At 46.0% G+C, this 115,622-nt stretch overlaps 7 protein-coding genes and 1 pseudogene across 7 annotated transcripts; 5 read left to right on the top strand and 3 right to left on the bottom strand.

The window, feature by feature from the left end:
* The first annotated feature begins 7,335 nt into the window (after window positions 1-7,335).
* Window positions 7,336-11,645, top strand: LOC137357446 (zona pellucida sperm-binding protein 3-like). Its single transcript, XM_068023790.1, has 11 exons — window positions 7,336-7,496; window positions 8,434-8,512; window positions 8,818-9,138; window positions 10,076-10,191; window positions 10,278-10,381; window positions 10,473-10,650; window positions 10,740-10,866; window positions 10,947-11,035; window positions 11,120-11,228; window positions 11,315-11,447; window positions 11,527-11,645. The coding sequence occupies exons 1-11, from the start codon at window positions 7,336-7,338 to the stop codon at window positions 11,643-11,645; spliced, it is 1,536 nt and encodes a 511-aa protein (XP_067879891.1).
* A 9,173-nt stretch (window positions 11,646-20,818) lies between these two features.
* On the bottom strand, window positions 20,819-23,631 carry LOC137357445 (zona pellucida sperm-binding protein 3-like). Its single transcript, XM_068023788.1, has 9 exons — window positions 23,230-23,631; window positions 22,265-22,380; window positions 22,078-22,181; window positions 21,809-21,986; window positions 21,595-21,721; window positions 21,423-21,511; window positions 21,227-21,348; window positions 21,021-21,155; window positions 20,819-20,943 (listed from the first exon to the last, which is right to left on the bottom strand). The coding sequence occupies exons 1-9, from the start codon at window positions 23,629-23,631 to the stop codon at window positions 20,819-20,821; spliced, it is 1,398 nt and encodes a 465-aa protein (XP_067879889.1).
* Window positions 23,632-24,390: 759 nt separating this feature from the next.
* LOC137357444 (zona pellucida sperm-binding protein 3-like) lies at window positions 24,391-29,394 on the top strand. Its single transcript, XM_068023787.1, has 10 exons — window positions 24,391-24,537; window positions 25,803-25,994; window positions 26,791-26,906; window positions 26,980-27,083; window positions 27,175-27,352; window positions 27,440-27,566; window positions 28,699-28,787; window positions 28,869-28,977; window positions 29,064-29,196; window positions 29,276-29,394. The coding sequence occupies exons 1-10, from the start codon at window positions 24,391-24,393 to the stop codon at window positions 29,392-29,394; spliced, it is 1,314 nt and encodes a 437-aa protein (XP_067879888.1).
* Window positions 29,395-40,533: 11,139 nt separating this feature from the next.
* Window positions 40,534-43,397, top strand: LOC137357443 (zona pellucida sperm-binding protein 3-like). The gene is made up of 9 exons (XM_068023786.1): window positions 40,534-40,935; window positions 41,842-41,957; window positions 42,034-42,137; window positions 42,229-42,406; window positions 42,494-42,620; window positions 42,702-42,790; window positions 42,873-42,994; window positions 43,066-43,200; window positions 43,279-43,397. Exons 1-9 carry the CDS (start codon window positions 40,534-40,536, stop codon window positions 43,395-43,397), a joined length of 1,392 nt encoding a protein of 463 aa, XP_067879887.1.
* A 7,641-nt stretch (window positions 43,398-51,038) lies between these two features.
* LOC137357441 (zona pellucida sperm-binding protein 3-like) lies at window positions 51,039-59,844 on the top strand. The gene is made up of 13 exons (XM_068023785.1): window positions 51,039-51,252; window positions 52,019-52,139; window positions 52,245-52,487; window positions 53,618-53,738; window positions 57,212-57,403; window positions 58,288-58,403; window positions 58,487-58,590; window positions 58,682-58,859; window positions 58,947-59,073; window positions 59,152-59,240; window positions 59,320-59,428; window positions 59,515-59,647; window positions 59,726-59,844. The coding sequence occupies exons 1-13, from the start codon at window positions 51,039-51,041 to the stop codon at window positions 59,842-59,844; spliced, it is 1,866 nt and encodes a 621-aa protein (XP_067879886.1).
* A 644-nt stretch (window positions 59,845-60,488) lies between these two features.
* On the bottom strand, window positions 60,489-73,942 carry LOC137357440 (histidine N-acetyltransferase-like). Its single transcript, XM_068023784.1, has 5 exons — window positions 73,841-73,942; window positions 70,805-70,966; window positions 64,787-64,999; window positions 63,200-63,757; window positions 60,489-60,569 (listed from the first exon to the last, which is right to left on the bottom strand). The coding sequence occupies exons 1-5, from the start codon at window positions 73,940-73,942 to the stop codon at window positions 60,489-60,491; spliced, it is 1,116 nt and encodes a 371-aa protein (XP_067879885.1).
* Window positions 73,943-84,019: 10,077 nt separating this feature from the next.
* Window positions 84,020-86,924, top strand: LOC137357439 (zona pellucida sperm-binding protein 3-like; annotated as a pseudogene).
* Window positions 86,925-95,752: 8,828 nt separating this feature from the next.
* On the bottom strand, window positions 95,753-110,663 carry LOC137357438 (histidine N-acetyltransferase-like). Its single transcript, XM_068023783.1, has 4 exons — window positions 110,562-110,663; window positions 105,721-105,882; window positions 97,364-97,576; window positions 95,753-96,322 (listed from the first exon to the last, which is right to left on the bottom strand). Exons 1-4 carry the CDS (start codon window positions 110,661-110,663, stop codon window positions 95,753-95,755), a joined length of 1,047 nt encoding a protein of 348 aa, XP_067879884.1.
* Window positions 110,664-115,622: the final 4,959 nt, after the last annotated feature.

Here is a 115,622-nt window from a genome sequence, read left to right as displayed (position 1 = left end):
AATCCAAGATGTTAAAGCTCTATATTTCCCTCATGCACAAACACCCAAAGGACAGAAGGTTCTTTGGTTTGGTAAGTACTCCCAAACTCAAATAGTTAGATACCACTCAAGTCTTTGCATGCGAGATTGATAAACAGTCTCTGACTGGTAGATGTTCAAATGTCTTCAATGGGAGAAGGCCTCATAGAGGTCTAGCAACAGGGTTGTAGGGTTCCTTCGAAAGATGCATGAGGTAACAGTACCACTTAATACAAGCTGTTCTTTCACAATAGCAAGGATTTTTTTTTTATATAGGTAATACTTTTTTGGGTTGTCTTCTGATCTCCAGGCAAGTTATAAATTAAATTCCAAAAGCTTGCTTTTGTCCAAAGCCACTAGCTTTTTAATAAAAAAAAACTTTCTAGAAGCAAGTCACATACCCAGTCTAAAATTCTGTCTTTTCAAAGGGTAGCTGAGGGTAAACCCTCTGCTGGTTTCCTATAAAACTAACTGCATTCTAGTTCTTGTTTACAAGTTCAGCTTTTGTTGAACTTTCTTTCAAAACATCCTGAAAGTTTAATATTTCCAGATGTCCAGTACCAACATTGTATGTTTTAATACAGAATAAAATTCTCATAACAGTAGCAAAAAAAACAACTGAAGCATTACTTCCGAATGAAATCTTGTACTGACTGAAAATAGCCCTTAGAGACCCCAAGTATGAAGATAGGGGTTAAAATGACTGTTCCAGGTTTAAAACTTAGTTCCTCCCTCACCAGTGCACTTATCACTCAAGAACAGGGGTGATGTTGGAAGCTCACTGGCTGGATATGGGTCCTGCAGGTGGGTTGATTCACACCCCTCCTCCTAACCCCCTCCAGGCGATCTGTGCCCATCCTGAATGCTGTTTATTTTGTCTCCTGATAAGATGCCGTTTGCCATCTGGAAATCTAATTTTCAAGCTATAGCAATAACTGCCAGAAATGGTCAAATGTAAATATAACTAAAACAAAACCTGGTCATTTTCTGGCTCCACTAAAATAAACCCAGCTTCCACAGTAACTGGAGTATAGGTTACCATGATAAAACCTACAGTGATGTTAGACGACAGAGCATTTTCCAAGCACTGAACAAACTCTCCCTATCACATCTGTCCCTGACTCCAGCTGTACGATGGTCTGAGCTGCGAGGCTAATTTGCTATATTGAAGTAAGTTTGAACTGTTTCTCTGAGTGATCCCAGTCTGAGGGTTGTCATTTAATAGACTCTTGTTGCTTCTCCCACTGCTCTGGGTGTTAATTGCTCCATTATGGGCTATCTCCCTAGTTACTGCATTGCTCTAAAGCAACCGCCCATTATAATGTCATCAACTCCAAGTTACAGACAATTCCGAGGCCCCAATATTCACGAGAGGTCCTAGTGTACGTAACAATAGTACAGTGGAATGAAATTCTATATAAATGTTTAAATTAAATAAAATCTATCACCCTCCTAATCTCCTCTTCTTTGGCCTCCTTATCTCGAGAGACAATGGGTAAGCGCCTGGAGGTGGTCAGTGGTTTGTGGAGCAGTGCCTGGAGTGGCTATAAAGGCCAATACTAGAGTGACAGGCTCTTCCACAGGTGCTGCTGATAAAATTGGTTGTCGGGGCTGTTACACAGTTGGCTCTTCCCTTGCGCTTCTGTCTTTTTTCCTGCCAACTGCTAAGTCTCTTCGACTCGCCACACTTTAGCCCCGCCTTTATGGCTGCCCGCCAGCTCTGGCGATCGCTGGCAACTGACTCCCACGACTTGTGATCAATGTCACAGGACTTCATGTTGCGTTTGCAGACATCTTTAAAGCGGAGACATGGACGGCCGGTGGGTCTGATACCAGTGATGAGCTCGCTGTACAATGTGTCCTTGGGGATCCTGCCATCTTCCATGCGGCTCACATGGCCAAGCCATCTCAAGCGCCGCTGACTCAGTAGTGTGTATAAGCTGGGGATGTTGGCCGCCTCGAGGACTTCTGTGTTGGAGATACAGTCCTGCCACCTGATGCCAAGGATTCTCTGGAGGCAGCGAAGATGGAATGAATTGAGACGTCGCTCTTGGCTGACATATATTGTCCAGGCCTCACTGCCGTACAGCAAGGTACTGAGGACACAGGCTTGATACACTCGGACTTTTGTGTTCCGTGTCAGTGCGCCATTTTCCCACACTTTCTTGGCCAGTCTGGACATAGCAGCGGATGCCTTTCCCATGCGCTTGTTGATTTCTGCATCGAGAGACAGGTTACTGGTGATAGTTGAGCCGAGGTAGGTGAACTCTTGAACCACTTCCAGAGCGTGGTCGCCGATATTGATGGATGGAGCATTACTGACGTCCTCTCCCATGATGTTCGTTTTCTTCAGGCTGATGGTTAGTCCAAATTCGTTGCAGGCAGCCGCAAACCTGTCGATGAGTCTCTGCAGACACTCTTCAGTGTGAGATGTTAATGCAGCATCGTCAGCAAAGAGGAGTTCCCTGATGAGGACTTTCCGTACTTTGGTCTTCGCTTTTAGACGGGCAAGGTTGAACAACCTGCCACCTGATCTTGTGTGGAGGAAAATTCCTTCTTCTAAAGACTTGAACGCATGTGAGAGCAGCAGGGAGAAGAAGATCCCAAACAGTGTAGGTGCGAGAACACAGCCCTATTTCACAACACTCAGGATAGGAAAGGGGTCTGATGAGGCGCCGCTATGCTGAATTGTGCCTTTCATATTGTCATGGAATGAGGTGATGATACTTAGTAGCTTTGGTGGACATCCGATCTTTTCTAGTAGTCTGACGAGACCACGTCTGCTGACGAGGTCAAAGGCTTTGGTGAGATCTATGAAAGCAACGTAGAGGGGCATCTGTTGTTCACGGCATTTCTCCTGTAGCTGACGAAGGGAGAACAGCATGTCAATGGTGGATCTCTCTGCTCGAAAGTCACACTGTGCCTCAGGGTAGACACGCTCTGCCAACTTCTGGAGCCTGTTTAAAACGACTCGAGCAAAGACTTTCCCCACTATGCTGAGCAGGGAGATTCCACAGTAATTGTTGCAGTCACCGTGGTCACCCTTGTTTTTCTAGAGGGAGATGATATTGGCATCGCGCATGTCCTGAGGTACTGCTCCCTCGTCCCAGCACAGGCAAAGCAGTTCATGTAGTGCTGAGAGTATAGCAGGCTTGGCACTCTTGATGATTTCAGGGGTAATGCTGTCCATCCCAGGGGCTTTTCCGCTGGCGAGAGAATCAATGGCATCACTGAGTTCCGATTTTGTTGGCTGTACGTCCAGCTCATCCATGACTGGTAGAGGCTGGGCTGCATTGAGGGCAGTCTCAGTGACAACGTTCTCCCTGGAGTACAGTTCTAGGTAGTGCTCCACCCAGCGGTCCATTTGCTTGTGTTGGTCAGTGATTATGTCCCCTGATTTAGATTTGAGGGGTGCAATCTTCTTGATGGTTTGCCCAAAAGCTCTCGTAATGCCATCATACATTCCTCTGATGTTTCCGGTGTCTGAGGCCAGCTGATTATGACTGCATTGGTGATGCCAGTAGTCGTTTGCGCAGCGCCTAGCTGTTCTTTGTGCAGAGCTTCTGGCTGCTTTCAGTGCTGCGGATGTTAACTCGCTGGGGGCTTTCTTGTAGTTCAACAGTGCAATGCGCTTAGCGGCTATGACAGGTTCCAGCACTTCGAAGTGAGATTGAAATCAGTCTGCATTCTGCTTCACACGTTTGCCATAGGTGGTCATTGCTGAGTCATAGTTGGCGTCTCTGATGTGGGCCCACTTGGTCTCTGCAACCCCTGTGGGAGTGTTTTGAAGGGCTTTTTCAAGTGAATTTCGAAACTTATGTAACAGCTGTGGATAAGAAATTCTGCTCGTGTTGATGTGCGGGCGGCCCTTCTGCTTGGAGTGATGCAGCTTCTTTGGTTTGAGGCTAATCTTGCTGCACACCAGGTAGTGGTCGGTGTCGCAGTCCGCACTGTGGAAGCTGCGTGTGATTTGAACGCTGTTTAAGGAGGCTTGCCTTGTGACGATGAGGTCCAGCTGGTGCCAACGATGTGATCTTGGGTGCGTCCAAGAAACCTGGTGACAGGGTTTAGTGTGAAAGAACAAGTTGGTGATGCAGAGTTCGTGATAGGTACACAACTCAAGCAGTCTCTGTTCATTCTCATTCATCCTTCCAATAGCGCCCAAGGCAGGAGGGCCATGAGTCATGGTCGGCCCCAACCCTGGCATTAAAGTCCCCCAGCAGGAACAGATGTTCGGTGTTGGGGTTGCTACTAATGATATTATGGAGTTCCTCGTTGAACTGGTCTTTAGCTTCAGGTGGGGAGCAGAGATGCTGAGTAGGTGCACTGGACCAGAGGCGGTGAGCAGTCGGATGGACAGTATGCGTTCCGAGCCATTTGAAGGTGGCTCTATCATGCTGAGCAAAGAGTTTCTGATGGCGAAGCCCTCTCCATGCAGTCTTGGTTCTTCAGGATCCCTACCCTCCCAGTAGAAGGTGTAGTCTTGCTCTCTTAGAAATCCGCTCGCAGGGAGGCGTGTCTCCTGAAGTGCTGCAATGTCCACATTGAGTCTACTGAGCTCGTTGTTAATGATGGCAGTCTTCCGAGAATTGTTGATTTGTGCAAGGTCTTCCGACAGGCCAGGACACATAGTTCTGACGTTCCATCTTGCAAAACAAAGGGCTGGTACCTTCTTTCCTTTTTTTGCCGTGCTGTTTGGCGCGGTGTTACAGTCCACTCGTCAGGCTTAGACCCTGAGCTCCAAGCACCCATTGAAGCAGGTGGACTGTGGCGGGACAGAACTTTACTGACCGGGGGCTGCCCGGTTTGAGGCGGGTGGTAGCTGTCCAGTGAGATGCGATGACCTCTCCCACCAACAAAGGAAACCCATGGCTCCCAATCTCTACTCTAATTGAGCTGGAATTATAACCCGTAACTGCTGCCTTCCGTGTTGTTTTGGTCGCTGTGAGGTGACTATGGAGTGACCGCTCCATGGTGCATGCCTGGGTGGATGTATGGGGTTTGTGAGTTGCCCAAGCGTCAAACCCCCTACTCGGCCTTCCTCGTGGGGTCCAAAGGAGGGCAGAGCACGACGTTTGGCACCGGTATGGCTGCAGGAACCACCGAAACATGCCAAAGGTGACATATGACCGCCTTCAGGATTCTGCTCCGGATTTTCTGTTAGGGTTTACTCCCTTAACCTTGGTCTCTCCCGAGATGCTCACAAGGCAGTGGGGTTTTTAGGGTCCTTGCTCAGGGGTAGTTGGATGCCGGTGGGAGGAGGTGGGGGGAAAGGGAGTGGGAGGGGTGGAGGGAAGGGGGTGTGAGGAGGAGCTGGGAAGGCGGCTTCAGGGGGGTAGGTGAGGGGGTGCAGAGGAACAGGGTGCGAGTGGAAGATGGTGCGAGGGGGGAGCTGAGAAGGGGGTGCAAGGGGTGGGGGGAAGGGGGTGAGCTGGGGGGGGTGGAAGCAGGGGGTGGGGAAAGGGGGTGCAGGTAATAAAACATTTCATCGGCTCCCACCATTGGGAACTCTGCTCCCAGTACATGATGCTATTTGATAATCTCACTCCTGATATTATTGGCAAAGCCTCTGTAACCAAAAGAGTGATAGAGATGGTCAGACAAAACCAATTAATTGTATTCACACTGAAGATCATCATCACAAATTGACTCTATTCAGATCTGAAGAACATAAACCTTCACAAGACAAGTGTTGGGCACAACCCAGAATGTTTCTTCAAAGTATATCCTGGGGGGAGGGGGGGGGATATAAAAGTTTCCGACTTGATGTGAGTGCAGGTGCATTGATGAATAAACCGTTGCTGTTCTGTGTAATGGTTTTCCAGGGTGGCAGGGCTGAACTGGTGTAACAGTGTCAGCAGAGAATAGGGAAATGGACCCAAAAAGGAGCTCTCCGATTCCACTCAAGCTGTGCTGGACCTCGCTTGGAGATGTTTGATTCTGTCCTGGGAAACAAAGAGCAAATACATATTAGTGATAAATATGTTGGAAGAGTCATTAAAACAAGTCCACTCAGAGTGAGAGTTTACTTATGCTTATTAGTATAAATTTTATTCACATTGAGGTGAAGGACCACAGTGCTGGAGAATGGGATATGTTTCTTGAAACTGGAGTGTCAGAATGAACCACTCCCAGGACAGGTACAGCACGGGGTTAGATACAGAGTAAAGCTTCCTCTACACTGTCCACATCAAACACTCCCAGGGCAGGTACAGCACGGGGTTAGATAAAAAAGAAAAAAAAAAACGGGGTTAGATACAGAGTGAAGCTCCCAAAAAAAAAACAAAAAAAACGGGGTTAGATGCAGAGTAAAGCTCCCTCTACACTGTCCCCATCAATCACTCCCAGGACAGGTACAGCACGGGGTTAGATAAAAAAGAAAAAAAACAAAAAAAAAACGGGGTTAGATACAGAGTAAAGCTCCCTCTACACTGTCCACATCAAACACTCCCAGGGCAGGTACAGCACGGGGTTAGATACAGAGTAAAGCTCCCTCAAAAGCAAAGAAAAATACTAGTTAGATATCGACTGTAAATGCTACATTGTGTGAAGCTTCGGTGATCTGTGGGAAATCTGGGGCATATCCAATTGGAATGATCAAGTTGCATCCCGTATATTACTCTTTAAGGGAACTGTTCCTCAACTTTGGCTCAGCTCCAGGCCCAGGCTCCTGATTTTCGGCCTTTCGGTACCTTAGGGTTAGACAAACCGGCAGAAGGTCTCGTGACTCTGCTCTGGGCCGTGCAGAAGCAGCGATCCACATTCTCAGGGACAGCTGGGGTTGGGAAGGGGTTGGTGTCGCTCGAGCACGTTGCCTCTCCTTTGCTGTCCTGGCTGTGCTTTGGTGTCCCATAGAGAGGGGCATTGCGGTGCCCACTCATACACTCGAGGCCTCCTGCCACCAGTGAACTCCTCAGGGAATGGAGAGTCTCACTGACACTAGTAATACTGATATACCATCACAGTACTCATGTTGTGGCCTAACCAATGAGTTATACAGTTCCAGCATAACCTCCCTGCTCTTATATTCTATACTTCGGCGAATAAAGGAAAGGATTCCATATGCCTTTTTCATCACCTTATCGACCTGTCCTGCTACATTCAGGGATCTGTGGACATTCACTCAAAGGTCCCACATTTCCTCTACACTCCTCAGTATTTTCCCACTATTCGTGTGTTCCTTTGACTTGTTTGACCTCCTCAAATGCATCACCTCACACTTCTCCAAGTTGAATTCCATTTGCCGCTTTTCTGCCCATCTGACCAGACCATCAATATCTTCCTGCAGCCTAAGCTATCCTCCTCGCTATCTAACACATGGCCAATCTTTGTGTCATCTGCAAACTTCTTCATCATGCCCCCTCGAGGCCTGCTACCCGACCCGAAACCGACGGGATCCGGCGACACGTGTCGGATTCTGGTCCGGATCCATCTTCAAGTGAAGTCCGGGTTGGGTCGTGTCGGGCAGGACATACACGGTAGGTGCTCTGCCCATCAGTATTGAAATTTAAAAAACTTACCTGAGCTGGGAGTCCGGGACAAAGCTGAGTCTGCGTAGTGAGCGAGTGATGTCACAATGACGTCATCGCGCATGCGCTGCAGCTTAGCGGAGATTCCATGTCCGAAGGTGAGTAAAGGGATAGTCGGGTCGAGTCGAGTCGGGGTGGGTTTGGGTCGGGTCGGGTCGGGTCGGGTCGGGCTCGGGGCAAAATCGGAGGGACTTTGGCCAGGTCGGGCTCGAGTCCGCGGTGGTTCGGTCAGGTTCGGGTCGGGTTCTTTTCTCCCAACCTCAGCAGGCCTCTAATACCCCCTACATTTACATCCAAATCGTTAATATATGCCACAAAAAACAGGGGACCCAGTACTGAGCCCTGCAGAACGCCACAACCCTCCAGTCGCAAAAATACCTGTCAACAATTAACCTTTGTTTTCTGCCACTGAGCCAATTTTGGATCTATCTTGTTATGTTTCGCTGGATCCCAGGGGATTTTATTTTTGTAACCAGTCTGCCATATGGGACCTTGTCAAAAACCTTGCTAAAATCCATGTAGACCACATCAACTGCACGACCCTCATCTATCTTCCTTGTTGCTTCTTCATAAAATTCAAGTAATCTATGCTGACTATCCTTGATTATTCTGTGCCTTTCTAAGTGACAGTTTATCTTGTCTCTCTAAATAGATTCCAATAGTTTGCCCACTACTGAGGTTAGACTGACTGGCCTGTAATTATTCAGTCTGTCCCTCGCTCCCTTTTTAAACAGAGGTACAGTGTAAGAAATTCTCCCATTCTCCAGCACCACACCTGTATCCAGTGAGCACTGGAAAATGTTAGCTGTGTCCTTTGAAGAGGGGGGCAGGTGTACATTCGTTCCTCTGTTGATAAAACTGGGGATAACCCCTGTCATCCTCATAGATCAATGAACAAAGCATATTATCGTATTGTATTAATGGTTCCCTTCAACATGAGCAAGTTTGGAGCTGACATCTGTCAGGTGACACTGGGCCAACTCAGAGCCACTCCTATTGGTCCAAATAAAATAGGCCCTCCTGCCAATAAATCCATGGGTTCTGTCATTGGGTGTAAATTGTGGAGATTGGGGCTGGTTAATTGGCTCAATGTTGCTGCTTCTGGGATCATTGGTGTCAGGTGACTGCAGGTTGTGTGTATAAAAGGAGCTGGTTGGTGGGTGAAGGGATGGTTGAGTTGTTTGGTATCATGGGGGATTTTGTAATGAGGGGTTTGTTCCCAGTGCTGGTGTTAGTTGGAATTGTCTGTTGCTCTGATACTTGGCAACAGTTTCGAGACCAGAGGTTTCCATGGACAATAGTAAAAGCCACCCCTGTGCCTCAGAGAGTCCCTCCAACTGGGTCTCCCTTTGGTTCCCATTTCCGTGTGTCTGAGGGTCGAAGTGTGTCTCCACTGCAGACTGTGACGGTGCAGTGTGGAGAGCAGAACCTGCTGGTCAGGGTCCAGATGGATTTATTTGGAACCAGGCACCTGATTAAAGCTGCTGACCTGACCCTGGGGACAGCAGGTTGTCGGCCGACCAGGATCTACTCTCAGAATCACACTGTCCTCTTTGACTATGGGCTCCATGAGTGTGGCAGCAGTTTGCAGGTAATGTTGACTCCTGTTCTAAGCTTGGTGTTGCTTGTTCCTCATTCTTCATTCCAATACTTGTTGAAATCTGTTCAATGCCATTTTCCTACTTTATAAAACCTCAAGCTAGTTTTCAATTCTACACTGGACCTTGCTTCATCTGGTGTTTCCTGCACTCCCCAATGTTGATTGTTAACACTGTTGGTCTTTAACTTTAATTGGTATTCCTCCTGACCTATCTTTCTGTAAACTGTAAATGTTCAGCTTTATTACTCATTTGGGTCATTGAGATTGCATTTTGAGTTTGAAGTTTCAGTTTTACCTAATGAAGTTGGGTTTAAGATGAAATGGGACTAAAAATTGAGCTGTAGTATATGAAAGGGAAACTCTACATTTCCTACTTCCCCTGTAATTGGAACATATGGGGTTGTGGATTAAATGAAATCTGTCTGGCCAAATTACTACCAGCTTGTGGCTTTTTGTTATTGGTTAAATTGTCACATCTCGCTTTCTTGCTGACAATTGCTTTTCTTTCATGAGACTAGACATAAGCCCATGAATGGAGATCTCTGGCCACTGGGGCCTGTTTGGCTGTTCAGTGACACCATGGCTAAATTTCTACATTTTACTGTCCTTTCTACCCAATCCCTTGTGTTGATTCCTCTTGTACCCAAAATCTTGCCTGTCTTGAATATATCAAGTAGAATATCCCACTTGGTTGGAGAAACACAATTTGTTTACAATGCTGAAGATATTTCTTTGCTCTGACTTAAATGGCTGTCCCTTTGCCTGACTGTGATCCTAAAATCTAGACTCTCCCGCTGCAGGAAATGGTTTCCCAGCATCTAGCTTTTCATTCCCAGTAGAAATGCAATCTCAATTTCTTTCTGAACTCTTAGCATAATGGTCTCCATTTCAGACCAGCTTGTCATTCCTTTTAGCTGATGTCTTTCAGATGGTTGGAGATTTCCTGGTCTACACCACCCACCTGAACCACACCCCCCAGTATCATGGATCTGTCATTGTGAGAACAAATGGAGCTGTCATTCCCATTGAGTGTCATTATTTTAGGTGAGAATATTTACCTGATTGTAGATATGATCTAGAGCTGTATTTTTTTCTCAATTTGTCCCAAAATGACTCCCCTGTCCTTCCAGGAAGGGCAATGTGAGCAGTAACCTCATCAAGCCCACCTGGATCCCATTCAGCTCCACCAAGTCTGGAGAAGGGCATCTGTCATTCTCACTGCGCCTAATGAATGGTATGTGATGGGTGGATGGGGAGTGATTTCCTGTACTCACCCACTGGGAGTTGTACCCACTGTCTCTAACCCTTGTCCTCTTGTACTTCAGACGACTGGCTTACAGAGCGCACCTCGACTGTCTACTACCTGGGTGACCTCATTCACATTGAGGCCTCTGTTTCAATGACCAACCACATGCCCCTGAAGCTCTACATTGACCGCTGTGTAGCTACATTGAGCCCAGACAAGGATTCCACCCCGAGATACAGCATCATTGACTACAATGGGTAAGGAGCTCTCTGCTTTCTCCAGCTGCTCCCATCTCAATGGCTTCACTTGATTCACTTCATGTCCCTTTTTTAAAATCTTTCTCCAGTTGCCTCCTGGACAGCAAAGCTGAGGACTCCTTTTCAACCTTCGTGTTGCCAAGAGACGAGCGTGAGCTGGACAAGCTCCGGTTTGACCTGGATGCTTTCCGCTTCTTTGGAGATGACCGTTCCTTGGTAAGAGGAAGTTGATCATTGGGGTCTCCATGTTGGGAGGGAGTCACTAAATTGTGTTGCAATGTCTCTCTCTCTCCCAGATTTTCATCACCTGTCACCTGAAAGTTGCTCCAGTGGATCGGAGAGATTCCATGAACAAAGCTTGTACTTTCCAGAAGATGCAGAATGTGTAAGTTCCCTTTCCCTCCTTCAGGGGTGTGTTGTATGGGAATGTGATGGACAACCTGGTTGATCAACTGTTTCTCTTGTTTAGCTGGACCCCATTGGAGGAATCCAACAATGACATTTGTGCCTGTTGCCATGTGGGTAACTGTGGTGCCACAAGGGAGTTCCTATTTCCTTCCAGAGGAAGGAGGGATCTTGTACTGGAAGCTGGTAGGACTTTGATCCTCTAGATGTGGGAGGTCTCCCTTTACCCCCTCTAACTGGCATGTTTGATATTGCAGAGAGTGAAGCTGGATTGAAGTGGGAGGGTGAGGCCTCACTTGGACCCCTGGTCATTCTGGATACTGAGGTAACTGACCTGGCAACGGAGTCCTTGAATGAGGTTGAGCGAAGGCTGCAGGAGAGGTCTCCAGGTGGTGAGTTGGCTGACTGCTAGTTTCCATTTTCCCCTCAGTGTTTCCTTCACTAACCATTGGTTTCTCATTGCTTTTGGAGGTGTGGAGTCTGAGGTGGTCCTGATTGTGGCCCTGACTGTGACAGCTGTCTGTTTGATCTCTGCTTTATTGATCGCCTTGTTCCTGTACAGGAAACACAAGCAAACTCTGATCAACTAGTTATCAAATCATCAATAAACAGATTACTTGTATCTTGTCTGTTAATTCATTGGCCACTGGAGCCTGTTAGTTAAATGGGTCCATAGATCTAATGACTACAATTAACCTAAGCCCAGAACTACACCTCGTGAATCACCTACTGGCAGAGTTTTAAAAAGTTAACTTGTATTTGAAGGGGTTGTTCTTCAATTGCTAACTGCATTTCAATGCCAGACTCCTTTATTCCTCCTCCTGTCGAGGAGGGATGTGAACAGGTCTGAATCTTCTTGTGGAACTGCTATTAGATTTGGCCAGTTGGGGTTTACTCTAGTTGCTGCTTTCTGTTCCATGTCTATGCTCACCCCCCCCCCCCACCCCGGAGAGTGCACATTCTTCTTTTGGGTCTTTAAGGTTTGCTGCAACCAATGGGCAGTAGAGGATCTGTCATTATACATATTTGATTTATGTAGGCACACTTTTTAATGTGACTTAATTACCAATTTTTATTTGGCCAGTTAACTAAGTGAAGGTTATTGTGGGAGCAACAGATTTCAGATTTAATAGCTGTGGGAGCCATCTTGGCTGAAGTATATGGGACTAAACTCTGAACTTTGAGCTCACAAATGCCATTTCTAACGATATGGCCTTCCAGTGGACAGTCTATCTTCAAATAGAGGGTGGGTGGGCATCGCAAGCATATCACCTGACTGGCAGAATCTAATCTGGTGCCTGAGCTTCTGTCTTGTTTGCTAGTTTGCAGGTGGAAGCAGGAAGCTACAAAGGCCCATTGAGGTAATGAACAAAACTATGGCAGATGATCCATGCAGGAAGTGACAGACTTTAGACACAGGCAGGAGCCGAGACAAAAACAAGTAGTTCGTTCTAGTAAAGGAGCAAAGACTTTAGTGATCCGAGATAATGGAATGTTGGTCCCTCTGGGAGGGATGGTAAAGGCCTTCAGTTTTGAAGAATATTGGTCAACTGGATTTGAATTTTTGAGCATGGAACATTAAGTGTAAATTTGATTTGAGGTTCAATCTGATTTAACCACACTGGGGCTTAAATTAAAGTCACATGTCCTCAATGGAGGTTTGAGGGGTAATCTGCTCAAGGTGTTTCATGTCAGAAGGATTTGAACAAAGAAAATTACAGCACAGGAACAGGCCCTTTGGCCCTCCAAGCCTGCACCGATCCATATCCTCTATCTAAACATGTTGCCTATTTTCTAAGGGTCTGTATCTCTTTACTTCCTGCCCATTCATGTATCTGTCTAGATACATCTTAAAAGACGCTATCGTGCCCGCATCTACCACCTCCACTGGCAATGTATTCCAGGCACCTACCACCCTCTGCGTAAAGAACTTTCCACGCATATCCCCCCTAAACCTTTCCCCTCACTTTGAAATCGTGACCCCTAGTAACTGAATTCCCCCCACTCCGGGGGGAAAAAGCTTCTTGCTATCCACCCTGTCTATACCTCTCATGATTTTGTACACCTCAATCAGGTTCCCCCCTCAACCTCCGTCTTTCTAATGAAAATAATCCTAATCTCGACCTCTCTGCATAGCTAGCGCCCTCCATACCAGGCAACATCCTGGTGAGCCTCCTCTGCACCCTCTCCAAAGCATCTACATCCTTTTGGTAATGTGGCGACCAGAACTGCACGCAGTATTCCAAATGTGGCCGAACCAAAGTCTTATACAACTGTAACATGACCTGCCAACCCTTGTACTCAATACCCTGTCCGATGAAGGAAAGCATGCCGTATGCCTTCTTGACCACTCTATTGACCTGCGTTGCCACCTTCAGGGAACAATGGACCTGAACACCCAAATCTCTCTGTACATCAATTTTCCCCAGGACATTTCCATTTACTGTGTAATTCACTCTTGAATTGGATCTTCCAAAATGCATCACCTCGCATTTGCCTGGGTTGAACTCCATCTGCCATTTCTCTGCCCAACTCTCCAATCTATCTGTATTCTGCTGTATTCTCTGACCGTCCCCTTCACTATCTGCTACTCCACCAATCTTAGTGTCGTCTGCAAACTTGCTAATCAGACCACCTATACTTTCCTCCAAATCATTTATGTATATCACAAACAACAGTGGTCCCAGCACAGATCCCTGTGGAACACCACTGGTCACACGTCTCCGTTTTGAGAAACTCCCTTCCACTGCTGCTCTCTGTCTCCTGTTGCCCAGCCAGTTCTTTATCCATCTAGCTAGTACACCCTGGATAAGGGTAGGTATAGGGAATTGAGAACAAGGGGGCCTGAACTTAATTTGAGTGATTCCAGTGAGGGGAATCTAGAACAGTTAGTCCCAAGGTAGGACAAATCTCAGTCTCTTAACGTATGAGTTAAGAGCAGGAGTAGGTTCCCCTCCAGCCATTCAATACAATCATAACTGATCTGAGTGTAATCTCAATTTCACATGCCTGTCTTTTCCCCCCTCGAAAACCGTATGGGTTTTCTGGGATATGAAATTGGGACGCTTAACCTGTTCTTCCTGCTTTGCAACCTTCCCCAGGGTGTTAACTACATGGTGTTAATACTTTTATCACATTGAGTACCATTACCATATCTAACAGATGGCATTAAGGTGCAGATCGTTGCTTGTTGAACTGAATAGGCCGATCGGAGGAGCCGACTCTGGTTCCCAAGTTACTCCATGTGGCCATTGAGTCCCAAAAGGTTTTAGTTGAACTTTCCAGTTGGGGGACAATTGATCAAAAACTAATGGGGTTAAAATTGGGTGGACTTGACAGAAGTTCTCTGACTCTGGTCTGAAGACACTTTGTACAAGGAAGAAATCAATGTTTTCTAGTAGATTTCATTGTAAGTGAAGTTCAGCCTCAGTTGCCAGGGAGCGAGATGGAGTCGTTGTCTAGGTAACGGAGTTTGGGGCCGGGACTGACAATGGCATTGGTTCCTCTGATATTTAGTTGGGGGAACTATCTACTCATGCAGCCCTGTGTGTCAGATAAGCAGTCGGATAATTTAGAGATAGCGGAGGGGCTGAGTGGTAATGAGGTAGAGCTGGGTGTATTCAGCATATGTGTGGAAACGGACTGTTTTCAGATGTCACCAGGGGAGCATACAGATAAGAAATAAAAGGGGCCAAGGATAGATTCTGAGGACACACTAGAGGTAATGGTTCTGGACTGGGGAGAGAAGCTACTGCAGGTGATTCTTGGGCTTGGACTTGATAGATAATAGAATCAGGGAAGATACAGATACAAGTTCAGGGCTAAGGGACAAGTGCAGGGATAGATGGTATATCAGTATTACTAGTGTCAGCGAGAGTCTCCATTCCCTGAGGAGTTCACTGGTGGCAGGAGGCCTCGAGTGTACGAGTGGGCACCGCATTGTCCCTCTCAATGGGACACCAAAGCACAGCCAGGACCGCAAAGGAGAGGCAACGAGCCCGAGCGACACCACATTCCCAACCCTAGCTGTCCCTGCCCATCCTGAGAATGTGGATCGCTGCTTTTGCACAGCCCAGAGCAGAGTCACGAGACGTTCTGTTGGTTTGTCTGATCCCGCTCTGTACCGAAAGGCCGAAAATCAGGAGCCTGGGCCTGGAGCTGAGCCAAAGTTGAGGAACAGTTCCCTTAAAGAGTAATATACGGGATGCAACTTGATCATTCCAATTGGATATGCCCCAGATTTCCCACAGATCACCGAAGCTTCACACAGTGTAGTATTTACAGTCTATATCTAACCTATGTCGCGCCACCCAAGTACCAGGCAATGAGCATCTCCAACAAGAGAGAATCTAACCATCTCCCCTTGACATTCAATGGCATTACCATCGCTGAATCCCCCACTATCAACATCCTAGGGACTACCATTGACCAGAAACTGAACTAGAGGAGCCATATAAATACCATAGCTACAAGAGCAGGTCAGAGGCATGGAATCCTGAGGCGAGTAAATCACCTCCTGACTCCCCAAAGCCTGTCTACCATCGACAAGGCACAAGTCAGGAGTGTGATGGAATACTCTCCACTTGCCTGGATGGGTGCAGCTCCAACAACACTCAAGACACCATCCAGGCCAAAGCAGCCCGCTTGACTGGCACCCCATCTACAAGCATTCACTCCCTCCACCACTGACGCACAGTGGCAGCAGTGTGTACCATCTACAAGATGCACTGCAGCAATGCACCAAGGCTCCTTCGACAGCACCTTCCAAACCCGCGACCTCTACCACCTAGAAGGACAAGGGCAGAAAATGCATGGGAACACCACCACCTGCAAGTTCCCCTCCAAGTCACACACCATCCTAACTTGGAACTATATCACCGTTCCTTCACTGTCGCTGGGTCAAAATCCTGGAACTCCCTTCCTAACAACATTGTGGGTATACCTCCCCCACATGGACTGCAGCGGTTCAAGAAGGCAGCTCACCACCGCCTCTTCAAGGGCAATTAGGGATGGGCAATAAATGCTGGCCTGGCCAGTGAAGCCCACGTCCCATGAATGAATAAAAAAAAACCTGTATTTGTCTTTGTTTTTGAGGGAGCTTTACTCTGTATCTAACCCCCGTTTTTTCTTTTTCTTTTAGGTGGCCTTTGTTGAATCTAACCCCCGTGCTGTAACTATCCTGGGAGTGTTTGATGGGGACAGTGTAGAGGGAGCTTTACCCTGTATCTAACCCCCGTTTTTTTTTTTTTGCTGGACCTGTCCTGGGAGTGTTTGATGGGATAGTGTAGAGAGAGTTTTACTCTGTATCTAACACCATTTTTTTCTTTTCTTTTTCTTTTTATTTGTAGTGGGAGATGGGGAGAGTGAGGGTGGCAGAGATAGATTGACATTTGCTCTGTATCTAATCCCCGTGTCATCCCTGTCCTGGGAGTGTTTGATGGGACAGTGTAGAGGGAGCTTTACTCTGTATCTAACCCCGTTTTTTTTTGATTGGGGACAGTGTCGAGGGAGCTTTACTCTGTATCTAACCCCCATTTTTTTTTGATGGGGGACAGTGTCGAGGGAGCTTTACTCTGTATCTAACCCCCGTGCTGTACCTGTCCTGGGAGTGTTTGATGGGGACAGTGTGGAGGGAGCTTTACTCTGTATCTAACCCCATTTTTTACTTTTTTTCGTACTGTCCCTGTCCTGGGAGTGTTTGATGGGGACAGTGTGGAGGGAGCTTTACTCTGTATCTAACCCCATTTTTTTATTTTTTTCGTACTGTACCTGTCCTGGGAGTGTTTGATGGGGACAGTGTAGAGGGAACTTTACTCTGTATCTAACCCTGTGCTGTCCCTGTCCTGCGAGTGGTTCATTCTGACACTCCAGTTTCAAGGAACATATCCCATTCTCCAGCACTGTGGTCCCTCACCTCAATGTGAATAAAATTTATACTAATAAACTTAAGTGAACTCTCACTCTGAGTGGACATGTTTTCATCAATCCTCCAACACATTTATCACTAATATGTATTTGCTCTTTGTTTCCCAAGACAGAATCAAACATCTCCAAGCGAGGTCCAGCACAGCTTGAGTGGAATCGGAGAGCTCCTTTTTGGGTCCATTTCCCTATTCTCTGCTGACACTGTTACACCAGTTCAGCCCTGCCACCCTGGAAAACCATTACACAGAACAGCAACGGTTTATTCATCAATGCACCTGCACTCACATCAAGTCGGAAACTTTTATTTCTCTCCCCCCTTCCCCCTCCCCCCAGGATATACTTTGAAGAAACATTCTGGGTTGTGCCCAACACTTGTCTTGTGAAGGTTTATGTTCTTCAGATCTGAATAGAGTCAATTTGTGATGATGATCTTCAGTGTGAATACAATTAGTTGGTTTTGTCTGACCATCTCTATCACTCTTTTGGTTACAGAGGCTTTGCCAATAATATCAGGAGTGACATTAGGAGGGTGATAAGTTTTATTTAATTTAAACATTTATATAGAATTTCATTCCGCTGTACTGTTGTAACGTACACTAGGACCTCTCGTGAATATTGGGGCCTAGGAATTGTCTGTAACTTGGAGTTGATGACATTATAATGGACGGTTGCTTTTGGGCAATGCAGTAACTAGGGAGATAGCCCACAATGGAGCAATTAATACCCAGAGCAGTGGGAGAAGCAACAAGAGTCTATTAAATGACAACCCTCAGACTGGGATCACTCAGAGAAACAGTTCAAACTTACTTCAACATAACAAATTAGCCTCGCAGCTCAGACCATCGTACAGCTGGAGTCAGGGACAGATGTGATAGGGAGAGTTTGTTCAGTGCTTTGAAAATGCTCTGTCGTCTAACATCACGGGAGGTTTTATCATGGTAACCTATACTCTAGTTACTGTGGAAGCTGGGTTTATTTAGTGGAGCCAGAAAATGACCAGGTTTTGTTTTAGTTATATTTTCATTTGACCATTTCTGGCAGTTATTGCTGCAGCTTGAAAATTAGATTTCCAGTTGGCAAACAGCATCATATAAGGAGGCAAAATAAACAGCATTCAGGATGGGCACAGATCACCTGGAGGGGGTTAGGAGGAGGGGTGTGAATCAACCCACCTGCAGGACCCATATCCAGCCAGTGAGCTTCCAACGTCACTACTGTCACCAAATATTCATGTTCTTGAGTGATAAGTGCACTGGTGAGAGAGGAACTAAGTTTTAAACCTGGAACATAGTCATTTTAACCCCTATCTTCATACTTGGGGTCTCTAAGGGCTATTTTCAGTCAGTACAAGATTTCCTTTGGAAGTAATGCTTCCGTTGTTTTTTTGCTACTGTTACAAGGATGTTTTTTTGTATTAAAACTTAGGATTCTAAGTTTTTAAAAAATGTAAAGGATTTCACTGGACATAGAGACATCTGGAAATATTAAACAAGACCAACAGAAGCAGAACTTGTAACAAGGACTGGAATGCAGTTAGTTTTAAAGGAAACCAGCAGGGGATTTGTCCTCCGCTATCCTTTGAGAAGACAGAATTTCAGACTAGGTATGTGACTTGCTTCTGGAAAGTTTTTTTTTAAAACGCCAGTGATTTTGGTCAAAAGCAAGCTTTTTGGAATTTGATTTTAACCCGCCTGGAGATCAGAAGATGACCCAGAAAAGTATTATCTATATTAAACAATCCTTGCTATTGTAAAAGAAAAGCTTATATGAAGTGGCACTGTTCAAAGGAACCCTGAATGGCCAGAAATATTGCTTTTTTTTTCAAATAAACACATCAGTGGGTGCCACAGTGGTTAGCACCACAGCCTCACAGTTCTGGGGACCCAGGTTCAATTCTGGGTACTGCCTGTGAGGAGTTTGCAAGTTCTCCCTGTGACTGCATGGGTTCCCTCCCACAGCCAAAGACTTGTGGGTGATAGGTAAATTGGCTGTTGTAAATTGCCCCTAGTGTCAGTAGGTGGTAGGGAATATGGGATTACTCTAGTGTTAGTATAAATGGGTGGTTGTTGGTTGCCACAGACTTGGTGGGCCGAAAGGGCCTGTTTCAATGCTGTATCTCTAAATAAATAAACATGTTACTGCAGTCCTGATACTAGACCTCTGAAGCCTTCTCCCATTGAAGGCATTTGAACACCTACCCATCAGGCAGTTTATCAACCTCACCTGCAAAGACTTGAGTGGCATCTAACTATTTGAGTTTGGGAGTCCTTACCAAACCAAAGAACCTCCTTCCAGATCATGACAGTTGAACTTCTTAAATTCCTTTCATATGAAACAGCTGAAACAAAAATCCTGGTTCACTGCTCTTTGAATGTATGTGCATGAGGATGAGGGAAATAGAGCTTTCACTTCTCAGATTTACTTGATTAGTAAAGACTTGGTTTCAGAATAAAATGCTTATTTGTTAAAGAAACCTGGTCGGTGTGCCATTTTCTGGGGCCGAAGAGTATCTAATTGTCTTGCACTAAGTGGGAAATTTGTTATGTTATGACCGGTGGAACTGGATTTATAGTTCACTCTTCCCCCGTGGGTCATAGTACAACTGACCCAGGTGGCATTGCCTTCCATTGAGGCCTAAACTCCCACTAGTGCCTGGAGACTCCATTAAAAGGAGGTCACCTTGTGCTCAGTCCAAAACCAGGCAAGAGCAGAGGATTCAAGGAGAGAGCAGGAAATGGTATCTTCAGGGGAAGGGGAAACAAGTCACCAATTATCAGCTCCATCTCTTCCTCTCTCCAGAGGAGAACTGCAACCAGTTTGCAGTAAAGTTCAGGCTCTATTGTTCACCCAAGGGAAGATGCAGCCAAACACTGAATTGTGATAGGGCTCTGCATAGTACCAGCTACCACTAGTCATCAGTAACATTGCAGGGTTAATAAGGCAATATAGAATCTACAGCAGTATGAAAAAGCAAAGGGTCTCAGTAAGAAATGCTTCAAGTATGCTGTCTGACTCCACACTGCCAACTGAGATACTAAACCCAATGGATCAGTTATAATCCTACTACAAGTAGTCCTGGAAGATGAACTGAAGATCACTGCCAGCTATAACTAGGGTCATTTGTGGTTCAGATTGCTGTCAAATCCAGCCTGTAATGGGAACAGGTTTATTCCCAGACTGAGTACAGCTGTAAGCATGATTTAGACATGTCATTCCACTAGAATGAGTTACATTTACTGCCCTATTCTCATTAGGATAGCAGCAGGGCATTTGTACACATTAGGGAAAGCAGAGTGCAGTGGATTTGCTTCCTGGTTACGACGTTGCACTAAAGCAACCTATTACATCAACTCCAACTTGTACAATTCCAAAGCCCCAATATTCATGGCAGATCCAAGTGAAAATTACTTATCTACTCAAGGTCAGCCTCAGTCTTCAGAGATCAGACAGAGCTCCTCAAACTAGGAATCTTTCTACCCCAATTCTTCACTTTTGGTCAACTAGTCTATGGAATTTGAAAACCTGTCACCACTAGCCATATAAAGCCAATGGAACAGCTTGGAGGAATCAGTTTGCCCTAATTCAGTGAATCAGCATTCACCTAAAAAAGGTCAGTGAATTGTACTGTGAATGTTGCACAGTTGCCATAGATACATTCATCCCAGTCCTGATGTAAGGCATTGACAGTAATTTTGATACTAGTTACTGGGTTCCGTTAAACGAACAGGGAACAGAGGGGGGCTGCTGAGAGATACTTATTTAAAAACCCAGTCTGCAGCCACATAAGATAAAGTGACAAATGAGCTCTTGCACACAAGATACTGCTTTATTGATCATTTCATAATTGATTGAATGGAGTTTGCTTGTGTTTCCTGTACAGGAACAAGGCTATCAATGAAGCAGAGATCAGACAGACAGCTGTCACAGTCAGGGCCACAATCAGGACCACCTCAGACTCCACACCTACAAAGCAATGAGAAACCAATGGTTAGTGAAGGAAACACTGAGGGAAAATGGAAACTAGCAGTCAGCCAACTCACCACCTGGAGATCTCTCCTGCAGCCTTCGCTCAACCTCATTCAAGGACTCCGTTGCCAGGTCAGTTACCTCAGTATCCAGAATGACCAGGGGTCCAAGTGAGGCCTCACCCTCCCACTTCAATCCAGCTTCACTCTCTGCAATATCAAACATGCCAGTTAGAGGGGGTAAAGGGAGACCTCCCACATCTAGAGGATCAATGTCCTACCAGCTTCAGGTACAAGATCCCTCCTTCCTCTGGAAGGAAATCGGAACTCCCTTGTGGCACCACAGTTACCCACATGGCAACAGGCACAAATGTCATTGTTGGATTGCTTCAATGGGGTCCAGCTAAATAAGAAACAGTTGATCAACCAGGTTGTCCATCACCTTTCATACATGCGTGTGAAGAAAAACAAACTTACACATTCTGCATCTTTTGGAAAGTACAAGCTTTGTTCATGGAATCTCTCCGATCCACTGCAGCAACTTTCAGGTGACAGGTGATGAAAATCTGTGGGATAAATTTCAACACAAATTATTTAGTGACTCCCTCCCAACATGAAAAACCCAATGAATGAACCATATTCCTCTTACCAAGGAACGTTCATCTCCAAAGAAGCGGAAAGCATCCAGGTCAAACCGGAGCTTGTCCAGCTCACGCTCGTCTCTTGGCAACACGAAGGTTGAAAAGGAGTCCTCAGCTTTGCTGTCCAGGAGGCAACTGGAGAAAGATTCAAAAAGGGACATGAAGTGAATCAAGTGAAGCCATTGAGATGGGAGCAGCTGGAGAAAGCAGAGAGCTCCTTACCCATTGTAGTCAATGATGCTGTATCTCGGGGTGGAATCCTTGTCTGGGCTCAATGTAGCTACACAGCGGTCAATGTAGAGCTTCAGGGGCATGTGGTTGGTCATTGAAACAGAGGCTTCAATGTGAATGAGGTCACCCAGGTAGTAGACAGTCGAGGTGCGCTCTGTAAGCCAGTCATCTGAAGTACAAGAGGACAAGGGTTGGAGACAGTGGGTACAACTCCCAGTGGGTGAGTACAGGAAATCACTCCCCATCCACCCATCACATACCATTCATTAGGCGCAGTGAGAATGACAGATGCCCTTCTCCAGACTTGGTGGAGCTGAATGGGATCCAGGTGGGCTTGATGGGGTTACTGCTCACATTGCCCTTCCTGGAAGGACAGGAGAGTCATTTTAGGACAAATTGATAAAAACCAGCTCTAGATCATATCCACAATCAAGTAAATATTCTCACCTAAAATAATAACACTCAATGGGAATGACAGCTCCATTTGTTCTCACAATGACAGATCCATGATACTGGGGGGTGTGGTTCAGGTGGGTGGTGTAGACCAGGAAATCTCCAACCATCTGAAAGACAGACATCAGGAAAGAAGAGAATGTTTGGCTAATGAGTTTAGAGGAATGAGGGAGGTTCTCAAACTGAGTTTGCTGGGTAAATACCAAGAGGCTATTCCTTTGACTAGAACAAGGTCGGCTAATCATGCCATAGATTTTTTTTTGGACTTTCCAATCTCACTGGAAGTTGTGCTCAGTTGAGTACATTCAAAATAGAATAGTTCTTGGGCTAAAGTAAATCAAGCAACATGGGGACTGAGTCGGAAAGTGGAGTTAGTGTGGAATTTCAGCCACAATCTTATTAACTGAGGTCAGTCTCCAAGGCTCTACACACTGTGCTGTAGATTGTCCAATAGTTGGCCATTACCACCACAGATGTTAATGTGAGGAGAACAGGCAAGCATGAAGGACTGACCAAAAGCAAAGTGAATCAATGAAAAGGACAGCTTCACTGAACAGTTAAAGGAAACACAAACTGGCAGTAATTTGGAAGTATTAACAGAAGGTTTGCCTTCATTTAATCCAAGCATTCTAATCACCAGGAGGCTCCCTTCAAATCACATTTAATTCTACAATTTATTCACAAAAAGTCAGTGAGATTGAATTCAATATTCAGATTTTAACATTCAATCTAAAAACCCACAAGACAAAGCGTACAGTAGGAAAAGCTTGGAAAAACCAAGTGAAGGATAAGACCAATGGGGTTGATAGTCAACACTGGATTAACCAGGTGACCTGATAAAACAAAGGACAATTGAATCAGGTTTAATGTTTACAAAACAGGCATCTCTTTGTCAAGTATTAAAATGAAAAGAGGGGAACAATCTACATCAAGTTTATAACACAAGTTAAAGACATTACCTGCAATCTGCTGCCACACTCATGGAGCCCATAGTCAAAGAGGACAGTGTGGTTCTGAGAGTAGATCCTGGTCGGCCGACAACCTGCTGTCCCCAGGGTCAGGTCAGCAGCTTTAATCAGGTGCCTGGTTCCAAATAAATCCATCTGGACCCTGACCAGCAGGTTCTGCTCTCCACACTGCACCGTCACAGTCTGCAGTGGAGACACACTTCGACCCTCAGACACACGGAAATGGGAACCAAAGGGAGGCCCAGTTGGAGGGACTCTCTGAGGCACAGGGGTGGCTTTTACTCTTCTCCATGAAAACCTCTGGTCTCGAAACTGTTGCCAAGTATCAGAGCAACAGACAACTCCAACTAACACCAGCACTGGGAACAAACCCCTCATTACAAAATCACCCATGATACCAAACAACTCAACCATCCCTTCACCCACCAACCAGCTCCTTTTATACACACAACCTGCAGTCACCTGACACCAATGATCCCAGAAGTAGCAACATTGAGCCAATTAACCAGCCCCAATCTCCACAATTTCCACCCAATGACAGAACTCATGGATTTATTGCCAGGAGACTCTTCCACACAGGGGTTTATTAAAGAATTCGCCCTGATCCAATGGGATTGTTGTTCTTGGTGATTGGCTGTCAGAAGTGCTTCACACTCAGAGTGTGGTTCCAAGGGACACTGCACGGATCAGGTGGAGTGGAAATGTCATCGGTCTCCATATAGTTGAAGCAAATTGATCCATCGCTGAACTGGGAAATTTCCTTCTTTTTTCCTGCTGCACAGGACGCAGAGAGGGTTTCCTGTATAGGCCTCTTATACACACTTTCAGACTTCCTCCCCCTTGTCTCCCCTCCCAACACAATCTGCTGTTCTGTCTTGCTACCCTGCGGATACTGGTAGCCCCAGAAGAGGGCTCTTTCTGTGGGACCCGTCCCCTTGCACCATTGGGAATCTGGTGTGAACATTACAGGAGTGGTTGCGTGCAACGGGCTTTCAAACATCCTCACAGACTCCCAGGCTGCCTGGGAGAAGTCTGTGGTTCGTGTTTATTCTGAGTGTGAGATTGCTACTCCTGCACTGTCTCAATTTTTCGCTGCATTTCAGTCCCAGGTTCCTGAGCATTGGCCACCCTGTGAGGAGAAGAGAAGTGGACATGTCAGAGGATCCCCTTGTGGCGTTGCTCCTGGGCCTGGCCAAGGGGGCCATTAACAGGTCCGTCCAGCGCCCGGTCAAGTGGACCCGTCCCCCAGAGAGCTGCCCTCTTCCACGGTTACGGCCATGCCCGAGTGCCCCTGGAGAGGCATGTCGGTACCCCTGAGGCCTTCCGCGACTGCTGGCACTTATAACTTGGCAGGTTTCTTGGGTGAAGGGGAGACGATGAATAATTTCAAAAGGAAATTGGATGGGCACTTTCAGAGCTATAGGGATAGCCCAGGGAATGGGACTGGGTTGCTCTACAGAGAGCCAGCATGCACCCTATGGGCTGAATGGCCCCCTTCTGTGCCATTATGACTCTTAAAAGTACTTCAACAATGAGTACCAGATTATAAAGGGGTACATGTGATTTCAGTGATTCTGATTGGTGATATAATCCTCTAAAAATTAGTAAAAAGCAGTAGAAGTGTTTGTGAGGTTGCAACCCCTGAAAAGGGGGGCTCCTTAACATTTAGCTACATTTTAACCCCACTCTGCTAATCTTTCGATGCCTGGATGAGAGGGGTGGGGGTTTGCAAGTTGAAGGATCTTCTTGTCTGCATCTGGACCTGCCCTAAAACAGCAATTTGTAGATCCAGGACTGGTGGGCCCCATGGGGGCTAGGCGGGAGAGGGGAGGGAGTCTCCCTGCCTGCCTCTGTTCTGCAGTTTTACCTGTGCTTGGATGTCCCTGGAGAGGGGGAATGCCTCCAATGACTGGTGGGCACTGCAAGGTGTGGAGTGTCTTGCAGACATCAAGAATAACATTCTGATTAAGGTGAGAGGAAATCCTTATGATTTTGCTCAAACGTGATGCTTATTTTGGCAAATTTTCAGTCTGATTGAACCATCTCATATTTGTGGTGCCCGGTGAGGTATACTTGTTGTGATGACCATAGAGTAACCATATAACCAAGAAAATGCCCATTCAGATAATAATCCCATTGGATCAGGGCAAATTCTTTAATGAGTCCCTGTGTGGAGAGGACCCACCCAGCAATAAATCCATGGGTTCTGTCATTGGGTGTAAATTGTGGAGATTGGGGCTGGTTAATTGGCTCAATGTTGCTGCTTCTGGGATCATTGGTGTCAGGTGACTGCAGGTTGTGTGTATAAAAGGAGCTGGTTGGTGGGTGAAGGGATGGTTGAGTTGTTTGGTATCATGGGGGATTTTGTAATGAGGGGTTTGTTCCTAGTGCTGGTGTTAGTTGGAGTTGTCTGTTGCTCTGATACTTGGCAACAGTTTCGAGACCAGAGGTTTCCATGGACAATAGTAAAAGCCACCCCTGTGCCTCAGAGAGTCTCTCCAACTGGGTCTCCCTTTGGTTCCCATTTCCATGTGTCTGAGGGTCGAAGTGTGTTTCCACTGCAGACTGTGATGGTGCAGTGTGGAGAGCAGAACCTGCTGGTCAGGGTCCAGATGGATTTATTTGGAACCAGGCACCTGATTAAAGCTGCTGACCTGACCCTGGGGACAGCAGGTTGTCGGCCGACCAGGATCTACTCTCAGAACCACACTGTCCTCTTTGACTATGGGCTCCATGACTGTGGCAGCAGATTGCAGGTAATGAGTCCTTGACTCTTGTTCTAAGTCTGGTGTGTAAGTTTTCCACTCTCTCCTTTTCAATACTTAGTGAAATGTTATTATTAAATCTGGTCTTGTCCCTTTATAAAACCTCAAACTTTATTTCAATTAATATATTGTGTCTTGATGTAGGTATTGTAACCTTGATATTGGTTTGGTACCTTTTTTTCCCCCGGTTCCTTCAAGCTTTTCATTGTGTGTTTTGTGGCTTCTCAACTTGAATTCAAGTTTTAAGTAAGTTAATCTGACTCTTTTATTTGAGCAAAAATTTGGATTAAATGAGATGTGGTGCTCTTGAAGGGAGCTCCATGCTTAATTTCCCTATGATCATACTTGGATTAAATGAAGTGCAAAACTAGCCTGTTCATTGTTCCTAATTTTGAACAAGAGATTTCTTCCTTTATTTAAAGTGAAGCCATTCTTTCATTCAGTCACACTTCTACTCATTATGCTCTCCAGGTTAACTGCTGAAGTAGCACAATTTGGATTTATGAAATCAGTCTGTTAAACTACTGCAGTGTGATTGGCCATTCAATAACATTGTTTGTTCTTTGCCTAAAAATCTCTTGCTTTCATATGCCCAAATAAGCATAATCATCTCCAGTGTAAGATTTTCAACTGAATGAATCTATTTCCTTGGTCCTAAATAGCTGACCCTAGTTCTAAATTTTCTAGCCAGATGAAGTTTCTTTTCAACTTACTGTCAAGTCCTGTAAGTTTTTCTCCAACAATCTGAATCATCTGAATGTTAATTTCTTAACTTGATTTCTTTCAGATGGCTGGAGATTTCCTGGTCTACACCACCCACCTCAACCACACCCCCCAGTATCATGGATCTGTCATTGTGAGAACAAATGGAGCTGTCATTCCCATTGAGTGTCATTATTTTAGGTAAGTTGAGTGAATTTAGTTTTCAATCTAATTCAAGTTCTGATATCCTAGCATAACTCTCCTATCCTTCCAGGAAGGACAATGTGAGCAGTAACCCCATCAAGCCCACCTGGATCCCATTCAGCTCCACCAAGTCTGGAGAAGGGCATCTGTCATTCTCACTGCGCCTAATGAATGGTATGTGATGGGTGGATGGGGAGTGATTTCCTGTACTCACCCACTGGGAGTTGTACCCACTGTCTCTAACCCTTGTCGTCTTGTACTTCAGATGACTGGCTTACAGAGCGCACCTCGACTGTCTACTACCTGGGTGACCTCATTCACATTGAGGCCTCTGTTTCAATGACCAACCACATGCCCCTGAAGCTCTACATTGACCGCTGTGTAGCTACATTGAGCCCAGACAAGGATTCCACCCTGAGATACAGCATCATTGACTACAATGGGTAAGGAGCTCTCTGCTTTCTCCAGCTGCTCCCATCTCCATGGCTTCACTTGATTCCCTTCATGTCCCTTTTTGAATCTTTCTCCAGTTGCCTCCTGGACAGCAAAGCTGAGGACTCCTTTTCAACCTTCGTGTTGCCAAGAGACGAGCGTGAGCTGGACAAGATCCAGTTTGACCTGGATGCTTTCCGCTTCTTTGGAGATGACCGTTCCTTGGTAAGAGGAAGCTGATCATTACACAGTACTGCACATTCAGGTCAACTTGTCCATGCTGACTACGTGTCTCTTAAACTGCCCTCCTCTCTCCTAACATGAGCTCCTATTCCTTCCTTCAAGTGGTTCTTTAGATTCCCTTAAGTAGCATCTGTGATTTTTCCTTAACTACTTTGTGGCATTGAGTTCCACTCTATATAAGGATAAAGCTTTCCTGAATTTGTGATCTGGTATTTAGTGACTTATTAATGACCCCTAGTTCTGGTCTCCAAATGCAGCATCTTGTCTACATCTACCCTTTTTCATTGAAGACTTCTTGGGTCACTGTAGCCTTTTGAGTCCCAGTCTGTTAATTCTTTCCTAATGGATGTAAGCTTGGTTTTGGTCTGATCCTAAGTGGGGTTTTTGGCACTGTCCAGTTCTTCACCCTTTCCCTAATTCAGAACCTGAACTGTTCCTCGTATTCCCTCTATTAAGAAAATGAAGGTTAATGTTGGACAGAGAACAACCCTTCTCTGTAGAGGTGATGTAACAGTCATATTGTAATGGGCTTCAGAAGAAACTAGCAGCACCAAGAATGCTAGCTCGAGAGGCTTGTGTTTAGTTGACCTTATCCAGACACTCAATCTTGATAACCTAACTATGCCACTACAACAATACACAACACTTCATAGTTTAACAAAAGGTTCTAGACCACTTCTTTGCTTACCAATTCTAACTCTTTGACTTTTTTTTTTTTAATTGGCCTTATTAACTTCCACTAAGTGGTCTGTTCCCAGTCCCTCAGCCACTTATAATCTGGGAAGATTGGCCTCAGGATAAAATGTATGTCCTTGTGCTTAATGATACTGGAGCAATTGCACATCCATTTTGCAAGTTTTTCATCTTGTACTTTGTTATATTCTCCTCTAACTATAACATAAATTTGTCTGCAAATTTTACAAATGCAGTCTATTCGAAGTTCCAGTCACTTGTACAAAGTCCCAGCATCAGTCCTTGAACCTGCTTTCCTTCATATTTCAATTTAATTTTTTAATTTTGTCCATTCTGATTAACAAATTAACAGGTTAACAAATTGGCTACTTGCCGCAATGTTGGGAGGGAGTCAATAAATTTGTGTTGAATGTGTCCTCAGATTTTCATCACCTGTCACCTGAAAGTTGCTCCAGTGGATCGGAGAGACTCCATGAACAAAGCTTGTACTTTCCAAAAGATACAGAATGTGTAAGTTGACTTTCTGACTCCTTCAGGGTGTTGTATGGAGAAGTGATTAACAACCTGGTTGATCAACTGTTTCTTGTTTAGCTGGACCCCATTGGAGGAATCTAACCATGACATTTGTGCCTGTTGCCATGTGGGTAACTGTGGTGCCACAAGGGAGTTCCGATTTCCTTCCAGAGGAAGGAGGGATCTTGTACCTGAAGCTGGTAGGACTTTAATCCTTTAGATGTGGGAGATCTCCCTTTATCCCCTCTAACTGGCATGTTTGATATTGCAGAGAGTGAAGCTGGATTGAAGTGGGAGGGTGAGGCCTCACTTGGACCCCTGGTCATTCTGGATACTGAGGTGACTGACCTGGCAATGGAGTCCCTGAATGAGGTTGAGCGAAGGCTGCAGGAGAGATCTCCAGGTGGTGAGTTGGCTGACTGCTAGTTTCCATTTTCCCTTCAGTGTTTCCTTCACTAACCATTGGTTTCTCGTTGCTTTTGTAGGTGTGGAGTCTGAGGTGGTCCTAATTGTGGCCCTGACTGTGACAGCTGTCTGTCTGATCTCTGCTTCATTGATAGCCTTGTTCCAGTACAGGAATCGCAAGCAAACTCTCATCAACTAGTTATCAAATGATCAATAAAGCAGTAGTTGTATCCTGTGCCTAGTAACTGATTTGTCACTTTATATTCTGTGGGTTGGAGACAGTGTAAAATACTGTTTAGCACTTGGTAATGTTCCATCAGTTAGTCATAGTCAGTCATACAGCACAGAAACAGGCCCTTTGGCCCATCCTGTCTGTGCCAGCCATCAAGCACCTACCTATCAAGGAAACTAGTGGAATAATGGCTGCTAATAGTTTACCTAGGAGATGTTTGGATGGTGTCTATGGCAACTGCACAGGCCTCACATGCAGTTCAGTGAAGTCTAGTTGTGTGCAGTTCTCCTGAATTAGTGCAGACTGGATCCAAACTATTCTCTTTAGTTTTGTGTAGCTGCTATACTCGTACTAGAAATTCCCAAACTTCTAGTTTGGGGTCAACTGCTAAAAGCAACTTCTATGACACTCAAATGACCCCAGGTTATAGCAGGAAGTGACTTTCAGCTGACCTTCCAGGAATGCTTCCAATGGAATCCCATCCCCCTTCAACAGGTAGGAGCATTGACTCACTAGGTCTAGTATCTTGGAGCTGGCTGCATGGACTAGGGTAGGAGTGAGCTTGTAGCATTTCACCTGCAGGTTGACTGGGAACAACTGGGAGCTCAGTGCTTGGATCTCAATTCCCTAGGGTGTAGGGTACAGCTGAACCCTTGTGAATCAAATGATGGCAGAACATAGGATTTGAACTGGTTGGATTCTTAGAGGGAGGAGGAAGGAAAGGAGCTGCTAACTCTGTGCTTTGCAGCCTCCAAGGGAGGGGAAAAATATAGTTTAATCTCCTGCACGGAGTTCTTTACAGCCCTTGCTCGTGTCTGTCTGGGTTTGGACTCAGAACAAGGTGAGCTTTTAATGGACCCCCTCCCAATCCCACCAGTCCCGAGTGGGGCCTCTATGCTTGGTGGGAGAACAGAAGGATATCTGCATTCTTGTACTGACTAAAATGGCTGAGACCCCCCCATAATGAATGAAGACAAAGAATATAATTTGGGATGGGATTTGCAACTTTTTTTCCCCCTCACTCCAGCACACGGTGGTTGAAGCTCAGACAATGTGGCCTACAGGTGGGCTGACTTTTTTTCTCTCTGGCTTCCTCTTACCCAGTCTGACCACTGCTTACTTTGATACTTTTTTTTTTTTTTTGATGCTGTTTACAGCTGGCCTCAAAGTTTTACATTCCAAAGAAAGTAACTTGGAAAGTATGACCTTTAAAATCTGAAATAAAACTTCCTTTTCTAGGTCCAGTTTAAAAAATAACCCAGATCCATATTACTTTGTACAGCAGTCTTGCTGAAATAAACTCAGTGATGTCTAACAGCTGTGTTTTCACCCCAAGCACAGAACCAATTGTCTCCTTGTCACATTATTCCTGACTCCATAGTCTCAGCTGAGACTGTCATTTTTAGTAATTTTTAACTGTTTCCCTGTGCCTCCAGTCTGAGGGTTTTCATCAAATGGACTCTTGTTGCTCCTAGCATTGCTCTAGGTGTGAATTGTTCTATTATGGGCTGTTTACTGCATTGTGCTAAAGCAATCTCCCAGTGCATGTCACCAACTCCAAGTCACAGGCCATAACTAGGCCCCAAAGTACACATGTAACTTGCACTGGGATCACAATAGCAGAGTGGTGTAGCATTGTAAATATTGAATCTCTGGTTTTATTTAATTTAAACAGATCGACACACACCTGGTTTGAGTCATGACTTCACAGAAGGTTACTTTGCCCATGCTGGTTCTCAATCGGATCAGTCTCATTTCTCCACCCGAGCCCTGCGTTTGTTTTTCCTCAAACGCCCAACCGGTTTCATTTTGGAATCATTACTGTTCTCTGCTTCCACTACCTTTTGGCTACATGTTGCAGGTCACTCCAACTCTGTTATCAGAAGAAAGTCTTACTCACAGCCCCTGCATCTCCTGCCAAAAGCCTTTAAATCTGTGACTCCTAGTCCTTCTACCATCAGCTTTTCTTTGTTTACCTTATCTAATCCTGTCGTCATCAGCTTGTACACCTCTATCAAATTTCCCTCAACCTCCTTTGCTCTGAGAACAACCCTAGCTTCTCTAACCTAATCTTGTAGCTAAAATTCCTCATTCTTGGAACCATTTTGGTAAATCTCCTTTGTACCCCTCAAGATTCCCTCTCATCTTTCCTAAAGTGTGGTGACCAGACATGAATGCAGTATTCTAGTTGTGGCTTAACCAGAGCTTTATAAAGGCTCAGCATAACTTCCCTGATTTTTGTACTCAATGCCCTGTTAGACAGGTGGTGTGGGTGCCTGCCACTTTCACCATCAACCAATGGCAGTATTTTTAGAAAAGTGTTTAGGATCAAAAACAGACATGACAGGTTTTCTTGTAGGTTTTAAAGCAATGTTATCTATTTAACAATACCCAAAAATGTTCACAACCTCACCCACTTGCACATTCACACACAGGCGTGCACACACCAAAAGTTGAGTGGGATGTAATTAAAGTCCAATTATTGTAAAGAGAGTTCACTTTTAAACCTTGATTTTTCCAGGTGGAATATTTAACAACATTGCAGACCTGGAAATTACTCATCTTGAAATTGAAGAAATGCTGGAGACTCCTTTGGTTAAAATTCAGTCTGAAGTTCATGGTGGAAGTCCTGGTTCAATTTCTCAGATGGGGAGTTTTTAAGGTTACTTTGCAATCTCTTTGCCTCAGTAACTGAAAGATGGTGCTGGCAGGACTCCTTGTTTAGCAAGCTTGACCTTGCAGCAGCTCTGGCTGGAATGGCTTTCTGTCTCCTCTCAGAAGTTACTTTTGTAACCTTAAAATAAGTATCAGGTTTTGGTTTCAGTCAGGTGATTCAAGATGGTCTCCCCTGGGGTGTTCATGCAATGTCCCAGGATGTGGGGACCATTGTTACATAATATGTGGTCCAATAGGTGTTATTTCACACCTATTATCTTGGCCTTGGCTTTGGAGTCAGTCTGTCTGCAAAAGTCTTTGCTCGCCCAATTTTTGACAGTAGGAATCATTAATGTGGAATGGGCTGTTTTACATATCGATGTGCCTCCTCAAGGCGATTCCAGACGTTAATAGTGGTGCCACCTTCAACAGATAAACATGTTTATTGACAGTACAGGAGTGGATCACATGACTCCCCTCCATGTTGCCAGGTAGTAGTGTCCATTTTCCTGTAGCTTAGTTCAACAGTTTACATTTATTTCATTATTCCTCCAGTTCATTTCATATTTCATCACCATTCCCTCTGTGACCATGGCATGTATTAATGAAGCCCAAGCTCCCATACGTTTTGCTAATTATTTACTCAATATGTCCTGCCACCTTCAAAGATCTATACAAATGAAACCCCAGATCCCTCTATCTTTTGAACTCTGCCATTTAGACTATATTATCTCTCTATCGCTTCTGCCAAAATGCATCACCTCACACTTCCCTATCATATTCCATCTGCCACTTATCTGACCATTCCACTAGCCTATCTATGTCCTGTAGCAATCGATTGGCATCGTCCCTCACTGCACCATACCGCCAAGTTTGCTATCATCGGCAAACTTTGAAATTTTACTCTGTATTGTAATCTGAGTCACGTCAACATATATCAAAAATGCAGTGATCCTCACACTGAATGTTAGGGAACACCACTGTCCACCATCCTCCAGTCCGAAAAACAACCGTGTGACTCAACTTGCTGTTTTCTGTTCTAAAGCCAATTTTTATTCAAGCTGACACTGACCCTCCTATGCCATGTTAATCAGCCTTTTATGTGGTACTTTATCAAATGCTTTCTTAAAATCCATCTCGACAACATTCATTGCATTCCCTTCATCAACCTTCTCATTAACCAGTGATCGAGATGGTCAGAAAAGCCAACTAATTGCATTCACACCAACGATTATCTTTCTCTTCGCAAAGTGGCTGCATCCGAGTGGAAGATAACAAACCTTCAGAAGACAACAGTTGGGCAAAACCCAAAAAGTTTCCTCAAATTGTAGAGTGGTGATGGGGAGGGGGGTACTTGGGGGAGTGGGAGCTGGGACAGTGGTGGGGGCAGGATAAACATTTCCGACTTGCTGACTTAATGTGCGTGCAAGAGCATCGATAAATAAAATCAATCGTGTCTGTGTAATGGTTTTCTAGGGTGCACAGCTGAACTGGTGTAACACTGTCGGCAGAGAAAGGGACGTGGACCCAGAAAGAAGGAGCTCTCGGATTCTTTCCCCCCGCACCCCACCTCCCAAGCTGTGCTGGACCTCACTTGGAGATGTGTGGTTCTCTCCTCGGAAACATGGGGCAATTCCCAAATACATATTAGTGATAAATATCTTGCATTATTCATTAAAACATGTCCACTCAGAGCGAGAGTTTATTCAACCTTCTTAATATAAATTTTATTCTTGTCGACGTGAGGGACCTCAGTGTTGGAGAATGACACGTTCCAATTGGAGCTGGAGTGTCAAAATGAACCACTCCCAGGACAGGTACAGCACGGGGTTAGATACAGAGTAAAGCTCCCTCTACACTGTCCCCATCAAACACTCCCAGGACAGGTACAGCACGGGGGTTAGATACAGAGTAAAGCTCCCTCTACACTGTCCCCATCAAACACTCCCAGGACAGGTACAGCACGGGGTTAGATACAGAGTAAAGCTCCCTCTACACTGTCCCCATCAAACACTCCCACAACAGGTACAGCACAGGGTTAGATACAGAGTAAAGCTCCCTCTACACTGTCCCCATCAAACACTCCCAGGACAGGTACAGCACGGGGTTAGATACAGAGTAAAGCTCCCTCTACACTGTCCCCATCAAACACTCCCAGGACAGGTACAGCACGGGGTTAGATACAGAGTAAAGCTCCCTCTACACTGTCCCCATCAAACACTCCCACAACAGGTACAGCACGGGGTTAGATACAGAGTAAAGCTCCCTCTACACTGTCCCCATCAAACACCCCCAGGACAGGTACAGCACGGGGTTAGATACAGAGTAAAGCTCCCTCTACACTGTCCCCATCAAACACTCCCACAACAGGTACAGCACAGGGTTAGATACAGAGTAAAGCTCCCTCTACACTGTTCACATCAAACACTCCCAGGACAGATACAGCACGGGGTTAGATACAGAGTAAAGTTCCCTCTACACTGTCCCCATCAAACACTCCCAGGACAGGTACAGCACGGGGTTAGATACAGAGTAAAGCTCCCTCTACACTGTCCCCATCAAACACTCCCAGGACAGGTACAGCACGGGGTTAGATACAGAGTAAAGCTCCCACGACACTGTCCCCATCAAACACGAAAAAAAAACGGGGTTAGATACAGAGTAAAGTTCCCTCTACACTGTCCCCATCAAACACTCCCAGGACAGGTACAGCATAGGGTTAGATACAGAGTAAAGCTCCCTCTACATTGTCCCCATCAAACACTCCCAGGACAGGTACAGCATAGGGTTAGATACAGAGTAAAGCTCCCCTACACTCTACAATGGGTGGCACAGTGGTGCAGTGGTTCGCACCGCAGCCTCACAGCTCTAGCGACCCGGGTTCAATTCTGGGTACTTCCTGTATGGAGTTTGCAAGTTCTCCCTGTGTCTGCGTGGGTTTCCTCCCACATGCCAAAGACTTGCAGGTTGATAGGTAAATTGGCCATTATAAATTGCCCCGAGTATAGGTAAGTGGTAGGGAAATATAGGGACAGGTGGGGATGTGGTAGGAATATGGAATTAGTGTAGGATTAGTATAAATAGGTGGTTGATGGTCGGCACAGACTCGGTGGGCCGAAGGGCCTGTTTCAGTGCTGTATCTCTAAAACTAAAAACTAAAAAACTAAAACTAAAAAATTACACTGTCCCCATCAAACACTCCCAAGACAGATACAGCACAGGTTTGACAGAGAGTGTAATTTTTTTTATATTCATTCATGGGATGTGTGTGTCGCTGGCCAGGCCAGCATTTACTGCCCATTCCTAATTGCCCTTGAGAAGGTGGTGGTGAGCTGCCTTCTTGAACTGCTGCAGTCCATGTGAGGTAGGTACACCCACAGTGCTGTTAGGAAGGGAGTTCCAGGATTTTGACCCAACAACAGTGAAGGAACGGCGATATAGTTCCAAGTCAGGATGGTGTGTGGCTTGGAGGGGAACTTGCAGATGCTGCTGTTCCCATCCATATGCTGCCCTTGTCCTTCTCGGTGGTAGAGGTCACGAGTTTGGAAGGTGCTAGTGAAAGAGCCTTAGTAAGTTGCTGCATCTTGTAGATGGTACACACTGCTGTCACTGTCTATCAGTGATGGAGGGATTGCATGTTTATGGTGAGGGATTGGGTGCTGATCAAATGGGCTGCTTTGTCCTGGATGGTGTTGAGTGTTGTTTCAAATGCACTCATCCAGGCAAGTGGAGAGTATTCCATCACACTCCTGACTTATGTCTTGTAGGTGATGGACAGGGTTTGCGGAGTCAGGAGGTGAGCTACTTGCCGCAGAATTCCCAGCCTCTGACCGTCTTTGGTTTCCACAGTATTTATGTGGCTGGTCCAGTTCAGTTTCTGGTCAATGGCGAGCCCCAGGATGTTGATTGTGGGGGATTCAGCAATGGCAATGCCATTGAACATCGAGGGGAGATGGTTAGATTCTCTCTTGTTGAGATGATCATTGTCTGGCACTTGTGTGGCATGGATATTACTTGCCACTTAGCAGCCTAAGCCTGAATGTTGTCCAGTTCTTTCTCCATGTGGGCACGGACTCTTTCAGTATCAGAGAAGTTATGAATGGGACTGAACACTAAACAATCATCAGCAAACACCCTTACTTCTGACCTTATGTTGGAGGGTAGGTCATTGATGAAGCAGCTGAAGATGGTTGGGCCTAGGACACTACCCTGAGGAACACCTGCAGTGATGTCCTGGGGCTAAGACGATTGGCCTCCAATAAACACAACCATCTTCCTTTCTGCCTGGTGTGACTTTAACCAGTGGAAATTTTTCTTCCTGATTCCCATTGACTTCCATTTTGCTAGGGCCCCTTGATGCCACACACAGCCAAATGCTGCCTTGATGTCAAGGGCAGTTATTCTCACCTCACCTCTGGAATTCAGCTCTTTTGTCCATCTCTGGACCAAGGCTTCATTGAGGTCTGGAACTGAATGGCCCTAACTCAGCATCGGTGTGTATGTTGCTGCTGAGTAAGTGCCGCTTGATAGCACTGTCGATGACACCTTCTATCACTTTGCTGATGGTTGAGAGCAGACCGATGGGGTGGTAATTGGCCGGATTGGATTTGTCCTGCTTTTTGTGAACAGGACATACCTGGACAATTTTCTGCAGTGTCAGGGCCGAATGGCCTACTCCTGCTCCTATTTCTTCTGGTCTCATGATCTATAATGCACTGCCTGAGAGTGAGGTGGAGACAAATACCCCTGACGGGGTATATCCAAGGATGTTATGGGAAGCAAGGGATGAAATTGCAGAGCCGCTGGCAATGATCTTTTCATCTTCTCTGTTGACGGGGGTGGTACCAGGTGATTGGAGGGTGGCAAATGTTGTGCCCCTGTTCAAGAAAGGGAATAGAAACAACCCTGGGAATTACAGGCCAGTTAGTCTTACTTCGGTGGTAGGCAAGTTGATGGAAAAGGTGCTGAGGGATAGGATTTCTGAGCATCTGGAAAGACACTGCTTGATTCGGGACAGTCAGCACGGTTTTGTGAGGGGTAGGTCTTGCCTCACAAGTCTGATTGAATTCTTTGAGCAGGTGACCAAGCAAGTGGATGAGGGTAAACCAGTGGATGTGGTGTACATGGATTTTAGTAAGGCATTTGATAAGGTCCCCCATGGTAGACTTATGGAGAAAGTCAGGAGGCATGGGATAGTGGGGAATGTGGCCAGTTGGATTAAGAATTGGCTAACTGATAGAAGGCAGAGAGTGGTCTTAGATGGTAAATACTCAGCCTGGAGCCCAGTTACCAGTGGCGTGCCACAGGGATCAGTTCTGGGTCCTCTCCTGTTTGTGATTTTTATTAACGACTTAGATGAGGAAGTCGAAGGGTGGGTCAGTAAATTTGCAGATGATACAAAGGTTGGTGGAGTTGTGGATACCGAGGAGGGCTATTGTCGTCTGCAAAGGGACTTGGATAGGTTGCAGTGCTGGGCTGAAAAGTGGCAGATGGAGTTTAACCCTGAAAAGTGTGAGGTCGTCCATTTTGGAAGGACAAACACGAATGCAAAATACTGGGTTAACGGTAGGGTTCTTGGGCATGTGGAGGAGCAGAGAGACCTTGGGGTCTATGTGCATAGATCGTTGAAGGTTGCAACTCAAGTGGATAGGGCTGTGAAGAAGGCATATGGGGTGTTAGCGTTCATTAGCAGAGGGATTGAATTTAAGAGCCGTGAGGTGATGATGCAGCTGTACAGGACCTTGGTAAGGCCTCATTTGGAGTACTGTGTGCAGTTCTGGTCGCCTCATTTTAGGAAGGATGTGGAAGCCTTGGAGAGGGTGCAGAGGAGATTTACCAGGATGTTGCCTGGAATGGAGAATAAGTCTTACGAGGAAAGGCTGAACATTCTAGGCCTCTTCTCATTAGAACGGAGAAGGATGAGGGGTGACATGATAGAGGTTTATAAGATGATCAGGGGAATAGATAGGGTAGACAGTCAGAAACTTTTTCCCCGGGTGGAGCAAAGCGTTACAAGGGGTCATAAATTTAAGGTGAAGGGTGGGAGATATAAGGGGGATGTCAGGGGAAGGTTCTTTACCCAGAGAGTGGTCGGGGCATGGAATGCCTTGCCTGGGGAAGTTGTTGAGTCAGAAACTTTAGGGACTTTCAAACGGCTTTTAGATAGGTATATGGATAAAGGAGAATGATGGGGTATAGATTAAATTGTCCTTGACAGAGGACAAAGGATCGGCACAACATCGTGGGCCGAAGGGCCTGTTCTGTGCTGTATTTTTCTATGTTCTATGTTCTAAATTCAATCATGGCTTTCAAAAGGGATTGGATAATTATCTAAATAGAACAAAACTGCAGGGCTACAGCTAACAGGTGGGAGAGTGGACTTGCTGAGTGCTCTTGCAGAGAGCTGGCATTGAGACGATGGGCCAAATGGCCTCCTTCTGTGCTGTAACCATTCTATGGGTAGGCTCCTGTGTTGTAGCTGTACTGGAAGAGCTTGGCTAAGGGTGTGGCTAGTTCTGGAGCACAAATCTTCAGCACTGCAGCTGGGATGTTGTCAGGGCCCATAGCTTTTGCTGTATCCAGTGCCTTCAGCTATTTCTCGAGATCACGCGGAGGGAATCGATTTTTCTGAAGACTGGTATCTGTGACATCAGGAGGAGGCCGAGATGGATCCTCCACTCTGCATTGCTGGCTGAAGATGGTTGCAAATGCTTTAGACTTTTCTTTTGCATTGGTGTGCTGGGCTCCGCCATCATTGAGGATGGAGATGTTTTTGGAGCCTTCTCCTCCTCTTAGTTGTTTAATTCTCCACCACCATTCACGATTGGATGTGGCAAGGCTGCAGAGCTTAGATCTGATCCGTTGGTTGCGGGATTGCTTTGCTCAGTCTGTAGCATGCTGCTTCTGCTGTTTAGCATGTACGTAGCCCTGTGTTGTAGCTTGACCAGGTTGGCACCTCATTTTTAGGTATGTCTGGTGCTGCTCCAACCATCCTAGTTGGTCCCCCAACTAGATGGTAATGTTAGAGTGGGGGATATGCCGGCCCATGAGTTTACAGATTGTGGTTGAATAAAATTCTGCTGCTGATGATGGTCCACAGTATCTCAAGGATGCCCAGTTTTGAGGTGCAAGGTCTGTTCTAAATCTATCCCATTTAGCACTGTGGTACTTCCACACAACACGATGGAGGGTATCCTCAGTGTGAAGACAGGACTTCATCTCCACAAGGACTGTGCGGTGGTCACTCCTACCAATACAATCATGGACAGATGCATCTGCAATAGATAGATTGGTGAGGACAAGGTCAAGTAGGTTTTTCCCTCTTATTGCTTCTCACCACCTGCTGCGGGCTTAATCTGGCAGATATGTCCTTCAGGACTCGGCCAGCTTGGTCAGTAGTGATGTTACTGAGCCACTCTTGGTGATGGACAGTGATGTCTCTCGCCCTGAGTATATTCAGTGCTTTTTCCAAGTGGTGTCCAACATGGAGGAGTAGTGATTCATCAGCTGAGGGGAGGGCAGTAGTTGGTAATAAGCAGGACATTTCCTTGCCCATGTTTGGCCTGATGCCATGGACACTTCATGGGGTTTGGTGTCAATGCTGAGGACACCCAAGGTAGGATTCAAAGTCATGTCATAAGGATTAGTCCGGATCTCTGGATTACTAGTTCAGTGATATCAGCACTATGTTAACATCACCTTACACTGCGTGAAGCTTCGGTGACCTGTGGGGAACCTGAGGAAACCCCTATATTACTCTTTAAGGGAGATGCTCCTCGCCTGTGGCTCGACACCAGGCCCACACCCCTGACCTTTGGCCTCTCGGTACAGAGCAGCGTCAGGCAAGCTCGCAGAACATCTCATGACTCTGCTCCTGGGCCAAACGTAACCATCGATTGACTGTCTCAGGGTTGGTGTTTCTCTGGCTCACTGACTCTCCTTTGTGGTCCTGGTTGTGCCTTGGTGCCCCTGGAGATGGGGCATGTAGTGCCCCACTGGTCCACTCGAGAGGCTAATCGACACCAGTAATAATATTATAATTTAGCATTTTGAGTTTTCTTCTGTCTTGTTTGCGTTCCTTTAAAGAGGGGACCAGATGGAAATTTGTTCCTCTATTGATGACACTGGGGAACTAAGTTATGTCACCTTCATGAATCATTAACAAAGCCACGTTAGAATTATTAATGGTTCCCTTAAAATGAGAAGTTGTGGAGCTGACATCTGTCAGGTGACACTGGAGAAACTCAGAGTCACTCCTATTGGTCCAAATAAAATAGGCCCTCCTGGCAATAAATCCATGAGTTCTGTCATTGGGTGTAAATTGTGGAGATTGGGGCTGGTTAATTGGCTCAATGTTGCTGCTTCTGGGATCATTGGTGTCAGGTGACTGCAGGTTGTGTGTATAAAAGGAGCTGGTTGGTGGGTGAAGGGATGGTTGAGTTGTTTGGTATCATGGGGGATTTTGTAATGAGGGGTTTGTTCCCAGTGCTGGTGTTAGTTGGAGTTGTCTGTTGCTCTGATACTTGGCAACAGTTTCGAGACCAGAGGTTTCCATGGGGAAGAGTAAAAGCCACCCCTGTGCCTCAGAGAGTCCCTCCAACTGGGTCTCCCTTTGGTTCCCATTTCCGTGTGTCTGAGGGTCGAAGTGTGTCTCCACTGCAGACTGTGACGGTGCAGTGTGGAGAGCAGAACCTGCTGGTCAGGGTCCAGATGGATTTATTTGGAACCAGGCACCTGATTAAAGCTGCTGACCTGACCCTGGGGACAGCAGGTTGTCAGCCGACCAGGATCTACTCTCAGAACCACACTGTCCTCTTTGACTATGGGCTCCATGAGTGTGGCAGCAGATTGCAGGTAATGTGAGTCATTGACTCTTGTTCTAAGCTTGGTGGGGAACAATCTACCCACCCTTTCCAACACTTGGTGAAATGTTATTGATGGAGAGGTGATGTCTGTCTCCTGCTTTTTAAATCCTTAATCTTAATTTCAACTGTGCAGTGTACCTTTGTTTTATCTGGTGTCCTCTATTCTCTACCAACTTGATTTCAAGATGAATGGGGTTGTTTCCACTTGCTATTTCCATGTTTTTCTTTTGTATATGTCTTGTGGATTTTCAGTTATTGCCCCTCATCTGGTTTATTCAACTTTTGTTAGTATATTCAATTCTAATAGCTGTGTTAAAGATGGGAAATGGAATAAGAACTGAGTTCGTGCATGAAAGGGACACTCTAATTTTCCTAATTTCCCTGTCAAAATACAAACATGCTTGGATTAAATTATGAAACTGATTTGTTGTATCAATTTGATTTTGACTTAAAATGAAACTGTTCTTTCATGAGTCACTCAATTTTTGTTTGTAATCTCTTTACTTAAACTGTTGAGACTGTAAGCAGATTGGGGGGAGTTGGTGCTCGGCCCCTGGAGCATGCTTGGCCATTCAATAACATCTGAGGTAATTTTTTGACACTAACTATGCTTTTCCACCCAATCTCCATGTCCCTTGATTCCCTTTGCCCCAAAACCTGCCTGTCTTTAATACATACAACAGCTGAGCATAAAATTCCACAAGGTTGGAAAGATGCCAGAAGTTTTCAACCTGCTGAAGAAATTTCTTTGACCCCTTGCCTGACACTGACCTAGTCTAGCCACTCCAACTAGGGAAAATGGAACCCCCCAGCATCTACCCTGACATTCCCTGTAGGACTTATTTCCTTTCACTGAGCAGAATGATCTTCAATTCCTTTCCCTGATATCTTTCAGATGGCTGGAGATTTCCTGGTCTACACCACCCACCTGAACCACACCCCCCAGTATCATGGATCTGTCATTGTGAGAACAAATGGAGCTGTCATTCCCATTGAGTGTCATTATTTTAGGTAAGTTGAGTGAATTTAGTTTTCAATCTAATTCAAGTTCTGATGTTATCCTAGCATAACTCTCCTATCCTTCCAGGAAGGGCAATGTGAGCAGTAACCCCATCAAGCCCACCTGGATCCCATTCAGCTCCACCAAGTCTGGAGAAGGGCATCTGTCATTCTCACTGCGCCTCATGAATGGTATGTGATGGGTGGATGGGGAGTGATTTCCTGTACTCACCCACTGGGAGTTGTACCCACTGTCTCCAACCCTTGTCCTCTTGTACTTCAGATGACTGGCTTACAGAGCGCACCTCGACTGTCTACTACCTGGGTGACCTCATTCACATTGAGGCCTCTGTTTCAATGACCAACCACATGCCCCTGAAGCTCTACATTGACCGCTGTGTAGCTACATTGAGCCCAGACAAGGATTCCACCCCGAGATACAGCATCATTGACTACAATGGGTAAGGAGCTCTCTGCTTTCTCCAGCTGCTCCTATCTCAATGGCTTCACTTGATTCACTTTATGTCCCTTTTTGAATCTTTCTCCAGTTGCCTCCTGGACAGCAAAGCTGAGGACTCCTTTTCAACCTTCGTGTTGCCAAGAGACGAGCGTGAGCTGGACAAGCTCCGGTTTGACCTGGATGCTTTCCGCTTCTTTGGAGATGACCGTTCCTTGGTAAGAGGAAGCTGATCATTGGGGTCTCCACATTGGGAGGGAGTCACTAAATTAATGACTTGTGTTGAATTTATCTGTCAGATTTTCATCACCTGTCACCTGAAAGTTGCTCCAGTGGATCGGAGAGATTCCATGAACAAAGCTTGTACTTTCCAGAAGATGCAGAATGTGTAAGTTCCCACACTAGAATTTTCTAGTGAGGAGAAAAGGTGATGCACAACCTGGTTGATCAGCTGTTTCTCTCTCGTTTAGTTGGACCCCATTGGAGGAATCCAACAATGACACTTGTGCCTGTTGCCATGTGGGTAACTGTGGTGTGACAAGGGAGTTCCAATTTTCTTCCAGAGGCAGGAGGGATCTCTTACCTGAAGCTGGTAAGACATTGATCCTTGAGATGTGGGAGATTTCCCTTTATCCCCACTAACTGGCATGTTTGATATTGCAGAGAGTGAAGCTGGATTGAAGTGGGAGGGTGAGGCCTCACTTGGACCCCTGGTCATTTTGGATACTGAGGTGACTGACCTGGCAACAGAGTCCCTGAATGAGGTTGAGCCAAGGCTGCAGGAGAGGTCTCCAGGTGGTGAGTTGGCTGACTGTTAGTTTCCATTTTCCCTTCAGTGTTTCCTTCACTAACCATTGGTTTCTCATTGCTTTGTAGGTGTGGAGTCTGAGGTGGTTCTGATTGTGGCCCTGACTGTGACAGCTGTCTGTCTGATCTCTGCTTCATTGATAGCCTTGTTCCTGTACAGGAAACACAAGCAAACTCTAATCAACTAGTTATCAAATGATCAATAAAAGTGATTACTTGTATCTTGCAGCTGATTTGTCTCTGTCCTCCATCTGGAATAGCTCTATATATGTACAGAACTCTGCTTCCTGAATCTTAGTGGCAGTTGGTCTAATTCACCAGGATGTTGCCTGGGCTGGAGCATTTCAGCTATGAAGAGACTGAGGCTAGGGTTGTTTCTCTTGGAGCAGAGAAGGATGAGGGGGACCATGATTGAGGTCTACAACATTGAGGGGCGTTGATAGGTTAGATAGGAGGGAACTTATTTTCCCTTGGTGGAGGGGTCAATAACCAGGGGGCCTAGATTTAAGGTGAGGGCATTTGAGGTACTATATTTTCAACCCAGAGGGTGGTTAGAATCTGGAATACACTGCCTGAAGGGATGGTCGAGGCAGGTACCCTCAACATTGAACTATTTAGATGAGCACTGGATGACCTACAAGGTGATGGGCCAAGTACTGGAAATTGGGACTAGAATAGTTAGGTGCCTGATGGCTGGCCCAGACATGATGGGCTGAAGGGCCTGTTTCTGTGCTGTATGGCTTGAATTGTAGTGAAATTAACACTCCTTGAAGTGGCAGCTCCTGCAATTCAGTCTTGATCTCCAGTGTGCAGGAGGTGTATTTGCAGATGTAGGGACTTCTTCGGCTGGATGGAGCTAGTGTTTTTATTTGGGCTGCTTCCTTCATGGTTTTTTGCACCCCAGCCTCCCTGGAGAGGGGGCAAACTGTCTATTGATAAATTTTAAAGTTTGCTGCAACCATTGGGCACAAGTGTAGCCCAGTGAACATGATTTTAATTTGGTCAGTATAATTTGCCCTTAAATGTTTTAATCACCAATTCTGAGCATCCAGTAACAAAGCTGTCTATTGTGGGGACTAGTATAGTTCCAACTAAGTGATCTGGGAGCTAGCGAGAGGTATCCAAAAAAGATTGACTGTTTAGTCACTAAGGCTGTCTAGATCTCCCATGGAGTTTGAGGGCTTTCAATAATTGTCTTGACTTTATTGGGGGGAATGAGCAGTGGGGATCAAGAGTAGATCATCCAGTTGGCAGTGTGGCCTGTTCTGGTCCTTGGGAATCTGATTCTGGTGCCTGAATTTGTTTGCCTTGGATAGACAACTCTCTTGCACAAGTTTACAGATGAGAGCAGAAAGTTGCCTCGAGCATAAATTGAGGAGTGGGCAAAACTGAGTCATCAATACAGGAATTTGGACTCGAGCAAGAAAAAAAATCTTGTCGAGAAGAACTAGGATCTGAGTCAACAGCAATCTAGGATATGATGCCTCCTCTCAATCGGAGGAATGTGACATTTCAGTTTTCCAGACTCTCATCTGGATTTCTGTAGAGTTTTGAACATCAAAGAATCAACTGGTTCTGAGGGGATTAACCAGACTGAATACTGGAGCTTGAAGCAAGTTCTTGTGTAGAAGACAGGGATGATCTGATTGAGGTGCTTTAGTGTTGGTAGAGTAGGTGTCAGGAAGCTGATTCCAAGGGGAATTGAGAATAAGGGAACCTGAACTTGAGTCAGGCCATTGAGGAGTGAAATTGGAACACTTAATCACACAAGGTAGGACAAATCTTAATCTCCTTCCTCCTGCCTTGCAACCTCTTGGAGATTAAGTACATGTCCATTGTCATCTCAGTACCATTAACATCAGTTTCAATGTGCAGTTCATGGGTCTATCTGACCTAGTGGGGCTGAATGGCCTCCTCCATTTCCCAAGTTACTCCCATGGTGCTGTGGTCATTGAGTCCCAAAAGGCTCCAATTTCAGTTAATCTTTCCCATTGGGAACCAATTGCCCTAAAACTAAATGGGGTTGAAATTGGGTGGAGTTACAAACTTGATCCGAAAGGGAATTTCTCCAACTGTGGTCTGAAGACTCTAGTACAGGGAAGAAATACATTTTTTCTTAGTAGATTGTGTTGTAAGTCCAGTTCAGCCTCAGCTGCCAGCGAGCAGGGTGGAGTTGCTGGTTAATGAATGGAATTTGAGGCAGGGACTGGTGGCAATGAAATTGGTTTCTCCCACTTTTAATTGGAGGAAATTTCAGCTCATCTGGTATTAGATATCATAAGCATTTGTCAAATTTATATAGTTGAAGGGTGGTGGTGAGATAGAGCTGGATATTGTCCACATAGATGTGGAACTAGACTTTTGGATAATCCTGGCGAGGCAAGGTGGGGAGGAGGGGTGTTGCTGAGGATAAATCCTTGGCATACACCAGCAGTAATGGTGCTGAGGCAGGTAGAGAATCCATTGCAGGTGATTGTCTAGCTATAACTGAATGGACTCTTCTTGCCTGGGTCCAATCAGTAGGATAATGGAGAGATGTTGGGTGTGGTCATCCATGGCAAAGGCTGTGCGTGAGTAAAGGAGGATAAGGAATAGATTAGAGTTGCAACATTCCATTGACTTTGATTTAAAAGTTGTTTTAGTGCAGTGGTCAGGATAGAAACCTGTTTGGAGACATTCAAACATGGAGTTCTAGGAAAGATGGGCACATGTGGGGAGGTGAAATGGTTGAGGATGTTGGAGAGGAAAAGGGAGGTTAGTAATGGAGGTAGATTACAAGAACGAAGAGGTCAGGCTTTTTTGGGGGGGTGGGATGATTTCAGATCTGAAAGGGAGGGGACTGTACTGGAGAAGGGAGTATTATCTCTTAACATGGGGGGGGGCGGTGAAAGGACAGGAGGGTGCGTGGTCCGTATAGAGGGGATAGGGTTGAGGGAACAGAGGTGGGTGGCATAGATGAGTAGTTGGGGGTGGGTCTGTGTGGCAGGGTGATTCTCTAATAAATCAGCATAAGATGCAACTTCCAGGTGTATATATTCTTTTGGGCCTCCTTATCTCGAGAGACAATGGATACGCGCCTGGAGGTGGTCAGTGGTTTGTGAAGCAGCGCCTGGAGTGGCTATAAAGGCCAATTCTGGAGTGACAGGCTCTTCCACAGGTGCTGCAGAGAAATTTGTTTGTTGGGGCTGTTGCACAGTTGGCTCTCCCCTTGCGCCTCTGTCTTTTTTCCTGCCAACTACTAAGTCTCTTCGACTCGCCACAATTTAGCCCTGTCTTTATGGCTGCCCGCCAGCTCTGGCGAATGCTGGCAACTGACTCCCACGACTTGTGATCAATGTCACACGATTTCATGTCGCGTTTGCAGACGTCTTTATAACGGAGACATGGACGGCCGGTGGGTCTGATACCAGTGGCGAGCTCGCTGTACAATGTGTCTTTGGGGATCCTGCCATCTTCCATGCGGCTCACATGGCCAAGCCATCTCAAGCGCCGCTGACTCAGTAGTGTGTATAAGCTGGGGATGTTGGCCGCTTCAAGGACTTCTGTGTTGGAGATATAGTCCTGCCACCTGATGCCAAGTATTCTCCGAAGGCAGCGAAGATGGAATGAATTGAGACGTCGCTCTTGGCTGGCATACGTTGTCCAGGCCTCGCTGCCGTAGAGCAAGGTACTGAGGACACAGGCCTGATACACTCGGACTTTTGTGTTCCGTGTCAGTGCGCCATTTTCCCACACTCTCTTGGCCAGTCTGAACATAGCAGTGGAAGCCTTACCCATGCGCTTGTTGATTTCTGCATCTAGAGACAGGTTACTGGTGATAGTTGAGCCTAGGTAGGTGAACTCTTGAACCACTTCCAGAGCGTGGTCGCCAATATTGATGGATGGAGCATTTCTGACATCCTGCCCCATGATGTTCGTTTTCTTGAGGCTGATGGTTAGGCCAAATTCATTGCAGGCAGACGCAAACCTGTCGATGAGACTCTGCAGGCATTCTTCAGTGTGAGATGTTAAAGCAGCATCGTCAGCAAAGAGGAGTTCTCTGATGAGGACTTTCCGTACTTTGGACTTCGCTCTTAGACGGGCAAGGTTGAACAACCTGCCCCCTGATCTTGTGTGGAGCTTCCACAGTGTATATATATTTGGTTCTGAATTAGTAACAGCAAAGGTTACAAGGACACAAATTATATACACACAATCTCCCAAACCCCATATCCACATTTGCAAGTTCATTTAACTTTTGCGCCTTAACATAGCATAAGTGAGCCTCTTCCATCCAGGATGGTATATTTCCATTGCCTTGATAGATAATATGACACTTACTTGTCTTTGCTCGAGTCGCTCTGAACAGGCTCCAGAAGCTGGCCGAGCGCGTCTACCCTGAGGCACAGTGTGGCTTTCGTGCAGAGAGATCGACTATTGACATGCTGTTCTCCCTTCGTCAGATACAGGAGAAATGCCGTGAACAACAGATGCCCCTCTACATTGCTTTCATTGATCTCACCAAAGCCTTTGACCTCGTCAGCAGACGTGCTCTCTTCAGACTACTAGAAAAGATCGGATGTCCACCAAAGCTACTAAGTATCATCACCTCATTCCATGACAATATGAAAAGCACAATTCAACATGGTGGCTCCTCATCAGAGCCCTTTCCTATCCTGAGTGGTGTGAAACAGGGCTGTGTTCTCGCACCCACACTTTTTGGGATTTTCTTCTCCCTGCTGCTTTCACATGCGTTCAAATCCTCTGAAGAAGGAAATTTTCCTCCACACAAGATCAGGGGGCAGGTTGTTCAACCTTGCCCGTCTAAGAGCGAAGTCCAAAGTACGGAAAGTCCTCATCAGAGAACTCCTCTTTGCTGACGATGCTGCTTTAACATCTCACACTGAAGAATGCCTGCAGAGTCTCATCGACAGGTTTGCGTCTGCCTGCAATGAATTTGGCCTAACCATCAGCCTCAAGAAAACGAACATCATGGGGCAGGATGTCAGAAATGCTCCATCCATCAATATTGGCGACCACGCTCTGGAAGTGGTTCAAGAGTTCACCTACCTAGGCTCAACTATCACCAGTAACCTGTCTCTAGATGCAGAAATCAACAAGCGCATGGGTAAGGCTTCCACTGCTATGTTCAGACTGGCCAAGAGAGTGTGGGAAAATGGCGCACTGACACGGAACACAAAAGTCCGAGTGTATCAGGCCTGTGTCCTCAGTACCTTGCTCTACGGAAGCGAGGCCTGGACAACGTATGCCAGCCAAGAGCGACGTCTCAATTCATTCCATCTTCGCTGCCTTCGGAGAATACTTGGCATCAGGTGGCAGGACTATATCTCCAACACAGAAGTCCTTGAAGCGGCCAACATCCCCAGCTTATACACACTACTGAGTCAGCGGCGCTTGAGATGGCTTGGCCATGTGAGCCGCATGGAAGATGGCAGGATCCCCAAAGACACATTGTACAGCGAGCTCGCCACTGGTATCAGACCCACCGGCCGTCCATGTCTCCGTTATAAAGACGTCTGCAAACGCGACATGAAATCATGTGACATTGATCACAAGTTGTGGGAGTCAGTTGCCAGCATTCGCCAGAGCTGGCGGGCAGCCATAAAGACAGGGCTAAATTGTGGCGAGTCGAAGAGACTTAGTAGTTGGCAGGAAAAAAGACAGAGGCGCAAGGGGAGAGCCAACTGTGCAACAGCCCCAACAAACAAATTTCTCTGCAGCACCTGTGGAAGAGCCTGTCACTCCAGAATTGGCCTTTATAGCCACTCCAGGCGCTGCTTCACAAACCACTGACCACCTCCAGGCGCGTATCCATTGTCTCTCGAGATAAGGAGGCCCAAAAGAAAGAAAAGAACTTGTCATCAAATGTCAAATACTATTTCAGATCAATTTCCACTGACTCTGTAGCCCCATACTGCCACCTATGGATCCCAAGCTTGTATCAAATGATCCCCTTTAAAGTTCAGATGCATTTTCAAAACAAAAGTGGTTACTTGATGAATTAAAGAGAGTTAATGTGCTACCAGAAATCACGAAACATAGTTGCATGCGGCAAGAATTATTTTCTTTGGTGTTTGCAGTCATCATTTTTTGACAATTTATCAATGTTGGCCTATGTCAGAGCTTCGCAGGGCTTTTAAGTAAACTTTAAAAACATCACATTGTGGAAGAACTCTGTTGTACAATCCGACTACACTGTCTTCAGACTGCTGTCACACTCATATGTTCACATACTAGGGGTGGAGGGATGTTTTAGTGGTATTGTCACTGGACTAGTAACCCAGAGACCCAGTGTATTTCTCCAGGGACAGGGGTTCGAATCCCTCACAGCAGACGGTGACATTTGAATTGAATTAATATATATGGAATTAAAAGCTAGTCTAATGATGGCCATGAAACCATTGTCGATTGTTGTAAAAACCCATCTGGTTCACTCATGTCCTTTAGGGAAAGAAATCTGCTGTCTTAACCTGGTCTGGCCTACATGTGACACCAGACCCACAGCAATGTGGTTGACTCTTACATGCCCTCTGAAATGGCCTAGCAAGCCACTCCGTTGTACCTAACCGCTACGAAGTCAATGAAAAAGACCTGTCCCACCAGCAGGACAGACCCAGCAGAGGTGGGAGTCACCCTGGGAGTCCACAACATCAACTCTGGACCCCATGAAGTCTCATGGCATTAGGTCAAACATGGGCAAGGAAACCTCCTGCTGATTACCATCTACTGCCCTCCCTCAGCTGATGAGTCAGTACTCCTTCATGTTGAACACCACTTGGAAGAAGCACTGAGAGTGGCTAGGGTGCAGAATTCAGAGTCCATCACCAAGAGTGGGTCGGTAGCACTACTACTGACCGAGCTGGCCGAGTCCTAAAGGACATAGCTACCAGACTGCATCTGCAGCAGTTGGAGAGGGAAAAAACATACTTGACCTCGTCCTCACCAATCTGCCTGCTGCAGATGCATCTGTTAATGACAGTATGGGTAGGAGTGACCACTGCACAGTCCTTGTGGAGACAAAGTCCCGCCTTCACGTCGAGGATACCCTCCATCGTGTTGTGTGGCACTATCACCACGCTGAATGGGAAAGATTTCGAATAGATCTAGCAATGCAAAACTGGGCATCCATGAGGCACTGTGGGCCATCAGCAGCAGCAGAATTGTACTCAACCACAATCTGTAACCTCATGGCCCGGCATATCCCCCACTCTACCATTACCATCAAGCCAGGAGACCAACCCTGGTTCAATGAAGAGTGCAGGAGGGCATGCCAGGAGCAGCACCAGGCATACCTCAAAATGAGGTGTCAACCTGGTGAAGCTACAACAGAGGACTATCTGTGTGCCAAACTGCATAAGCAACATGCGATAGACAGAGCTAAGCGATCCCATAACCAATGGATCAGATACCAGGCCCGAATCCGACTAGACCCGACAACATGTGTCGGGTTCGGGTTGGGTCTCTGTTCCGAGTCCAACATTCGGGGTCGGGTTGGGCTTGACACTGCTGCCTCCGGGAAGTAATCTTCAATTCAACATTACGGTCAAGGCAGGAAACGTGTAGTCCAGACTCCGCACGCTGTAGTGAGCGTCTCTATGATGTCATTGCGCTCATGCTGTAGATTCCATACAGCCACAGCTGATTCTACACTACAGTGCTCTGTAGATGTAAAATGAATGCTGTCTCCTGGAAATGTTTCGCAGTGGAAAGTCCTGTAGCTGGAAAAGATAAATCTTCTGTTTGGAAACTTTTCAATGCTGTTGTTTTCCGCAATAGTAAAAATTCAAGTGGATTTGTACAATGCAAATCTTGCAAACGTCTACTAAAATATGTCACCTTTGCAGCAGCACATTGAAAAAGGTTGCACTCGACCCGCAGCAGGGCCAACTCAGTCGTACCTAACCTCGTTTGCACAAAAGAGTGAAATAAACATAGCCGCTCACAAGAAATCAGAAATGACAGACACATGCGTGAGTCTCTGTTGCAAGGACATTCGACCTTTCCAACACTCGACCCGAACCCGACACATGTCTCTGGTGAAGGGTTTGTTCAGCTAGCACAAGAGCTTATCAACGTGAGTGTTACATACGGTCGAGTATCAGCATCAAGTGTGTTACCAAATCCAAGTACAGTTTCAAGAAGGTGTCGTGATGTGGCTGAAGAAAATAGAAAACAATTAATTTCTCAGATTACTAAAGGATGTGAATGTGGGAATGACAACTGACCTGTGGACGGATGACTACCTTAAAATCCATTATCTGTCGATAACTTGTCATTGTGTCACAGTAGATTTTAAACTTAATGTTTAACAACAGTAATGTTTTCATTGAAAGACGCCAAAACATCAGGCGTGAGATTTTAAAGCTGCTCGTGAATACTTTTGGACTCGACCCAGAAAATTGGAATAAATTAATCTGGGTGATAGATCAATGCGCTAACATAGTGCTTGCTCTTAGACCACATCAACATCTGGATTGTCACGACCACATATATGACCCGCTCCTTCCACATTCACATGATCCAAAGGAATTAGCTTCCGAAGCTCCGGATGTTGCAGAAACTATAGATCATACCAAAGCCTTGGTGACAAACGTTAAACAGTCTGGTCTTGCTACACAGTTGTCTAAAACTTTAAATCCAATGGGAGAAAGGAGGTACAGTACTGTGTAACTGACACTGAATTCAATTCAGGATATTTATCATGAGCTGCACAAGAAACTGGAACAGCGTGGGGAAAACTCCAGGCTGGAAAACATCGCCCCCGGTGTCTTGCAGTTTTTGGTTGATTTCCTCTGACTCTTTTATGAAGCTCAGAGGGAACTCGAGGGAGACCCGTATCCTACATTGGACCTGGTCATTCCATGGTTTGAGAAACTTAACCGACTCTGTATGCCACTTTCTTCAGATATTTCAATGCAAGCAGTTGTCAGGCAACGGCACAGAGAGTGGCTTCTGACGAAAGTTTAAGTAAATGATGTGCACAAGATAGCAACATTTCTCAGCCCTAAATTTAATCAGCTGCTAATGTTGTCCAGCCATGATAGGGACGAAGTTCATTCTGAAGTGTACAGACTCATCAACAACTTTAAAAGAGAAGACCCTGTGAAGGAAACAAAAGTAATTGACAATAAACCTACAGCTGCCGAGAAAGCACGGACTGAATTTGCCGAATGGGAGAATGTTCATGAAGAAGTGGACACAAATGATGAAGTGCAGCAGTACACAGCACAGAGGCCCGCTGTGTTGGCGATGGCAAGCGAGTGTAATATGTTGGGTTGGTGAAAGGAACACAGTGTTGCATACTCTAAATTGGCCAGGCTGGCTAGAAGTATACTTTGCATTCCAGCGAGCAGTGGCAGCTGTGAGAGGAACTTCAGCGTAGCTGGAAGGACAATCGACCAGCGGAGGACTGCACTTGCCTTCCACTGTTCACTCTATTCTTTTTATACATGACAATTTATAACACCTTTTGTTCTTTTCTTATTTTTTGCCATGTCTGTAACTGAGACTACTTACTTGCTATGTCTGTAACTGAGACTACTAAATTAAATGTTCACCTAACTGCCTATTGGGTGCTTCGTTGAGAGTCGGCTATTTGTTTTCTTTTTAATCTACGGTTTGACGCGATTTCTTTCGGTTTTATCTGGTTATTATCACGGTGCTGTTTGTGGGAGATTGCTGTGGGCAATGGCTGCTGCGTTTCCGACTTTACAACAGTGAGTACAATTCACAAAGACCTTCACTGGGTGGAAAGTGGTTTGGGACGTTCTGAGGTTGTGAAAGGTGCTGGAGAAGAGCAAGTCTTTCTTTGTAGAGAGAAAATGGAGAATCTCATAAAGATTGCTAATAAATCATGAGGGAGTCAAGACGTTGTTTGAAAGTCCCAGAAGAGACAGGCTGATATTTCTGACAGAAAAGAGAAATACCGTGTGTATTTGAAAGTTAGTTCAGCTCCTAGAGGTGGGATCTTTAATTTTATATACTCAAGAAGTCGGGAGAAAGATGTTCAATAAATACATAACTGTACTTGATCGCTGTTAGATTATTTGTTTTTCATTTTAATACTTCAAATCAGGGCTTTTGGGAAGTTTTATCTCTTCTAAGACTGAACGGTAATCTTACAAGGGAACAAGACAGTCCAGTGTGTAAAAGCAATTAACAAGCAGCACTTGCTGATTGTTTATCTGGCAGTGCTACAAAAACTTACAAAGATCTCAAAGGACAGGTGGACACTGAAAGCTTTGGAGGGTTGAGATTCACCCATGGCATCAAATAATCTAGAGTCAGAATTTTTTTTTTTTTATAGTGATATTAACCTTTATGTAAAATTGTATTAAATGTCAATGCTAGAAATTGTTCAACATACTTTGTCAACACTAACATATCTGTTTTAATTTTTGGTTTGTAGGCTAGTTGAGGTACTGGCCATTATGTGCAAGCTGATCAACCAGAAGTCTTCAATCAAACAGTACTGCAGATCTGCAGTGCTGCAGACTAATGATCAGACAGCACTGGGAATCTACAGGACTGTACAATAACAATCAAACAGCACTGGGAAAGCCTGCTCTCTGATCTGCCATTTTTCCAATCAATCAATCTTTCCTTTCACTGAAATTTAGCTTCCAGTCCAATCTCCCTGTATTGAATTCACTGAGCTTAGGAGTAACAGTAGGAAAATAATTGGCCTCTGTGTTGCTCATGTTTAAATCTTCATAGCCTTGCACACCCACCCACCCAACTCCAAATCTCTACATCCCTACAACCCTCCGAAAACTGCATTGACTACAAAAGGGAGGGGGTAAGAAAATCACTCCGTCTGTACCCCATGATCACTACCCAAGGAACTCGGCCACAAAGTGCTCGTGTGTGAAAGTTGGGGTTGGGGCGTTGATTCCTGGTGACGGGATCAGGATAAGATTCCCCGCAACTCCACCTGCAGGATAGTCTGCTGCCGGAACGGATTAACCGGATCACAACATCTGGACAAGGTAGAGCACAATAACCTGTTTGATATCATTAACTTTGTTTCGATAGTCGGGTCGGGTCGGGTCAGGAACGATAAAGAATTAAAGGACTCAGGCCCGGGTCGGGTTCGGGTTGGGTGTGGTCAGGTCGGGTCGGGTTTCAATTTTATACCCGAGCAGTCCTTTAAATACGACAGTGATGATCGACGGCAGAGCATTTTCCAAGCACTGAACAAACTCTCCCTATCACATCTGTCCCTGACTCCAGCTGTACGATGGTCTGAGCTGCGAGGCTAATTTGCTATGTTGAAGTAAGTTTGAACAGTTTCTCTGAGAGACCCCAGTCTGAGGGTTGTCATTTAATAGACTCTTGTTGCTTCTCCCACTGCTCTGGGTATTAATTGCTCCATTATGGGCTGTCTCCCTAGTTACTGCATTGCCCTAAAGCAACCGCCCATTATAATGTCATCAACTCCAAGTTACAGACAATTCCTAGGCCCCAATATTCACGAGAGGTCCTAGTGTACGTAACAATAGTACAGTGGAATGAAATTCGATATAAATGTTTAAATTAAATAAAACTTATCACCCTCCTAATGTCACTCCTGATATTATTGGCAAAGCCTCTGTAACCAAAAGAGTGATCGAGATGGTCAGACAAAACCAACTAATTGTATTCACACTGAAGATCATCATCACAAATTGACTCTATTCAGATCTGAAGAACATAAACCTTCACAAGACAAGTGTTGGGCACAACCCAGAATGTTTCTTCAAAGTATATCCTGGGGGGAGGGGGAAGGGGGGAGAGAAATAAAAGTTTCCGACTTGATGTGAGTGCAGGTGCATTGATGAATAAACCATTGCTGTTCTGTGTAATGGTTTTCCAGGGTGGCAGGGCTGAACTGGTGTAACAGTGTCAGCAGAGAATAGGGAAATGGACCCAAAAAGGAGCTCTCCGATTCCACTCAAGCTGTGCTGGACGTCACATTAGAAAGTTTAAGGCACAGAAAGAGGCCACTTGGCCCATCGAGTCTGTGCTGGCCAGAAAACGATCCACCCATTCTAATCCCACCTTCCAGCATTTGGTCCGTAGCCCTGCAGATTACGGCACTTGAGATTCCTTTTGAATGAGTTGAGGGTTTCTGCCTCTACTACCCTTTCAGGCAGTGAGTTCCAGACACCCAGCACCCTCTGGGTGAAAAAGTTTTTCCTCATCTCCCCTCTAATTTTTCTACCAATCACTTTATATCTATGCTCCGTCACTGACCTCTCTGCTAAGGTGAACAGACCCTTCACCTCCACTCTATCCAGGCCCCTCACAATTTTGTACATTTCAATCAGATCTCCCCTCAGCCTTCTCTGTTCCAAGGAGAACAACCCCAGACTATCCAATCTTTCCACATAGCTGCATTTTTCCAGTCCTGGCAACATCCTCGTAAATCTCCTCTGTACCTTCTCTAGTGCAATTTCATCCTTTCTGTAATGAGGTGACCAGAACTGCACACAGTACTCAAGTTGTGCCCTAACCAATGAGTTATACAGTTCCAGCATAACCTCCCTGCTCTTATATTCTAGACATTAGCTAATAAAGGAAAGGATTCCATATGCCTTCTTTACCACCTTATCGACCTGTCCTGCGACCTTCAGGGATCTGTGGACATTCACCCCAAGGTCCCACATTTCCTCTACACTCCTCAGTATTTTCCCACTATTCGTGTGTTCCTTCGACTTGTTTGACCTCCTCAAATGCATCACCTCACACTTCTCCAAGTTGAATTCCATTTGCCGCTTTTCTGCCCATCTGACCAGACCATCAATATCTTCCTGCAGCCTAAGCTATCCTCCTCGCTATCTACTACACGGCCAATCTCTGTGTCGTCTGCAAACTTCTTGATCATGCCCCCTACATTTACGTCCAAATTGTTAACATATATCACAAAATGCAGGGGACCCAGCACTGAACCCTGCGGAATGCCACTGGAAACAGCCCTCCAGTCGTGAAAATAGCCGTCAACAATTACCCTTTGTTTCCTGCCACTGAGACAATTCTGTATCCACCTTGCTGCATTTCCCTGGATCCCATGGCATTTTATTTTTTTAACCAGTCTGCCATGTGGGACCTTGTCAAAAACCTTGCTAAAATCCATGTAGACCACATCAACTGCACTACTTCTTCAAAAAATTTGATCCAGTTGATCAAACAAGATCTTCCCTTAACAAATCTATACTGATTATCTTTGATTAATCTGTGCCTTTCTAAGTGACAGTTTATCTTGTCTCTCAGAATAGATTCCAATAGTTTGCCCACTACTGAGGTTAGACTGACTGGCCTTAATTATTCAGTCTGTCCCTCGCTCTCTTTTTAAACAGAGGTACAACGTTAGAAATTCTCCCGTCCTCTGGCACCACACCTGGATCCAGTAAGGACTGGAAAATGTTAGCTGTGTCCTTTGAAGAGGGGGGCAGGTGTAATTTCATTCCTCTGTTGATAAAACTGGGGATAACCCCTGTCATCCTCATAGATCAATGAACAAAGCATATTATACTATTGTATTAATGGTTCCCTTCAACATGAGCAAGTTTGGAGCTGACATCTGTCAGGTGACACTGGGCCAATTCAGAGTCACTCCTATTGGTCCGAATAAAAAAGGCCCTCCTGGCAATAAATCCATGAGTTCTGTCATTGGGTGTAAATTGTGGAGATTGGGGCTGGTTAATTGGCTCAATGTTGCTGCTTCTGGGATCATTGGTGTCAGGTGACTGCAGGTTGTGTGTATAAAAGGAGCTGGTTGGTGGGTGAAGGGATGGTTGAGTTGTTTGGTATCATGGGGGATTTTGCAGTGAGGGGTTTGTTCCCAGTGCTGGTGTTAGTTGGAGTTGTCTGTTGTTCTGATACTTGGCAACAGTTTCGAGACCAGAGGTTTCCATGGAGAATAGTAAAAGCCACCCCTGTGCCTCAGAGAGTCCCTCCAACTGGGTCTCCCTTTGGTTCCCATTTCCGTGTGTCTGAGGGTCGAAGTGTGTCTCCACTGCAGACTGTGACGGTGCAGTGTGGAGAGCAGAACCTGCTGGTCAGGGTCCAGATGGATTTATTTGGAACCAGGCACCTGATTAAAGCTGCTGACCTGACCCTGGGGACAGCAGGTTGTCGGCCAACCAGGATCTACTCTCAGAACCACACTGTCCTCTTTGACTATGGGCTCCATGAGTGTGGCAGCAGATTGCAGGTAATGTTGACTCTTGTTCTAACCTTGGTGATTGTTCCCCACTGTTCATTCTGACACTTGGTGAATCCCATTGATGCTTGTTTCCTACTTTATAAAACCACAAGCAGCATTCAATTATCCAGTGGGCCTTGCTTAATCTTGTAGCTCCTATTCTCCCCAACTTTGATTATCTACCCCATTGGCCTTGAACTTTTATTGGTATTCCTCCATCTTGATTTGTGAATTTTCACCTTTATTGCCCTTCATTTGGGTCACAGATTGAATGTTAAGCTTGAAGCTTCAATTTTATCTAATCTATTTGCTATTATAAGTTAGCACTAAGAATTGAGCTGTAGTATACTAAGGGGGACCCCACATTTCCTCTCCCTGTGAACAGAACACATGGGTGCAAATTACAGTCCATTTATGGCTCCTTTCATTGTTAAAATATCAACTTTTTTGCTTGTTGCAATCTCTTCACACTCTCTACTGAGACTTGACACTAGCCCATGAACAAAAGTCTAGTTCAACCACTGGAGTCTGCTTGACCATTCAGTGATTTTGGGGATTAACTTCTACGTTTACTCTGCTTTCTACCCTTGTGTGCCTCGATTCCTCTCGTGCCCCAAATCTTGCCTGTCTTGAATATCATTAAGTAGATCTGACTTAGTTGGAATAATCCAAATGCTTTATAATTCTCTAGACATTTCTTTGCTCTGACCTAAATGCCTGACCCTTTGCCTGAAAGTGGCCCTAGGTCTGGATACTCCAGCTGGGGGAAATGGTATCCCAGCATCTAGCTTTTCATTCCCTGTAGAAATGCAATCTCTCCAAATTTTATTTTGAACTGAGCATAATCTCCATTTCAGACCAGATTGTCATTCCTTTTACCTGATTTCTTTCAGATGGCTGGAGATTTCTTGGTCTACACCACCCACCTGAACCACACCCCCCAGTATCATGGATCTGTCATTGTGAGAACAAATGGAGCTGTCATTCCCATTGAGTGTCATTATTTTAGGTGAGAATATTTACCTGATTGTAGATATGATCTGGAGATGGGTTTTCTCAATTTGTCCTAAAATGACACTCTCTTCCTTCCAGGAAGGGCAATGTGAGCAGTAACCCCATCAAGCCCACCTGGATCCCATTCAGCTCCACCAAGTCTGGAGAAGGGCATCTGTCATTCTCACTGCGCCTAATGAATGGTATGTGATGGGTGGATGGGGAGTGATTTCCTGTACTCACCCACTGGGAGTTGTACCCACTGTCTCCAACCCTTGTCCTCTTGTACTTCAGATGACTGGCTTACAGAGCGCACCTCGACTGTCTACTACCTGGGTGACCTCATTCACATTGAGGCCTCTGTTTCAATAACCAACCACATGCCCCTGAAGCTCTACATTGACCGCTGTGTAGCTACATTGAGCCCAGACAAGGATTCCACCCCGAGATACAGCATCATTGACTACAATGGGTAAGGAGCTCTCTGCTTTCTCCAGCTGCTCCCATCTCAATGGCTTCACTTGATTCACTTCATGTCCCTCTTTGAATCTTTCTCCAGTTGCCTCCTGGACAGCAAAGCTGAGGACTCCTTTTCTACCTTCGTGTTGCCAAGAGACGAGCGTGAGCTGGACAAGCTCCGGTTTGACCTGGATTCTTTCCGCTTCTTTGGAGATGACCGTTCCTTGGTAAGAGGAATCTGATCATTGGGGTCTCCACATTGGGAGGGAGTCACTAAATGACTTGTGTTGAAATTTATCCTTCAGATTTTCATCACCTGTCACCTGAAAGTTGCTCCAGTGGATCGGAGAGATTCCATGAACAAAGCTTGTACTTTCCAGAAGATGCAGAATGTGTAAGTTCCCTTTCTCTCCTGAGGGATGTTGTCTGGAAAGGTGATGGACAACCTGGTTGAACAACTTTCTCTTGTTTAGCTGGACCCCATTGGAGCAATCCAACAATGACATTTGTGCCTGTTGCCATGTGGGTAACTGTGGTGCCACAAGGGAGTTTCGATTTCCTTCCAGAGGAAGGAGGGATCTTGTACCTGAAGCTGGTAGGACATTGATATTCTAGATGTGGGAGGTCTCCCTTTACCCCCTCTAACTGGCATGTTTGATATTGCAGAGAGTGAAGCTGGATTGAAGTGGGAGGGTGAGGCCTCACTTGGACCCCTGGTCATTCTGGATACTGAGGTGACTGACATGGCAACTGAGTCCTTGAATGAAGTTGAGCGAAGGCTGCAGGAGAGGTCTCCAGGTGGTGAGTTGGCTGACTGCTACTTTCCATTTTCCCTTCAGTGTTTCCTTCACTAACCATTGGTTTTTCATTGCTTTGTAGGTGTGAAGTCTGAGGTGGTCCTGATTGTGGCCCTGACTGTGACAGCTGTCTGTCTGATCTCTGCTTCATTGATCGCCTTGTTCCTGTACAGGAATCACAAGCAAACTCTGATCAACTAGTTATCAAATGATCAATAAAAGTGATTACTTGTATCTTGTGTGGTAGTTCATTGACCACTGGAGCCTGTTAGTTAAATGGGTCCATATATCTAATGACTGGGATTAACCTAAGCCCAGAACTTGACCTCTGGAATCACTCCTGGCAGAGGGAGTTTCACTTGAGTAGGTTGAACAAGAAATACAGTGAAGCTTCTCTATTTATTTGAGGAGGTTGCTGCTGAATTGCTTCCTGCATTTCAATCCCAGGCTCCTTTTATTGTCTCCTGCAGAGGAGAGATGTGAACAGGTCTATTCCTCCTGTGGAACTGCTCCTAAATTTGGCCAGTTGGGGTTTACTCTGGCTGCTTCCTTCTAATTGGCTATGCTCCTCCCAGAGAGGGAGCACAACCAATGGGTGGATCAGACATTATACATTGATTTATTTAGCTGCATTTTGTTAAATTGATTTGATTAAATTTTCACTTAACAGCCTGTTGACCATTGTGGGAATAGCTAATTTCAGTTCAAATTGCTGATCTCCAGGCCAATTTGGGTTAGGTAGATGGGACTAAACTGTCAATTGGCCTTGCAAATCATATTTTTGATTCCATTGTCCAACTGAATATGCAAATCAGGGGCCAAAACCGCCAACTCTGGTTCCCAAGTTACTCCATCGTGCTGAGTGACCACTGAGTCCCAAAAGGCTTCAGGTTAAACTTCCCAGTTGGGAGACCATTGTCCAAAAACTAATGGAGTTAAAGTTGGGTGAACTTGATGGAAGTTGTCTTACTGACTGGTCTGAACACTTTGTACAAGGAAGAAATAATTGTTTTCTAGTAGATTGTATTGTAAGTCAAGTTCAGCCACTGTTGCCAGCGAGTAAGATGGAGTTGTCTTGGCCAGGACTGATGTTACTACTTGTATTAAATGGGAGGAAATGTCTACTCGTGCAGCCCTGTGTCAACTAAGCCGTCTAATAATTTAGAGATAGTGGAGGGGCTGAGTGGTAGTGAGGTAGAACTGGCTGATGTCAGTGTATGTGAAACTGACTGTTTTCAGATGATATCACCAAGGGAAGCATGCAGGTAAGAAATAAAAGGGGCCAAGTATAGATTCTTGGGGCAAACTAGAGGTAATGGTTCTGGACTGGGAAGAGAAGCTACTGCAGCTACTCTGGCTGGGACTGGATAGATAGTAAAATCAGGCAAGATACAGGTACAAGTTCAGGGCTAAGGGAAAGCGCAGCTGGTGGAGGGGGGGATATTTTCACAAGTTAGGTGTGGACTAGAGGGGAAGTAATTGGCAAATGTGGCTGAATGCAATTGAAACCATCGAGTGACTTATTTTCTTTTTGCACTTAGATGTAAAGTTCTCTCTACACTCTCTCTCCATTCCCACCACCCCCCTGCCCCCAATATTGAATACTCCCTGGACAGGTACAACACTGGGTTAGATGCAGAGTAAAGCTCCCTCTACACTGTCCCCATCAAACACTCCAGGACAAGTACAGCACAGGGTTGAAGTGTAAACATCATGTGGCCTATGTACCTGCATTGAGAAAGATTTCAGTTTCTGGCTCCAACTCCTGATTTTTGGTGTCTGCTACCAAGCAGGGGTTGGGGGAATCTCCTGTGGCATTGCTCCAGGGATGAGTAACAGCACCATCCTCAGTCCCAGGCTGGGTAGAGTGCCGGGTGGGGTGGAATGCAGACAGGAAGTTGGGGTTTTTCTGCACCTGCTGTCTTTGTCTAATTTTGCTTTGTTACTTTAGACATGTGTACACAGGCATTAGTTTAAATGAAGAATAAGGTCTTTAGTGATACATCACACGATGATTCCAAAATGTGGACATAAATCTTTAATGAGCTCCTATTCAATATGTGAACTCAAGTCACATCACAATCTAGAATCTATCATAATCTTATACTAAATCAAGGAACTGCCATTCCTATGTCCACCAGTCTCTTCTCTCTGTCCTTATTTGGTGAATATTTGTGCAGTCAATTCTGCCTGTTGAACAGTTTTGCCCAGTGTAGTCCTTATTTACAAACTCGCCACCCATAGTGAATCAAAATTCCCGACAGTGTAAGAACTGGGTGGATCATTGTGTCTGTCGCCCCAGTAGCTGTCGGGCTCCATCTGCGCAGTGACTCCCAACAGCTCCCATGTCCAATCTGATCCAACACTGTGTGAACGTTCCCAATTTCAGCCGTGTGATGCTTCTTGTCCACAACGAGTTGCTAAAACCTTACACTTTTCTGCATCTCCTTCCTCCAAATAGCAACACGATGAGGGTTGATGTTGGGTGGCTGCAGACTCGGGTTCTTAGGGTGCAATTTTAAAGTATGTTGGTCTGTGATCACTTTGTATTGACTGAATTGTAAATAACCACACTCCACAATTAGAGATTGATGAGAATAAGATGCACCTTACAGCTGTAGGTATATCTGGATACAGTATTAATAACACAAAGGTTACAAGGATGCAAATTGTGTACATAATCTCAAACTCCATATACACAATTCCAAAATGCCAATTATTTCTCTGACAATCTCACGTCCCAGAATAAGAGACTCTCACGCAATTCACAGCAACCAGAATTTCACCGTGGCAGCAATGAAAGACCGGTTTTCACAACTTAATATGTTAATCAAACTGAACGTGTGCTCCTCAGTGTCTCAGGAGCTGAAGAGACATCTGACTGCTTCTCCTCCGTACATAATGTCACCACTCATAGGGGAGACGGTGGAGGAGGTGGTTAATGTCATTGGGGAAGGAAATCCGCCATCCTTACCCGGTCTGGCCTACATGTGACTCCAGACACACAGCAATGCGGTCAACTCTTAAACTGCCCTCTGAAATGGCCTGGCAAGACACTCAGTTCAAGGGCAACAAATGCTGGCCTTGTCAGTGACGCCCACATCCCATGAAAGAATGAAAAAACTTGAACCGTGCGGATTTGGGACTCCAAAGTTAGAGATGATAAAGTGGGATGTGGAAAGGAGCAGTGACCGCACTCCGTGTCCCAAAGCCCCCTTGTCAACTTTTGGAGCTGTAGTTTCTGCTCTCATGGACTTACAATCTCACCTCACTTTATTTTAGATGAGAATTGAGGATGAAACACAATTCCCACAACATGGAGAAATAATAAAAAGGGGAAGAGAGTTTCAATCTGGCAGTGGTAATTAGAGTAACCAAAGTGGGTTTTAAAACCTGATGATTGTCAGAGGTCAGAACGACTCTGGGAGATAAGGAGTCTCCGAGCTTTGAGATTATGGGGTCAAATCAGTCAATGCTACCATTGTCTAGATTCCAAAATATTGGGGAAGGAGGGAAAGTCAGTCGGAGTCTATGTTTGGTCTGATTATAATCTTGCCATAATTTGGGACAGATTCCCCTCTACTATAAAGTCATCTTTCCAATATTGTTTCCCTTTCTGAAGCCCCAGTTCCTTGGTACAGAATTCCCACATCTGGGGGGACAGCGATGGATTTACAGACAGTAGGCAGATTACATTGCCTTGTAAAGGAGGCAGGTTTTGCAGCTGAGAGAGGAAGACACTTTTCACAGCTGATAAATCTTTCCCAAACATGTCTATTCTGTAAACATAGTTTCCCATTGGATCTCTGTAGGGAGCTGTGCCCAAACTCACAGCACGTGTGTTCTCCTTTCTATCTGCTATCCAGCTGATATCCCGCTTCAGTAAAATATCCAGGTTGCTCTCCAGTGGTTTGAATACGCCTCCTCTGTGAACGATTCTCCTGCCCGGCAGCACTGTGTCAATTACGGTTCTGTTCAGGAATACCGACCTCACTTCATCTGGTTGCAGGGAGATCGGTTCCCAATATTCAGCCCCACTTTTCTTCATGTTACTGATCAGCTCACTCTTCAAAGTGGGAACATTTATTGATGGAAATCGAAGAGAAATCAAGGACTGGAAACAAAAGATATCGGGGAAAGGGTTAGTGATGAAATGTGAGATGAGGATTAAATATTAAATACATGAAATTTAATGCAAAGTGATACATTTTGGTCAGGAGCACGAGGAGAGGCAATACAAAATAAAGGGTACAATTCTAAAGGGGCTTCCGGAACAGAGGGACCAGGGGGCTATGTGTACACAAAGCATTGAAAGTGGGTAATAAGGCACATGGGATCCTGGGCTTTATAAATAGAAGCATTGAGTCGAAAGACAAGGAAGTTATGAAGGATCCTTATAAAAACATTAGTTTGGCCTCAACTGGAGTATTGTGTCCAATTCTGGACACTACATTTAGGAAGGATGTGAAGGCTTTAGAGAGGATGCAGAATAGATTCACGAGAATGGTTCCAGGGATGAGGAACTTCAGTTACGTGGATAGATTGGAGAAGCTGGGGCTGTTCTCCTCCGAGAAGAGAAGGTTGAGAGGAGATTTGATAGAGGTGTTCAAAATGATGAGGGATCTAGACAGAGTAGATTGGGAGAAACTGTTCCCATTGGCAGAGGGGTCAAGAACGAGAGGACAATGATTTAAAGTGAATGGCAAAAGAACCAAAGGCAACATGAGGAATTATTTTATTTACACAGCGAGTGGTTACGATCTGGAATTCAGAAGCTGAGAGGGTGATGGAGGAAATATCAGCAGGGCTACGAGGAAAGGGAGGGGAGAGTGGGACTGACTAAATTGTTCTTGCAGAGAGCCTGCACGGACATGATGGGCTGAATGGCCTCCTTGTGTGCTGTTATCATTCGATGATTCTATATTATTCACCAGTGGAATGTTTAATAGTAAAAATATTCAGAGAATCTCTCACTATCTCCTTCTTGTAAAATATGCATTTCTGACGAGCCTTTTCTGTCTGAAACTATTTTCCAGTATAACAGAATTTGTTTATTACTGGGGCTTGTTAAAATATTCCGGGTGAAATCATTATGCTAATCAATGCAAACCTATGTGAGAGTTTAGCTGCATGTTAATCGCACCTGTTTGCCTCGTGGATGAAATCCCTTGAAAATGTCTTGCCCTGTGACACCGCTCTGGTTTTTCACCTCCGGGTACCTCGCTCTTACACACTCGAGAATGTGTTTGTGAATCAGCCGTCCAATTCCTTTGCCCCTTTCTGAAGGATGAACATTTAATGCTTCCATTGCAGCTGTCTGTCCATCATCCACGATGTGAGCAGAAACCAGAGCGACCTGGAAATAGAGAGGAAGACAGGGAGGATTCCCACTGGTGTCCATGTATCAGAAGCACAAGTGTATAAAGCAGAGCGACTGACCTGTTCTTTCTGCCTGATGCTATGGGTTTACATTGGTGTTTCACCTGAAACACTCCAAACTTCTAAGACTTTGCTTCAGATTTCCATCATCTGCAGATCTTTTGCCATTTGGTTTTAAAGAAAAGCAAATCCAGAGTGCGGAGAGAACATTCTAGAATCCAACAGCACAGGAGGCCATTCTACCCATCAAGCCTGTGCCGGCTCTCCAATTAGTCCCACTCCAGCCTCCCACGTTTTCATTCAATTTTCTCAATGTTTGGGGCCTTGGATAGTGAGGAGAGAGGGGGTAAATGGGCAGGTATTACACCTCCTGCGATTGCAGGGGAAGGTGACGTGGGACGGGGACGAGGTGGTGGGGGGTAATGGAGGAGTGGACCAGGGTGTCACGGAGGGAACGATCCCTTCGGAATGCTGACAGGGGAAGGGAGGGGAAGATACGTTTGGTTGTGGCATCACACTGGATGTGGCGGAAGTGGCGGAGGATGATCCTTTGATCTGGAGGCTGGTGGGGTGGAAAGTGAGGACAAGGGGAACCCTGTCGCGGTTCTGGGAGGGAGGGAAGGGGTGAGGGTAGAGGTACGGGAAATGGGCCGGACACAGTTGAGGGCCCTGTCAACCACAGTGAAGGGGAATCCTCAGTTGAGGGAAAAGGAAGACATATCAGAAGCACTGTCGTGGAAGGTAGCATCATCAGAGCAGATGCGTCTGAGACGGAGAAACTGGGAGAATGGAATGGAGTCCTTACAGGAGGCAGGATGTGAAGTGTAGTCGAGGTAGCTGTGGGAGTCAGTGGGCTGATAATGAATATTATAAGCTCTCGTGCTCACATCTCTGTCCTGGGATTCCAGTGAACATCAACGCAAGCTCGACGAACAGCATCTCATTTACCGATTAGACACTGCAGCCTGCCGGACTGAACATTGAATTCAATAATTTCAGAGCATGATGGGTCCCACCCCCTTCTTATGTCTATGGAGGAGTTGAGGAAAATAGCTGAGCAGTGTGGGATCACTGTACGTGGCAAGGCTCGGAAGTCTGAACTCCTAAGGCTAGTGGCCGACCATTTTCCCCTTGAATCTGAAGAAGCAGAAGCAGTGTTAGAAGCAGACCCAGACAGGGTACTGCTAGAAAAGATACAATTGGATCAAAGGAAACTTGAATGAGAAGACAGGGAAAGACAGATAGAGAGAGAGAGACAGGAGAGGGAGAAAGAGAGAGCCTTCCAGAAGGAAAGGGAAGAAATAGAGAGAGAAGAGAGAGAGAAAGAAAGGCAGCAGAAGGAAAGAGAGAGAGAGGGAGACAGAGAAAGAATATGCCTGAAAGAATCCAAAGAAAGAGAGCTGAAGTGGCTTGAGTTAACTAGGGGGTGACAGAGTAACCCCAGTGAAAGCATGGTCAATATGCAGGAGCATAATTCAGAGCTGGGTACGAAATTGTTAAAACTCGCCCAACTCATTCCAAAATTCAATGAGGAAGATTGGAAACGTTTTTTGTGTCTTTTGAGAAACTGGCAAGGCAGCTAAAATGGCCAGCTGCGACCTGGTCTCTCTTAATACAAAGCAAGCTAACTGGAAAAGCCCATGAGGTTTATTCCTTGTTGCCAGATGAGAGTTCTCCTCAGAACATATGAATTAGTACCCGAAGCCTACAACCAAAAGTTTAGAGCCCTCAAAAAGCAAGTTAATCAAACTTATCTGGAGTTTGAAAGAAGTAAGCAGCTGACTTTTGACCAGTGGCTGGTTGCTCTTAAAATGCAGCTCAGCTATGAGACTCTCAGAGAAGTAGTTCTGTTAGAGGAATTTCAAATATCTCTCCCACTCACAATAAAGACCCAGGTAGAAGAGCAGTGGGTTCAGGGAGCCATTCGGGACCATGAGTTTGCTTTAATTTTTAGGGCGGTTTTCCCGGGGACAACCTTTCCTAATCACCCCCACAAATCCGAAAGGGAAGAAGGGTGAGAAGGTGATATCTGCCCAGGCAGTGCTGGGAGAGAAAGGAAAGCAGGAGACACGGGCAGGTCTGGGGGTTGGGGGGTCCTCCTCTAGCCAAAAAGGAAGGTGCTATGAGCAAGAGGACCTGCATGCTTCCATTGTAATAAAGCAGGGCATTTTAAAGCTAACTGCTGGAAACTAAAGGGAAAACCAGTAGAGTTAAACAGGGCACACCCGCTCAGTGAAGACAGAATCCTGATGGAAGGCACAGAACAAGCTGTAACTGCATTACGAGTGCAACCCAGGAAGCTTACTGCGGCCAGTGCAAGAAAAGGTAATAAGATTCCTGAAGGTTATCAGGGTTTTATGTCTGAAGGGGAAGTAACCCCATACCCCTCGAGTGGAGCAAGCAAGCCCATAGTGATTCTCAGGGATACAGGAGCCTCTAGATCCCTTTTCATGGGAAAAGGCCTGACCTTTCCCCCAGAGAGTGCAGTGAACACCACAATGGTGGTGAGTGGTATTGGAGGGCCGTGTATACCTGTACCTGTACACTGGGTACACCTGGAGTGCGACCTGGTTTCGGGACCAGTGACCATAGGGATTGTCTCTAGTTTGCCTGGGGACAGGGTTGACCTGCTCCGAGGTAATCTGGAGGGAGCAAAGGTGGTAGCGCCCCCAGTAGTGAAAGAATGACCGCAGGAGGTCAGAGAGACAGGGCGGTGGCAGAAGACGGTCTCCTGCAGTTTCCCTGAATGTGTAGTGGGTCAGGCCATGATCAAACCAGCTCCCCCAGAGGAGACTGCATTGGCGCTGCAGGCAGATGACCAGGCCTGCCTGTCCGAGACTTTCTTTGGAAAGTTAGGAGACCCAGGGAATGAATTAAATGGATTTTCCCCAGCTGAGACTTAGCGTGCCAAAACAGTATTGCGAGAGTTAGCACAGACTGCCCAGTCTGAAAATGAAGCAGAGGGAGTCCCTGATTGCTACTATTTAAAGAATGAGGTAATGGTGAGGAAATTGAGTTCTCCTCACAGATCTGAGGGCAAGGAGTGGACCGTAGTCCACCAGTTAGTGGTGCTGCAGAGGTACCGGGGAGCAATATTAAGAAGGGCCCAAGAGACTACCGTGGCTGTACATCTGGTATACGAAAGACCAAAGCCCGCATAAGACAACAGTTTGACTGGCCAGAACTCCACAAAGATGTGGTGGAGTACTGCAGGAGTTGTCACGTGCCAGGTTGAGGGGAAATAGCAATCTGCAGTGAAACCTGCACCCCTAAGTCCCGTACCAGTGTTAGGAGGACCCTCCAGCAGAGGGCTGGTGAACTGTAAGGGACCCCCGCCGAGAACAAAAGGGGACAGGCAGGCACACGGTTGGCAAAAGTGTGGAAAGAGAAGGGGAAAAAGTGACCAAGAGGGCAGGTTAAAGGAAACATTGGCACCTAGAAAAGACAATTCTAATCGGCTTTAAGATTGATGAATGAATGGAAGTGAATGAGAGAAATGCATGGTTTTTCTTTCTGTATCTTATATTTCTCTCAAACCTTTCAATGAAATGTGCCGTTTTTATTCAAATCACATTTCATTCCCCTGGGTGTGGAGGTGTCATGCAGACCCCCACCTGCCAAGAATGAGACACATATTTCACCACATGCACATTGATTTTTAAACTGTTAGTGGAGTAAAGAAAGAATTGGTTTAAGAAAAAACCACCAGACCCTTGACTGGACAGACATTTGCATAGTAACAGACTGTAATTGGAAAAGTCAAAAAGGGGCCACTCCCTGCTTCAATTTAATCCATAATGGACTTTTGATTACCAGACGTTGAAGGTGGAGAGGTTAGCATTCCATGTTAACTGCTAAGATGGCCGAATACACAAACAGACGTGGTCAGACCAGTTTGGTCACATGACTAACTGGCTTTTGGAGTTTTTTGAATTTGAACTTGCCACAGAGAATTTGAACTCAGAAAGCTGCTTGCTCCTGGATTGAAAAGACCTCGCTCCTGTTTGCTCATCTCTTTCTCACCAGCTTTGGAATCCATTGAAGACACAGGAACCCCAAGAGAGAAAAGTCTCCTACAGTGAACAAGGTTTAAGAAGAATACTGGGCCCCAATGAAAAGCAAGAATTACCAACAAGCAAGAACTACCTATAAAAAGGACTACAGTGAGCTCGAAGCACAGGAACAAGAAATTCTTCTGATATTGCCTCAAACCTCTCCACTTTATTTTTCTTCTGCTCTTTTCTGTCTCTATTTGCATGTGCGTACCACTTATGCATGCCAGTGTGGGGCGCGCCTTGTATCAGTAGTCGCTAACCGAATTAGAGTTTAAGTTTAGGTTTTAATAAATTTCGCTTTTCTTCTTTAAACCTAAGAAAGCCTGTTTATGCTCATTTCTTTGCCTTATAATTGGAAAGTGGTGAACAAGGATTCACCAAAGGGGGAGCTCAAAACACAGTGTGTTTAAAATTAAACCCTTGTTACAATAAGACCAGGTGACGGCTGAGATAAACCCCTAGACATCTTTCTCACCTGGTCGTAACAGGACAAAATTGAACAAAAACAGAGATTTGTGGTGAATGGCTGTTTTTCAGACTTGAGAGGGATATACTGTGGTGTTCCCCAGGATTCAGGACAAGAACAACTGATGTTTTTGATACCATTAATGACGTAAAATTGCAGGTAGAGGGCACGGTTTTGGAATTTTCCGTATATGTGAAACATCTTGTAGATGGTACACACTGCTGCCACTGTGCGTCGGTGGTGGAGGGAGTGAATGTTGAAGGTGGTGGATGGGGTGCCAATCAAGCGGGCTGCTTTGTCCTGGATGGTGTCGAGCTTCTTGAGTGTTGTTGGAGCTGCACCAATCCAGGCAAATGGAGAGTATTCCATCACACCCCTGACTTGTGCCTTGTAGATGGTGGACAGGCTTTGGGGAGCCAGGAGGTGAGTTACTTCCCGCAGGATTCCTAGCCTCTGACCTGCTCTTGCAGCCACGGTATTTGTATGGCTACTCCAGTTCAATTTCTGGTCAATGGTAACCCCTGGGATGTTGATAGTGCGGGAATTCAACAACCGTATTGCCATTGAATGTCAAGGGGAGATGGTTAGATTCTCTCTTGTTTGAGATGTCATTGGCTGGCACTTGTGTGGCCCGAATGTTACTTGTCACTTATCAGCCCAAACCTGGATATTGTCCAGGTCTTGCTGCATCGGGACACGGACTGCTTCATTATCTGAGGAGACACGAATGGTGCTAAACATTGTCCAATCATAAGCGAACATCTCACCTTATGATGGAGGGAAGTTCATTAATGAAGCAATGTCACACGGACACTTTCACCATTCCTCCACGACGATCACAGCAACAATCTCTGGGCTCTAACAATTAGTGAGATGATGGCTATCTAAAGAAAATGGTCCTGAGCAGAACGAGATACGATACAGGCCAATTAACAAGGAACGATGCAGCCAGATTTATATCGGCTTCCATTTTTGAGGAGACTGGATCAAAAGGTGCAGATGTTGTACCCAACTGTGACAAACTAGCAACGAATCCTTTGATCGGTTTTGATCCAATTCCTCTGTAACTGACAGACAAAGTTTTACCCTCAATATTAATGTGTTTATTATTGATATCACAGAGTGATTTCAGCTTCACTGATTTTGGTTGTAAATTATTTTAAATGGAGACAAGTGAAATTGTGATTTAAACTGGATTGATGCAAAGTGTAATCTAAAAATCTATAACAGGATTATTTTCACAATTCTAAAAGGAACTCACCACTCGACTGTTCCGTTTTGCTAAAATGACCATTCGGTTTCTCTCTTTGAGCCAGTGGTGGTAGGTGCTTGGCAAGTAATCTGTCTCGTTGACAAGGAGGGAGAGAACCTGCTCAAAATCCTCTTCTGTAGCCAGGGAAAAGTCCAGGTCTGACTCTGAGTACTTGACACATAAATAAAAGAAAAAGATTAATATCACAGCTGAATATAGCATGAGGTTTGGCTTCTGATTTACAGGCGGAATGCGATGATCCCAGGCCTCAGGGGCTGACAGTCACTCAGGCACCAAGTGCAGAGTTTCGTTTGGTTCGACAGTTCATGTCTGCGTCTATAGATGGTAGTTGAGTTAACAAACATGAAGAGCAACAACACGTATCAAGCACTATTAATATAGAAAACAATCTTATCCACTTCAGAGAAGCGTAATTGGACACAAATTGACACTGAAGCAAAGAAGGATATATATTAGGAGGACTAAAATGTTGGCCAAAGAGGTCGGTTTTCATGAATGGTCTTAAAGGAAGAGAAAGAGGCTGAGAGTTTAGGGAGAGAATTTCAGAGCTTGGGCTTCAGATGGTGGAAGGCACGGCCATCAATGGTGGGGCAAAGGCCGGGGAGGCACAAGAGGCCCGAGTTGCAGGAACGCTGATTTCTTGGAGGATTGTAGGGCTGGGGGAGGTTACCAAGATAGGAAGAGACACGACCATTAAGAGCTTAAACAGAAGGATCTGAATTTTAATCTACAGGACTTGGAGACATCGTCAGTCAGCGAAGGTGGGTGACCAGGACTTGGAAGGAGTTCAGTTACAGAGGTTTGGCTAAGGTGAAGCCCATGGAGGTAGCAGGCCGACCAGGAAAGCATTGGAATAATCGGCCCTGAGGCAAGTGTAGAGACAGGTGAAGTTATGGAGGTGGAAGTGTGCGGTCTTTAGGATGGAAAGGATGGGGCTGTCAGCAGCTCAGCTCAGGGTCAGATAGGATGAGGAGGGTGTAAACAATCAGCTTCAACTTTAGACAGTAGCCGGGCTGAGTGATTAAATTGGTGGTGAGGGAACGGAGTTTGTGTTGCAGGCTGTAAGACGATGGCTTCAGTCTTCCCAATGTGAAGACAGTTGCAACCCACCCAGGACTGGATGTTCTACAAGCAGGCTGACTATACAGAGGCAGAGATACTGGAGAGCTAGGTATCATTACTGTGTCTGTGAAACCTGATATCCTGTCTCCAGATGATGCTGTGGAGAAGCAGCATGGAAATAAAGAATAGGAGGGGGCGAAGGATAGATCTTTGTGGGGTCCTGGGGGTATTGGTGTGGGGTTCGGAAGAGAAACCATTCCTGGAAGTACTTTGGTTATGATTGGGTTTCTGAGTTAAGATAGGGAGGAACCTCAGGGGACGTTTGGCTTGGTGGGGAAGGGGTGATATGCCAGTGGCAGCCGAATAGATGCTTAACATTTTCCAGCCCAGGCCTGGCGATGGACGGAGAAACCAATTGTGTGCCAGTTACATTGAAGTCTGCTCCCCTTGGATTTGAGATGGGTGAAGATGTGGGTCACACCTGGAGGAACCAGGGTGAGAGAGAGAAAGAGTTTGACCAGGTGCAGGGAGACAAAGATGGAAATGAGAGAGTGATTGAGCAGATCGCCAGCTGCAGAAGTGTTAGAGTGAATGGATGGCCAAAGGCTAGACAATAGGGAGTTTGAAAGTGCCACTGTAAATGGAGTGTGGGAGAGTTTCATCCAGGGTGGATATCGCAATGACTGATGTTGGAATGGAGTTGGGAGATTGCAAGTGGTGAGTGATACGAGGAAGTGATCAGAAATGGTTTTGTCTGTGATGGAGATGAAGGGATTCGAGAGACTATGAGGGACGGCAAGGTCGAGGGAGTGGCCATGGAGATTGGTCATTAATTTATATGGAAGCAGAGGTTAAGGGAGGATCGGGAGGGAGTGAAATGAGAGGAGAGAGGGTACGGGCAGTTGAGATATAGTTTGAAATCACTGAGGACGAGGAGTCACCCAGTGCAGAGGCTGAGGGAGAGACGGAGTGAGGGGATCTCAGAGTGAGGTTTGGGTGGATGGTGGAAGACGTGGATTTTAAAGAAGAGGTGATAGGGGTGGAACAAAGTGAAAGAGTAAAAGGAGGAGAAGGTGCCAGAGGGGATGGGGTGGAGACCAAGGTCTGAGTTGGTGAGACCTCTGCACGGCCAGCATAATGAAAGGAGCTTGATATAACTTACCCCCCTGGTACAGCACATCCTCACTCCCGGCCGATCCATCAGTCGTGTACCTGGTGTTCTCCGGTAAGTGTGGATCCCAAAACCTGTCAGTGCCCTGGATACAGGAGGGCTGGATGTGAGATGTGTGGAAGGGCAGAGCATGGAGGCAAATAAAATGAACTTTCAATGTAGTAATCTGAAACTGCAACATCAGTTTCTCCATGGAAACCGACACCCAGGTCCATCTCACCACCACCTCTCTCGACCCCTGTACTGTCTCTAAATTGTCAGACTGCTTGTTCAACATCTAACACTGGATGACCAGAAATTTGCTCCAACTAAATATTGGGAAGACCGAAGCAATTGAGCTGAATTTAATGCCGGAGGCGGTGGTCATGACAGTGGGCCGGAAAGCTGGGGGCAACCCTGCCGCGACTGATTCCTGGAGCCCCGACACGATTCTATTCCCATCAGGCAATTAACTGCCTGGCATTGGCCACCCATCCCTTTAAGAGCAGAGATCCCGCATCCAGGAGCTGCCAGCAATTGGAGGGCCGGCAGCTCACCAGTCGCAGTGGTGACACTGGGAGGAGTGATCACTGCTGGGACTGCACCCGGCCAGGACCAACAAGATGGAACATGTCCCGGAACCCAGGGAAGTGGGGTCAGGTTGACCGGGGCCAGTCAGGCTGGGTTGTTAGGGGGATGTTGGCGAGGGCAGAGTGGAGGGTGTTTCAGTGGGGGCAGCTCTCTCCACCGGCTGTCCCCTCCATGGGCCACAGGGTGCCCGATCAGGAGGGCTCCCCACAACCCGAGCCCACATGGAGGACGACAGCTTTTACTGGGTAGACTTCCCACGTGCTGGAGGGACCCCCAACCCATCGGCCATTGGGGCTCAGGGCGTGAATGCCGTCCTCCACCATCCCCCCCCGATTGAACTAGATGGAGTCAGGAACGGCGACAGGCATTCCACGTCCCGCTTTCCCTTCCGATTCTACGGCCTCCTACGAACCTACGAATTCAGGCAGAAGCAGGCCATTCGGCCCCTCGAACCTGCTCTGCCATCAATAAGATCATGGATGATCTGTTTGTGTCTCGAATTCCACACTCCCATTTAACCTGATCTTTGATTCCCTTACCTAACAATATTCAATGACCCCGCCTCCACCATCTCCTGAGGCAGGGAGTTCCACAGTCGCACAACTCTCTGAGAGAAAAAAATTCTCCTCCTCTCTGTCCGAAAAGGGCGACCCCTAATTTGAAAACAGTGCCCCCTAGCTCTGGACTCACCCACAAGAGGAAACATCCTTTCCACATCCACCTTGTCAAGACCGTTCAGGATCTTATATACTTTAATCAAGTCTCCCCTCACTCTTCCAAACTCCAGTGAAAACAAGCCCAGTCTGTCCAACCTTTCCTCATAAGACAACCCACTCATTGCAGGTATCAATCTAGTGAACCTCCTCTGAACCCCCTGCAACACAGTTACATCATAATAAAGGATAACATTCCATTAGCCTTCTTTATGACTTGCTCTGCCTGTATACTAACTTTTTGTGACTCCTGCATTAGAACACCTCGATCCCTCTGCACCTCGGAATTCTGCAGTTATTCTCTGTTTAAGTAATACTCAGATTTTTTTATTCTTCCTGCCAAAGTGAGCAACTTCACATTTCCCCACTTTATACTCCATCTGCCAGATTTTTTCCCACTCACTCAACCGATCTATATTAGTCTGCAACCTCTTCATGTCCTCTTCACAACATACTTTCCTACCTATCTTTGTGTCATCTGCAAATTTAGCTACCATGCCATCGCTCCCCTCATCTTACTCACTGATATAAATTGTAAAATGTTGAGGCCCCAGCACAGACCCCTGCAGGACTCCACTCGCCACCTCCTGCCAATCAGAGAATGACACATTTAGGCGTACTCTCTGTTTTCTGCCAGCCAGCCAATCTTCTATCCATGTTAATATGTTACCCCCGACACCATGAGCTTCTACTTTGCGCAATGACCTTTTATGTTTTGCACTGGAGTGCTGTCTTGGGTTGCATTAGAGTGCTGAAGTGTGAGTGTTGTGACTGAGGGTAATCAAGGTTTAGTTGTATCTAAAGTCTAGTGTTACTTTTAAGTAGAAAATTAACTTAACAGTTGCTGTTTGGGTTGGAGAAGGTGAGTTTTAGACTAGCTTTAAACAGAGTTCACTCAGGCTCTGCTTGCAGCTGCACCTTGTTCATTAGATAATTGGCTGAAACCAGTTTTCAGGGACTCGAGACAGACAGTATAAAAGTGGGCCATCTTACTATACTGACTTTGTTTGCACTGGAGCACTGACTTGGGTTGCATTAGAGTGCTGAAGTGTGAGTTTTGTGATTGAGGAAGTTCGGTGAGGAGGAGCGAGGAGCTCCTTTCATTTCCTACCTGTCCTCAAAGGGCGTGAGGGGAGCCGAGAGTTTCCACATAGCACAGCTGACTGGTGAGTAAGTCCTGGTGGGTATTTTTCAAGCTGGATTGAATTGTAAGTCATTGTTTTAGCAAGACTTAGTTGAATGATTTTTTTTTTACTATAATGGTCTTCTAAAGTTTTAAATTTAAAGGGTTTAGTAATGGCAGGAGAGCTTAAAACCGTGGGTTGCTCCTCTTGCTGCATGTGGGAATCCGGGAACATTTCCAGTCCCCGGGACCAGCATGTGTGCAGCAAGTGTGTCCAGCTGCAGGTCCTGGAAGCTCGGGTTTCAGAGCTGGAACGGCAGCTGGGAACACTGTGGAGCATCCGCGAGTCTGAGAGCATTGTGGATAGCATGTATAGAGAGGTGGTCACACCGCAGCTGAAGGGACTTGAGGAAGGAAGGGAATGGGTGACCACCAGGCAGTCCAAGAGAATCAGGCAGCTAGTTCAGGAGTCCCCTGGGGTCCCGCTTGCAAATCGGTATTCCATTTTGGAGGCTGATGAGGCTGGTTCCTCCAGGGAATGCGGACCGAGCCAAGCTTCTGGCACCACAAGCAGCCTGTCTGCACAGGAAAGGGGAAAGAGAGGAAGAGCAATAGTAATAGGGGATTCTATAGTCAGGGGAACAGATAGGCGCTACTGTGACCATCAACATGACTCCAGGATGGTGTGTTGCCTCCCTGGTGCCAGGGTCCGGGATGTCACTGAACGGCTGCAGGCCATCCTGAAGGGGGAGGGTGATAAGGCAGAGGTCATGGTACATGTTGGTACCAATGACATAGGTAGAAAGAGGGATGATGTCTTGCATCAAGAATTCAGGGAGTTAGGCAGTGGACTAAAAAGCAGGACCTCTCGGGTTGTAATCTCTGGATTACTCCCAGTGCTAGCGAGTATAGAAATAGGAGAGGCAAAATTTGGTTTGGAATAGTCAGCATGGCTTTGTCAGAAGGAGGTCATGCATCACAAATTTGATTGACTTTTTTGAGCATGTGACCAGGTGTGTAGATGAGGGTATTGCAGTTGACGTAGTTTACATGGATTTCAGCAAAGCCTTTGACAAGGTCCCACACGGGAGCAAATGCACATGGGATACAAGGTAACTTGATAAGGTGGATTCAAAATTGGCTTAGCTGTAGGAGACACAGAGTGATGACAGACGGTTGTTTTAGTGACTGGAAGCCAGTGTCCAATGGCCTACCACAGGGATCTGTGCTGGGTCCCCGACTGTTAGTCATCTATGTCATTTATATAAATGACTATGTGGGGGGTAGGATCAGTAAGTTCGCGGATGACACAAAGATTGGACGAGTGGTTAACAGTGAGGTTGAGTGTCTTGGGTTAGAAAATGGGCCGAAAAGTAGCAGATGGAACTTAACCCTGAAAAGTGTGAGGTGATACACTTTGGAAGGAGTAATGTGACATGGAAGTATTCAATGAATGGCCTGACACTGGGAAGTTCTGAGGAACAAAGGGACCTTGGCGTGTTTGTCCATAGATCTCTGAAGGCAGAAGGGCAGGTTAATAGGGTGGTGAAAAAGGCATATGTGACACTTGCCTTTATCAATCGAGGCATAGATTACAAAAGCAGGAAGATCATGTTGGAGTTGTACAGAACTTTGGGAAGGCCACAGCTGGAGTACTGTGTGCAATTCTGGTCGCCACATTATAGGAAGGATGTGATTGCACTGGAGGGGGTGCAGAGGCGATTCACCAGGATGGTGCCTGGGATGGAACATTTAAGCTATGAAGAGATGTTGGATAGGCTTGGGTTGTTTTCACTGGAGCAGAGAAGACTGAGGGGTGACCTGATCGAGGTGTACAAGATTGAGGGGCATGGACAGGGTGGATAGGGAGCAGCTGTTCCCCTTAGTTGAAGGGTCAGTTACTAGGGGACACATGTTTAAGGTGAGGGGCAGGAGGTTTAAGGGGGATTTGAGGAAGAACTTTTTAACCCAGAGGGTGGGACGGTCTGGAATGCACTGCCTGGGAGGGTGGTAGAGGCGGGTTGCCTCACATCCTTTAAAAAGTACCTGAATGAGCACTTGGCATGTCATAACATTCGAGGCTTTGGGCCAAGTGCTGGCATATGGGACTAGGTAGACAGGTCAAGTGTCTTTAATGCATCGGTGCAGACTCGATGGGCCGAAGGGCCTCTTCTGCGCTGTATTATTCTGTGATTCTGTGATGTGGCACTTTGTCAAATGCCTTCTGGAAATCCAAGTACAGTGTGTCACTGGGCTCCACTTTGTCCACAGCACATGTTACTCCTTCAAAGCTCTCCAATAAATTGGTTAAACATGATTTCCCTTTAATAAGCCATGCTGACTATTCCCGATTACCTTGAGTTTTTCAAAGTGCCCAGCTATAGTCTCCTTAATGATCCATTCTAACACCTTCCCCATGACAGACATCAAGCTAACTGGCCTATAGTTACCTGTTTTCTGCCTCCTCCCCTTCTTGAAAACAGAGGTTATCTTCGCGACTTTCCAGTCTGGTGGAACCTTTCTAGAATCCAGCGAAACTTTGAAAAGTTAACACCAACCCATCTATGACCTCATTAGCCACCTCTTTTAAGACCCTCGGATGAAGCCCATCAGGACGCAGGGACTTGTCAGCCTCCCACCGCCTCACTACCCATTCTCGTCAGCTGGTTTAAATTCCACCCATTGTCCTCGGTTCCCACCATAAACTCCTCTCCCTAGCTCCCAACTCCCTAGTAACTGCCTGAGGTTGAACCAGACTGTTCACAACATCAGTGTCATATTTAACCCCAAAGTGAGCTTCCGACCACATCTCCGTACCATCACTAAGACTGTAACATCAACTGACTCCGCCACTGTCTCAGCTCATCTGCTACTGAAACCCTCATCCATGCCTTCATTGCCTCTAGACTTGACCATTCCAACGCTTTCCTGTTCTACCCTCGGTAAACTTCAGCTCCGAACTCGCACCGACTCCCATTCACACTTCATCCCTGTGCTCACTGATCTACTTCGGCTCCCAGTTTAGCAACAACTCGATTTGAAAATTCTCATCCTTGTTTTCAAAACCCTCCACAGCCTCGCCCCTCCCTATCTCTGTAATCTGCTTCAGCTTCAAGATCCTCTGAGATAACAACACTCTTCCAATTCTGGCCTCTCCACCATTCCTGATTGTAATCGCTCCACCGTTGGTGTCGGTGCCTTCAGCTGCCGAGGTCCTAATCTCTGGAATCCTCTCCCTAACCCTCTCCGCCTCACTACCTTCCTTTCCTCCTTTAAGTCACTCCTTAAACATCGCTCTTAGACCAAGCTTTCAGTCACCTGTCCTAATATCTCTTTATATGGCTCGGTGTGGTATGTTCCTTTACAACACTCCTGTGAAGCACCTTGGCTCATTTAGATCATCGTGAAGAAAAGCGGCCCCAACCACTACCGATAATGTCAACACTTTGTTTACCAGAACACAACCCATTCAATACGTCAATGATTCCAAGGTCTTCACCTCTATCATTCTGTTCAGAAGTCCCAACTAAGTATTGGCCACTCCCTGTTTATCATTCCTGATCTCATTCCCAAAGTTACCTTTTACTATTCAAACCTGTGTCGTTTGTTTAACCGTTTCCATATTGTTCACTATCTTATATATCACAATAAGATCACTGCTCAGGTAGCTCAAACGCCCAAGTCACTCCAATCTTTCCTCATAACTCAGACCCTACGGCCTGGGGATCAGTCTTGTGTCTCTTCTCCTCACTGCCTCCGGTGTTTGAATGCCTCACTGGTGTTTCATTGACCAGAACTGAACGTAGTCCTCAAGCTGTGATCTGACCAGAGTTTGATTACAATTTCTTGCTGTTCTGATCTATGGAGTTCAACATTGCATTAACCCTCAAATATCGAGGTGTTAGTGTGGAGAAAGAGAGGGATAAGGGCAGGATAGAAAGGACATTGAGAAAAAGTGAGAGAGGTTTATTCATAAGGAGAAATCAAACGGACAAACTGGGAGATAGGATCAGCAGCGTGAGAGAGAAAGATGGCTTACAGAGAAAGAGAATACACAGAGGCAACGATTTCCCCTTTACTGTCTGTGTTACAGAATCTACCTGGTGTCTGGTACCCAATAAAACAATTACCTGTAGGAAGCTGAGAGACAGCGCTCCATATTCTCGAATCTTTCTCTGTTGTGTCGAATACTGATCCAACAAACACAGCTCCCTGCGATCGATGTGCTGGTTAATTTGAATGAGATTCAATGATATTTGGAACAGACCAGCAAACAGCACTCGGCACCCCTTTCAGAGCCTGCAGTCGAGCCAGTTATATCTCAGAGCAGAGTTTGAAACTGTAGGAAGGGCTGGTAAAAAATACCTGAGGGAATAGATTAGGATTCGTCAGACTTGGCAGCTGGACAGAAAAGCTTGGCAGTGAGTGAGACAGAATAACTGAGAGAATCTTACCAGCGGGCAATGTGAAGCTGCCATTTGAGAAAAAATGCAAAGTAACTTGTTATTCCTGATTGACTGTTCTGATAACAGCAATGTAGTTGGGAAACGAGTTTATCCTGTAACAAGCTCAGTTCAGTTCTAATGAAATAATTCCTCATCATTAGCTTCAATATGTGATCCCACACAATGTGTCAATTTAATTCCTTTCATTACACTGCAAGGGAATTGCTCCCATTCCTCTTGGCATTTCCTCGCTGATGAAGATTTTGGGAAGGTTGTACCCACCGGTTGCAGGCAAGCTGGTGGTTGGTCAGGCCTTTCCGTCATCAGCAGATTCTCCCACAGTGGGTACAAGTGAAGGTGTAGTGGCTGCTGGGGGTAATTGGATCTATCCTTCTCCTCCTTTTCTCTTTCATGCTGGTTCTTCGCTCAGTCTCAGAGGTGTCTGTAGCCCTCTTGATGTAGCATCTCCAGGCATCACGATCTATGGTCTGCACTTCCCACTGGCGATGGTCGATGTGACACACAGAGAGGGACTTCTTCAGGGAGTCCTTGAAACATTTGCATGGGCCCCCTCTGTTCCTTTTACCAGTGGTCAGCTTCCCGTATACCATGATCTTGGGCAGGCGACTGTCGTCCATCTGACTAACCTGACCCACCCAACACAGTTGGCTTTGCAGGAGGATGGCCTTGATGCTGGTGATATTGGCTGTTTCCAGGACTTCAATGTTTGTGATGCAGTCCTGCCAGCGGATCTTGAGGATGCTGCGGACGCAGCACTGATGGAGGTGGTCTAGAAGGCGTACATGATGGCGGTATAGGACCCATGACCTGGTGCCATACAGAAGGGTGGTGAGGACTTTGAGTTTGTACACTTTGAATTTGGTCTTTGCTCTGAGGCTGTGGTTGCTCCACACACATTGGTATAGTCTGCCAAATGTACTGTTTACTTTTGAAAGCCTATAGTCCACTTCCATGTCTATGGTGGCATCAAACGAGATGACACTCCTCAAATAAGTAAATTGCTTGACGGCATTCAGCTCGGTTCCCTCGATGACCATGCTCGGTGGTCTATATTCTTCTTGGGGTGCAGGCTGACGCAGGTCTTCAGTTTTCTTCACACTGATTTTTAGTTCGAAGAGTTGTGCTTCCTTGGAAACATGTTGTTATGTGTTGCAGGTCTGACCGACTGTGGGCCAGGAGAGCACAGTCATCGGCGAAAAGAAGTTCACGGATGAGTTTTTCCTGTATCTTTGTGTGAGCCTGAAGACGCCTGAGGTTCAAAAGATCTCCATCAGTCCAGCAGTGAATGTAAACTCCCTCCTCAAGGTCTTCCGTTGCCTTCTGCAGCTCAGCCAGCCAGTCAAGAGAAAAAGACAGCCGACCGTCAAGCATGCAGCACCCTTTGCAGCATCATGCTGAAAAAGATGGTGAATAGGGTCAGGGCCAGCACACATTGGAGATACGGAAGGGACTCAAGAGGTCGTTATTTTGCTTGACTTGTCCGTACTGATTTTCATGAAACTGCTTCACCATGGCCAGGAACCTGGGTGGACATCCAAGTTTTACCAGGATTTTCCAAAGTCTACCTCTGTTCACAGTGTCGAATGCCTTGGTGAGGTCTACGAAAGTGGCGTATGGGCCTTTGTTTTGCTCAAGACACTTTTCTTGTAATTGTCTGAGTCCAAATACCATGTCTGCGGCGCCTCTGTTTGCTCTGAAACCACACTGGCTCTCTGGGAGGTTTTCTTCCGCAATGGTAGGCACAAGCCTGCTCAATGGTGTTCCAGCCAGGATCTTCCCAGCAATAGAAAGGAGGCTGATCCCGGTAGTTGGAGCAGTCTGATTTTTCTCCTTTGTTTTTGTACAAGGTGATGATAACGGTAGCACGAACATCCCGTGGAATCCTGCCCTGTCCCCAGCAGGCCGTGAAACACTCCTGGAGCTTGGTGTAGAGGGCAGGGCCACCTTGTTTTAAGGCTTCGGATGGAATTCCATCGGCTCTGGGGGCTTTGTTGTTCTTCGTCTAGTTGATGGCGGTCACAGTTTCCTCCAGAGTTGGGCTCTCACCCAGTTCTTCTTTGGCAGGCTGTTGTTGGATGTGTTTGATGGCAGTATCATGCACTGTGCACTTGGTGCTGAAGAGAGTTTCAAAGTGCTCTGACCAGCGTTCCAGGACTGACTCCTTGTCGGTGTGTAGGGTCTTGCCATCGGTGCTCCTCAGGGGGTTTTGGATTTGATTTGCTGGTCCATAGATAGATTTTAATGTTTCGTAGAAACTTCTTATGTGGCCAGTTTCAGCGTACAGTTGAGTTATTTCCACAAGTGTGATCCACCAGTCATTGTGGATGTTCCTCAGTTTGCATTGTAGGGTGCTGCATGCTTGACGGTCGGCTGTCTTTTTCTCTTGACTGGCTGGCTGAGCCGGGTGACCCTGATGAGCTGACCTTTCTCCTTGTCATTTTCATCAAACCAGTCCCTATTCTTCTCGGTGCTGGGTCCGATGACCTCGTTGGAAGTATCCAATACAGAATTGCTCCCATTGGAGGAGAATCAAACATCGGAGACAGTGCGGATAAAAACCACGAGGCGGATTCCTAGCAGCGGGGTTCTGCGTTACGAGGAAAGTCGGGAGAGACTTGGGCTTTCCGACCTGTCTAAGAGGTGATCTTATAGACCAATAAAAGGTAGTAAATAATAGGGAGAAACTTTAACTGGTTTGAAATAAACTCTAAGGCCTCAGAATTGGGCTCCATCATGACGTCAGTGCCGGACTGACAGAAGCCCTGAAGGGAAATAATGGCGGATACGGGGAAAGAGCCAGGGAGTGGGACTTACTGGATTGCACTTCGGAAGAGCCGGCACAGACTCGTGCTGAACTATCCTATGATTTCATAGACTATCCCAGCACAGAAGGAGGTCATTGTGCGACAGAGGCTGAAAATCCACAGTGCGTCTTAAATGCCAAAGTACTGAGATGCACCCTCTCAAAATCATAATGCTTTCCTGTAGGAAACAAATGGAAAACAACAATCCAGTCCAAGACTTCAAAGTTACAGCCTGACCCTTTGTGGAGTATCCTAGAATCATACAATTATAGAATCTTACCCTACAGATGGAGGCCATTCGGCCCATCGTGCCTGTGCTGACTCTTTAAAAGAGCTCTCCAATTTCGTCCCACATCCCAGCATTTTCCCCATAACCCTGTAAATTAGTTCTCTTCATGTACCTGCCCAATTGCCTTTTGATAGTTCCAATGGAATCAGATTGTACCATCCTTTCAGATCATCTGTTCCAGATCAGAACAAGCCTCCGGAGGCAGGAGTTTCTCTTCATTACCTTTCGAGTTCTTTAGCCAATTATTTGAAATCGGTGTCCTCTGGTGACCCACCCACTTCCCAGAGGGAGCGGTTTCTCCCTACTTGCTCTATCAAAGCCCCTCACGATGTTGGACACCTCGATTTAAATCTCCCCTTAACCTTCTCTGCTCTAAGGAGACCAATCCCAGCTTCTCCAGTCTCTCCACATTACTGATTCCCTCATTCCTGGTATCATCCTGAAACTCTGACCCCTCTCCAAGGCTTTGACATCCTTCCTAAAGTACGGTGCCCAGAATTGGACACAATGCTCCAACTGAGGCTTAACCAGAGAGTTGTTTGAAAAAAAGAAAGTCTTGCATTCATATAGCACCTTTCACGAGCACAGGACATCCCAAAGCGCTTTATAGCCAATAAAACAACTTTTGAAGTGTAGTCGCTGTTGTAATGGAGGAAACATGGCAGCCAATTTGTGCACAGCAAGATCCCACAATCAGGAATGTGACATTGGCCAGATAATTCTAGACTATTGTATGAATAGTTTCCGTCAAAATGAGCAATCGTGGAGCTGATTTGTGTCAGGTGACATGGGGAAACTCAGAGTCACTCCTATTGGTCTAAATAAAATAGGCCCGCCTGGCAATGAATCCATGAGTTCTGTCATTGGGTGTAAATTGTGGAGATTGGGGCTGGTTAATTGGCTCAATGTTGCTGCTTCTGGGATCATTGGTGTCAGGTGACTGCAGGTTGTGTGTATAAAAGGAGCTGGTTGGTGGGTGAAGGGATGGTTGAGTTGTTTGGTATCATGGGGGATTTTGTAATGAGGGGTTTGTTCCCAGTGCTGGTGTTAGTTGGAGTTGTCTGTTGCTCTGATACTTGGCAACAGTTTCGAGACCAGAGGTTTCCATGGACAATAGTAAAAGCCACCCCTGTGCCTCAGAGAGTCCCTCCAACTGGGTCTCCTTTTGGTTCCCATTTCCGTGTGTCTGAGGGTCGAAGTGTGTCTCCACTGCAGACTGTGACGGTGCAGTGTGGAGAGCAGAACCTGCTGGTCAGGGTCCAGATGGATTTATTTGGAACCAGGCACCTGATTAAAGCTGCTGACCTGACCCTGGGGACAGCAGGTTGTCGGCCGACCAGGATCTACTCTCAGAACCACACTGTCCTCTTTGACTATAGGCTCCATGAGTGTGGCAGCAGATTACAGGTAATGAGTCCTTGACTCTTGCTCTAAGCTGGGTGTATAGATTGTTGCTAACTCTTCATTCCAATACATTGTGAAATATCATTGAGATGTCTGTCTCCTGCATTATCAAACTTCAATCTTGTTAGTTGTGTATTGTACTTTGTTTTATCCAGTCTCTCCTTCTTTCCCACCTTGTATTATCAGCCCAATTGGTTTTGAACCTTCTCTTTGGTCTCCAAGCTTTCCTTTTTTTTTCTTATCCTCATTAATTTTTTTTTCAGTTTTACTGCCCCTCATTAAACTCAACTTGAATCTTCAGTTTCAGTCCAGTTTTATTTAATCTGGTTGACTCTTCAATGAACAGAATGAAAAATTAGGTTTGATGCCACATTTCCTGCTTTCCCTGTAACTGGATTACGTGCAGCCCTGCTTCAAGACTGGTTTATTTCAGAGCTCTAAATTGCTGTAACTTGTGGCTGTTAAGGGAATGGCCCAAAAGGACAGCTTCACTTTTATTTTGTTTAGTTCGTGTGCTCAGTCTCTCCTTTTTACTTGTGTTAATTCTCCAGAGCAACATGCTGTACAGCCCCTCTAGCTGCTTTTAAGATTGTGCTTAAACTTCTCAAATTCCATGTCCTCATCTCATTCTGATTCACTTTATGCCCAAAAAGATATCCATCCATCTTGAATATCATCCATGAGGATTTGTCTGTCTCGGGTAGAGAATTCCAAAGATTCATGGTTTTTTGAATGAAGCTTTTTTTAATCACGTCAATCGTGAATGACCCTGTATCTGAGTCTACACTACTTAATTTTACTAGTCAGTTGGGGAACTGACTCAGCACTACCCTGTCAAGCCCACTAAGAACTGTTTTGTTAGGATCACTTCATTCTTAACTCCTGTACAGAGTATTTTCCTTTTGGTCTGATCTCCCTGCTTCAATATGATGTCTTTCAGATGGCTGGAGATTTCCTGGTCTACACCACCCACCTGAACCACACCCCCCAGTATCATGGATCTGTCATTGTGAGAACAAATGGAGCTGTCGTTCCCATCGAGTGTCATTATTTTAGGTAATAGATGAGTGATTTTTATTAATGAATTTTCAGTCCAATGCAAGTTCTCTGAAGTTGTCCTAAAATGACTCTCCTGTCCTTCCAGGAAGGGCAATGTGAGCAGTAACCCCATCAAGCCCACCTGGATCCCATTCAGCTCCACCAAGTCTGGAGAAGGGCATCTGTCATTCTCTCTGCGCCTAATGAATGGTATGTGATGGGTGGATGGGGAGTGATTTCCTGTACTCACCCACTGGGAGTTGTACCCACTGTCTCCAACCCTTGTCGTCTTGTACTTCAGATGACTGGCTTACAGAGCGCACCTCGACTGTCTACTACCTGGGTGACCTCATTCACATTGAGGCCTCTGTTTCAATGACCAACCACATGCCCCTGAAGCTCTACATTGACCACTGTGTAGCTACATTGAGCCCAGACAAGGATTCCACCCCGAGATACAGCATCATTGACTATAATGGGTAAGGAGCTCTCTGCTTTCTCCAGTTGGTCCCATCTCAATGGCTTCACTTGATTCACTTCATGTCCCTTTTTGAATCTTTCTCCAGTTGCCTCCTGGACAGCAAAGCTGAGGACTCCTTTTCAACCTTCGTGTTGCCAAGAGACGAGCGTGAGCTGGACAAGCTCCGGTTTGACCTGGATGCTTTCCGCTTCTTTGGAGATGACCGTTCCTTGGTAAGAGGAATCTGATCATTGGGCCCTCCATGTTTGGAGGGAGTCACTAAATGACTTGTGTTGAAATTTATCCCTCAGATTTTCATCACCTGTCATCTGAAAGTTGCTGCAGTGGATCGGAGAGATTCCATGAACAAAGCTTGTACTTTCCAGAAGATGCAGAATGTGTAAGTTCCCTTTTCTCTCCTGAGGGATGTTGTATGGAAAGGTGATGGACAACCTGTTTGAGCAACTTTGTCTTGTTTAGCTGGACCCCATTGGAGCAATCCAACAATGACATTTGTGCCTGTTGCCATGTGGGTAACTGTGGTGCCACAAGGGAGTTCTGATTTCTTTCCAGAGGAAGGAGGGATCTTGTACCTGAAGCTGGTAGGACATTGATCCTCTAGATGTGGGAGGTCTCCCTTTACCCCCTCTAACTGGCATGTTTGATATTGCAGAGAGTGAAGCTGGATTGAAGTGGGAGGGTGAGGCCTCACTTGGACCCCTGGTCATTCTGGATACTGAGGTGACTGACCTGGCAACGGAGTCCTTGAATGAGGTTGAGCGAAGGCTGCAGGCGAGGTCTCCAGGTGGTGAGTTGGCTGACTGCTAGTTTCCATTTTCCCTTCAGTGTTTCCTTCACTAACCATTGGTATCTCATTGCTTTGTAGGTGTGGAGTCTGAGGTGGTCCTGATTGTGGCCCTGACTGTGACAGCTGTCTGTCTGATCTCTGCTTCATTGATTGCTTTGTTCCTGTACAGGAAATGCAAGCAAACTCCAGTTCTCCAATGATCAATAAAGCAATGATACTTGTATCTTTTTCTATTTATTTCGTGTCAGCCCAATGAACAACAGCCCAGTTTAGTGATACTAGAGCATTCTCCTAATTGTGAAATAGACCAATTTCTCCCGAACCTATTTCGGGTTTGGACTTGTCAAGTTGCAGCCTGACCTATAAGAAGGATTAGTGAAATGAATCCGATCTGAGCTGATTTATCTATTCAGCTGCATCTCAGTCCCATGTTGCTGAGATTTATCCACCAGTTAGAGGAGCTGTCTGGTTGGCCAATAAAGGTCAACATTCTGAGGTCCATGGATGTATCCTCTCCACCTGAGTTCATGTCAATGTCCCATATCCCTGGTTTTCTACAACCTAAGGGTGTTGCTGTGCAGAGTTGAGGCTGGATGTTAGTTTCCTTTGTCTTTCATTGACAGCTTAGATTTTTTTTTTCATATGGGCATTCAACTGACTGTCACTTGTGGGAAGCTACAAGCATTGGGGAGGATGAGCAGTTTAGCTATGAGTTGCTTGGTCAAGTTCTCTAACTGTCGAAGACTAATTGGATTTTGAAGTTACTACCAAGTGAGTTGTTTGGCATGTTGTCTGTGGACCTCAAAAAGGTTCCCTGTAAGACTGAGGCAACCTTTTCCACTTGGATGTGGTTTTGGGAGATACTAAGTGTTTATATTGACTGGGATGTGACCAGTGGTGATCCCTCGGGTTCTACAGTCTGTACTGGCTACTGTTACATGAAGGAATCTTGATGTGTTATATCCAAGTTTGCAGGTGATCTCCTGTGCCAATGAGAGCAGGAAGTTCCAAAAGGGGCACTGAGTGGATGGGCAGAGTGACAACTGCAGCTGACTGAAATTCTTCAGACTTGACTGAAGATTAAAAATTTAAGTCAAATTATCACCAATGAGATTTGAAGGTCCAAGTCCTTTATTTTAATAAACTATAGCAAACATTTTGCTGAACTATAGGCTTGTCACAAAGTGGAATGGCTGATGGTTCAGTTGCTGTGTACTTTGTCCAAACTCCAATGTTTTGGAGTACTACATAAATTTTTGGGCACTACATCTGGGAAGGATACTGCTGGATTTGGTTGGGTTGTAGCACGGGTTGACCAGGGTTAAGTTGAGGGCTAGTTGCACAAACCTGTGAAGATGATTGGAAGAATGACCTAATCAAGGGCCTGTTAAATGTTAGGGTTTGATAGGATAGATAGAGATTATGGGGAGGTGGTGGCCTAGTGGCTTTATCACTGGATTAGTAACCTGGAGACCCAGGGTATTTCTCTGGGGACATGGCTTCAAATCCCACCACAGCAGGAGGTGGAATTTGAATTCAATTAATAAATCTGGAATTAAAAAGCTAGTCTAATGATGGCCATGAAACCATTGTCTGTTTAAAAACCCATCTGGTTCACTAATTCCCTTTTTTTTTTTAGGGAAGGAAATCTGCTGTCCTTACCTGGTCTGGCCTGCATGTGACTCCAGATCCACAGCAATGTGGTTAACTCTAACACTCAGTGCAAGGGTGATTGGGGATGGGTAATAAATGCTGGCCTGGCCTATGACACCCACATCCCGTGAAAGAATTTAAAAAAAAAAAAAAACTTCATGTGGGGTGTTAAAGGGAGCTAAACTTAATAGATTATTCAGGAGTTCTCTCTTACTCCGCCATTGTGATGTGACGTGTGTTTGTCAGGTTACCTCCGTGTGACTATTTGAGCGGCACCATCTTTAGTCCTGGCATCCAGAAGTCGCAGTCTGTGACGTTTTAGAGGCACATGCTGCATGTGCGCAACAAGATGGAACAGGTCCCAGAACCCAGGGAAGGGGGGTCAGGCTGACTGGGGCCAGTCAGGCTGGGTCGTAAGGGGGTTGTTGGCGAGGGCAGAGAGGAGGGTGTTTCAGTGGGGGCAGCCCTCCACCGGGTGTCCCCTCCATGGGCCACAGGGTGCCCGATCAGGAGGGCTCCCCATAACCCAAGACCACATGGAGGACGACAGCTTTTACTGGGTAGACTTCCCACGTGCTGGAGGGACTCCCAACCCATCGGCCATTGGGGCTCAGGGCAGGAATGCCATCCTCCACCATCCCCCCCCCCGATTGAACTAGATGGAGTCGGGAACGGCGACAGGCATTCCCCGTCCCGCTTTCCCTTCCGATTCCACGACCACCTACGAACCTATGAATTAGGAGCAGAAGCAGGCCATTCAGCCCCTCGAGCCTGCTCCGCCATCAATAAGATCATGGATGATCTGTTTGTGTCTGAATTCCACACTGCTTGGAAACATGTGTTTTGTGTTGCAGGTCTGACTGACTGGGGGCCAGGAGAGCAAGTCATCGGCGTAAAGAAGTTCACAGATGAGTTTTTCCTGTACCTTTGTGTGAGTCTGAAGACGCCTGAGGTTGGAAAGGTCTCCATCAGTCCGGCAGTGAACGTAAACTCCATCCTCAAGGTCTTCCGTTGCCTGCTGCACCATCATGCTGTGCAGGAAACGCGAGCAAACTCTGATCATGATCAAATGATCAATAAAGCAATGATACTTGTATCTGGTAGCTCATTTGTCACTGGATCCTCTTAATTGACTCATTTAATGTATCTAATCACTGGTATCAGCCTGGAACTAGACTTGAGGTGGTGAGGTAGAACTGGATGTTATCAACATATATGTGGAAACTGACTGTCTTTAGATCACCAAGGGGCAGCATGCCAATAAATAAGAGGGAGCTGATAGAACCTTGTGCCACACTAGAAAGTGTTTCTGGAGTAGCACGAGTAGATGTTCCTATGGCTCGGACTGGATTGCTAAGAATAGAACCAGGTGACTTTAAAGCAGCTGCCCAATGAGGGAGAGGAATTGGAGAAGCAGGTTGTGGTTGCTCCTGGCGGACTGCAGCTAGGTCAGGAATGACGGAGGGATAGTTTATCACGGTTGCAACATTCCATTTGTATTTTTGATAAAAAGCCATTCTGGTGTTGCGATTGACGTACTGCTAATTGGAGTGATGACAAACATGGGGGTCCCATTTGTTTGGAACTCAATATGGGAGGTGTCATGTTCAAGGATGTAGGTGATGGAGAGAGAGGTAGATTACAAGGACAGAGGGGTCAGCTTGGTTGAGAAGGGGGGGTAATGATGGCAGATGTGAAGGGGAGGGGAACAAATGAGAAGCAAGTATCAGCTAATTTAGGGGCCGAGAAGGGAAATTGGGTGGTTTGCAGTTTAGTGGGAATAGGGTTGAGAAGATGAAGTGGGGTGTCATAGACAAGATGAGCTTGGAGTGGCACTGAGGGAAGATACATTTTAGGGCAGGGTGTCAGGTGATCCTTTAGCCCAGCAGGCCAAACATGTTGCTAGGAAGTAGCAGAAGCAGCTGAATGGTCTTTGTAGTTAGATGTGAGCGTGGGGTTAGAGAGTAAATCTCCTTCGACTCTGTCCCATCTAACACTCCCAGGACAAGTTAGAGTGTAGATGGCATGTAACCTCTGCAGCATGAGGGAAACCCTGGTCCATACGTACATCCTAGCTGCATCTACCCTGTCTATCCCTTTAAGTATTTTGTAAGTTTCAATGAGATCACCTCTCATTCTTTGAAATGCAAGAGAATACAGGCTCAGTTTCCCCAATCTCTCTTCATAGGACAGTCCCATCATGCCAGGAAAAAGTGTGGGGAATTTCTGTTACACTCCCTCTATGGTAATAATATCCAGGTGCTGTCTAACCAAGGTTCTATACAATTCCCACGTTCTATTCCATCTGCCACATTCTTGCCCACTCACTAAGTCTGTCCAAATCCCTTTGAAGCTGCTTTGCATCTTCCTCACAACACACATTCCCACCTAGTTTTGTGTCATCCGCGAACTTGGAAATACTACATTTGGTCCCCACATCCAAATCATTGATATATATTGTGAACAGCTGAGGCCCAAGTACTGATCCCTGCGGTACCCCACTAGCTACAGCCTGCCAACGCGAGAATGCCCCATTTATTCCTACTTTCTGTTTTCTGCCTGTTAACCAATCCTTAATCCAAGCCAGTATATTACCTCCTATCCCATGTGCTTTAATTTTACTAACCAACCTCCTGTGGGGGACTTTATCAAAAGCCTTCTGATTATCCTCGTATACTACGTCCACCGACTCCCCTTTATCAATTCTGTTAGTAACATCCTCAAAAAAACTCCAAGAGGTTTGTCAAACATGATTTCCCATTCATAACTCCATGTTGAGTATGCCCAATCAGATCATTATTTCCCGGTGTCCCTTTATCACATCCTTTCGAAAAGATTATAGCATTTCCCCAACAGGTCTGTAATTCCCTGTTTCTCTCTCCCTTCCTTCTTATTTGCTACCTTCCAATCTGCAGGAACCAATCCAGAATCTATAGAATTTTGAAAGGTGATCACCAATGCATTCACTATCTGAATAGCTACCTCTTTCAACACTCTGGAATGTAGAATATCAGGTCCTGAGGACTTATCAACCTTCAGCCCCTTAATTTCTCCAATACAACCTGCTTACTAATACTAATTTCCTTCAATTCCTCATTCTCCCTAATCCCTTGGATCTCTAATTCCGGGAGATTTCTTGTATCTTCCTCAGTGAAGACAGACACAAAGTAATCATTTAGCTTCTCTGCCATTTCTCTATTCCCCATTATAAATTCTCCTGACTCTGTCTGTAATGCCTATGTACTGTCATGTGTATTCATGTATTTTCCCAATCCACCTCAGCTACTTAGGCCCTTATTCTTCAAAATTCCCTTTGTTCAAATTTAACACCCTGGCTTCAGATTGAACTACCTCACTTTCAAACATAATGTAAAATTCTATCATATTATGGTCACTCATCCCTAAAGGTTCTTTTCCAACAAGATTATTAATTAGCCCTTTCTCATCACATATACTAGATGTAAAATAGCCTGTTCCCTATTCGGTTCCACAACATACTGCACCAGAAAACCATCCCTAGCACACTCCAGACACTCGACCTCCACAGCATTAATGCTCATTAGGTTTACCCATTCTATAGTTATTTTCTTTGCATTTCAAAAGAAGTCAAATGCAGACACCATCAATCAATACCTGCCTGTGTCACACAGCTTCATGCAGCTTTTATGAAAACTTAGAAACTTCAAGCACACCGTGGACCAATTTTGTAGCACAATCCACACACACACACACACACACACACACACACACACACACACACTCTCTCTCCCCAACTTTTTCTTCTGGTCACACATTCCAGAAGCATCAAGGTAATTAAACAATCAGAATCAACACAAATTGTCGACTCTGTGAAATAGCTCAGAAATTCCAAAATGCCAATTTGTGATGGAATACAGGGATAATAGGCTGGAGTAGATATATTTTCGGCATACTTAATATATTATACTTCTTAGAATTAAAGATTGAGTGAATGGTTAGGTTTTCAAGACTCAGTGACATTCCCCTTTAAGAAGGTAGACTTAGAAATTTCGAGGTCCCTGTTGCAAACTTTTAAGTTGGAGAATCCATTTCAGTGCCTCTGTTGCGAGGGACTTGGTAGATAAACTTGCACATTGAAATATCCTGCGTCATATCAGTAACAGGTAACCATAAATTTAACTAATTGATGGTGTTGGTAAATGTCGACAGATTGACCCACAAGGGAAGTTCAAACTACAATAAAAAAGGCAATCAAGAGTACTCACAGGAACAAGAGGTCAGGTAAACACAATTATAAACGTTTTGACTAGATAAATGCTCACAACTTCAAGAGCAAGAGAACTCCAGTAAAACATTAAGTGGAGATGGTAAAGATATGGATTTTAAAAAACAAGGAAAACACACACAGGAAGGTAATGCCTATATGCTAAAAGTCAGATGACACTTCAGAAACAGTAAAAACATGAGAAGTTTGAAGCAAAGATTAGAAATATTGAATCCTCAACAATGCTTCTCAACTACGGGGAATTTAAGGTAAAATTTTTACTTTAAATTTTGATGGAAATTCGGGATATTCTAAGATATTTTGCTGTAACATTAGCAAGGTTAAACGTTTGGATTCTATGTTAGAAATAAGATTGTGTTACATCTTTTAGTAATATTTAATATTGTAATATACTTATCCACTTAGACGTGTATTGCATGTTAACATTTATATATTTATTAAATAATTTAATAAATTGCCACATGTAACATTCTGTATACAACTACAAAGAACCCCCTCTCTGTGTCTCTTTAAGTGGAGAGATACGTATTGAAGAGAGTTCCCAGACCCTGACAATATCTGGGATATTTATGACTTAGCCATAATTATTAAAAGTAGGCTATCCGAAAGATGGTAATATTCTCTGTTGGTTTTCTTTTCTTGAGGGAAACCTAGTATAATTCTTTGGACCCAAATAAGTGTCTGAGAATTTGTCTGGTTTGAACTTGATTAAAGGAGATTCATAGGGATGTACTCCTGATTTGGTTTGGTCCCTATAAGAGGTTAAAGTCATAAATCACTTCAAATTATTGATTTGATAATCTCATGTTCCAGAATTAGAGACTCTCATGCAATTCACAACAACCAGAATTTCACCGTGGCCGCAATGAAAGACCGGTTTTCACAACTTAATATGTTAATCAAACTGAACGTGTGCTCCTCGTGTCTCAGGAGCTGAAGAGGCATCTGACTGCTGCTCCTCCGTACATAATGTCTTCAGGCACATGGGAGACGGTGGTGTAAGTGGAAATGTCATTGAACTAGTACTCCAGAGGCACAGGCTAATGACCTAGGGATATGGATTTAAATGCCACCATGGCAGCTGGTGGAAATTAAATATTCAATTAAACAATAAAAAAATCAATTAATTCATAAAAATCTGGAATCAAAAGGTAGTCTCAGTAACGGTGCCATGAAACTATCATCGATTGTTGTAAAAGCCCATCTGGTTCATGAATGCCCTTGAGGGAAGGAAATCTGCCATCCTGACCTGGTCTGACCTACATGTGACTCCAGACACACAGCAATGTGCTTGACTCTGAACTGCCCTCTGAAATGGCCTGGCAAGCCACTCAGTTCAAGGGCAATTAGGGATGGGCAATAAATGCTGGCTTTGTCAGTGATGCCCACATCCCATGAAAGAATGAAAAGACTTGAACCATGCGGATTTGGGACTCCAAAGTTAGAGATGATAAAGTGGGATGTGGAAAGGAGCAGTGACCGCACTCCGTGTCCCAAAGCCCCCTTGTCAACTTTTGGAGCTATAGTTTCTGCTTTCATGGACTTACAATCTCAGCTCACTTTATTTTAGATGAGAATTGAGGATGAAACACAATTCCAACAATATTGAGAAATAATAAAAAGGAGAAGAGAGTTTCAATCTGGCAGTGGTGATTAGGGGTAGGTATTCCCACGGTGCTGTTGGGAAGGGATTTCCAGGATTTTGACCCAGCGACAGTGAAGGAACGGCGATATAGTTCCAAGTCAAGATGGTGTGTGGCCTGAAGGGGAACTTGCAGGTGCTGGTGTTCCCATGCATTTTCTGCCCTTGACCTTCTAGGTGGTAGAGGTCACAGGTTTGGAAGGTGCTGTCGAAGGAGCCTTGGCGCGTTGCTGCAGTGCGTCTTGTAGATGGTACACACTGCTGCCACTGTGCGTCGGTGGTGGAGGGAGTGAATGTTTGTGGATGGGGTGCCAATCAAGCGGGCTGCTTTGTCCTGGATGGTGTCGAGCTACTTGAGTGTTGTTGGAGCTGCACCCATCCAGGCAAGTGGAGAGTATTCCATCACACTCCTGACTTGTGCCTTGTAGATGGTGGACAGGCTTTGAGGAGTCAGGAGGTGAGTTACTCACCTCAGGATTCCCAGCCTCTGACCTGCTCTGGTAGCTACGGTATTTATATGGTTACTTTAGTTCAGTTTCTGGTCAATGGTAACCCCCAGGATGTCGATAGCAGGGAATTTTGTGATTATAATTCCATTGAATGTCAAGGGGTGATGGTTAGATTCTCTCTTGTTGGAAATGGTCATTGCCTGGTACTTGTATGGCGCGAATGTTACTTGCCACTTATCAGCCCAAGCCTGGATGTTGTCTACACAGGCATTTCTACACGGATTGCTTCAGTATCTGAGGAGTCGCAAATGGTGCTGAACATTGTGCAATCATCAGCGAACATCCCTACTTCTGACCTTATGACTGAAGGAAGGTCATTGATGAAGCTGAAGATGGTTGGGCCTAGGACACTACCCTGAGGAACTCATGCAATGATGTCCTGGGACTGAGATGATTGACCTCCAACAGACACAACCATCTTCCTTTTCACTAGGTATGACTCCACCCAGTGGAGAGTTTTACCCCTGATTTCCATTGACTCCAGTCTTGCTAGGGCTCCTTCATGCCATACTCGGTCAAATGCTGCCTTGATGATACCTCACCTCGAGAGTTCAGCTCTTTTGTCCATGTTTGAATTATGGCTGTAATGAGGTAAGAAGCTGAGTGGCCCTGGCAGAACCCAAACTGAGCATCAGTGAGCAGATTATTGCTAAGCAAGTGCCGCTTGATAGCACTGTTAACGACACCTTCCCTCACTTTACTGATGATCGAGAGTAGACTGATGGGGCGGTAATTGGCCGGGTTGGACTTGTCCTGCTTTTTGTGTACCTGGGCAATTTTACACATTGCCGGGTAGATGCCAGTGTTGTAGCTGTAATGGGGCATGGCTTATTTTGGGGCACAGGTCTACAGTACAATTGCAGGAATATGACTATGATTGTACAGACAATGAAACCGTTGCCTAGATTGCAACATATTGGGGAAGGAGGGACAGTCAGTCGGAGTCTATGTTTGGTCTGATTAAAATCTAGTCAGAATTTGGAATATATCCCCCTCTACTATAAACTCATCTTTCCAATATTGTTTCCCTTTCTGAAGCCCCAGTTCCTTGGTACAGAATTCCCACATCTGGGGGTACAGCGATGGATTTACAGGCAGTAGGCAGATTACATTGCCTTGTAAAGGAGGCAGGTTTTGCAGCTGAGAGAGGAAGACACTTTTCACAGCTGATAAATCTTTCCCAAACATGTCTATTCTGTAAACATAGTTTCCCATTGGATCTCTGTAGGGAGCTGTGCCCAAACTCACAGCACGTGTGTTCTCCTTTCTATCTGCTATCCAGCTGATATCCCGCTTCAGTAAAATATCCAGGTTGCTCTCCAGTGGTTTGAATACGCCTCCTCTGTGAACAATTCTCCTGCCCGGCAGCACTGTGTCAATTACGGTTCTGTTCAGGAATACCGACCTCACTTCATCTGGTTGCAGGGAGATCGGTTCCCAATATTCAGCCCCACTTTTCTTCATGTTACTGATCAGCTCACTCTTCAAAGTGGGAACATTTATTGATGGAAATTGAAGAGAAATCAAGGACTGGAAACAAAAGATATCGGGGAAAGGGTTAGTGATGAAATGTGAGATGAGGATTAAATATTAAATACATGAAATTTAATGCAAAGTGATACATTTTGGTCAGGAGCACGAGGAGAGGCAATACAAAATAAAGGGTCCAATTCTAAAGGGGCTTCAGGAACAGAGGAACCAGGGGGCTATGTGTACACAAAGCATTGAAAGTGGGTAATAAGGCACATGGGATCCTGGGCTTTATAAATAGAAGCATTGAGTCGAAAGACAAGGAAGTTATGAAGGATCCTTATAAAAACATTAGTTTGGCCTCAACTGGAGTATTGTGTCCAATTCTGGACACTACATTTAGGAAGGATGTGAAGGCTTTAGAGAGGCTGCAGAATAGATTCACGAGAATGGTTCCAGGGATGAGGAACTTCAGTTACGTGGATAGATTGGAGAAGCTGGGGCTGTTCTCCTCCGAGAAGAGAAGGTTGAGAGGAGATTTGATAGAGGTGTTCAAAATGATGAGGGATCTAGACAGAGTAGATTGGGAGAAACTGTTCCCATTGGCAGAGGGGTCAAGAACGAGTGGACAATGATTTAAAGTGAATGGCAAAAGAACCAAAGGCAGCATGAGGAATTATTTTATTTACACACAGCCAGTGGTTACGATCTGGAATTCAGGAGCTGAGAGGGTGATGGAGGAAACATCAGCAGGGCTACGAGGAAAGGGAGGGGAGAGTGGGACTGACTAAATTGTTCTTGCAGAGAGCCTGCACGGACATGATGGGCTGAATGGCCTCCTTGTGTGCTGTTATCATTCGATGATTCTATATTATTCACCAGTGGAATGTTTAATAGTAAAAATATTCAGAGAATCTCTCACTATCTCCTTCTTGTAAAATACGCATTTCTGACAAACCCTTTCTGTCAAACCTCATCTGAAACTATTTTCCAGTATAACAGAATTTGTTTATTACTGGGGTTTGTTAAAATATTCCAGGTGAAATCATTATGCTAATCAATGCAAATCTATGTGAGAGTTTAGCTGCATGTTAATCGCACCTGTTTGCCTCGTGGATGAAATCCCTTGAAAATGTCTTGCCCTGTGACACCGCTCTGGTTTTTCACCTCCGGGTACCTCGCTCTTACACACTGGAGAATATGTTTGTAAATCAACCGGACAATTCCTTTGCCCCTTTCTGAAGGATGAACATTTAATGCTTCCATTGCAGCTGTCTGTCCATCATCCACGATGTGAGCAGAAACCAGAGCGACCTGGAAATAGAGAGGAAGACAGGGAGGATTCCCACTGGTGTCCATGTATCAGAAGCACAAGTGTATAAAGCAGAGCGACTGACCTGTTCTTTCTGCCTGATGCTATGGGTTTACATTGGTGTTTCACCTGAAACACTCCAAACTTCTAAGATAAAAGCAAAATACTGCGGATGCTGGAAATCTGAAACAAAAACAAGAAATGCTGGATTCACTCAGCAGGTCTGGCAGCATCTGTGGAAAGAGAAGCAGAGTTAACGTTTCGGGTCAGTGACCCTTCTTCGGAACTGACAAATATTAGAAAAGTCACAGATTATAAACAAGTGAGGTGGGGGTTGGGCAAGAGATAACAAAGGAGAAGGTGTAGATTGGACCAGGCCACATAGCTGACCAAAAGGTCACGGAGCAAAGGCAAACAATATGTTAATGGTGTTTTGAAAGACAAAGCATTAGTACAGATTAGGTGTGAATATACTGAATATAGAACATCAGCAAGTGCAAACCTGAAGAAAAACAACCTGAAAAAAACAGTGGGTAAGCAAACTGAACAAACTAAGATGAAATGAAATAAATGCAAAAAATGTAAAAAGGAATGCAAAAAAAAGGAAGAAAAAATAACTAAAAATGACTAAAAATGAAAGTAAAGTGGGGGGCTGTCATGCTCTGAAATTATTGAACTCAATGTTCAGTCCGGCAGGCTGTAGTGTGCCTAATCGGTAGATGAGATGCTGTTCCTCGAGCTTGCGTTGATGTTCACTGGAACACTGCAGCAATCCCAGGACAGAGATGTGAGCATGAGAGCAGGGGGGAGTGTTGAAATGGCAAGCAACCGGAAGCTCAGGGTCCTGCTTGCGGACTGAGCGGAGATGTTCCGCAAAGCGGTCACCCAGTCTGCGCTTGGTCTCCCCAATGTAGAGGAGACCACACTGTGAGCAGCGAATACAGTATACTACATTGAAAGAAGTACAAGTAAATCGCTGCTTCACCTGAAAGGAGTGTTTGGGGCCTGGGATAGTGAGGAGAGAGGAGGTAAATGGGCAGGTATTACACCTCCTGCGATTGCAAGGGAAGGTGCCCTGGGACGGGGACGAGGTGGAGGGGGTAATGGAGGAGTGGACCAGGGTGTCGCGGAGGGAACGATCCCTTCGGAATGCTGACAGGGGAAGGGAGGGGAAGATGCGACTGGTAGTGGCATCACGCTTGAGGTGGCGAAAATGGCGGAGGATGATCCTTTGGATATGGAGGCTGGTGGGATGAAAAGTGAGGACAAGGGGAACCCTGTCACGGTTCTGGGAGGGAGGGGAAGGGGTGAGGGTAGAGGTGCGGGGAATGGGTCGGACACCTCTACCCTCACCCCTTCCCCTCCCTCCCAGAACCGTGACAGGGTTCCCCTTGTACTCACTTTTCATCCCACCAGCCTCCATATCCAAAGGATCATCCTCCACCATTTACGCCACCTCCAGCGTGATGCCACTACCAGTCGCATCTTCCCCTCCCTTCCCTGTCAGCATTCCGAAGGGATCGTTCCCTCCGCGACACCCTGGTCCACTCCTCCATTACCCCCACCACCCCGTCCCCGTCCCAGGACACCTTCCCTTGCAATCGCAGGAGGTGTAATACCTGCCCATTTACCTCCTCTCTCCTCACTATCCCAGGCCCCAAACACTCCTTTCAGGTGAAGCAGCGATTTACTTGTACTTCTTTCAATGTAGTATACTGTATTCGCTGCTCACAGTGTGGTCTCCTCTACATTGGGGAGACCAAGCGCAGACTGGGTGACCGCTTTGCGGAACATCTCCGCTCAGTCCGCAAGCAGGACCCTGAGCTTCCGGTTGCTTGCCATTTCAACACTCCCCCCTGCTCTCATGCTCACATCTCTGTCCTGGGATTGCTGCAGTGTTCCAGTGAACATCAACGCAAGCTCGAGGAACAGCATCTCATCTACCGATTAGGCACACTACAGCCTGCCGGACTGAACATTGAGTTCAATAATTTCAGAGCATGACAGCCCCCCACTTTACTTTCATTTTTAGTCATTTTTAGTTATTTTTTCTTCCTTTTTTTTGCATTCCTTTTTACATTTTTTGCATTTATTTCATTTCATCTTAGTTTGTTCAGTTTGCTTACCCACTGTTTTTTTCAGGTTGTTTTTCTTCAGGTTTGCACTTGCTGATGTTCTATATTCAGTATATTCACACCTAATCTGTACTAATGCTTTGTCTTTCAAAACACCATTAACATATTGTTTGCCTTTGCTCCGTGACCTTTTGGTCAGCTATGTGGCCTGGTCCAATCTACACCTTCTCCTTTGTTATCTCTTGCCCAACCCCCACCTCACTTGTTTATAATCTGTGACTTTTCTAATATTTGTCAGTTCCGAAGAAGGGTCACTGACCCGAAACGTTAACTCTGCTTCTCTTTCCACAGATGCTGCCAGACCTGCTGAGTGAATCCAGCATTTCTTGTTTTTGTTCCAAACTTCTAAGACTTTGCTTCAGATTTCCATCATCTGCAGATCTTTTGCCATTTGGTTTTAAAGAAAAGCAAATCCAGAGTGCGGAGAGAACATTCTAGAATCCAACAGCACAGAAGGAGGCCATTCTACCCATCAAGCCTGTGCCGGCTCTCCAATTCGTCCCACTCCAGCCTCCCACGTTTTCATTCAATTTTCTCAATGTTTGGGGCCTTGGATAGTGAGGAGAGAGGGGGTAAATGGGCCGGACACAGTTGCACGATTGCAGGGGAAGGTGACGTGGGACGGGGACGAGGTGGTGGGGGGTAATGGAGGAGTGGACCAGGGTGTCACGAAGGGAACGATCCCTTCGGAATGCTGACAGGGGAAGGGAGGGGAAGATACCTTTGGTAGTGGCATCACACTGGATGTGGCGTAAGTGGCGGAGGATGATCCTTTGATCTGGAGGCTGGTGGGGTGGAAAGTCAGGACAAGGGGAACCCTGTCGCGGTTCTGGGAGGGAGGGAAGGGGTGAGGGTAGAGGTACAGGAAATGGGCCGGACACAGTTGAGGGCCCTGTCAACCACAGTGAGGGGGAATCCTCAGTTGAGGGAAAAGGAAGACATATCAGAAGCACTGTCGTGGAAGGTAGCATCATCAGAGCAGATGCGTCTGAGACGGAGAAACTGGGAGAATGGAATGGAGTCATTACAGGAGGCAGGATGTGAAGTGTAGTCGAGGTAGCTGTGGGAGTCAGTGGGCTTATAATGAATATTATAAGCTCTCGTGCTCACATCTCTGTCCTGGGATTCCAGTGAACATCAACGCAAGCTCGACGAACAGCATCTCATTTACCGATTAGACACTGCAGCCTGCCGGACTGAACATTGAATTCAATAATTTCAGAGCATGATGGGTCCCACCCCCTTCTTATGTCTATGGAGGAGTTGAGGAAAATAGCTGAGCAGTGTGGGATCACTGTACGTGGCAAGGCTCGGAAGTCTGAACTCCTAAGGCTAGTGGCCAACCATTTTCCCCTTGAATCTGAAGAAGCAGAAGCAGTGTTAGAAGCAGACCCAGACAGGGTACTGCTAGAAAAGATACAATTGGATCAAAGGAAACTTGAATTAGAAGACAGGGAAAGACAGATAGAGAGAGAGAGACAGGAGAGGGAGAAAGAGAGAGCCTTCCAGAAGGAAAGGGAAGAAATAGAGAGAGAAGAGAGAGAGAAAGAAAGGCAGCAGAAGGAAAGAGAGAGAGAGGGAGACAGAGAAAGAATATGCCTGAAAGAATCCAAAGAAAGAGAGCTGAAGTGGCTTGAGTTAACTAGGGGGCGACAGAGTAACCCCAGTGAAAGCATGGTCAATATGCAGGAGCATAATTCAGAGCTGGGTACGAAATTGTTAAAACTCGCCCAACTCATTCCAAAATTCAATGAGGAAGATTGGAAACGTTTTTTGTGTCTTTTGAGAAACTGGCAAGGCAGCTAAAATGGCCAGCTGCGACCTGGTCTCTCTTAATACAAAGCAAGCTAACTGGAAAAGCCCATGAGGTTTATTCCTTGTTGCCAGATGAGAGTTCTCCTCGGAACATATGAATTAGTACCCGAAGCCTACAACCAAAAGTTTAGAGCCCTCAAAAAGCAAGTTAATCAAACTTATCTGGAGTTTGAAAGAAGTAAGCAGCTGACTTTTGACCAGTGGCTGGTTGCTCTTAAAATACAGCTCAGCTATGAGACTCTCAGAGAAGTAGTTCTGTTAGAGGAATTTCAAATATCTCTCCCACTCACAATAAAGACCCAGGTAGAAGAGCAGTGGGTTCAGGGAGCCATTCGGGACGATGAGTTTGCTTTAATTTTTAAGTCGGTTTTCCCGGGGACAACCTTTCCTAATCACCCCCACAAATCCGAAAGGGAAGAAGGGTGAGAAGGTGATATCTGCCCAGGCAGTGCTGGGAGAGAAAGGAAAGCAGGAGACACGGGCAGGTCTGGGGGTTGGGGGGTCCTCCTCTAGCCAAAAAGGAAGGTGCTATGAGCAAGAGGACCTGCATGCTTCCATTGTAATAAAGCAGGGCATTTTAAAGCTAACTGCTGGAAACTAAAGGGAAAACCAGTAGAGTTAAACAGGGCACACCCGCTCAGTGAAGAGAGAATCCTGATGGAAGGCACAGAACAAGCTGTGGCTGTAACTGCATTACGAGTGCAACCCAGGAAGCTTACTGCGGCCAGTGCAAGAAAAGGTAATAAGATTCCTGAAGGTTATCAGGGTTTTATGTCTGAAGGGGAAGTAACCCCATACCCCTCGAGTGGAGCAAGCAAGCCCATAGTGATTCTCAGGGATACAGGAGCCTCTAGATCCCTTTTCATGGGAAAAGGCCTGACCTTTCCCCCAGAGAGTGCAGTGAACACCACAATGGTGGTGAGTGGTATTGGAGGGCCGTGTATACCTGTACCTGTACACTGGGTAAACCTGGAGTGCGACCTGGTTTCGGGACCAGTGACCATAGGGATTGTCCCTAGTTTGCCTGGGGACAGGGTTGACCTGCTCCGAGGTAATCTGGAGGGGGAAAAGGTGGTAGCGCCCCCAGTAGTGAATGAATGACCGCAGGAGGTCAGAGAGACAGGGCGGTGGCAGAAGACGGTCTCCTGAAGTTTCCCTGAATGTGTAGTGGGTCAGGCCATGATCAAACCAGCTCCCCCAGAGGAGACTGCATTGGCGCTGCAGGCAGATGACCAGGCCTGCCTGTCCGAGACTTTCTTTGGAAAGTTAGGAGACCCAGGGAATGAATTAAATGGATTTTCCCCAGCTGAGGCTTAGCGAGCCGAAACAGTATTGCGAGAGTTAGCACAGACTGCCCAGTCTGAAAATGAAGCAGAGGGAGTCCCTGATTGCTACTATTTAAAGAATGAGGTAATGGTGAGGAAATTGAGTTCTCCTCACAGATCTGAGGGCAAGGAGTGGACCGTAGTCCACCAGTTAGTGGTGCTGCAGAGGTACCGGGGAGCAATATTAAGAAGGGCCCAAGAGACTACCGTGGCTGTACATCTGGTATACGAAAGACCAAAGCCCGCATAAGACAACAGTTTGACTGGCCAGAACTCCACAAAGATGTGGTGGAGTACTGCAGGAGTTGTCATGTGCCAGGTTGAGGGGAAACAGCAATCTGCAGTGAAACCTGCACCCCTAAGTCCCGTACCAGTGTTAGGAGGACCCTCCAGCAGAGGGCTGGTGAACTGTAAGGGACCCCCGCCGAGAACAAAAGGGGACAGGCAGGCACACGGTTGGCAAAAGTGTGGAAAGAGAAGGGGAAAAAGTGACCAAGAGGGCAGGTTAAAGGAAACATTGGCACCTAGAAAAGACAATTCTAATCGGCTTTAAGATTGATGAATGAATGGAAGTGAATGAGAGAAATGCATGGTTTTTCTTTCTGTATCTTATATTTCTCTCAAACCTTTCAATGAAATGTGCCGTTTTTATTCAAATCACATTTCATTCCCCTGGATGTGGAGGTGTCATGCAGACCCCCACCTGCCAAGAATGAGACACATATTTCACCACATGCACATTGATTTTTAAACTGTTAGTGGAGTAAAGAAAGAATTGGTTTAAGAAAAAACCACCAGACCCTTGACTGGACAGACATTTGCATAGTAACAGACTGTAATTGGAAAAGTCAAAAAGGGGCCACTCCCTGCTTCAATTTAATCCATAATGGACTTTTGATTACCAGACGTTGAAGGTGGAGAGGTTAGCATTCCATGTTAACTGCTAAGATGGCCGAATACACAAACAGACGTGGTCAGACCAGTTTGGTCACATGACCAACTGGCTTTTGGAGTTTTTTGAATTTGAACTTGCCACAGAGAATTTGAACTCAGAAAGCTGCTTGCTCCTGGATTGAAAAGACCTCGCTCCTGTTTGCTCATCTCTTTCTCACCAGCTTTGGAATCCATTGAAGACACAGGAACCCCAAGAGAGAAAAGTCTCCTACAGTGAACAAGGTTTAAGAAGAATACTGGGCCCCAATGAAAAGCAAGAATTACCAACAAGCAAGAACTACCTATAAAAAGGACTACAGTGAGCTCGAAGCACAGGAACAAGAAATTCTTCTGATATTGCCTCAAACCTCTCCACTTTATTTTTCTTCTGCTCTTTTCTGTCTCTATTTGCATGTGCGTACCACTTATGCATGCCAGTGTGGGGCGCGCCTTGTATCAGTAGTCGCTAACCGAATTAGAGTTTAAGTTTAGGTTTTAATAAATTTCGCTTTTCTTCTTTAAACCTAAGAAAGCCTGTTTATGCTCATTTCTTTGCCTTATAATTGGAAAGTGGTGAACAAGGATTCACCAAAGGGGGAGCTCAAAACACAGTGTGTTTAAAATTAAACCCTTGTTACAATAAGACCAGGTGACGGCTGAGATAAACCCCTAGACATCTTTCTCACCTGGTCGTAACAGGACAAAATTGAACAAAAACAGAGATTTGTGGTGAATGGCTGTTTTTCAGACTTGAGAGGGGTATACTGTGGTGTTCCCCAGGATTCAGGACAAGAACAACTGATGTTTTTGATACCATTAATGACGTAAAATTGCAGGTAGAGGGCACGGTTTTGGAATTTTCAGTGTATGTGAAACATCTTGTAGATGGTACACACTGCTGTCACTGTGCGTCGGTGGTGGAGGGAGTGAATGTTGAAGGTGGTGGATGGGGTGCCAATCAAGCGGGCTGCTTTGTCCTGGATGGTGTCGAGCTTCTTGAGTGTTGTTGGAGCTGCACCAATCCAGGCAAATGGAGAGTATTCCATCACACTCCTGACTTGTGCCTTGTAGATGGTGGACAGGCTTTGGGGAGCCAGGAGGTGAGTTACTTCCCGCAGGATTCCTAGCCTCTGACCTGCTCTTGCAGCCACGGTATTTGTATGGCTACTCCAGTTCAATTTCTGGTCAATGGTAACCCCTGGGATGTTGATAGTGGGGGAATTCAACAACCGTATTGCCATTGAATGTCAAGGGGAGATGGTTAGATTCTCTCTTGTTTGAGATGTCATTGGCTGGCACTTGTGTGGCCCGAATGTTACTTGTCACTTATCAGCCCAAACCTGGATATTGTCCAGGTCTTGCTGCATCGGGACACGGACTGCTTCATTATCTGAGGAGACACGAATGGTGCTAAACATTGTCCAATCATCAGCGAACATCTCACCTTATGATGGAGGGAAGTTCATTAATGAAGCAATGTCACACGGACACTTTCACCATTCGTCCACGACGATCACAGCAACAATCTCTGGGCTCTAACAATTAGTGAGATGATGGCTATCGAAAGAAAATGGTCCTGAGCAGAACGAGATACGATACAGGCCAATTAACAAGGAACGATGCAGCCAGATTTATATCGGCTTCCATTTTTGAGGAGACTGGATCAAAAGGTGCAGATGTTGTACCCAACTGTGACAAACTAGCAACGAATCCTTTGATCGGTTTTGATCCAATTCCTCTGTAACTGACAGACAAAGTTTTACCCTCAATATTAATGTGTTTATTATTGATATCACAGAGTGATTTCAGCTTCACTGATTTTGGTTGTAAATTATTTTAAATGGAGACAAGTGAAATTGTGATTTAAACTGGATTGATGCAAAGTGTAATCTAATAATCTATAACAGGATTATTTTCACAATTCTAAAAGGAACTCACCACTCGACTGTTCCGTTTTGCTAAAATGACCATTCGGTTTCTCTCTTTGAGCCAGTGGTGGTAGGTGCTTGGCAAGTAATCTGTCTCGTTGACAAGGAGGGAAAGAACCTGCTCAAAATCCTCTTCTGTAGCCAGGGAAAAGTCCAGGTCTGACTCTGAGTACTTGACACATAAATAAAAGAAAAAGATTAATATCACAGCTGAATATAGCATGAGGTTTGGCTTCTGATTTACAGGCGGAATGCGATGATCCCAGGCCTCAGGGGCTGACAGTCACTCAGGCACCAAATGCAGAGTTTCGTTTGGTTCGATAGTTCATGTCTGCGTCTATAGATGGTAGTTGAGTTAACAAACATGAAGAGCAACAACATGTATCAAGCACTATTAATATAGAAAACAATCTTATCCACATCAGAGAAGCGTAATTGGACACAAATTGACACTGAAGCAAAGAAGGATATATATTAGGAGGACTAAAATGTTGGCCAAAGAGGTCGGTTTTCATGAATGGTCTTAAAGGAAGAGAGAGAGGCTGAGAGTTTAGGGAGAGAATTTCAGAGCTTGGGCCTCAGATGGTGGAAGGCACGGCCATCAATGGTGGGGCAAAGGCCGGGGAGGCACAAGAGGCCCGAGTTGCAGGAACGCTGATTTCTTGGAGGGTTGTAGGGCTGGGGGAGGTTACCAAGATAGGAAGAGACACGACCATTAAGAGCTTAAACAGAAGGATCTGAATTTTAAACTGCAGGACTTGGAGACATCGTCAGCCAGCGAAGGTGGGTGACCAGGACTTGGAAGGAGTTCAGTTACAGAGGTTTGGCTAAGGTGAAGCCCATGGAGGTAGCAGGCCGACCAGGAAAGCATTGGAATAATCGGCCCTGAGGCACGTGTAGAGACAGGTGAAGTTATGGAGGTGGAAGTGTGCGGTCTTTAGGATGGAAAGGATGGGGGTGTCAGCAGCTCAGCTCAGGGTCAGATAGGATGAGGAGGGTGTAAACAATCAGCTTCAACTTTAGACAGTAGCCGGGCTGAGTGATTAAATTGGTGGTGAGGGAACGGAGTTTGTGTTGCAGGCTGTAAGACGATGGCTTCAGTCTTCCCAATGTGAAGACAGTTGCAACCCACCCAGGACTGGATGTTCTACAAGCAGGCTGACTATACAGAGGCAGAGATACTGGAGAGCTAGGTATCATTACTGTGTCTGTGAAACCTGATATCCTGTCTCCAGATGATGCTGTGGAGAAGCAGCATGGAAATAAAGAATAGGAGGGGGCGAAGGATAGATCTTTGTGGGGTCCTGGGGGTATTGGTGTGGGGTTCGGAAGAGAAACCATTCCTGGAAGTACTTTGGTTATGATTGGGTTTCTGAGTTAAGATAGGGAGGAACCTCAGGGGACGTTTGGCTTGGTGGGGAAGGGGTGATATGCCAGTGGCAGCCGAACAGATGCTTAACATTTTCCAGCCCAGGCCTGGCGATGGACGGAGAAACCAATTGTGTGCCAGTTACATTGAAGTCTGCTCCCCTTGGATTTGAGATGGGCGAAGATGTGGGTCACACCTGGAGGAACCAGGGTGAGAGAGAGAAAGAGTTTGACCAGGTGCAGGGAGACAAAGATGGAAATGAGAGAGTGATTGAGCAGATCGCCAGCTGCAGAAGTGTTAGAGTGAATGGATGGCCAAAGGCTAGACAATAGGGAGTTTGAAAGTGCCACTGTAAATGGAGTGTGGGAGAGTTTCATCCAGGGTGGATATCGCAATGACTGATGTTGGAACAGCCAACCAAATCGGAACTCAGTGATGCCATTGATTCCCTAGCCAGCGGAAAAGCCCCTGGGAAGGACAGCATTACCCCTGAAATAATCAAGAGTGCCAAGCCTGCTATACTCTCAGCACTACATGAACTGCTATGCCTGTGCTGGGACGAGGGACCAGTACCCCAGGACATGCGCGATGCCAACATCATCACCCTCTATAAAAACAAAGGTGACCGCGGTGACTGCAACAACTACCGTGGAATCTCCCTGCTCAGCATAGTGGGGAAAGTCTTTGCTCGAGTCGCTCTGAACAGGCTCCAGAAGCTGGCCGAGCGCGTCTACCCTGAGGCACAGTGTGGCTTTCATGCAGAGAGATCGACTATTGACATGTTGTTCTCCCTTCGTCAGATACAGGAGAAATGCCGTGAACAACAGATGCCCCTCGACATTGCTTTCATTGATCTCACCAAAGCCTTTGACCTCGTCAGCAGACGTGGTCTCTTCAGACTACTAGAAAAGATCGGATGTCCACCAAAGCTACTAAGTATCATCACCTCATTCCATGACAATATGAAAGGCACAATTCAACATGGTGGCTCCTCATCAGAGCCCTTTCCTATCCTGAGTGGTGTGAAACAGGGCTGTGTTCTCGCACCCACACTTTTTGGGATTTTCTTCTCCCTGCTGCTTTCACATGCGTTCAAATCCTCTGAAGAAGGAATTTTCCTCCACACAAGATCAGGGGGCAGGTTGTTCAACCTTGCCCGTCTAAGAGCGAAGTCCAAAGTACGGAAAGTCCTCATCAGAGAACTCCTCTTTGCTGACGATGCTGCTTTAACATCTCACACTGAAGAATGCCTGCAGAGTCTCATCGACAGGTTTGCGTCTGCCTGCAATGAATTTGGCCTAACCATCAGCCTCAAGAAAACGAACATCATGGGGCAGGATGTCAGAAATGCTCCATCCATCAATATTGGCGACCACGCTCTGGAAGTGGTTCAAGAGTTCACCTACCTAGGCTCAACTATCACCAGTAACCTGTCTCTAGATGCAGAAATCAACAAGCGCATGGGTAAGGCTTCCACTGCTATGTCCAGACTGGCCAAGAGAGTGTGGGAAAATGGCGCACTGACACGGAACACAAAAGTCCGAGTGTATCAGGCCTGTGTCCTCAGTACCTTGCTCTACGGCAGCGAGGCCTGGACAACGTATGCCAGCCAAGAGCGACGTCTCAATTCATTCCATCTTCGCTGCCTTCGGAGAATACTTGGCATCAGGTGGCAGGACTATATCTCCAACACAGAAGTCCTTGAAGCGGCCAACACCCCCAGCTTATACACACTACTGAGTCAGCGGCGCTTGAGATGGCTTGGCCATGTGAGCCGCATGGAAGATGGCAGGATCCCCAAAGACACATTGTACAGCGAGCTCGCCACTGGTATCAGACCCACCGGCTGTCCATGTCTCCGTTATAAAGACGTCTGCAAACGCGACATGAAATCGTGTGACATTGATCACAAGTCGTGGGAGTCAGTTGCCAGCATTCGCCAGAGCTGGCGGGCAGCCATAAAGACAGGGCTAAATTGTGGCGAGTCGAAGAGACTTAGTAGTTGGCAGGAAAAAAGACAGAGGCGCAAGGGGAGAGCCAACTGTGCAACAGCCCCAACAAACAAATTTCTCTGCAGCACCTGTGGAAGAGCCTGTCACTCCAGAATTGGCCTTTATAGCCACTCCAGGCGCTGCTTCACAAACCACTGACCACCTCCAGGCGCGTATCCATTGTCTCTCGAGATAAGGAGGCCCAAAAGAAGAAGATGTTGGAATGGAGTTGGGAGATTGCAAGTGGTGAGTGATACGAGGAAGTGATCAGAAATGGTTTTGTCTGTGATGGAGATGAAGGGAATCGAGAGATTATGAGGGACGGCAAGGTCGAGGGAGTGGCCATGGAGATTGGTCATTAATTTATATGGAAGCAGAGGTTAAGGGAGGATCGGGAGGGAGTGAAATGAGAGGAGAGAGGGTACGGGCAGTTGAGATATAGTTTGAAATCACTGAGGACGAGGAGTCACCCAGTGCAGAGGCTGAGGGAGAGACGGAGTGAGGGGATCTCAGAGTGAGGTTTGGGTGGATGGTGGAAGACGTGGATTTTAAAGAAGAGGTGATAGGGGTGGAACAAAGTGAAAGATTAAAAGGAGGAGAAGGTGCCAGAGGGGATGGGGTGGAGACCAAGGTCTGAGTTGGTGAGACCTCTGCACGGCCAGCATAATGAAAGGAGCTTGATATAACTTACCCCCCTGGTACAGCACATCCTCACTCCCGGCCGATCCATCAGTCGTGTACCTGGTGTTCTCCGGTAAGCGTGGATCCCAAAACCTGTCAGTGCCCTGGATACAGGAGGGCTGGATGTGAGATGTGTGGAAGGGCAGAGCATGGAGGCAAATAAAATGAACTTTCAATGTAGTAATCTGAAACTGCAACATCAGTTTCTCCATGGAAACCGACACCCAGGTCCATCTCACCACCACCTCTCTCGACCCCTGTACTGTCTCTAAATTGTCAGACTGCTTGTTCAACATCTAACACTGGATGACCAGAAATTTGCTCCAACTAAATATTGGGAAGACCGAAGCAATTGAGCTGAATTTAATGCCGGAGGCGGTGGTCATGACAGTGGGCCGGAAAGCTGGGGGCAACCCCGCCGCGACTGATTCCTGGAGCCCCGACACGATTCTATTCCCATCAGGCAATTAACTGCCTGGCATTGGCCACCCATCCCTTTAAGAGCAGAGATCCCGCATCCAGGAGCTGCCAGCAATTGGAGGGCCGGCAGCTCACCAGTCGCAGTGGTGACACTGGGAGGAGTGATCACTGCTGGGACTGCACCCGGCCAGGACCAACAAGATGGAACATGTCCCGGAACCCAGGGAAGTGGGGTCAGGTTGACCGGGGCCAGTCAGGCTGGGTTGTTAGGGGGATGTTGGCGAGGGCAGAGTGGAGGGTGTTTCAGTGGGGGCAGCTCTCTCCACCGGCTGTCCCCTCCATGGGCCACAGGGTGCCCGATCAGGAGGGCTCCCCACAACCCGAGCCCACATGGAGGACGACAGCTTTTACTGGGTAGACTTCCCACGTGCTGGAGGGACCCCCAACCCATCGGCCATTGGGGCTCAGGGCGTGAATGCCGTCCTCCACCATCCCCCCCCCGATTGAACTAGATGGAGTCAGGAACGGCGACAGGCATTCCACGTCCCGCTTTCCCTTCCGATTCTACGGCCTCCTACGAACCTACGAATTCAGGCAGAAGCAGGCCATTCGGCCCCTCGAACCTGCTCTGCCATCAATAAGATCATGGATGATCTGTTTGTGTCTCGAATTCCACACTCCCATTTAACCTGATCTTTGATTCCCTTACCTAACAATATTCAATGACCCCGCCTCCACCATCTCCTGAGGCAGGGAGTTCCACAGTCGCACAACTCTCTGAGAGAAAAAAATTCTCCTCCTCTCTGTCCGAAAAGGGCGACCCCTAATTTGAAAACAGTGCCCCCTAGCTCTGGACTCACCCACAAGAGGAAACATCCTTTCCACATCCACCTTGTCAAGACCGTTCAGGATCTTATATACTTTAATCAAGTCTCCCCTCACTCTTCTAAACTCCAGTGAAAACAAGCCCAGTCTGTCCAACCTTTCCTCATAAGACAACCCACTCATTACAGGTATCAATCTAGTGAACCTCCTCTGAACCCCCTGCAACACAGTTACATCATAATAAAGGATAACATTCCATTAGCCTTCTTTATGACTTGCTCTGCCTGTATACTAACTTTTTGTGACTCCTGCATTAGAACACCTCGATCCCTCTGCACCTCGGAATTCTGCAGTTATTCTCTGTTTAAGTAATACTCAGATTTTTTTATTCTTCCTGCCAAAGTGAGCAACTTCACATTTCCCCACTTTATACTCCATCTGCCAGATTTTTTCCCACTCACTCAACCGATCTATATTAGTCTGCAACCTCTTCATGTCCTCTTCACAACATACTTTCCTACCTATCTTTGTGTCATCTGCAAATTTAGCTACCATGCCATCGCTCCCCTCATCTTACTCACTGATATAAATTGTAAAATGTTGAGGCCCCAGCACAGACCCCTGCAGGACTCCACTCGCCACCTCCTGCCAATCAGAGAATGACACATTTAGGCGTACTCTCTGTTTTCTGCCAGCCAGCCAATCTTCTATCCATGTTAATATGTTACCCCCGACACCATGAGCTTCTACTTTGCGCAATGACCTTTTATGTTTTGCACTGGAGTGCTGTCTTGGGTTGCATTAGAGTGCTGAAGTGTGAGTGTTGTGACTGAGGGTAATCAAGGTTTAGTTGTATCTAAAGTCTAGTGTTACTTTTAAGTAGAAAATTAACTTAACAGTTGCTGTTTGGGTTGGAGAAGGTGAGTTTTAGACTAGCTTTAAACAGAGTTCACTCAGGCTCTGCTTGCAGCTGCACCTTGTTCATTAGATAATTGGCTGAAACCAGTTTTCAGGGACTCGAGACAGACAGTATAAAAGTGGGCCATCTTACTATACTGACTTTGTTTGCACTGGAGCACTGACTTGGGTTGCATTAGAGTGCTGAAGTGTGAGTTTTGTGATTGAGGAAGTTCGGTGAGGAGGAGCGAGGAGCTCCTTTCATTTCCTACCTGTCCTCAAAGGGCGTGAGGGGAGCCGAGAGTTTCCACATAGCACAGCTGACTGGTGAGTAAGTCCTGGTGGGTATTTTTCAAGCTGGATTGAATTGTAAGTCATTGTTTTAGCAAGACTTAGTTGAATGATTTTTTTTTTACTATAATGGTCTTCTAAAGTTTTAAATTTAAAGGGTTTAGTAATGGCAGGAGAGCTTAAAACCGTGGGTTGCTCCTCTTGCTGCATGTGGGAATCCGGGAACATTTCCAGTCCCCGGGACCAGCATGTGTGCAGCAAGTGTGTCCAGCTGCAGGTCCTGGAAGCTCGGGTTTCAGAGCTGGAACGGCAGCTGGGAACACTGTGGAGCATCCGCGAGTCTGAGAGCATTGTGGATAGCATGTATAGAGAGGTGGTCACACCGCAGCTGAAGGGACTTGAGGAAGGAAGGGAATGGGTGACCACCAGGCAGTCCAAGAGAATCAGGCAGCTAGTTCAGGAGTCCCCTGGGGTCCCGCTTGCAAATCGGTATTCCATTTTGGAGGCTGATGAGGCTGGTTCCTCCAGGGAATGCGGACCGAGCCAAGCTTCTGGCACCACAAGCAGCCTGTCTGCACAGGAAAGGGGAAAGAGAGGAAGAGCAATAGTAATAGGGGATTCTATAGTCAGGGGAACAGATAGGCGCTACTGTGACCATCAACATGACTCCAGGATGGTGTGTTGCCTCCCTGGTGCCAGGGTCCGGGATGTCACTGAACGGCTGCAGGCCATCCTGAAGGGGGAGGGTGATAAGGCAGAGGTCATGGTACATGTTGGTACCAATGACATAGGTAGAAAGAGGGATGATGTCTTGCATCAAGAATTCAGGGAGTTAGGCAGTGGACTAAAAAGCAGGACCTCTCGGGTTGTAATCTCTGGATTACTCCCAGTGCTAGCGAGTATAGAAATAGGAGAGGCAAAATTTGGTTTGGAATAGTCAGCATGGCTTTGTCAGAAGGAGGTCATGCATCACAAATTTGATTGACTTTTTTGAGCATGTGACCAGGTGTGTAGATGAGGGTATTGCAGTTGACGTAGTTTACATGGATTTCAGCAAAGCCTTTGACAAGGTCCCACACGGGAGCAAATGCACATGGGATACAAGGTAACTTGATAAGGTGGATTCAAAATTGGCTTAGCTGTAGGAGACACAGAGTGATGACAGACGGTTGTTTTAGTGACTGGAAGCCAGTGTCCAATGGCCTACCACAGGGATCTGTGCTGGGTCCCCGACTGTTAGTCATCTATGTCATTTATATAAATGACTATGTGGGGGGTAGGATCAGTAAGTTCGCGGATGACACAAAGATTGGACGAGTGGTTAACAGTGAGGTTGAGTGTCTTGGGTTAGAAAATGGGCCGAAAAGTAGCAGATGGAACTTAACCCTGAAAAGTGTGAGGTGATACACTTTGGAAGGAGTAATGTGACATGGAAGTATTCAATGAATGGCCTGACACTGGGAAGTTCTGAGGAACAAAGGGACCTTGGCGTGTTTGTCCATAGATCTCTGAAGGCAGAAGGGCAGGTTAATAGGGTGGTGAAAAAGGCATATGTGACACTTGCCTTTATCAATCGAGGCATAGATTACAAAAGCAGGAAGATCATGTTGGAGTTGTACAGAACTTTGGGAAGGCCACAGCTGGAGTACTGTGTGCAATTCTGGTCGCCACATTATAGGAAGGATGTGATTGCACTGGAGGGGGTGCAGAGGCGATTCACCAGGATGGTGCCTGGGATGGAACATTTAAGCTATGAAGAGATGTTGGATAGGCTTGGGTTGTTTTCACTGGAGCAGAGAAGACTGAGGGGTGACCTGATCGAGGTGTACAAGATTGAGGGGCATGGACAGGGTGGATAGGGAGCAGCTGTTCCCCTTAGTTGAAGGGTCAGTTACTAGGGGACACATGTTTAAGGTGAGGGGCAGGAGGTTTAAGGGGGATTTGAGGAAGAACTTTTTAACCCAGAGGGTGGGACGGTCTGGAATGCACTGCCTGGGAGGGTGGTAGAGGCGGGTTGCCTCACATCCTTTAAAAAGTACCTGAATGAGCACTTGGCATGTCATAACATTCGAGGCTTTGGGCCAAGTGCTGGCATATGGGACTAGGTAGACAGGTCAAGTGTCTTTAATGCATCGGTGCAGACTCGATGGGCCGAAGGGCCTCTTCTGCGCTGTATTATTCTGTGATTCTGTGATGTGGCACTTTGTCAAATGCCTTCTGGAAATCCAAGTACAGTGTGTCACTGGGCTCCACTTTGTCCACAGCACATGTTACTCCTTCAAAGCTCTCCAATAAATTGGTTAAACATGATTTCCCTTTAATAAGCCATGCTGACTATTCCCGATTACCTTGAGTTTTTCAAAGTGCCCAGCTATAGTCTCCTTAATGATCCATTCTAACACCTTCCCCATGACAGACATCAAGCTAACTGGCCTATAGTTACCTGTTTTCTGCCTCCTCCCCTTCTTGAAAACAGAGGTTATCTTCGCGACTTTCCAGTCTGGTGGAACCTTTCTAGAATCCAGCGAAACTTTGAAAAGTTAACACCAACCCATCTATGACCTCATTAGCCACCTCTTTTAAGACCCTCGGATGAAGCCCATCAGGACGCAGGGACTTGTCAGCCTCCCACCGCCTCACTACCCATTCTCGTCAGCTGGTTTAAATTCCACCCATTGTCCTCGGTTCCCACCATAAACTCCTCTCCCTAGCTCCCAACTCCCTAGTAACTGCCTGAGGTTGAACCAGACTGTTCACAACATCAGTGTCATATTTAACCCCAAAGTGAGCTTCCGACCACATCTCCGTACCATCACTAAGACTGTAACATCAACTGACTCCGCCACTGTCTCAGCTCATCTGCTACTGAAACCCTCATCCATGCCTTCATTGCCTCTAGACTTGACCATTCCAACGCTTTCCTGTTCTACCCTCGGTAAACTTCAGCTCCGAACTCGCACCGACTCCCATTCACACTTCATCCCTGTGCTCACTGATCTACTTCGGCTCCCAGTTTAGCAACAACTCGATTTGAAAATTCTCATCCTTGTTTTCAAAACCCTCCACAGCCTCGCCCCTCCCTATCTCTGTAATCTGCTTCAGCTTCAAGATCCTCTGAGATAACAACACTCTTCCAATTCTGGCCTCTCCACCATTCCTGATTGTAATCGCTCCACCGTTGGTGTCGGTGCCTTCAGCTGCCGAGGTCCTAATCTCTGGAATCCTCTCCCTAACCCTCTCCGCCTCACTACCTTCCTTTCCTCCTTTAAGTCACTCCTTAAACATCGCTCTTAGACCAAGCTTTCAGTCACCTGTCCTAATATCTCTTTATATGGCTCGGTGTGGTATGTTCCTTTACAACACTCCTGTGAAGCACCTTGGCTCATTTAGATCATCGTGAAGAAAAGCGGCCCCAACCACTACCGATAATGTCAACAC

This window comes from Heterodontus francisci, chromosome 48, assembly GCF_036365525.1.
Source record: "Heterodontus francisci isolate sHetFra1 chromosome 48, sHetFra1.hap1, whole genome shotgun sequence".
In the NCBI taxonomy this organism is placed as follows: Eukaryota; Metazoa; Chordata; class Chondrichthyes; order Heterodontiformes; family Heterodontidae; genus Heterodontus; species Heterodontus francisci.
Note: the sequence above shows the minus strand (reverse complement) of the source record. Positions and strands in the feature narration are given on the sequence as shown.

Bases quoted from the DNA above. Each gene is read 5' to 3' on its own strand.
- LOC137357446 (XM_068023790.1), top strand. From the start codon at position 7,336: ATGGCCAATCTTTGTGTCATCTGCAAACTTCTTCATCATGCCCCCTCG. The intron at 10,651-10,739 runs GTAAGGAGCTCT...ATCTTTCTCCAG, and splicing joins AGCATCATTGACTACAATGG to TTGCCTCCTGGACAGCAAAG. The intron at 11,036-11,119 runs GTAAGTTCCCTT...TCTCTTGTTTAG, and splicing joins TTCCAGAAGATGCAGAATGT to CTGGACCCCATTGGAGGAAT.
- LOC137357445 (XM_068023788.1), bottom strand. From the start codon at position 23,631: ATGGGTGATTTTGTAATGAGGGGTTTGTTCCCAGTGCTGGTGTTAGTT. The intron at 21,512-21,594 runs GTAAGAGGAATA...TTTATCCCACAG, and splicing joins TTGGAGATGAACGTTCCTTG to ATTTTCATCACCTGTCACCT. The intron at 21,156-21,226 runs GTAGGACATTGA...TTGATATTGCAG, and splicing joins GGATCTTGTACCTGAAGCTG to AGAGTGAAGCTGGATTGAAG.
- LOC137357444 (XM_068023787.1), top strand. From the start codon at position 24,391: ATGTCAGAGGATCCCCTTGTGGCGTTGCTCCTGGGCCTGGCCAAGGGG. The intron at 27,353-27,439 runs GTAAGGAGCTCT...ATCTTTCTCCAG, and splicing joins AGCATCATTGACTACAATGG to TTGCCTCCTGGACAGCAAAG. The intron at 28,788-28,868 runs GTAAGTTGACTT...TTTCTTGTTTAG, and splicing joins TTCCAAAAGATACAGAATGT to CTGGACCCCATTGGAGGAAT.
- LOC137357443 (XM_068023786.1), top strand. From the start codon at position 40,534: ATGGGGGATTTTGTAATGAGGGGTTTGTTCCCAGTGCTGGTGTTAGTT. The intron at 42,138-42,228 runs GTATGTGATGGG...CTTGTACTTCAG, and splicing joins CTCACTGCGCCTCATGAATG to ATGACTGGCTTACAGAGCGC. The intron at 43,201-43,278 runs GTGAGTTGGCTG...ATTGCTTTGTAG, and splicing joins GCAGGAGAGGTCTCCAGGTG to GTGTGGAGTCTGAGGTGGTT.
- LOC137357441 (XM_068023785.1), top strand. From the start codon at position 51,039: ATGTCACCTTTGCAGCAGCACATTGAAAAAGGTTGCACTCGACCCGCA. The intron at 57,404-58,287 runs GTAATGTTGACT...GATTTCTTTCAG, and splicing joins AGTGTGGCAGCAGATTGCAG to ATGGCTGGAGATTTCTTGGT. The intron at 59,429-59,514 runs GTACCTGAAGCT...GATATTGCAGAG, and splicing joins CCAGAGGAAGGAGGGATCTT to AGTGAAGCTGGATTGAAGTG.
- LOC137357440 (XM_068023784.1), bottom strand. From the start codon at position 73,942: ATGGTGGAGGACGGCATTCACGCCCTGAGCCCCAATGGCCGATGGGTT. The intron at 63,758-64,786 runs GTGCGATTAACA...TTTTGTTTCCAG, and splicing joins TTCATCCACGAGGCAAACAG to TCCTTGATTTCTCTTCGATT. The intron at 60,570-63,199 runs GCAAGATTATAA...TAACTCCATTAG, and splicing joins GGAATCTGTCCCAAATTATG to TTTTTGGACAATGGTCTCCC.
- LOC137357438 (XM_068023783.1), bottom strand. From the start codon at position 110,663: ATGGTGGAGGACGGCATTCACGCCCTGAGCCCCAATGGCCGATGGGTT. The intron at 105,883-110,561 runs GTGGGCTCGGGT...TTATGTGTCAAG, and splicing joins TAAAAGCTGTCGTCCTCCAT to TACTCAGAGTCAGACCTGGA. The intron at 97,577-105,720 runs GTGAGTTCCTTT...CTCTATTTCCAG, and splicing joins CAAAACGGAACAGTCGAGTG to GTCGCTCTGGTTTCTGCTCA.